This window comes from Triplophysa dalaica, chromosome 3 (genome assembly GCF_015846415.1).
Source record: "Triplophysa dalaica isolate WHDGS20190420 chromosome 3, ASM1584641v1, whole genome shotgun sequence".
NCBI classification, from domain to species: Eukaryota; Metazoa; Chordata; class Actinopteri; order Cypriniformes; family Nemacheilidae; genus Triplophysa; species Triplophysa dalaica.
In genome coordinates, this window is record NC_079544.1 from 26,562,711 (window position 1) to 26,678,097 (window position 115,387).

At 41.4% G+C, this 115,387-nt stretch overlaps 1 protein-coding gene across 2 annotated transcripts; it reads right to left on the reverse strand.

Moving 5' to 3' along the window:
• Nucleotides 1-2,276: 2,276 nt before the first annotated feature.
• Nucleotides 2,277-104,083, reverse strand: adcy1b (adenylate cyclase 1b). 2 transcript variants are annotated; one of them, XM_056740914.1, is made up of 21 exons: nucleotides 103,368-104,083; nucleotides 84,884-85,033; nucleotides 84,505-84,623; nucleotides 76,366-76,477; nucleotides 71,117-71,244; nucleotides 61,329-61,487; nucleotides 60,982-61,123; nucleotides 52,232-52,387; nucleotides 44,240-44,434; nucleotides 33,248-33,345; nucleotides 33,047-33,131; nucleotides 32,176-32,265; nucleotides 31,457-31,716; nucleotides 28,630-28,750; nucleotides 24,035-24,103; nucleotides 20,036-20,152; nucleotides 13,499-13,645; nucleotides 13,316-13,414; nucleotides 13,109-13,223; nucleotides 12,754-12,878; nucleotides 2,277-3,406 (listed from the first exon to the last, which is right to left on the reverse strand). In XM_056740914.1, the coding sequence occupies exons 1-21, from the start codon at nucleotides 103,950-103,952 to the stop codon at nucleotides 3,059-3,061; spliced, it is 3,420 nt and encodes a 1,139-aa protein (XP_056596892.1). In that variant the 5' UTR covers nucleotides 103,953-104,083; the 3' UTR covers nucleotides 2,277-3,058. The 2 variants fall into 2 exon arrangements, with proteins under 2 accessions (XP_056596892.1, XP_056596901.1); XM_056740923.1 differs by lacking the exon at nucleotides 24,035-24,103.
• Between the last annotated feature and the right edge of the window lie 11,304 nt (nucleotides 104,084-115,387).

Sequence of the window (115,387 nt, forward strand, 5' to 3'; positions counted from 1 at the left end):
CCCGGTTTCACTGACACAGTTTATCATAAACCAGGGCTATGCCGTAGTTGAATTAAGACATTTATGTATATAAAAATACCTTAGAAGAATACATTACTGGTGTGCATCTTGAGACAATAAAATGGCACTGATATGTTTTGAGATATTTCTGAGCAAGTTATATTCAGTTAAGACAGGTCACACATTCATTTTAGTCTGGGACTAAGCCTTAAACCTTGTCTGTGAAACTGGGCCTAAATGACTTAACTGCATTGGGCATGCAAGGCCTCCAATTACTTACATCACTTGCTGGTGGATTAGTAGCCCAATAGCAGTGACTGAAGCCTTAACAATAATCCCGTTTGCATTTTTTGATTTGAAATATCATACCTTTCGGGGGAGGTAGTTTTTCTCTATCTGGATTCACAGGAAAGCTTGGCCTTGGCTCTCTACTCTATAACTACCCTCATCAGAAACTAGTTTGTGCCATCTCTTCGAAGACTGGCGTTTTCCCTCACTGGGGAAAAGAAGGAACAATGGACTTCTGCTGCTTGCACACCTTGACGAGCCACGCGGCTGGTCACGAGAGCCGAGGCCCGCAACTTTTCAGCAGGACCGCATTCTGAAATAATTTGAACATTACCATCTCTCTAAGCGCATACGGATACATCCAGGACAGAGCTTGCAAGTATCCATTTCTATTTATAGAATAGCTGCGTTAAGTTTGTGCCTCTTTGTTAAAAATGATTTTTATCTGATGTTCAGAAATCACTGCCATGCTTTTCTCTCTCTCTCTCTCTCTCTCTCTCTCTCTCTCTCTCTCTCCCCGCGCTCCGTAATGCATTTGTGTTCCATGTATTTGTTTGTGTTTATGTGATCATCATTGTTTAGTAGTGTTTAATAAACAACCATATATTCATTCGTGACGGGTTTTCTGTGCTAACGCTCACAAACTTGGTCCCTTTAACTGTAGTTAGTTTACGTTACCTTTTGCTCTTAATCCTTATTGGTAAAGTAACGTTACTTATGGCCATGAGTAAAGTTTATATTATCATTGATGCATTCGCTGGACGAATGCATTAAAATATTGTTATACTTTATATCATTAATCAGACACTGTAAATATGTACATTTAATAACCATTATTATACGTATTTTCCTTTGAGCTAAACTAATTCCTCGACTGAAATCGACCTTTTAAATAACTCATTTCATAAATTTTATCTTTATGGATCTGGTGGAGAACATATTTGGTGAGATAAGCTCATGATTATTATAACATGCTGCTAAAACCGCTTGTTGGAGCTATATAATGTCCCAGATATGTGCAGTGTGTCATGGTTCTGCCATTTCTCTTCAGGCTTTTCCAGCCTTGGGGTAGAACCATGATAGTATCACATGTTTAGTGTGAGAAAGACATGGCTGTGTTTATATATTGACATGGCATGTGCTTTCTCGTGTCTCGTCTATGGCCCCGCCCCTCTCGTTTCCTCGTTCCTTCTGTTCCAGCGTTCTGTTCCGGCATTTATTATCCTTGTTGATTTTGTTACAGCTTGTTTTTCCTCCATGAGTTTTTCTTTCCTGTTTGGCTGTCTCTGTTATCCCCTGTGTTTTACCCAATTGTGGGTTTTTGTCTTGTGTTTTCGTGTCCATTTAATAAAATTATTTTGTTAACCCCTTCAATGCCTGCATATGGGTTCTCTCACTTCCCGTCCTGTGACACAGTGTAAATAAGGGGGAGGTGCTCTGGTTGCTATAAAACGAGACATATCGGAGGAAGCAATATGCTGTTTGATTTTGCTGATCTTTAATCAACAAATATTAACGTGGCAGGCTGTGGAATACACTCAATTACCAGCAACAGTAATACAAGTAGGATGTTCCGGTTTGTCAGTGTGGTATTTTTCCCATGCCTCCTCCACTTGTGGTTGGTTGAGCCCAGCGTTTCACCTTAAATTTAACAAGTCATATGTCAGCTTTTCTGACACAAATGTAGTTAATCAAATATTATGACCAGTTTTCTAGTATTTACTTAAATAGTAAATTCACATTCAAAATAGTTGTTTAAAATCTTACTGGCATATTCTAGCCAATAGAGCATGCTCACAAAGCTCCGCTCACAGAGTTTTTTTTTTAAGTATAGCTACAAATTAAAGATTCTGGCTAATGATATTCAAAAAAAGTTTACGCCTTGATAAATCATTTATGGTTTCAAACTGCACCTCCTGCAGTTTAAGAAACGGAAGACTTACTTTAAAAATACATAAATCTTTAAAAAACCCTATATATGATGAATATATTGTCTTGTAAAGTAGCTGTGCACACATTTTATTTTTAATATGAAAACTGTTTATGTTTAAAAGAAATGTTGAGCATTTAAAGTCATGAAACATTATACAGGATTCACAATCCATTTGGCTTCCAAAATGTTCCAGATGGGAACTTCCCTCTTGAAACACCACAATGCCTCTTTGACCTTTATATGTATGCAGGCTAGAGATTAAGTCCATCCTCTAGAATACATTAAGACATCTCAATGGTAGTTCTTGAAATGGTTATTTGCTGCATTTGCTAAAATCTTTATTTCTGTTGATAACATTGAATTACTTTATGAACTTTTGACAAGATTTAAGAAGCTTGTATTGCTTAAAAAAGTAACAGTGCATAAATTGCCCTATGGCTGCTGGGTCAATCTGACCAATAGCTTGCACACAGCCTTTATGACATCACCTGCAAAATAAGTCATTTGAGAATCATATCAAGTTATTTTTGATGTTAGATCATAAAGACAAACATTCTTCCTCGTTGGGAACAGCACACGCTTACAAATTGTGGACAACAAAGCCTTGAAATGTATAACTAAGGACTTATTGTGCATTTAAATTGTGTTATAAAAAAGTAAAGGGTCAATTTGGATTTAATATTGATCTAAATTGGAATGTAGACCAATGAGAAAGCAGATGCTTTGGGGAAGGGATATTATACAAAATGGAAGACAATCATGGAATCGACAGTTTTTTCACTCTTCACAGCTCTGTCCCTGTTATGTCATTCAGTTTAGATACTGAGATCTTTCCTCCTACAACACACTTTCTTCTTGGGTCTCCTCCATTTCTTCTACAGTTGGTATGTAGGTGGCAGCGCTGCGACTGTGTGTCCCTTGGGTGTTGCTTATGCCAACCCTAGCAACAAAGCTTGAGGTGATAGCTGAGGTACTATCAGTCTTGGTTTGTGCACTAGTGGTGCGAGCGATGGCATGAACTCTCCGCTCTAGACCACCAGTGTGATGTGGTGCTCTGTTGCCTGCATCCTGTGCTTTGCCCTCTAGGAAATAAGTAATCATCTGACCTTTGCCCTTCACGCTGACATTACCGCGACACACCAGATCATAGTTGTTCTGAAGCAACTGGTAGACATCCTCTGTAACCTGAAAAGATGGTACATTCATAAATAGGAAAAGAAAAGCTAACCATAAAACAAAACATTTGTGGCACAGCCCACATGTTAAAGGACATACCCTGGCCCCACATATCTCAAGGTTAAATTGTAACATGAAAATATTTATGTTTGTACTAATTTGACAATAGTTGAAAAAAATCTGTAGACCAAGGATGGCATGATGTTGAGAAAATGATGGGTTGAATTTCATTTGTTGGCACACACACAGAACCACACACACCCACAAACAAACACACACACAGATTAGGTGAAGGCTTTAGGAATTACAGCTCTTAAATATGAAGCTCTCCCCTTTTTCAAGGAACCAAAGGTAATTGGACAGTTGAATCAAAAACTGTTGTTTTATAGGGAATGGGGTTTTTCAAAAATAATTTCTTCATAAATGAAGCATGTAAAAGGTCTGGAGTTCTACGAGTGGTGTTTGCATTTGGAAGCTGTTGCTGCCACATCATGGGGTTCAGGGAGATCTCCATGCAAGTAAAACAGACCATAGTTAGATTTCAAAAACACAACAATCCATCAGAAAGATGCCAGGAACATTAAGAGTGGCCAAATCAACAATTTCGTAAATTCTGAGAAAAAAACAACAACTGTCCAATTACTTTAAAGCTGAGAGTGTGCACTTTACAATAAATGTCCATTATAAAACTTTAACTCAAACACATTTTGATACACAGCGAAATAACGAAAATGTCCTTCAGTCCAAATATTTATGGACATAACTGTATTTAAACTGTATATTTATGTAAATAAAACGTCTCGGTTACAACTTTAAACCTCCCTGATGGAGGTTACGAGACATTGTGTCAAGAAAGAATGGGGTTTGATCTTGAGAAGCTATCATCCCTGATTGGAAATTTCAAAAGTCCAATGAACTTGGCAAATGGCATCCGCATGCCAGTCTTTGCCCTTTACATATGGGTATAAAAGGAAGATGGGCTAGCTGGGAACCTATCCTCCAATCACTGCAGCAGACGACAAAGCTTTGTGGCATGAGGAATACAATGTCTCGTTCCTTATAAAACAACCATGATGCTGAGCCGCGTCACAACCATTAGCAGGGCCGCTTAGAGATCTTCTTTAAGGTATGCTAGTGGGAGGCCTTCCTCCCCAGTAAAATTCTCTCTTTTACAGATGAAATCGCTTTACATACAGTAGCCTCACATGGTTACAAACAATAATAGCTGAATGAATAGGCACGCCATCTTCCTCTTATATCTGTATGTACAGGGCCGAGACTGGACAGAAAGGGAACTTAGAAACGTCTACCGAGGGAGTTTATGAAATACGAAACACCCCCAGGTATTAATACTTGTCTGAATGCTGTAAAGAAATGTTAATTAATTGGCTAACATCTTCCCCTTAAGGCACTGTGCCATACTGAGTGTTGCATTCCCTCCCTATTTATAGCAATCGCAGTCACAGATCTATTAAATTTGCTGTAACTCTCATAGTAGATTGCCCAGTGGTCACCACAGCTAGGAGCACATAGCCTTGGTGAAGGAGGAGAAGACAAACGGTAGCAAAACAGCTGCAGGATCCATTATGGCGGTTCGGTCATTTGTCGAATGTAGGTGTAATGAATAAAAATAGGCAGGATCTAAATGCAGCAGTAAGTTTATTAATCCAAAACAAGGTATATCTACAGAAAAACAACAAGGAACACAAGCAAATGCCACAATAATGGAAACAAGACCAAACAATCAACACAAGAAACACCGGGTTAAAATAGGGAAAACGATTGGGAGAAACAGGACACAGGTCAGGGTCAAGTTACAGAGGGACATTAAAGCCTTCAACCTCCTCTGCTTCACAAGACATGGCTAAAGTCAATATTGTGGACAACACCTGACCATACAGCCCGCTGACAACTTTTCGACTTTTCCATGACATAGACTGTTACATGTTTAAGCACAGCTCTCATAATATCACTTTGTTTACAGAAGCATTACATAAACATGTATAAGAGATGCACAATATTATTGCCATGCAGATATTTTCAGTGGTGGAAAGTAACAAATTACAAATACTCAAATTACTGTAATTTTGTCATTTTTTTAGTAGTTTAAAAACGGTGTACTTTTACTTGAGTACATTTTAAGTGCTGTGTCTGTACTTTTACTTCGCTACTTTTCCTCACGTTGTCGTCGCTACTTTATATGTTTAATTTTCATGTTCAATCAGTACCATCACATGATCCCCATCACAACTCAAATCGCCCATAAAAAAAACTTGCTTCACACAGATTTCAAGACATCTGCCAATTCAGTTTAGTCATGGAGGAGGACGAACGTGTGCGGAAGGCATGGCGCGTATCAACAGGCGGTTTCGGGCACTTGAAAGTCACTGTGGGAAAGGGACACAATAAGTAGACTCGTCTGAGATATGGAGAAACATTGAGTTCCTGTATCATTCCGTTCGCAAAGTTTTATCCAAACGGCTACATCATGAGATACAATTTTCCATCTCTCTCCAAAGTCTCTACATCAAGTGCTCTGCCCTTATAAGTGAGTAGGGAACATATGTGATTGGAACGCATGCGAAGCAGTTTCGCAAACTGTGCATTGCCAGTTATAATGTTGTAAATACCTTTAAGTTTCTTGCACAGTTTGATTAATTCGCTTAAATAAGAGGTCATTACATTGAAAGAAGCCACAGGGATGACTTTTATGTCGCCTTTTAAAGACATAAACCATGAAAACCCATGGACCACAACTTCAAATTAAAAATATATTTTTTTCTACCTAAGAAATAACTTCACATACATCTTTGAGGGCTTGAGGTTGAGTAATTGATCAACCATCTCCTCGACAGATATGACTGTTAATGCTAATCCAATATAATTTAGGTTACACATGTTTTGCATGGAGTATTTGGAGCTGTTATTAATTTCTGCATTGTGGGGCCTAGTTAACATGATTGAACAGTGTTGGAAGAGCATAAATGTTCTTAACTGGAAAACGTCTCGGTTACGTATGTAACCTCGGTTCCCTGATAGAGGGAACGAGATGTTGTGTTGAGAGACAGACTGGGGTTTGATCTTGAGAACCCATCATTTCCGAGAGGAATTTCTAAACGCCAATAGGATTGGCGAATGGTCCGCCCACGCCAGTCTCCGGCCCGTACATACGGGTATAAAAGGAAGATGGCGGCGGTCATTCACTTACCTTTGGGCTGAGGAACCTGAGAGAGTCTCCCGGTCCCTGCTGCGGATCGGCGCAGTGACGTGACATGAAGACACAACGTCTCGTTCCCTCCATCAGGGAACCGAGGTTACATACATAACCGAGACGTTCCCCTTCAGTCGGTCTCTCGACGTTGTGTTGAGAGACAGACTGGGGAAGTATCTACACACGCCACGGCACACGCCGTATTACGACCTCCAGCAGAGCGACAGTGACTGGCCTGGCGAGTTAACTGCGAACTACACACGAGATGTAATCTTCCAGTGGATTCAGTATCAGACATACTGAGAAGCTTCTACTGACGGTCATCACAGAAGGTGGCGTTACCTCAGTAACGAGGTCCCTTCTGGGCCGCACTGGGGAAAACACTACTCTCCTCTTGAAGAGTGTGTTGCAGAGCCCACATCCTACCACGTAGGGAGGTATATGTGGAAGTAAGAAGCATGGTCGTCCCGTAAGGAGAGCGCATGCCAGAATGTGTCCACCGGACTCGGGGAACAGTATACACGGTGGAAGCCACCGGAGGGGAGGTCACAGATTCGCCTATGGGGAAAACGTGAGGAATCTACATACGGGACCACCTTTCAGGGGGGGGGCACTATGTATGGGGCATCTAGTCCAAGTATAGGGGTCCGCCTGATTAGGGGTGACTCTACCAGTACTGGACCTGGTTCTAACAGATCGCTCCGCCCGATCTATTACCAAATGCCATGCTTAGTGATGGATGGAATGCCTATACTTCGCCCTAAGGGGGGAATAGTAGGGAGGCTATAGCGGACGCTACTCACATAAAGAGGGGAGAAGGCGCTTTCGCAGGCGTACGTCCAGGCCAGACGCCGGCCCTTATCCTTGTAGGACACGAGCTGACACCTGTTCCACTCGGAGGTCGTAAAACCTAACAAAGGTACTGGGCGTAGCCCAACCTGCAGCACTACATATATCATCCAGAGTGGCGCCCTGGGCCAATGCCCACGAGGAGGCCACGCTCCGTGTGGAGTTGGCTCTCACTGTGAGTGGGCAGGGTTGAGCCGTTGATTGGTACGCCAAGGAGATGGCATCAACAATCCAGTGCGCCAACCTCTGTTTGGAGACAGCTCTCCCCTGATGCTGTCTCCCAAAACAGACAAAGAGCTGCTCAGAACAACTAAAGTTCTGTGTGCGGTCTATATACAGGCGCAAAGCGCGAACAGGACACAGCACTTCAGAGGTCGGGTCTTCCGCCCCGGAGGGGATCGCTTGCAAGGTCACCACCTGGTCCCGGAAGGGAGTGGTGGGGACCTTGGGCATGTAACCTGGCCTGGGTCTCAAGATTACGTGAGAGTAACCAGCTCCAAATTCTAGGCAGCCCGGGGACACGGAAAAGCCTTGGAGCTCTAGCCTGCATGACAGTCTCTTGGACCGCCAGAGGCAAGCCGCTTAAACCCTCCTCGTCCCGTCCAGGGACCAGGCATGGAGATTCCAGAGGCCTAGATTGGGGTGCCAAACCGTGCCCTTCCTCTGCGAAAGAAGGTCCTTCGAGAGGGGAATCGGGGAATAGGAGGTGCTCTGCACTGGGGAGAGCTTGCTCTTTACTCGGTTGACCTGGAGGCCCAAACGGTCTAGGTGCCTGAGCACAAGATCCCTTTGCGTCTCGCGAGTGTGCCAAAATAAGCCAGTCGTCGAGATAGTTGAGTATCCGCACGCCCCGCTCTCTGAGGCGAGCCAGGGCGGCCTCCGTGAGCTTTGTAAAAACCCGCGGAGACAGGGCTAGACCGAAGGGCAGGACTCTGTACTGATATGCCTTCCCCTCGAACGCAAACCTTAGAAACGGCCGGTGCCTTCAGGTCGATAGCCACGAACCAATCCTGGTGACGAATTGACTCCAAGATGCGCTTCTGAGCCAGCATCCTGAACGGTAGCTTGTGCAGGTACTTGTTCAGGATGCGTAGATCCAGAATAGGGCGCAGCCCTCCTCCTTTTTTGGGCACGACGAAGTACGGGCTGTAGAACCCGGAGGACATCTCGGTTATGGGGACGGATTCGATCGCGCGCTTCGCCAGCAGGGCGGCGACCTCTCTCTGAAGCACGGAAGCATTCTCTCCCCGGAGTGAGGAGAACAGAATGCCCCGGAACTTCGGGGGGCGCTTGGCAAACTGGATCGCATAACCAAGACGGATCGTCCGGTCTAACCACCGTGACGGGCTGGTATGCGTCTGCCACGCATCCAAGAACCGTACCAACGGTGTCAGAGGGACAATCTCCATCGCGCCTGGGAGGGCCAGTTCGGTGGCTGGCAGAGCGGTCACCTCGCAGCGGGAAGGGTCCCTGGGAGGTTGACGGCTCTGTTGACTTACCTGTCTTGAAGCGCTGGCCGACGCAACGTTGCGTGGAGGTTGTTGTCGTCCGCGCCGTACTTCCTCGCCACTGCGCGCCTGGGGGTGCTGTGGAAGAGGGAAACCCAGGGAAAACAACTCTCTTAATGAGGAGGTGGGCACCGAGCCCAGAAAAGGCTTAGTAGAGACGCGGCAGGTAGCGTCTCATTCCGACTCGGCGACGGAATGGCCGACGTCGGGCCCAATGTTTTCCCCGGGTTCGTCTCGTCAGGGCTGCTGGGAATCCTTCCTCGTGGACCGCTGACGGGGGGGTCGCTCTCCTCCGTGTGGGTCGCTCTCCTCCGTGTGGGTCTGCGCCATGGGCGGGCAGTCCGCTGGGAGGGCCCAGGAGCCGGAGGAACCACTGCAGAGGGGCGAGGCTGTTGGGAAGCAGGCGGCCCTCGGGGACGTGACGACCTATGTTAGGCCTCCGTCTGCTTCTGCACAACGCAGAACTGTTGTGCCACGCTCTCCACGGTGTCACCAAACAGCCCTGCTTGCGAAATGGGCACGCCCAGAAGGCGGGCCTTCTGGACTTCGCTCATCTGCGCAAGGTTTAACCACAGATGCCTCTCTTGGGCCACCATAGTGGACATCGACCGACCCAACGCCCTTGCCTTGGCCTTCGTCGCTCGGAGCGCGTGGTCAGTGGCAGTATGCAGTTCGCTCATGCGAGCGGGGTCGGGCTTCCCCTCATCCAGGTCCTTCAGGACTTTAGCCTGAAAGACCTGGAGGATCGCCATGGCATGGAGGGCGGAAGCAGCCTGTCCAGCAGCGTTAAAAGCCCTCGACACCAGGGTCAAAGAAAGCCTACACGCTCTGGACGGGAGTCTAGGTCGACCTCTCCAGGCGGCAGCCGTCTGCAGGCATAAGTGCACCGCTACAGCACGCTCCACCTGGGGAATGTCAACATAGCCTCGGGTCGCTCCGCCATCCAGGGAAGTCACAGCTGCCGAGCTCACGAGTGTGGAACGCGCCGAGAAGGGTGCATTCCACGACCTCTTGAGCTCCTCATGCACCTCCGGGAAGAACGGCACCGGGGTGGTTCGGGGTTTTTCACCCCGACCCGTACCCAAGAACCATTCGTCCAGCCGCGAGCGCTTCGGGTTGGGCGGTGTAACGCACTGCAACCCGATGCTCACGGCTGCCCGGGCTAACATGGCCGACATTTCCGGGTCGGTCCCATCACGAGCTCTACCGCTTGTGGGCGGGAGCTCGGAGAGATCGTCCCCGTCAGATGCCAGTAGACAGCTGTCCGATGCCGCGACAGAGATCTCGTCCTCATCCTGCCTATGAGTCTTCCCGCTATGGAACGGTCTTCCTCCGCCCATCAGGGACGCACCAGGTGAGCGAACTGGGGTATGGGCGGTTCGCCGAGCCGGAGCTGGCGAAGCGACATCCATAGCAGTCCCCATATCACCCCCGCTGCTCGTCGAGGCGGTCGACTTTCGCCGAAGAGCCAGCCGAACTCGCCTGACAAACGAGCGGGTTGGCGGCAACAGTTCCGAAGAACGTCTCCAACCGTGACCGCAACACCTTGATAGACATGTCCTCGCAGACCGAACATGTCGTATCAACGAAACTGGCTTCAGCATGTTGGACGCCCAAACATGTAATGCAGGCTTCATGGCCGTCTGACTCGGGAATGAGTCTGCCGCACCCAAGGATACAGCTGCGAGACATGCTCACAGCTGTAGGAAATTTGCTCTTTTAGCAAGGCTCTGTGAAAGTTTGCCGGGAGGACGAAGGGAAGACCGTCTTCACACCAGGGGATCCGCTTCTTCCTCTTCGCGCCGGCAGGAAAAGAAAGACTCTCTCTAAGAAAGATATTCCGCAACATGAATTGCGAGGTTCCGAAGAACAAAAAGGTAAGTGAATGACCGCCGCCATCTTCCTTTTATACCCGTATGTACGGGGCGGAGACTGGCGTGGGCGGACCATTCGCCAATCCTATTGGCGTTTAGAAATTCCTCTCGGAAATGATAGGATCTCAAGTTCAAACCCCAGTCTGTCTCCTAACACAACGTCGAGAGACCGACTGAAGGGGAACTGAGCTCATGATAGACGGACAGAACAACGCATTGAATGGTTATTTTGTCTGAGGTGTAACCAGTCATATGCTTATCAATGAGGTAAAGATGTGTTTTGTTAAAAGTGGCTTTTTTCTATATAAATCTCCAAATTTGATTATTGATAATTGTTCTTAATTCATAAATAACACAGCCTAAAAAGTAACAAGTAGTTTTCAGCAATTTCAGCAATGTAACAGTACTTGTACTTAAGTAAAAATGTCCAATACTCTTTCCATCACTGGATGTTATTGGCCGATATTGGTTTAGAAATTTAATATCGGCATTGACCCAACATGAAAAAATACAACGATATGCTTTGCCACTAAAAAAAGTGTTGATTATATGTAGGCATTCTTGGATTTCTTGTGAAGGAATCATCTGTCATTATTCCAAACAAAGTATGCAGACTAAAGTGCATTTACACAGATCCAGGATAACGGATAACAACGATGAAGTATGCATGTCAGTCCAGTGGATGACGTTGTTGTTGTGTAAAGAAACAGGACGTCCCTTGGCACATACACATGCACCGTAATAAGCCAAAAGCGCTTTTTGGTCAACGTATATGTGTTTCTAAAGTTTGGCAAATTTAAATAGTGTGTCTCTGCTGGTCTTACTGGTGTAAATCCACATTTTGCTGAGGAAACATTAATATATATTCGAGCAGCTATAGCTTACACTACAGGAAGCCGCCTTATTGTTTCGGCTATACTCAAGCGACCGAGCATGTAATACGCATGAGTGTGACGTCATCGTCATCGGAAAGTTCCGTCTTGACGTTTACACGGATACAAAAAATAAGTCGCACTTTAAGACCCGTCCTCAAAAGTTTGCTTTTCAGTCCCCCAAAAGGCTGTTTCTGTCTAAACGAACGGTCAAGACGCATATTTTTTTGCGTTTTTAGTTTATGAAAGGACAAAAGCTCATTGTTTGTGGCAGTTGTCTGAAGGCTTTCCGTGTCGCCCATACAGGAGTCGTTTACACTGATACTAAGCTACAGCTAAAGCTATTGGCCATCAAAATGAGTGATTTCTCAAAAAGTTTGTATGAAATACACTTGGTAACTACTTGGTATAAATATTTTTATTTTTATTATCATTATGTGCTGTTTTATTGCAGTCATTTAGTAGGAACTTCATGTAATTATGTAAAATGTTCAAATTTAACAAAAGTTTTGCAGAAATTTTTAGAAGGTAAAATAAAACAGATGATTGGTTACAGATGATTATTACGGACTAACAATTTGGGTAGTAAGTTGCTTTGGAGTGGCCATTTTTGGAGATGCATGATAGAAAAAAAAGACTAACAGGCTTACAGTATATCGGTCTCGGCTAAAATTACTTGAAAAATATCGACATATCAGCAGAAATTAAATATTGTGCATCACTTATATATTTATAGCTCTTTTTGTGTCATGTGGAATTTCTGAGAAGCAACATTAGCAGTTCCCCTAAGCGATTTTTGGTTATCAATAAATGGAGAGTGAAGGCTATACATTATTTCATCTCCCCCATCTCTTTACTTACAAAAGCCTTGAGAATCACATCATTGTGCAAATTCTTTCTTTTAATAAAGTAAGGGCACAACTAATCATCACACCGTAGGGTGTTCCCATAGCATCAGGTACTGTTGAAGCTTTGAGTGAATGTATAAAGGTAACTTTTGTTTGTTGCTGACATAAATTATTATCTGACATCTTTTGAGTACCTGGATCTTTCCTGGGACACCTGTGCTGTCCATGCGACTGGCAACGTTTACTGTGTTCCCCCAAATGTCATACTGTGGTCTTCGAGCTCCGATTACCCCTGCTACTACTGGGCCTACATTAATACCTGGTAAATGGAATTGAAATATTACAAAAATACAACTTTCTTTGATGAGTTTGTACACATACTCATTTAAAAAAAAGACTAAATATACTCAAGAAATACAGCAGTTTCATGAAGCAGTTTTGTAAAAAATTTAAAACTGTCTATTATTGCATTAATTACTCAAACTGTCGAGAAATGATTGGACAGACAAGTTGCAATAATATACTACAGTATATGTTTCCCGAACTTACCCACTCTCAATACAAAATCATTATATGACTGATAGTTGATTTCATCAAGGACGTCAAACATTTCAATGGCAAAGTCTGCTATTGTGCTTAAGTGAGCTTCAGTGGAATTCTTCAACTATAAAGAAGAGAAAAGTAAAATATATTGATATTTTTGCATTTTTATAGTAGTTTATAATCATTATTATTATTGTCAAGTGATTCAGTGACCTTGGTTCCAATGGTGGGCACCAATCCAACTGCTGCCATGTACGTGCTGCCGATGGTTTTGATCTTCTCAATATCTTTGTAGGACTCTTTATCCATGAGCTGCAATAGTTTGGATATGTCAGCCATACCTCAGCTTATTCAGAGGATAATATATTTCAAAATGGAGTAAAGCATGAAACGGACCTCATCAATGTCAGCGATGATCTCATTCAGGAGTCTTAAACACTCTACGCCCATGTTGTTGCCATCCAGCTCAATGTAAAAGTCATTAAAGTTTGGAATGGATGCAAAAAGAACCCCTACTTGAGCATAGGACTGGTAATATAGATCCTGTGATATGGAAATAATGTAAACAAAGTATGAGCATTATTGTAATGTGACAAAATGTCTCCAGCATAAGGCACTCATGATCACCCTTCTGAACCATACCATAATGGGATTTTGCATATGCTATGGATGCCTATCAGGCCTGTGTCTGTCCAGTGTGATGGACCTGCCACTGGCATCGATGTGAGCAGCTGGTGTTTCGAGGTCTTTGGGAGATGGCTGCCTTCCCAAAGCCCATTTGGGGTGCACACGATTTGACTGTTCCACAGTTCGTTGCAGCCCATGAGTCCCCTGTGCTCGCTGTCATGACTAAGATGGCTAAACCTGAGTCCCCTTTGCACCTTGATCCAATCAAAATTGCCGTCCTAGAGCCCTTCTGAACTCAATGACCCAGCCAGGTTGATCACTCCCAAGCTCCGCACTGGACCCCAGCTCCCCCTGGTTTCTAGCTTCACTGTGGCTCATGAGACCACCGGCTCCTCCCCGGCTGCCCGTCCAGCCGGTTCCGTTCTGGCCGCTTGTCCATCCAGCTTCGCCAACGGCTCTTCCCTGGTGCTATTCTACTCCGCTGCCACCTGCTCCGTGGTGGTGTTTATCTCCACTCTAGTGGTCTTTGTATCCTCCTTGGTAGTCCAAGTTTCCGCCACCTTATGGACCTGGCCCTCCGCCCACTTATTCTACCTCTGCTCCACCACCCACCTGGTCTTGCCCATCTGGAAGCTGCTCCTTAAGGGGGGTCGCTATTTGACAGCCACCAGCTGGAGTGCCCTTCATCCCCAAAAGAGTACACCACTTACTCCTCCCTGGCTGTCCGTCCAGCCTACTCCGCCCTGGTACTCTTCTGCTCCGCCCTGCCGCTTCATCACAAGCTCTGCCCTAGTTCTCCCTTCTGGTCTCCATCTCCTCTGTGGTTTGCGACTCCTCCGTGAACTCCAGCATTGTTTTATACTTGTTCTCACAGACTGCATATGTAAAAGTACTACATGTACAATGTTTTCCCTGAAGCCTTCTTCACCTTGATAACAGCCCTCAGGTCTGTCCTAGGATTAGAAGGCTTTGGTTTAACACATCATCCCAATCCCCATGATTTCTGATCTGCTTCCCACCAACCCCAGACAACTGGTTTAGGCGGGGAAGACAGTGCTTGAATTCCGCCGGCGACTTATGAGCCTACTGAAACCCAGTTTAGTTAGTTTACGTTCCTGGGTAGTCTGTGATTATGATCCCTTTTTCAATGTTGTTTTACCCTCTTGTGGGTCTTTGTTTTGTGTTTTATTCAATAAATCACTGTTTTATCTACTTAGCTGCCTGCAATTAGGTTCTTCCCTCCCCGTTCCTTACATCTGCTTCTCAAGTGGCCAGACAACTTGCCACCGCAGCCGTAATAGCCTCCATTAGCTCCACATACACGGAAGAAGCCAGGATGAGATCATTTGTGTAACCCGCATGGATATTCAAAACATCTGACACCCGCGAGCTGGGCAGTCAGAACATGGGCTGAGCTTCTCCTCTGTGAAGGAAAGAAACAGCTCCCAAGCATGTAGAAGGAGAACCAGATGATGCCAACGGGTAGGGACGAACTCACTCTCAGCGACATCCATTTGCGATCCCCATGAGTGCCAAGGCAGAAGCGAGTCCACAGCCGCGAGGAACATGGGCCTGGACACCTTCGTCAAAGAGCGCCAGCCAGGAGCGTGTGGACGGAGAAGCGCCCGCAGTGTGCACAGTATGCCCTCTCAAGAGTGTCCCGTGCATGCTGCACCACCAAACACACTAAACACAGATTGTGCATGTCTCTGTCTCTTTTTTCTCAACTACTTTACACACACCACACAGAGAGCGCTTTTCTAGGGCATTGTAGGGGATTCAATGAAGAACAGTATTATTTAAACACTATTCTTCACCAAATTTGTAAGAATTATCATGGGCTTTGATCACAATAATAAGTAATATATTCTCCACCAACCTTTGTAAGGGAAACATATATCAAACCAAATTGGGATGATTTTAATCAATCAATTATACTTCTCTGGATCAAAGTTCATGATTTGGGGAAATCACTTAACATGTAGCAAGAATCTGCATATTTAGGGACTCCAGATTATGAGCATGAACTACAAACAACGTTGTGTGTGAAATAAAACAGGACTTTATTACCTAGACTAGACACATACTAATCTAACATACACACACATGCAGTTTAGCATTGGAAGAAGGTTGAAGTTGAAGCAAAGAGAAGAACAGAGTATGTGTCACGGATCTCCGGGGAGACAGGGCAGGAGAACCCAAGTGCAGGCAGACTCAGACAAGATGGTATGGGTACAGATGTTAACAGATTTATTAGACATACACACAGGAAACAGGAAACAGGAACAACAGCTTAACATGGACAGGCAATAGAACAGGTATCAAACGCACAGCACAAATACAATGCAGGGCAAACGCAATGAACCGCACAAGACAATGAAACAAGAGGACTCTTATAGGGAGACAATGACAGGATAATTAATAGGGGACAGGTGAAACAGATGAAACACTAAGGGGAAGCTAATGACACGAAATGGCGGGAAACACAGACGAGACTCGGGGAGAGTATGGAAGCCCAAAAGGTCCAAAATCTCTCTCCCCACATGAAACAGGGAATTCTGCACTGGTTCTGTCCCAAGACCAAGAATAAGCCAAACAAGATAGGCAGAACCGTGACAGTATGGATATATGGCAGTATATGATATTCAGAAGATCAATAGCCTGAACAAAACATCAGTTTCTTCTTGTAAAGCACCTTTGTTAAAAGGATTAATGATGCTCTTTGCATCCAATAATAAGACTAAGTATGATACTTGCCTGTCTTCCCCATCAAAAGAAAGAAAGTCTCGTGATGCAGTTTGTTTAGTCTCTAGTTGATCTTGGCTGGAAGTGATAAGAGAGAACCAGTTTTATGCAGAGGATCTGTATCTGGAAAGACGAGGCTGAAGCCTGGCACAAACTTATGGGCCAAAGGTGAATGCTTCTTCTAGTCCATCCTTAAGATATACAAAACGCAATAGAAGAGAGGAGGAAAGAAATAATGAATCACGCAAAACCGAAAACCCCATAAATCGAAGGGTCTCTTCTGGTTGTCTCTTTTAAACTGTAAGGATGTTACATCCTACAGACATGACTGACCCAATCAGGAGATGGCAACTTTGGAGGGAAAGTTAATTGTCATTGTCTTTTAGATGGTGTTTTGCATGTGGAAGCTGATTGGATGTCACTTAGAAAACTTCTAAGAGTTTGATAAAACTAAAATGAAAAAGAGTTACCAAAACACAACAAACTTTAACATTAAGGAAATCACAAATACAGCTCATAGACACCAAACATGACCTACATATAATTTTGGTTAAATTAGTTACTAGAAATCTAATAACTCTAGTACATTCATGGATACTTTGGATTCATGTTTAAAACAGACATAACAACAAGAACATCAATCCAATTCATTTTCATATAAATGTATTTAGCATTGTATGTCTGTCCCCAAAGTGAGTGAAGAGAGTTCAGCTAACTACATTCCATTCGGTCATTATAACACCACTGGCTGTATAACAACCACTGACAGCATCATCCTATGCAAAACACATGTGCAGATCTGAGTCCTCACAAAGAGAGTCAGACTTACCTATGCCTGAATCAAAGGAGCTGCTGAAACTAGTAAGATAGCTCTTCACAAAGCTCTCACCCAACATTTGATGATGTCTTGACACCTGCTGTCCCTCCACTCCAGGAAGCATCGATGGCCAAGAAGTCCACCTGATCTACCTGCATTGCCTGCTGGACACGTCTGATCATCAAGCACAGTTTTTTTTGCTCGTCATTATCTGTTAGGTCAGACAAAAACTTGCGAAAGGGGGATTTGTAGTGCCTGAGACCGATCAGACAAGCAATAACTAGTTATATTTCTTAAATATAACAACAACACCCCAGCAAGCTAGTCGCCAGGGGGTCTATCCCCCAATCTGCAACTAACACTTAGGCGGGAGCAGTACTGTGGTGACCATAGCAACCCACACCGAACCTTAAAAATAAGACTATTTTACATCACAATGGAATGTAGGGAGATGCGCTCTCTTTATTCACTTTGGGGACAGACATACAGTCCCATAGAAATTTATATAGAAATGTACATATATCCATTTACAACCTTTACATGTATTGTTGTTCTTGTTGTTATGTCTGTTTAAAACATGAATCCAAAGTATCCATGATTGTATGTATAACTACTAGAATTATTAGATTTGTAGTAACTCAGTTAACCAAGATGATAAGTAGATCATGTTTGGTATCTATGAGGCACATTTGTGATTTCCTTAATGTTAAAGTTTGTTGTGTTTTGGTAACTCTTTTCATATTAGTTTATCAAACTCTTTGAAGTTTTCTTAGTGAACATCCAATCAGCTTCCACATTAACTTTCCCTTCTAAGTTGCCATCTCCTGATTGGGTCAGTCACGTCTGTAGGATGTGACATCCTTACAGTTTAAAAGAGACCACCAAAAGAGTATCTTCGGTTCAAGGTTTTTCGTTTCACGGGGGCTTGTTCTTTCTCTCCTCTCTCTTCTTGCATTTTGCATATCCAAAGGATGGACTAGAAGAAGACTTCACCTTTGACCCATAAATTGTTGCCTCATCTTTCCAGATAGAGATCCCTTGCATAAAACTGGATCTCTATGATCCCTTCCAGCCAAGATCAACTCCAGCCTCAACAAACTGTAAGTATTAGAGTTGAGCTGGATACTCGGCTGAAACGAGTATCCGGTACGGATAAAGCACTTTTGCCGAGTACGAGTATCATACGAGTAATAAGAGTCAATATCTGTGCTCGGATTGAATAAAAATCCTCATTGGGTAGCTGACTGTGTCTGTGTTCTGTGATAGGCTAGTCACAGCGCCCCTCCCCTACACACATACAGATGTATTGTGTTGCTGACTGTGTTCGCAGCTCTCTCTCTCCGTCTCTCCCTCAGTCACTCAGGTTCGCGGGTCTTTTCCGTAAACGTTTAGGGTTTCTTCAGCTTCAGGTTTGTTTTTTACGTCTGTTTGTAGTACTTACTTATTAACCAGTAGAGTTTTGATAAACATGGGGTTTGTTCAGACGGGGTGCATGGTAGAATGCGTCTCTGCCTGTCGTAGTTTTTTTTCTTTTTTAAACCGTCAGCTGGCTCTAACCAGTTTTTTTTACTTCACCCAAAATCTTGTTCATTACATTTTACTTCATAATTGCAACCGCATGTGTTGTATTCATTGTTGCAAAACTTGTTCTGTATATAGTTCGTTTGTTATCGTGATCAAAACCATTGATCTGAAGCTCAATGCTGATGCTGTCATGTAAATATTTTTCTAATCAGCAATAAATATAACAATTTCTGATCGACCCATATCAATTGCATGCTTAAAATAGCATACCGGTTAAAGCCCCGCCCATCTCAAGACAACCCGACCCAATTTCCGGGTTAAATCCCGCCCACTGCCGGGTTAGGCCCGCCCAGTCCGAGTACAGATACAGATACAGATAATTCATATGGTTAACAGATACAGATACAAATAATGATGTACTCGCTCATCCCTAGTAAGTATCATACTTAGTCTTATTAATGGATGCATATAGCAGTGTGTCTAGTCTAGGTAATAAAGTCCTGTTTTATTTCACACGTGACGTTGTTGGTAGTTCATGCTCATAATCCGGGATCCCTAAACATGCAGATTCTTACTACCTGCTCGGATAGCTAAGTGATTTCCCCAAATCATGAATTTGATCCAGATGAGTATAATTGATCAAAATTAATTAAATTCATCACAATTTGGGTTGATAGAGTATATGTCCACCAACCTTACAAAGGTTGGGTGAGAATATACTACTTATAATTGTGATCAAAGCAAATGATAATTCTTACATATTTGGTGAAGAATAGTGTTTAAATAATACTGTTCCTCATTAAATCCCCTACAGCATCAAAATCTGTAAAACACCTGTTCCAGATACCAGATACTTTTATATCTTCCTGGTCCATACTTCACCTGCCTATGACGTACCGCTTCGAGATTGGATGTTTTGACATACGTGCTTCAGACGCAGTCATGCTTTGTTTCCCTCGCAAGGGAATGCAACTGCTGTCGTTGTTTTTTTACTCCAGCACTTACATTGGAAACAACTGTAAAAACACACAGGCTGCACCAATATTGGTCTTAGGTGGACACAGGAGCTTAGGATAGCATTTGGAACAAATTTGATGTATCTGCAATAATTTGGTCTATATTATATTTGACTGACTGTTCTTATAATAATGTGTTGCTTATTTTCAGGGAAATCTTAAAGTTCTGTACACAATCAAATCTTGGAAAATATATGTTCTCACCATATTTCTTGGGTTTGACTGTAAGAAGTGTTGAGCCACATGTGCAGGCAGCAGGTTAAAGAGAATTCTTTTGTTGTCAAGTTTTACTTTTTCCATGCCATCTCTTTCCTCTTCTGCCTGAAAAAAATTATAAAATAAGAGTAGTATTTGTACACCAGTATACTGTACTGCATTGGAGGATACATTAAAATAATTTGCAGTAAAAACGATTTGGCCTTGATATCTTTGTGATCTTATCCCTTTTCCTGCTACTAGAACACTTAGATCTATAGACCAGTTTTTTACTGGAAGTCCCTTGTTGTCCCCTTTCACTTGAAGGGCTAAAACATACCTTTATTCCTTAGCTTTTGAATGCATTTGAATGGGATATTGGTGATCTGACAGAAAAAACATACTAACTAACTCTCCAAAACAAGTTGGAATAATGAAACAGTAAAGCAGACGAGACAATAGAAGCGAACATCCATGACGTTTACATAACTTGCGTTCTCTAACATTGTGTCATTACACAACTTCCAATACAGCTCCAACAGTTCTAAAACGTACAATGTAATGCTACCCATTAACACAATAATCTCCAGTTATTATGTAAATGTGTATTTAAAGGGGCGCAATCCCGGAAAATGCACTTTTAAATGTTTATCTACCAGAAATTGAGTCGCCAGTGTGTGTGCAGAAACAACCTGTAATTATAAAAATCAATCTATTCTTCTTTTGTTATCTCCTTTAAACCACAACATTGAAACAAACAGGCTGTTGGGGATCCCCTAACAATCTGATGTCACAGTGATTTACGCCTGCCCATGACTGCTCACAGACTCCGCCTTATGTGCGCCTAGTTCCACCATCCACCAGAGACACGCTGTTAGCCATTTTCAAACAAGAGCAGATGCTGCCACTAGCCAGCGAATGAAACAACAAATGTATGCTGTTGTTGGATGTAAAGATCCGTTTATGTCCCGGCTGATGTCAGACCTCTGCCACCTGTTTAACGTGAAACATCCAAGGACATTGGTTTACCATCCTCAAACGGACGGACTGGTTGAACGATTCAACCAGACCCTAGAGAGGATGCTCCGTCGGGTGGTGGCAGAGGATGGGCGCGACTGGGACCTTCTTCTACCATATGTACTCTTCGCGATATGGGAAGTGCCCCAGGCGTCCATCGATTTTACGCCTTTTGACCTCTTGTTTGGCCGGCAACCGCACGGGCTCCTCGTCGCCCGGGACGCCTGGGAGCAACAACCAGCACTGCGTCGCAGCGTGGTAGAGCACATCCAGCAGATGAGAACCCGGATAGACAGAGTGATGCCCTTGGTAAAGGAACACCTCGTTAAGGGCCAGCGCGGGTAAAGGAACACCTCGTTAGGGCCCAACCTAGGGAGTTCGAGCCTTGGGGACCGGGTGTCAGTGCGGACCCCCACCGCCACCTCCAAGTTCCTGGCGTCATGGAAAGGACCCTACACCGTGGTGGAAAAGGTAGGACCGGTTATTACCACCTCCGTCAGCCGGGACACAGACGGGAGGTACAGCTGTACCACGTAAACCTCTTAAAAAAATAGATGGCATCCCCAACTCAGAGGGCCGATTTCGCGGAGACCGAAACACCAGTAGTACAGATGAGAGAACAGCTGTCCCCTGTTCAAAAACAAGACATCCAGTCCCTGGTCAGTCAATTCAGAGACATGTTCTCGGAAAAACCCGGGCAGACTCGGATAACCCAGCACTAGGTCCGCACACCACCGGGGGTTGTGGTGAGACAGCGGCCCTACCGGGTGCCAGAGACTCGTCGACTGGCTATAGAAGAAGAGATCAAACGGATGAAATTGCTTGGAGTTATAGAGCCCTCCCGCAGCCCGTGGTCTAGCCCCATCGTAATGCTCCCTAAACCAGATGGCACTCTCCGCTTCTGCAATGACTTCCATCGGGTCAACGAAGTGTCCACCTTCGACGGCTATCCGATGCCCCGGGTGAATGTGTTACTGGACCGGCTAGGGAAAGCACGGTACATCAACAACACTGGATCTCACAAAGGGATACTTGCAGGTGCCCCTAGCTCCAGAGGCCCGGGAGAAGACAGCGTTTAGCACCCCCTCTGGACACTGGCAGTATACACTGCTGCCGTTCGGGCTACACGAGGCACCTGCCACATTCCAGAGAATGATGGACATTTTGTTACGGCCCCATCAAGCCTGCGCCACAGAATACATTGACGACCTTGTTATCCACTCTGGGACCTGGGACACCCATCTGGATAGGTTGCGGACAGTGCTAATGGACCTCAGGAAGGCCGGCTTAACGGCGAACCCAAAGAAATGCCACCTCGGACTCGCCGAAGCCCAGTACCTGGGATATAGAGTGAGGCGTGGGTTAATCCAACCCCAGATGAAGAAGGTGGAAGCCGTTCGGGACACCCCCCGACCCCACAACAAATCCCAGGTATGGCCTTCCTGGGGCTAGAGGGCTACTATAGCTGCTTTATACCCAACTTTTCATCCATAGCCAGTCCCCTGACCGACCTGACCAAAAAGGGGCAGCCAGACAAGGTAAAGTGGAATCCGGAAATAGAGCAAGCGTTCCAGACACTAAAAGAAGCCCTGGCGTCATCACTGATCCTACACCCTGCGGAATTTGACTGCCCCTTTGTCCTGCAGACAGACGCATCGGACACCGGAATGGGAGCAGTACTATCCCAACTGAAGGACTGAGTAGAGCACCCTGTGGTATACATTAGCCAGAAGTTGACTCCAGCAGAGACACGATACGCTATGGTGGAGAGGGAGGCCCTGGCCATAAAGTGGGCAGTCCTGGAGCTCAGGTATTATCTCGTAGGGCGAAGTTTTACCCTGGTGACAGACCACGTGCCGCTACAATGGATGAGCAAAGCCATGGACACCAATGCCAGGATTACGAGCAGGTTCCAGACGCTCCAGGACTACCACTTCACTGTGAAACATTGGGCCGGGTCCTCCCACGGAAATGCCGATGGTCTGTCGAGGATGTGGTCAGGAGGGATTTCTTGGTCAGGTGACAAGCCCCCTCCCACCCAAAACATCTCACCGTCTCCCATCAGGATGAGGTCGACACTTGGGGGGGGAGTGTGACCTGTCACCCCTGGCGCTATCAGAATCGCCATGGAGACGGAGGCAATTGGAGTGGGGCAGCTGGCACTCGTTACAGCCGGATGCCAATTACCAGCGGCTACAAAAGCCGGTGGTACACAAACGAAGGTGAGAAACGTCTCCATGAGACTTGAATGCCACTGAGCCATATATCTGCTTATGTTCTGCAGGATCGGACGTTTAGAGACCGGCTGAGGAGCACGTCAGCGGACCCGGAAGTACAGGATCCGAGAGGACAGATTCGTACCACTTTAGGAGGAAGTGAAGGAAAACAAGACAAGACGCCAGTTGACCACGCATCTTGTAGGAAGCATAACTCAGTGGCAATTCAAGCAAACTTGTATAATAAATTACCCTTCGGGGGTGGTAAATTGTACTTTTGTGTGCGTGTCATTGCTTCGCCCATCACAAATGTCTGACATATACAAGTACTCTAATAGCATATATATGCCTGTATCCGTGTTTATGTCTGTTAGTAATATGCATGCACATGATTAATCATCAATGGCCAACATTTCATACGAAGCTCAAATCAATTCATTTGATTTATAAAGTGCTTTTCACAAATTTAAATGTTGCAAAGCAGCTTTACATACATTATGATTAATAAATAAAATACAGTATGTGATTTTTAAATGTGCTCATTGTTTTGTAAATTGTTAAATCGAAATATATTATTTAATTTAACTATATTATTTTAAATGTTACTAGTACTGGAATCTTAAAATTAAATTTTACCAAAACAATTTTCAATAATACCATAACATGATATGCTAATTTAAACCCCAGAAGCAATATCAGCAATTTCCCAGTGTATAAGCCAGTGGCAAGGAACCAAAACTATTAGTGTATATATGCGTAAGTGTGGTGAAGAAACCTTGGGAGAGACTAGACTCAACCGGGAGGGCCGGTTCTCCTCTGGATTATTAATATAACACTGCTGAAACTACAGAGAGAATAAATTATGTTAGGTCTTTCCAATAATATTCTGGCTATGATCTAAAAAAAAGTTGTGGCTGTTGTCATCATCATGTGGCAGAAGCAAAAGCGCTGGCTGAACTGGGATGAACACATTGGGCCAGAACTGGAGCTTGGACTGACAGTCTCTGGTGTCCTCCAGAACCTGATGATGAGACATGAAAAACAAACAAACTGATATCAGAGTAGACTTCACTCAAAGAAAGTGAAATGAATTAATACAGTATGATGGAGGTGTGTCTATCCAGTTCTGACAAGCAAACTATGTTGTGGCATATACTTGTTTTTAATTGAGTGAAGCAGCTGGAAAAACTTATATTAGTAAATTAGTTGAAAAAGGGTCTAGTATACCCAATGTGTCATGAGTCTGACTTCATGTCATGTCTATTCTTGGGATGGGATATGATGACTTTTAACAGTTGTGAGCATTTCCTGTCCAATTTCAATGAAAAATGTAATCCTTCATTTATGTCATCTGACTGCACAGTTATATTTTCTCTAACAACCTCAACTTTACTAGAAAAAAAGAGAATGAAATCATTGCTACTGTGTTGTTATTTAACATCTTAATCTGTTGAAAACGTACCTATTGTAAGCTTCGCAACTGTGTTGAATACAGTAAGTATTTGTGGTGCGGAAGGCGGGACGAGAGCCTTGAGGCGGGGCCGATGGCATGAGTGATAGTTGGAATCAGCTGTGTGCACAGCGGTCCCGCATATCTCACGGAGGAAATCGAGAGCATAAGAGGAAACAGGTGAGGTGGCTACCGGCATTTTACTTCCGTGTTATTGTTTGTTTGTTTTGATTAAACTTTATTTAAATGTTGGTCGGTTCCGGGCTCCTTCCTTCCTTTTATTGAACCTTATTACAGTATTATTACGATTCTTCTCAACGTTTGCTAAGATATGTAGTCCTGGCAGTTACAGTCTGTCAGTTTAAATCTAGACTAAAGACACATCTTTTTAATCTTGCATACACTACACTTCCACAATATTAATCCTCAGAGGATTTAGGCTGCATTATTTAGATCAACTGGAACCAGGAACACATCCAACAACAAAATGATGTACTTGTTGCATCAAAGAGTGCAGAACAGTACTCTACTCTCAGCCAGTCTTGTCTCTTTGCTCCAAGGTTACCGCAGGATGCATTTCATGCCCAGACCTGATGGCAGAGCTGAGAATGGGAAGCGATGACCTGACAAGAGCTGAGATGATAGAGCTGGATAAAGGACGCGGCAACTTGACACGATTTTTCTACAACACTTCAAATGCTATTAGATTGTAAATGATAATCTTAAATCTATAATTTACCTTATTCGTAAGTTTATTTATTTTTTATTTAGCCTTGTTGTGCAAGCACTGTTGAGCTTGTGCAGAGGCAGCAGCTTTTGCTAGAGGGTAACTGGAATCCCCTGGTTGGGCCTGGGTTCTCCTAAGGTTTTTTTTCTCTATGGAGTTTTGGGTTCCTCGCCACCGTTTGCATATTTTTTTGCACTATTTGCCTGGCCGTTGGACATAATTAATATTGCATATAATAATTTATAGTTCGTTTAATATTTGACCTGTGGTTCTCTCTCCTCTGTATGCTTACACTGTGCGTGTGTGTTTGCGTGTGTGCGTCAATGTCAATGTGTGTAAGTATGTATGCATATTGTGTGTGTGGAGCATTTGTATGTCTGTCTTTTGTTGTTTTCACCTTTTTCTTGTTTTTACAGGTATAGGCCTTTAGTTGTTTTTCTTATATTCAATGTGTCTCATGTACAGCTGCTCTGTGACAATGAAAATTGTAAAAAGCGCTATAAAAAATAAAGTTGAGTTGAGTTGAGTAGAGGGACCGTCCAAGGCTCCCTTCCAAAGCATGTACATTTTCTTCATCTCTGATGTTGAAAGCTTACACTGCTGCGAGTCAAGGTGCCTCTGCACTTCATGCCATGGCCATGCTGCAGGCCAATGCATTGAGGCAGCTGGATGAGGGAAAAGCATGACCCAGCGGTTATGCAGGAGCCGCGCACCGCCACTGTGACAAGCAGAGCGGGACAAGGGCCGTGAGGGAACGGCGAAAGGCCGATGCCGCGAGTGAAAATGAGCTGCGCATTGGACCAGTCTTGCATCTCTCATGTAGGAACTCGGAAGCATAAAAGGAGGAGTGACAGCAGCGAAGGACTGGAGAGAACCAGGCCTGGATTTATGTTATGTTTTATTATGTTTGTGTGGCCGGCAGTTGGTCCGTGAGGGAATTGTCGGCATTTAACTTCTGTTTTGTTGTTGGTTTATTTAATAAAAAGTTTGGTTTGATGTTCGCCAATTCCCGCCTCCTTCTTCCTATTCCTTGACATTGTTACATTGGTGCCTAATCCCGGGATGAAGGAGGGACATGCTGTCAGAGAGCCCTCGCTACAGAGTGTGATCGCGGTGCTGAAGAGGCCCTCGGCAGCGAGGGCTATCCGACAGCATGTTCCTCCTGGGTTTCCAGGGAGGCGTTGGAGCAAAAATGCTTTGGGTAGGATGGAGGCTCACTGCCGTGATCCTGGGCCGAGGTGGGGTTGCGGCCGTCCAGGAGGCCTGTTGCCGTCCGCTGTAAAGGGGAGGAGCAGGAAACGGGGGACTCATATTCCGGCCGACCTCAACCAGACAGCCTATGTGCTCTCTCGGCAGTGCACTCTCCGCAGAGAGTGGCGACTCCATCCCCGTGCCATCCAGCTCATTGGGAGCAGTTCAGGCAGGCGCAGGGGGGACCTGTTTGCCTCCCTAGACACCTCCCATTGTCCACTTTGGTACTCCCCTCGGCACGGATGCCTTTGCGCACAGCTGGGTGCGGGACAAGCGGAAGTACACCTTCCCATCAGTGAGCCTCCTGTCATTTTAGTAATGCTAGACCCCTGTTTTGCCTGCTCATTGACACCAACGTGACAGCTATATAATAATAACCCAACAACAGAGCTTGATTGGACGTATTTGGCACTAAATTTAGCAGAAAAGTTGTAATTAAACCAAACCACACAATTGAGACAATTTAAAATATTGTAAGGGAAATTCCTTAATGTTAACGATTAAAAAACTATTCACATAACATGTGTCTTAATCCTTATATATATGCACACTGAGGGACAAATCTCTGCACACATTACGCATGCATTTTTTCAAAATCTCTATGAAAAGGGCCTGTGCTTGAAGTGGGAAAAAAGGTTGTGATACTCGCTTGTGGACGTTGACATATGTAAATATCACCACATTATATTTGGACATATTGCTGGTAGAAAATATTTAAAGGAACCATTTGACCTACAACTGATTTAAAAATGTTAAATACAAATTTGACAAAAAAAAATATTTCAGTCACTTCATTGCGCATGATAATATTTCTGCAGTCTATTTAAAAAAAAAGTGACGTGGCAAATTACGTTTCTTCTTTTTACCGGTCAGTACATCTAAGTTGTGTGGTTTCACTGTGTATAGTGTAAATGCAGATATCGAATACCGGTCACTTTAAAATTAGAGTGTAAACAGGTGGTAAAAAATTGTCACAACACCGGAATTGGGCATCAAGAAATGCAATGTAAACAGGTTCCTAACATGTTGGATTTTTTTGTTACTTCCTGTCCTTTTCATGTGTTGTAGTCTGTTGAAGTTTTTGATGTTTATGTTTTCCCAAGGTGCGCCTTGTCATATTGCTATGTTCTCTGTATTTATGCCCTTGTGTTTCAGTTGTCTAGTGTAAGTTGTTATTTGATGTTGCTTTGGTGTCCCTGTTTCTGTAGTCCTTGTTTCCTTATCCGTTTGTTACTTTGTCTTATGTTTAGTAAATCTGCTACTGCATGTGTATCTGCTTCCAGCCTGGATTACTCATATGTTACAGTATTAAACGTATTTTAACGAAGTTTAAAATTAATTATTCTTTTTGCTAGCCTCACCCCATGAATCTGGTGCTGCAAAATTGAGGGCTGGTGCCACCTTTCTCAAATGTTAGTCTACAGCTCTGTGACAGTGTTTTTTGTAAGCTTATACACTGCTTTTAACGGTACCCTTAGTAGACTCCGACTGACAAAGTCGAACATGTGATGCGTGTCTCTAATTCTGTGTTCTTCTCTGTCAGTCTGACTTCATCCTTACATTTAGCACATGTAAAACCCACTTTGCAGGCAGAAGAAGCTTAACTATACATGTGGCATGAGGTTCGGGACACATTACCTAGAGAGGAAGGCATGACTTACCTCAGTTATTGATGTTGTGACAGTAGAGGCGGTATGCAGATGCAGAGTGTTGGATTGTAAGAAAAAGGAATAAAATATAGACAATCACAGGAAAAAAGTGGCCCACAAAGTCTAATAACTGAGCTATATATAGCTATTAGTTAATTTTTTACTAAAAGATACACAAAATGCAGGAAAGCCACAAATAAACGCTACAAGCTACGTGACAGAAAATGTTTTGATGAACTACAAACCCAGGAGAGAAAAATCTTAAATGGTCCATGTGTGGCTATTTTTTGTACCTGTGTGGCCCATAGAAAGTCAAGGCGCAGTTTAAGATCCAGATGCCTGGAGTGCAGGGCCAGTGCGGTGGAGAAGACCGTTAGAGAAAGGATGGGCTCCAAACTACTGATCAAACCAGACCTGCACCCAAAAGACACTGTATAATAAACACTAAATACCTTTATTTTTATCATAAGAAAAGTTATATTTTGTACATTGTAAACATTAGAGAAGCCCAGTGGTGTAGTCTAGTTTTTGTAGTGATTATACTCTGATTCCCCCCGGCCTCACCCGTCCCATATCGACAACCCATGAGCACCACCACACTCACGAATGCATGTCTCTGTATGTAATCTGAAAGATTTATTCTCTTTAGACTGACTTTCACAAGGCCAGGAGTTCTCAACTTTTATCATCTAAAACAATCATATTTGTACACTGTAGTGCATGTTATCTCTCTCTTTGTCTCTCTTTGAATCATTGATTCACCAAACAAACGTTTGTAAAGTTGGCTAGTAAGATACAAATTAAATTCTCCTTACAGTTAATGATAACAATTATGTTAATTTTTTTAAAGAATACGCAGGGGTGAGTGATAAGCAGAAGAAGAGAAAGTTTAATACTCCCCGCGCACAGAGAAATGAGATTGTGACCCCAGGACGCTCTCGCGATGGAGGATGACACAAGTTACAGCGTAGCATCAGCCTCGTCAGGCTCATTTTCTGTAACACTTGCTGCAGTGTCACCCGAAGCGGCAGTAGCTTCAGGGGCAGTGTTAAGCAAACAATCAAATAGTGTAGTTTATATGCTTGCCTTTCATGATATCGTTTGGTTTCATATGTCACGGTTGCACCAATGGTCCAAAATTAAGTGCTTTGCAGTTTTCTGACACAAAACGAGGGTGATATGCATCCTCTCACTTTTTTTAGTGGATATGTGGAAATCCTTGATCTTTACTAGTGGGTATAACCTGCATATCACGTAGACTACACCACTGGAGAAGCCTCTACTAGGATATTGCAATCGATCTTCACATACAGTTGAAAAGAAAAAGTATGTGAACCCTTTGGGCTTACTTGGATTTCTTCATAAATTGGTCATAAAATGTGTTCTGAGCTTCATCTAAGTCACAACAATAGAGAAACAGAGTCTGCTTAAACTTATACCGCACAAACATTATACGTTTTCATGTTTTTATTGAACACAACATGTAAACATTCATAGTGCAGAGTGGAAAAAGTATGTGAAACCCTAGGCTAATGACTTCTCCAAGAGCTAATTGGAGCCAGGAGTCTGCCAACCTGGGGTCCAATCAATGTGATGAGATTGGATGTGTTGATTAAAGCTGGCCTGTCCAATAAAAAACACACACCAGTTTTGAGTTTGCTGTTCTGAAGAAGCGTTATCTGATGTGAACCATGCCTCGCACAAAAGAGCTCTCAGAAGACCTACGATCAAGAATTGTTGACTTAAATAAAGCTGGAAAGGGCTACAAAAGTATATCTAAAAGCCTTGATGTCCATGTGTCCACGGTAAGACAGATTGTCTACAAATGGAGAAAGTTCAGCACTGTTACCACACTCCCTAGGCGTGGTCGTCCTGTATAGATGACTGCAAGAGCACAGCGCAGAATGCTCAATGAGGTGAAGAAGAATCCTAGAGTGTCAGCTAAACACTTACAGAAATCTCTGGCACATGCTAACATTTTTGTTGACAAATCTACAATAAGGAAAACATTAAACAAGAATGGACTTCATGGGAGGACACCACGGAGGAAGCCACTGCTGTCCAAAAAAAACATTGCAGCACGTTTGAAGTTTGCAAAAGAGCACCTGGATGTTCCACAGCACTACTGGCAAAACATTCTGTGGACAGATGAAACCAAAATTGAGTTGTTTGGAAAGAACACACAACGCTTTGTGTGGAGAACAAAAGGCACAGCACACCAACATCAAAACCTCATCCCAACTGTGAAATATGGTGGAGGGGGCATCATGGTTTGGGGCTTCTTTGCTGCCTCAGGCCCTGGACGGATTACTGTCATCGATGGAAAAATGAATTCCAAAGTTTATCAAGACATTTTGCAGGAAAACTTAAGACCATCTGTCCGCCAACTGAAGCTTAACAGAGGATGGATGATGCAACAAGACAACGACCCAAAGCATAGAAGTAAATCAACAACAGAGTGGCTTCAACAGAAGAAAATACGCCTTCTGGAGTGGCCCAGTCAGAGTCCTGACCTCAACCCGATTGAGATGCTGTGGCATGACCTCAAGAGAGCGATTCACACCAGACATCCCAAGAATATTGCTGAACTGAAACACTTTTGTAAAGAGAAATGGTCCAAAATTTCTCCTGACCGTTGTGAAGGTCTGATCTGCAACTATAGGAAACGTTTGGTTGAGGTTATTGCTGCCAAAGGAGGGTCAACCAGTTATTAAACCCAAAGGTTCACATACTTTTTCCATCCTGCACTATGAATGTTTACATGTTGTGTTCAATAAAAAACATGAAAACGTATAATGTTTGTGCGGTATTAGTTTAAGCAGACTGTGTTTCTCTATTGTTGTGACTTAGATGAAGATCAGAACACATTTTATGACCAATTTATGAAGAAATCCAAGTAAGCCCAAAGGGTTCACATACTTTTTCTTTCAACTGTAGTTGTAAGAACATTGCCACTTGCACCCAGCTCACTGCCCAGCTGGTTTAGTGCAGAAGTTCCTGCAATTTCCTGCATTTCTTAGCAGGACTAGCCCCTATAAAGGTCTAATATCAATGTCTACATAGCAACTAATTTGTCTAATTTATAAGTATGCAGTGCATAATCATATCAAATGCTTTTACCCCGAAATTCGTCTGAATCCACTGAGCTCCAGAATTGTAATGTATATCAGCACCAGCACTAATAACAGGACCATTTTAGACACCCAAGAAACTCGAAGGAAGAGTGCCACTGTCAGTGTGCCCACCATGCAACATAAAAAAGTGTACTGGGACCCCTCACATGGAAGCTCTGCCATGGTGTGGTTGACCCCACCAGTAGTGTCAATGATAACAATGGAGTGAGTAAAATTGGTGATCCAAAGCCACGACATGCAGCCCACCTGAAAAAAAGCAACTTGTGTGGTAAGAGAAAACATCCCTGACACAGAGTCCCTGTCATATGTATGGATACGCCCTTTTAGCATTCACTAATACATGTGGCCAACATGCGTAATAGCACTGTGTAACATTGGAAATTCAGGACGACACAAGGATCTAAGTGCAGCTATTTAATAAAAAATATAAAAGAAAACACTCTAACCTTCACTAATAAATGATGAACAAATATTATAAAATGCCTGGATTCGTTAATGACTTATTTCTACTCTTTTGTCCTTACATCTCAACTGTATGTAGTTATATTTTCTGTGAATTTGTTGACCGCTACATTGGCCTTGAAATGTTAGAATAGCTTTTCTGTTTTTATTTGATGTGATGTTTTAATTGCGAACAATGTAATGCATTACTATGAAATTTATGCTGACATTAAGTAATGGATTGTAAAAATTGTAAAGATTTACCACACAGGCCTGGGCCACTGCATATATAAGTAGCACTATGAATACACACAGAACTGTTCGGATCTGTAGGGTGAGGCACCCAGGAATACACTGAGAATGAAAGAGAGAGAGAGAGATTATGTATTTCCCCAGATAACCAAACCAACAATGAGTTTTAAGGAAAAAATCATGGATAATGTGTCAAGAATTGAAATTACGATGAAGCCTTTAAAAGGACAGTTTACCAAGGCATACAAAATCTGTCATCCTTTATTTACCCTGCTGTTGTTAAAAACCTGTATGATTAATTTATTTTGTGGAAAACACAAGAAAATATTGGGAGAAATGTCTTTGCTTTGTGAAGTTCTGATGAAGAAAAAACTCAGGTTGGAAATTTACATTACATTTACATTAAGGCATTTGGCAGCACTTTTATCCAAAGCGACTTACATTATTTATCCTATACATTTTACATAGGTAATTGCAATCCCATGGGATCGAACCCACAACCTTGCATTGTTAACGCAATGCTCTTACAACTGAGCTACAGGAAAGTGATAACAGGGTGAATAAATACATTTTCAGTTTGGGGTGAACTTTTACATAAATGATGAATAAATAATTTTTTTTGAAACATTTTGATATTATTTAAGATCTAAGCATCTGAATGCTTGTAAAAAAGCTAATATGTCTTCAATAAAAATCGATTACATTTTGTATAATATATGTCAGATTAATCCATCAAATGCAATTTCACTAAATTACCCTAAAAAATGAAGCTAAAACCTTTTACCATCTTAAGAAACAGTACCAATCTAATAAAGAATTTTAAAATTTCCCTTCTGCAAGACTGACATTACTTATTGAATTTGACTCATGGACTTTAAATTACCTGAACTCTAGTGATGTGCAAATACATGATACATGCCACTTGAAAACAAATGCAGAAAACCAAGAGTACCAACACCACGGTCCCCCTAAAAACAAGGAAAACAAGCAGAATCAGGGGTAGTCCTTTAATTGTACGATTATTATTTATTGCATGAAATGTATTTTTAATGTAAAAGTTAATGAAGTCACTCAAACATCATACTGTGGTATGATGAGTATGTAGAGGATGCCAAACATCGCAGCGAAGAACAGAGACAGCACCACAGCGGCAGTGAAATACTCATCATTCAGCTGATGATACTGCAAGAGAACCAAACCACACTATTAAACTTTAAAAAAAAACAATAAACACATTATCATTAAACTCTTCAGTTCTGGTGCAAATTTTCCATTTTTACTTGCATTTAAAAGAGTGCCCTAAAAGACTGGCATGATTGATAGTTTGAGTCAGCTGTGCGCACACCGGTCCAGCATATCTCACGGAGGAGATTGGGAGCATAAGAGGACGAGCGACGGGACTGCTGACGAGAGAGGACCTTGCCCGGACATGTTTAAGTCTTTTACGTTTGTATATATGTTCTTTTGGCCGGAAGTCGACCGTGAGGGGCTGCCGGCTGCCTTTCTGCTTTGTTATTATTTGATTAAATGTTTAAATGCCTCCTTTCTTCCGTACTATTGAACCTCCTTACAGTCGCATTTTACAGAAAACCCTCTGTTATGTTACTAGCTATTTTACACTGTTAAGACTTAGGTTGATGAAATATACAAGGATATTCTTGACAGTGAGAGCTTTCATTTGATATAAGACTTATCTACATTTTGTGAGTTTCTGGGATATACAGTTGTTTTCAAAATTATTCAACCCTCAATGCTGTAAATGGTTTTAGGGAATTTAGTGTACATTTGTAATTGTATTCAGAATGAAATCCTACAAGGACTTCTTAAAGAACCATATGCAACTAAAATGACATCAATTAGTTTTGTAATACAGTAGTAAATGTTTCTTTTGTGAATTCTTCATTGACATGATTATACAACCCCTTAAAGACTACCACTCTGAAGAACAGAGGTTCAATGAAGTGTTTTCAATCAGGTATTGAAAACACCTGTGGATATCAGGGAGCAGCAATAAAGCCTAATAAGCACCAATTAGGCAGCTTTAAAAGGACTGTGATACTCAGCTCCTTCTAGACATTTATTGGTGTGGTTACAAACATGGTGAGGTCAGGAGAATGGTCCAGGAAGACAAGAGAACAGGTGATTACTCTTCACAGGAAGGGCAATGGCTATAAGAAGATTGCAAAGATGTTAAACATACCAAGAGACACCATAGGAAGCATCATTCGCAAATTCAAGGCAAAGGGCACTGTTGAAACGCTACCTGGTCGTGGCAGAAAGAAGATGCTGACTTCGACTACTGTGCGCTACCTGAAGCGTAGAGTGGAGAAAAGTCCCCGTGTGACTGCTGAGGAACTGAGAAAAGATTTGTCAGATGTGGGTACTGAAGTTTCTGCTCAGACAATATGGCGCACCCTGCGTAATGAAGGCCTCGATGCCAGAACTCCCAGGCGACCCCCTTGCTGTCCCCAAAGAATAAGAAGAGTCGACTGCAGTATGCCAAAAGTCATGTTGACAAACCACAGAAGTTTTGGGATAGTGTTCTGTGGACTGATGAAACAAAATTAGAACTGTTTGGGCCCATGGATCAACGCTATGTTTGGAGGAGGAAGAACAAGGCCTATGAAGAAAAGAACACCTTGCCTACTGTGAAGCATGGCGGGGGGTCAATCATGCTTTGGGGCTGTTTTGCTTCTGCAGGTACTGGGAAGCTTCAGCGTGTGTAAGGTACCATGAATTCTCTTCAGTACCAGGAAATATTGGATGACAATGGGATGCAGTCCGTCACAAACCTGAGGCTTGGAAGACGTTGGACCTTTCAACAGGACAATGATCCCAAGCATACCTCCAAGTCCACTAGAGCATGGTTGCAGATTAAAGGCTGGAACATTTTGAAGTGGCCATCGCAGTCACCAGACTTAAATCCGATTGAGAACCTCTGGTGGGACTTAAAGAAAGCAGTTGCAGTGCGCAAGCCTAAGAATGTCACTGAACTGGAGGCTTTTGCCCATGATGAATGGGCGAAGATACCCGTAGATCGCTGCAAGACACTTGTGTCAAGCTATGCTTCACGTTTAAAAGCCGTTATAACTGTAAAAGGATGTTGTACTAAGTACTAAGATTGAATGTCACTTGGGGGTTGAATAAAACTGATAATGATGTGAGCTCAGAAAAGACATTTGTGGTTGTTTCATTATAAATGTTATGTTATATTTGTCTGACCTACAAGTGCCTCTTTGATTTAATTGTAAGCAGGATGACTGAATGATCATAATCAATGTCAAACCGACCAAAACAATCAATTTCAGTTGGGGTTGAATAATTTTGAACACAACTGTACTGAAAACATGAAATTTAATTTAATTTGTATAATTTTAACATACAAAGTTTCCCTAAAACGTCTATTTAAGCATTTTTAACCCCATTTATAAAAGAAAATAAATAATGTTGCAGTCAGGTATAATGAGAAACGCTTATGATTAATATAATATTCCTTGACGGCCATATAAACTCTCCAGTCTGTAACTATTGACGGATTTTCCATTAAACCCTCGCTGTCAGTGAGTGTGTGGCTGCAAATATAAACAGTATGACAATAATAAATCTTACAGGTGTAATCCTGAGTGCTTTTTATATACATGTGCACAAACGTCAATGCAATATCACATGTAATAATCTGAAATATCACAATTATTAATATGTAAAAGGCAAGATTATTTACAGCAATTTAACATTTGTGATAACACAGGATTTAGAATGACCTGAATAACTTCGAATTACATCAGATATATTTATCCATACTTAAATATATAAACATATGGGTGATCAGAATCTATTGTTCAATAAAATTGCACTAGCTGAACTCAAATCGACGCACTTTTGTTGACTATCCCCACCAATGTGCTACGTGATCTTTTGTACAGTCTCAGGAGATCGGCACCACTGATGATGCACATTTCTTGGTCACATGATCAAACCCTTTTGGCACTTCCTCAGGTGGCCACTACATGACATTTTAGCACCTCCTTTGCAACAAGGAACACTTCCCATAACAACTGATGTACTACTCTCTGTCTTTTCTCATTGTTCCGAGGTTACCACAGCTAGCAGGACGCAGTCTATGCCCAGACCAGATGGTAGAGCTGAGATAGGGAAGCAGCGACCCGACAAGTCCTTACTTCAAAATGTCCACTGCTATTAGAATATAAATGATAATATTACACCTATTCTCTACCTTTTTACAATGTTTATTTTCTTTTTATTTAGCCTAGTTGTGCAAGCACTTTCGAGCTTGTAAAGATGCTGCCTTTTTTCCCAGAGGGGAACTGGTTCCTCTGGTTGGGACTAAGTTCTCCGAGTTTTTTTTCTCCATTGGAGTTTTGGGTTCCTCACCACTGTTTACATACTGTTTTGAAATTTTTGCCTGAACGGGGGGCTACTGACATCAGCTTTAGAATTTAAAGTTTTTGTATTAATTAATACACTTTATATGCAACATGCAAAAGTGCTGCATTTGACACTGTGACCACGGCCCACTCCTACATAGACTAAAAAATTATGTTGGCATTAACGGAATAGCATTGAACTGGTTCAACTCTTATTTATCAGAACGTTTTCAATTTGTAGCAATAAACAATGAGGTGTCATGCAAATCGCAAGTCCAGTACGGTGTACCACAGGGCTCAGTCTTAGGGCCTCTGCTATTCGCATTATACATGCTATCACTAGGAGATGTAATAAAGCGACACAGAATTATATATATTTTTCCTCAAAGCCTCCTGAAACACAGCAGTTCCATCAAATAATGGAATGCATAGTCGATATAAAAACTGGATGAGTAAGAATTTCTTATTACTGATCTCGGACAAATAAGAAGTGTTACTTAACGGACCGAAAACCGCCGTACGTAACAACCAAGAATACTGCTTAACTGTTGGCGGACGCTCATAAAACCCTTGTCAGCTAAGTATCTTGGCGTTCTATTCGATAGTGATCTGTCATTTGAGAGCCATGTTGCCAACACCTGTAAAATAGAGTTTTTCCATTTTAAGAATATATCTAAACTACGTCATAGGCTGTCATTGTTAGATGCATAGAAGTTAATTCATGCATTCATGACATCAAGACTAAATTACTGTAATGCACTGTTAAGTGGTTGCCCTGCAGGCTTATTACAAAAACTCCAAATGGTCCAAAACGTGGCAGCTCGAGTTCTTACACGTGCAAAAAAGTATGAGCATATTAGTCCGGTTCCGTCAACCTTGCACTGGTTACCTATAAAGCATTGCATTAACTTTAAGATCTTGCTTATTACCTATAAAGCCCTACATGGTTTAGCTAAACAGTATTTGAGCAAATTTCTATTGTATTACAGTCCTTCACGTGCATTACGCTGTCAGGCATCCTGTCAGTTGGTAATACCTAGAATTTCAAAATTAAGTGCAGGTGGTAGATTTCCTTTTCCTGTCTAGCGCCTAAACTTTGGAATAATTTTCCCTGCACTGTCCGGGAGGCAGACACACTCTGTCAGTTTAAATCTAGACTAAAGACACATCTTTTTAATCTTGCATACACTACACTTGTATAATATAAATCCTCAGAGGTTTTAGGCTGCATTATTTAGATAAACTGGAACCAGGAACACTTCCAACAACAATTGATGTACTTGTTGCATCAAAGAGAGCAGAACAGTACTCTACTCTCAGCCAGTCTTGCCTCATTGTTCCAAGGTTACCGCAGGATGCAGTTCATGCCCAAACCTGATGGCAGTGCAGAGAATGGGAAGCGGTAACCTGACAAGAGCTGAGATGATAGAGCTGGATAAAGGACGCACCGACCTGGCACGACTTCAATACAATATTTTAAACACTATTAGATTATTAATGATGATCTTAAATCTATAATTTACCTTATTAGTACGTTTTTTTATTTTTTTTATTTAGTCTTGTCATGCAAGCACTGTTGATCTTGTGCAGAGGCAGCAGCTTTTGCCAGAGGGGAACTGGAATCCCCTGGTTGGGCCTGGTTTCTCCTGAGGTTTTTTTATCGATTGGAGTTTTGGGTTCCTCGCCCCCGTATGCATACTATTTTGCACGATTTGCCTGGCTGGGGGGGTTGCTTTAGAATTCAGAAGTTGTACATAATTAGTATTGCATATAGAAATTTATAGTCTATTTAATATTTGACCTGTGTTTCTCTCTCCTTTATTTTAAATGTGTGCTTTCACTGTGAGTGCATGCGCGCGTCCGTACGTCTATGTCGATGTGTCTAAATATGTGTGCATATTGTGTGTGTGTGGAGAGTTTGTATGTGGGAATGTCTGTCTTCTGTGTTTTCACCTTTCTCTTGTTTTTACAGGTATATGACTTTAGTTGTTTTGATTGTAGTCCATATGTCTCTTGTAGAGCTGCTTTGTAACAATTGAAATTGTAAAAAGCGCTATAAGAGTTGAATTGAGTGTGTTCTTTGTTTTATGCATGTGGGTGTATATGAATATTTGTGTGCATCGCTGTATTCTGTGTGTGTTCACTTTGTTGTTTTTACTTGTATAACTTTAATGTTTTGCTTATAATCCATATTTTTCATGTACAGCAGCTTTATAACAATAAAAATGGTAAATAGCATTATTTAAAAAAGTTGAGCTCACAGGAAAATTAAATGACTAGTTCATTAGTTACACATACATAGTTAACAAAAAATAAATGAAGCACTCTCTGTGAAAACTTGTTATAAGTCATTCATGAATAACCTATCACTATTGCTAACACTTGTGGTGAAGCAACATTGTCCCTAACAAAATCACCTTCAGCACCATGGATAGCACCACCAAGAAAAGCCACAAGGGAGGCTTTCCAGGACCAGGGTGCTTCGGGAAAGACAGGTGGAATCAGTCTCGCCTCTGACGAGAAGTCACAGGTGTGGACTGTCTGGCAGAGTATAAAAGAGAACAAAGTAAACACAGAAGTGTGTGTAGGTGGGGACAGAGTAAGCAAGAGTGGATGGTCCGTACCAGGAAAGAATTGACCAATCTACAGCCCAAGAATAAGGAGAAACCAGCAAGATAAGGAGTCGTGAGTAGCCTGTACTCCCCGACTAATTCCTCTCTTCTGCTTCCCTTCCAGACCTGACTTGAGGTTACAAGAATCCCCAAGAGGAAGAACACACCTAAGTTACAGTTCTTTTCCCCACTCCCTTCCCTCTCCTTATCTGAAATAAAGACTATACGTTTAAGTTTGACCAAACTACTGCCTCTTGCCTTGTAGTTATATGTCAGGACGTGACATATGGTGGAGAATGCTGCTATAGTGGAAAACTGCAAAAGTGTCAGGAGGGGAAGAGAGGAGAAAATGAGGGACGCTCTTACTGCAATATTGAGCCCTAAACCACCCTGAATGCAGCAGTCACCGAGCTCTGCAGGGGGTCCGAAAATACCTCGACCTCTTTGAGAAAACGGGCGCAGCAGACTGGACAAACCCGCTACTACCTCTTCTAACCGGAGAAGCTCAGAAGGCATGCCGGGACCTCACAGTTCCAATACCATGTACTCCCTTTTGAAGTCCAGGGTGCTCCATTCACCTTCCAAAGGGTCATGGATAGAATCCTCCGTCCCTACCAGAGTTACGCCGCTGCATACCTAGACTACATTGTCATCCGCAGCCAGAGTTGGGAGGACCACCTGCACCATTTAGAAGCTATCCTAAGAAGCCCTATGTTGCGAACCCATCCTGCAAGCCTGACTTCAAGAAATCTTTTGTGGTTCAAACATACGCCTCATAGGTCGGGTTGGAGCGGTGCTATCTCAGCTGGAACACCACATCATGTTCATCAGCCGGAAGCTGCTACCCCGGAAAAAGAACTATGCCTCGATTGAGAAAGAGGGTCTTGCAATCAAATGGGCCATGGAGAAATAAAAATACTATCTCCTGGGTTGGAGGTTTATCTTGGTAACTGACCATGCTACGCTAAAATGGATAGCCCAAAATAAAACTTTTTTACCAATTTACCAGACAAGAACACCAGGCTGGAAGTTCCCATGCAAATGCTGATTCCATGTCCAGGAGGCATGACGGCTGCAAGAAAAGCGCTCCAAACAGGTGCCTGGAGCTGAAAAAGGGGTTTTGTATTTATATGTCAGGACTTGATACACTGTAAATTCTGTTAACATCACTTTTATTTGTTTCTGTAGCTCAGTGGATAGCATTGCATTAGCCGTGCGAAAGACTGTGATCCATGTTTGATCCATACCAATTTACATACAGGGAGACCCGGTCAACAGAAGACCCCGTTGTGCTCCACACATTACAAGACTTTCTGGAGCAAAAGTACACAAAAGCGGATTTGTTGACTTAAGCTCTACTTTTAAAACAATTCGGCCATACAAACTCAGAGCTAAACTACAGCATCTTAGACTTAACATATTACTATGCAATTGGATTGTGGATTTCTTAGCAAATAATAATATCTCCACCCCCCTTCTTACTAACACTGGGGCTCCACAAGGGTATGTGCTAAGCCCTATGCTTTATACTCTCTTCACACATGATTGCCCCACCTCTTCCCATTCAAATCTCATTGTCAAACTTGCGGCGACACCGCAGTGCTCGGACTAATCAGCAACAACAAGATAGTATACAGGACCGAGGCACAACATCTGGCAACATGGTGTGACAGCAATAACTTGGCCTTGAACATAAGAAAAAAACATGTTGATTTCCGCAAAAAAGGTACGACCATCTTCCACTCTCTATTGGCAGCGAGAGGGTAGAGCGGGTGACAAACAATGCCTCTACTACTTTAGGAGCTGAGGAGCGCCAAAATCCCCAAACTGCTTATTGTGAATTTCTACAATTGTACCATCAGCAGTGTTTTAAAATATGGACTTTTAGTGTGGTTCTCCAGCTGCACTAGTGCCGACCAGCAGGCACTCCCGCTGGTGGTAAATACAGCAGCGAACATTACTGGACTTTCTACAACATTACACTATAATTCTACAGTATTCTGACTGTTTACCTGTTTGATGCTCTAACAAATTTTCATTGTAATCTTTTATGACAATTTGTGTTGAATTGAACATGCATTGCCTAAATGCACTGTGAGTCGCTTTAGAGTTTTTGGCTAGCAGATGTTCTGAACGGCCAGTAACATTGTTATCAGTTATTTCCCGATAAAACTAATAACACAGGGGCATATGCAAATAAACTGTATAAAAATAAACTATATATAAATATGCCAAATCAACAATGTATATACGATTATGTTGATAATGATAAAATGTGGCAAGTAGCTTTGTATTAAATGTGATAATGAATATTTAAAGGATTGTTATTGCAAAATAAATTCCTTCGGTGACATCAAGACCCGTCCGCTTTGTGTCGGGGTTCCTTGAATAAAAAAAAGCTAGAAACACCCAGATGGTCTACTGCTTCGGCCAATATTTCTCAGCATGTATGGAATGGATACTGTTCTAAACTATTCAATTCAAGTTTATTTATATAGTGCATTGCACAATGTGCATTGTTCCAAATCAGCTTTACAGGGGCAAACAGGAAAAACAGAAAAGGTAAAACACAGCACAGTGCATGGTGTTTATAGAACGATCAAGATCATTCTAATAAATAATATCTAATTAATAAATAAATAAATAAACTATGAGGCAGAAGAATCTGAGGAGCCGCCAAATTAAAAGTAAAAAAATAAAAAAGACCTTAAGAATGTGAGTCGGACAGCTCTTTTCAAGTGCAAGCTATATACAGTGGGTACGGAACGTATTCAGACCCCCTTAAATGTTTCACTCTTTGATATATTGCAGCCATTTGCTAAAATCATTTAAACTCTTTTTTTTTCTCTTCATTAATTTTCACACAATACCCCATATTGACAGAAAAAAACTGAATTGTTGACATTTTTGCAGATTTATTAAAAAAGAAAAACTGAAATAGCACATGGTCCTAAGTTTTCAGACCCTTTGCTCAGTATTTAGTAGAAGCACCCTTTTGATTTAATTCAGCCATGAGTCTTTTTGGGAAAGATGCAACTCTGCCATTGATACTCTGCCATTCCTCCTTGCAGATCCTCTCTAGTTCTGTCAGGTTGGATGGTAAACGTTGGTGGACAGCCATTTTTAGGACTCTCCAGAGATGCTCAATTGGGTTTAAGTCAGGGCTCTGGCTGGGCCATTCAAGAACAGTTACAGAGTTGTTGTGAAGCCACTCCATTATTTTAGCTGTGTGCTTAAAGTCAGTGTCTTGTTGGAAGGTAAACCTTCCTCGTTCTCTTATGCTCCTAAGTGATACGCGACCGGCTTCGCGCACACTTGGCGCTCATTATCAATTACTCACCGGTCTCGAACCACGGTCCCGCCCCGCATACTCCACTACAGTGATATTTCAGTTTTTCTTTTTTAATAAATCTGCAAAAATCTCAACAATTCTGTGTTTTTCGGTCAATATGGGGTGCTGTGTGTACAATTAATGAGGAAACTTAAATGATTTTCACAAATGGCTGCAATTTAACAAAAAGTGAAAAATTTAAGGGGGTCTGAATACTTTCCGTACCCACTGTAGTTGTGAAGTCATGCCTTGAGGTCACAACAGTAAGCTATTATCATAAAGAGGTTCACGCTTTTGCATGGGTTTTCGATGGGATAGTGGACCACCAAAGGGGAAACTAGTACAACCTTTCTTTTACTCGAATGTCCTTTTAAGCGGAAAAAAAATCATGCATTAAAAACACCCACGAAACTTGTCCTGACTGAAGTTATCAAATACTATATACAACTTACACATTTAAAAGTTGATAATGAGACCTTATTCAATTCAGTACGTACTGCCAAAGTTACTTTGAAAAAGTAATCTGATTACTGACTATACCTCTGAAAAATAACTTAGTTACTGTAAAGATTACTGGATTTTAAAAGTAACTAAATTAGATTACACGTTACTTTATCAGTTACATTCAGTAGCTGCCGCCAACACCCTGCTGCCTCAACATAAAAAATGACAATAGGTTTTGCCAACAATGTCAACAATGTATCTCCTGACTTTTTAAGTTGAATTTAAAGACTATTTCCTGGGAAAAATAAAAATAAAGAAAGTCTTGACCTGACATATTTAACTGTTAGCATTTTAATAATGGCAAAACTACTATACTATTTATAATCTACATTATTTATAAATGTAACTATTAAATTCTTTTTAACATGTTTTATGAACTTTGAACCTACTGTTCACAGCATTAGAGTAACGCGTTAGATTACGCGTTACTGAAATGTGGTCAGATTAGAGTAACGCGTTACCGGCATCACTGGTCTTGAGTCGGGCTTTATTGAGTTACCTGATCAGCTTTTTCTATCACAGGATACCTGATAAAAAGGTGTAGTGGAGTAGGCAGGGCGAGACCGTGGTTCGAGACACCGGTCTCGAATCACGTAGGAGATCGGGAGCATATAAGAGAACGAGCGACCGGAATGTCGAAGAGAGAGGACCGGGCCCGAACATGTTTGTATTTGTCTTTATTGTTTTGTTCGCCGGCGGTCGGCCGTGAGGGGCCGCCGGCTGTAATTTCTTTATTAAATGTTTAAATGTCTTCCGGTTCCCGTCTCCTTCCTTCCTTTTATTGAAACTTATTACATTGGTGCCGAAACCCGGAAGGAAACCTCTGGGGTACCCCCGGCCTGTGAGGGGTGATGGGGGTATGTAGTGGAGTAAGGCGGGGCGAGACCGTGGTTCGAGGCCGGTGAGTAATTGTTAATGAGCGCCAGCTGTGCGCGCACCGGTCTCAAATCACGTAGGAGATTGGGAGCATATAAGAGAACGAGCGACCGGACCGTCGATGAGAGAGGACCGAGCCCGAACATGTTTGTATTTATTGTTTTGTTTGCCGGCTGTTATTACTTCATTAAATGTTTAAATGCCTTCCGGTTCCTGTCTCCTTCCTTCCTTTTATTGAACCTTATTACAATAGGTTCTTATGTTAACTGTACAACTTTTAATCCCCTGAAACCTGTGAAGGAGTTGAAGTGGTATTGTTAAGTAGTGTTTTTTAAGTGGCATGTTTATTGTATGTGCTTAGTTCTCACCCTGTGCTCCCGCTCAGAGTCTTTATAGATGAGTGTGAAGAAGTGCAGGTCAGCTGTGTCAGATTCTGTCTGCCGGGCCTCAATCAAGCGATTGATGTAGCGGTTTACTCTTGTTCCCGGACTGCTTTGAGTGGCATTTGCTGATACTGAAGTCCGGTTTCCGAGCTTCTCTGGTGCGGAGCTAAGCACCCTTTTCTGCCAGAGAAACAGAGTTTTACAAGTCTAAAAATCAGACAATCACTCTCACTCACATATGTTTGAAACCGGTTTTTAAAGCAGTTTCCACACTGTTAGAAAAGAGTGAATGACAGCAAAATACATTTTGATGGTCATGGCCTTGTACACAAAAGCGTAAACATGGTTAAAACAGTATTAAAAACTGCCCCCTGCTTCAGAAGTATTTTCTTACACCTCCAATTTCAAAATGGTTCCAAAAGGGGAATTGTCATTTAGCACATAAATAAAAATAATTTGCACACCGGCAAAACAAACAAAAACAGATGGATACCGAGAGCAGCAGATACGGCGTCTGGATGTGGAGGACTTCTCCAGTCCCCACCAGAAGTTTCAATGCTCTTTAGACAACGGTAATGTTTGTAATTGTCTGCTACCACTGTATATTTAAATAAATATTGTAGGAGTAGTTCACTATTAAAAATTAATGAAACAAGCCGTCAGTGTGTTTATTTCTTCTGCCGGAAACTAATTAAGTTTTTTGAGGAAAGGTTTTCAGCGTTCTAATCCATATAATGCACTTAAACATGGGGCTGCTGGTATAGGTCAGGATTTCAGTTTCATTGCAGCGTCAAAAGGCTCTAAACAACACCACCTGAAGAATAATGTTGTTGTCTAGCGAACAATTGATCAGTTTCCAAGAAAATGAAATACATGCCCATAAGAACCATGGAAAGCTTTCCTCAAAAGCCTCAATTTGTGTTGTACAGAAGAATTTAACACACAGACAGCTTTTACGACATGGGGGTGAGTGAATCATCATGAAGTTTTAATTTTATAGTGAACTACTCCTTTAATACCTGATGCATAGTCAAACAAACAGTAAAACACGCATAATATTTATGCAATCAGAGTTGATACTCTCTCTTATGCACAATGATACCCGACATGCGGTCCCAGATTAAGAATTCAGGGGTACAAGTGTCTTGGGGAAGGGGACAAAACTGTAAAATGGCATGACGATTTTCTGTATACAGTATATATGTATCTATCTATCTATCTATATATCTATCTATATATATATATATTTATACACATACATACTATACATTACATGCAGGTATATTTACTTTAGGGGAACAATGAAGTGGGTTTCAGCAGGATATTCAATTCACCACAGCATTTTTATTATTAGCCTATAATTTCAATTGCTAGAGAGACACGCTAAACAGATGGGTTCCAATTGCACACAGCTATTCAAAAGCTCTTTTTTTGTATTTTTATTCTAGTTATACTGTATATTTCCAAACTGCGGTAAAAGTTGAAGCATATGAATCAATGGCTATGTGATTACACCGTTCTTATCCGTGCTTCAACTGCAAAGTGACAGTGTTGCACTCTTAATAGTGCCCTTACTTCCACAAACCAGAATGCTGCTGCAAGAGTTAACTTTAATAAACCGAAGAGAGCACACGTCGCTCCTCTATTCATTAAGCTACATTGGCTCCCTATAGTCACTCGCATCAAATTCAAGACTCTGCTCCTGTCCTACAAGACCAACACTGGTTTGGCACCCTTATTTTCACTCGTTAATGCAGACATATGTACCCGCCAGATCCCTACGCTCTGCAAACGAACAACGTCTAGTGGTGCCATCTCAAACAGGTAAAGATCTCTGACTTCTATTTCTTCTCTACTCTTTAAAAAAAAACCTGTTAGGTTATTTGAGACCAGTCTTCTTTTTTGATTTTTACTTATGTTGAATAGTGCGGGGGACAGAATCACCTTACTTTGAAAGTAAGGTGGACATCTCCCCCACGCCCTGTTAATTCTACTCCCATGCACACAATAACGGTTTTGAATTATTTGGGTACTACATGTTGAAAACAACTGTAGTTTATACAGGATTTACATTGACATGTTACAAATTTGCTTAATAGGATAAAGTGTTATAATCCCACGATTTCAGCACAGTTGAATTGCCCAAAAGGACATTTCCCATGCCTTAGGCATGACAGGGGGAAGCAGTCAAGAATATGAATAGAGGAAAGGAGGCCTGAGTTTCAATGGGTTCGTTGGGTAGGTGTTCTTTGTGTTTGGGGGATAAATCAATATAGAAATGCATAGCATACTTACCTTTCCTTGCTATTATCAGAGAGACATCTAATGAGTTGTGTGTCCGATCCCACTTTGATCACATCCATTATCCTGGGTGAAAGATGCCTTTTGGTGAGGTGCTGTTGATTATGCCCTTTGAATGGTCCCCTCAATGCGACATATCGTCAGTTGTGCACCTCAGCCTCATTGGGTTTTTCTGCCCTTAATCACAAGACACGCTCAGCCAATGGAGGCCCACTGCATGTTGATCAGATCTGGGTGTGTGTCGCATTACTTCTACTCCTACTTCTCCAGCAGCCTTGTAGTGGATTGGAAACTGTCCATCCCTGATCTACTGCCTCCGCTGCCAAATTGGCATACTGGAGATTCTATCTTTCAAATGCTTCGTTAATGGCCTCTTCCCAAGGTACAGTCAACTCGACAATGAGGACATTCCTACTGGAGCTGGACCACAGAACCATGTCCGGCCGCAGGTTGGTTGCTGCGATTTCCAAGGGGAAAATAAATCTGTGGTTTAAATCAACTCACATCCCCCAATCCCTGGCTATACTCAGCGGACCTGAATCTGGGGATAAGTGCTTGGCCCGCATTTTCTGCCCCTCCCGAATAAAGGGTTGACTCTTTAGCAAGTTAGCCTGGGTGTTTTGGGGGGTGGCATGTGCTGCCACTCTCTTGGTCTCTTCTGCTGCAGCCAAGCACTTTAGTACTTTAGTTTTTCTCCTTGGGGATCAGGCACAGCCATTAATCTTCAAAGGAACCACAACACCCCAGGGGCTTTCTTGCAGAGCCTGTATGGTACCGTTGGGTACAGGAGCTGATCTTGCCCGTTTTACTGCACTCTCAACTTTGCTCCATTTAGGGGGCCTTGTGTCCATCTGGAGTTCTTGTAGCTGAATTGGTGGCATGTCCTCAGGAATGGATAATGGCTCATGCCTCTCATTTTTAGAATATGTTTTCCGTAGGTGTTCCTCAAGACTGAAGAACTTGTAAGCATCTTTGTAGAAAGTGGTCCTGGTTCGCTCCTTTTTCTTATGTTGCTTTCTCAAGCTCATCTTATGGCCAGTAAGTGGCGCTATGCTGAAACTTGATGCGTCACCTCACATCCAGACTTTGATACAATATACAAAGTTTTTGCGTCGATACATTAAAGTTTGAAGATACAGACTCAAAACAATTGTAGTGTTCTCGTTGTCAAATTTCTTTTTTCAGCACTCGCTCTAGATGCTACATACGAAAATTCGTGCAAATCAGTAAAAAGTTCTAGGACGAGTTCGAAAAAGTAAGATTTTCAATAATTTCAAAATGGCAGGAAATTTCTCATGGAAAAAATTGTTGTTTTTAAGGTGTACAGTTCATAAGTTATGACTGATGGTGGCGCTATAGGGTTTTAGTTAGAGAGTCCAAATTTGCTATATCAACATATGAGGCTGTCCTCTACCAGGGTAGCAAATTTCATAACTTTCCTATGTACGGTTCTATGGGCTGTCACAGACGCAATTGCAGAAGAAGAAGAAAGAGGAGGACCAGAAGAAGAAAAAGAAGAGGAAGAGCATAGCTCAGTGGTAAGAGCATTACATTAACAACGCAAGGTTGTGGGATCGATCCCATGGGATAGTTATACCTGTGTATAAATGCCATGTAAGCCGCTTTGAATAAAAGCGTCTGCCAAATGCATAATTGTAAATGTTAATGTACTTATTATAATAAAGATTTAACGTTTTCAAAAATTAAAAAAATATGCATATATACATTGTAAAGGGTAGTATATTGTTGAATTTACATATTTGCAGATGTTATGTACACTTGGAATGGATAATGAATGGATAATGTTGTGTGCAGAGGAAGACTTATGTACATGTAGAGATAAATTTGCATAATATAAGGCATTATAATGTACACTACAGACATATTAGAAAAGTGGTATATTGCTCTTGAGGAGCAGATAACTGTTTAGGAGGGACATGGCCTGGGGATAAAAGCTGCATCTGTGTCTGTTAGGATAAGGCAAGGGAAGAACCCAAACGCAGGCAGCAATACGGGGAACAACAAAGGTACTTTAATAAATAAAGAAAAAACCCACAATGGGGAAAAAACAGAACACGAAAAAAAGGTAACAAAAGATTTCCTACGAGGGGGCTAAAATTAACCAAAAGCAAGAGACAATGTAACAACAAAAACAAGGTTGTCAAGGGGTAAACTGCTAGGGCTAGAGTACACGAGCACTACACAAAACTCACGGATTAACATGCACAGCAAAGATCACAAAGTACACACAACGAACCAGCACAGGACCATAAAACAAGAGAGGTATAAATAGGGGAACAAACACAGGATAATTAATAGGGGACAGGTGACACAGATGAAACGCTAAGGGAAAGCAAACGAGACAGAAAGGGCAGGAACAGACGAGACTCGGGGAGAGAGTATGGAAGGCCAAAAACTTCTCTCCCCACATAAAACAGGGAATTCTGTTTTGGTTAGCCAAACATGATAGGCAGAACCGTGACATGTGTCTAGAAGTCCTGGTGTTCAGAGCTCTGGAGCCTCGGCCAGAGGGCAAAAGCTTAAAAAGTTTGTGTCCAGGATCTGTGTAGTCTGGGATAATTTTTCGGTAAAACTTAATAATACCGTTTCAAACTAAATCAGCGGTGGGTATTAACGTGATACATTTACTTCGTTACATTCACTTGAGTATCATTTTGGACAATATGTACTTTTAAAGTAAAATTAAAAGTGGGTACTTTTACTCTTACTTGAGTATGTTTCTAATAAAAAATCTGTACTTTTACTTCGTTACACTGCGTGATGTTCCTCCATTCCTTTTTTTTTAAATATGCATTAAGAATGCGTTGTGAATAAAAAGGATCCAGATGTTTAAGGTAAGTGGCAATTAGTACTTATTTAAAAGTCATTAATAAATACAATAACTAAGGCTCATTTAAAATAATAATATATACACAACTCAATAACAGCTGCTAAAAATACAATTGTAACTAACTTTGTTTAATTTCAGTCAACTTAATTATTTTATATCACCAAACTAGTGTTCAATGTTGTCCTTTTCAATATTTTATTTTTCATATCAATCTTTTCAATTAAATAAAAATAATGAATCTTTATCCTTTATTCTCTTATTTATTTAAAAGGAAAGAAACTTAAGAAATCAGGTAGTCAATTTACCTCATAAACATATCAGACATATCTGTCCTTGTTGCTTGTAATGAATCTGGTGGTCAATAGCTGAAGAGATGCATTTTCATTACCATGGTACATTTTTAAGAATTACTCAGGTCTTACCATATTAGTTCTAAGTAATTATTAGGCGGAAAGGTATTATGAAGTAAAAACCATGATAATTATGTTTTAACATTTTTGTTGAAAAGTACAATGGAATGATTTGTTTTGAATCAATATAAATAAAAATATCAGAGTATGGAGACTTATACGAAATTACCCAAATAATTTGTTAAAATTAATTAAAACACCAAACAGCTCTCTTTAATAGGATGTTTACTGGTAAAATTATTTTTGCAAATGTTAGTGAGTAGTTGGATGGATAGTTTATTAAATGAGTCTTATTAATTTGATAGTTCTGCAGGAAACGTAAAGCATTTGGTTGTTATTAACAACTATTAAGTAAGTAATAAGTAACTAATCATTACTTACTTTAAACATCATGCTATTATCAGTGTTCAAATTGTGTCAAAGCTCTTACGGGGTCCCTAACCAGCCATTAAGAAATTGCCATCGATCTTACTGTTATTTTGCATTGTACGTTTTTTGTTCATAAAAACAAATTTCTTAAGATTTACCCTGTTTGATGTCTGTCATGATTCCGCCATCATATCATGTTTATTCTTGTTCTTGCAGTGGAGTCATGACATAGCCTTAGGTGTTGTGTGGAGGGAGAGATAGTTTAACTAGCGGCCTTCTATACTCTCTCTCCGGTCTGCGTCTTTGTTCCCGCCATCTCGTTTCCTCATTAACTTTCCCTCAGTGTTTAATCCCTGTCACCTGGTCCCTGTTAATTATCCTTTGTCTGTCACCGCTTTAAATACCCCTCATGTTTCATTGTGCTGTGCTCGGTCATTGTATGTACTACCTTGTATCTGTATGTATCTGAACGTGTTTTTATACAGTCCATGATTTAACCCATGTCCTGGATTTTATAGTAGTGTTCGTGCCTGTAGTGTCTTCCTGTCAAATGGGTTCTTCTACGACAAACGACTGATGGTCTTAAAAAGAGTTTAAAAACGTACCTTTTTAAAAAGTCCTTCAATGTCCCTTCTTGAACATTTGAGGGCTTCACAAATGACTGATTTTATGTTTCTTTTAGTGCTTAAATTGTGGTAATCTTAGTTGGTATTTGTTTTAAATTGACTTCTTAAATTGTCTAATTAACTGTTTTATTTTATTACGACACTTTTGTAGCACTTTGCGATTTTCCTTAAAATGTAAAGTGCTTTATAAATAAAATGTATTATTATTATTATTCTGCCTCTTATTCATGAGAGATGTCTGTCTTGCTGTAGGGATAATATGTTTGCAGAACGGGGCGCACAATAATCTCTGGGGCATGCAAAAGTTTTCTGAAGGAAGAAAAATGTTTAGGAAACACACATTCTGCTCTCATGCAAAAGAAAACTTCACCATATTAATTTGCCATACTGGAACTTCAACCAGGACTGGGTTCTATGGCCATATGAAATGAGAAATAGTTTTTTTGTAGCAAGAACACAAAAAGGTGTTTTTTGCATACAATGATAAAAACATTGCCCCCATGTCCAGAGTTAAATATACTGCCAGATCTTTTTTGTTGGGGATCTACTTTTATACCAGAGGTTCTGGACATCTTGTTAAGATACATGGCATCATGTAATATATCAAATACCAACAGATAAAAAAATTAAAACCTGACTTGCTCTGCTAGAAATCTTATAATGGTTTGTGGTTGGATCTTCCATCAGCACACAGGTTCAAAAACAAACGTCAAAATCAACCAAAATGACTTAGTGAGCAAAAATTCAAGGTCCTGACATAGTTATTACAGATCTCTGATCTGAACCCTATAGAAAATGAGTGGGAAGAACTGAACAAGAGGGAGCACTAACGTTTGACGGATTTGGAGAAATTCTGTATGGAGGAAGCTAATCTAAGATCACTTCTCATGTATTCTTCAACATCATCTGACATTTTTCTTTGAAATGGAGGTAGCAAAGGAATCAAATGAAGGAGTGCTCATAATTGTGGCCAGTGTGTATTAGAGAAAAATCATTCACAATATGATTCCCCCCAACTTTTAATTGTTACTTCAATGACATATAATACAAACATAGTCTTATTGACAACTAAAATTATGATTAACAGCTGAGCTCTCTTATCAGGAAGTCGATACCGTAGAAAGGATTTTAGAGATTGATCTGGAGGCATTTTTCTGCATAGTTTCTGTGTTTGTACTTAAAATTACTTACTGTACCTATTTAGTTAGATCATCTTTGTCATCACCAACCTCCTCACACTCAGGTAAGTCAATTTAATTCAGATAATCAAGAAAATCAATAAAAAGTTTATTTCTGTCCAGAAGTGGCATAACTCAGCATTATTGTCTTTGTGAACCCTCCTCTGGGTTTCTACAAGATGTGTTTGGTTGGTGTGTTTATGTTAAGTGTATTTAAAGTGAAGAATATTGATGTACTGTACCTTATCTCCATCCTCACAGGTGATCACACTGGAGAAGGGAATCTCAGCTTTGAACATCTTTCTGCAGTGCATCAGCTGCACCAGTAAATAACACACTGTCTTAAACTTCATCTTTTTAGCAGGTTTGATGTCTGAGAGGATAAGGCCAGGAAAAATCTGAAAACACATAAAAAACAGCAAACAATAAGTAATTATATTAGGGTAGGGTTAAAGACATACCACAAACTAGACTAGTGTGAAAGTATTGAATGATTTTTAAACAGGAAAATGACTGAGGGGTAAAAAGACCTTGCAACACCCTCTTTAATGACCAAGCATGTTGTCTGTTCTGTTTCACCCCTCTTATGTGGACTAGTGTTAAAACTGACAAAAATAACAAAGCAGAACTAATATCACAACCTGGGAAGAACCAAATTTTAAATTTAAATTAGTAATAGAGCTATATTTATATTTTATAACCGATACATAGACCAGTTATTTGCATTTTTATGTGCCCAAAAACCGATACAGTGTTTTAATTTATAAAGCAGAAGCAACACTAATATTAACAGTATGAAAAGTAAATCTAGAAAGTTTGGCAGAGTACTCATATCAACTTTGCGGAACTATTATCATTAATTTTAAACTCCAGTTTTAGAAATTGAAACTTAGGTTCTCTCCAAGCTTTGGTATCAGTGCTGCTTTGTTAAGTCATGGCCTAATGGTTAGAGACTCGCACTTATAACCCAAACATTCCCGGTTCGAGCATCGGTACCAGCAGGGATTGTAGGTGGGGGGAGTGAATGATCAGCGCTCTCCTCCACCTTCAATACCACGGCTGAGGTGAGACCCTTTAGCAAGGCACCATTCCCCCCAACTGCTGCTCACTGCTCCGGGTGTGTGTTCACGGTGTGTGTGTGTTACTTACTGCTATGTGTATGCACTTGGATGGGTTAAATGCAGAGCACAAATTCCTAGTATGGAACACCATACCTTGTCTCACATCACATCACATACTCACTCACTGACTCACTCGTACTATTGTTCTGCATGTGTTTTAACTCTAGGGGCTTTGTGCCCATTCATCTATGTCATCAGGTAGTTGGCACCCCTTCCGACTCAGTTTGTAGTATAATTAGTCATACCTGTTCCATGTTCAGATTGCGAAGTATTGTCAGTTTATCTGTGTACTGCTCATTCATGCCATTGCCTAGTCGTTGTTCCATGCTATTATCATTGTCTGTTTTATTGGATTACTGTTTGTTGGGTACATTTTTGTATTGTTTGCCTGTTTGGACTGTTTATCTGGATTTATGACCTCTGCCTGTTTTTTGGTGTTTCTTTTGCCTGCATTACCCTGGCATTCAGCACAGCCAAGGCACCCAGCCCTGCCTGCTCTGTCCAGCCCAGCGTGCTCCGCCCTGTTGCCAAGCCACGCCTGCTCTGCCCTGTTGCCAAGGCCTGGCTTCTACGCCCTAACATCCAGTCCTGCCCACTCTGACAACTCCTCGTTGGTGCTCTGCTGCTCCGTTACCGGCTCCGCCTTGGTGGACTGCTACTTTTCTGTGGTTAACAGCCACGTCTGCGGCAGGTTTGCCACTGCTACAGCACAGGAATGCCACAGCTCTTATAATGACATAGGCCTATGTAAGTTTTGTAGTGGTGTCCTATTTCTTAGGAGAATGTTTTAGCCCTTACCCTTGCCATTGTGTTTCAAGGGGCAAGGGGAATGGACGAGGGGTAGGCGAAGGGGTATAAAATAGAATTGGGATGGGCCTTAGTCTCAGGGGTACGTTAGCCTTGGTGGTGCAACAGGTATAAATTCTACACTGGATTTAAGGCTTATTTTATGTTTCAGACAAGCTCTACAATTGTGTGTACGTCCAGCTGGTACAACCGGCACAAGGAGTTATAAAATCATGACTGATAACAAAATCTGTTTGCGGCATAAACGTAAAGAGAATCTTCACAGATTATTTTATTTAAAATCTTAATCATGCAGAGATTTAACACTGAATCATGCAGAGATTTAATCAACAACAACATAACACAGAGACAAAAACTCAATAGAATACAGAACACAGATTATTTAAATAAGGGCCTATGTGTATAATTTTTTTAAAACACAATACAATAAACATAAGATAAAGATATTGAGAGTATGTGTGTATGTAAATATATAAAAGTAAAAAATAAGAACAGACTATTGTAGTACAAGGCATGTGCTATGTACAACAGAATTAAATTTAGTGAAAAGTTGTATAAAAATAGAAAGTGTATTATCCGGAGGATATAATTAACATTGCACGTAATTATTATTGCACAGAATTATTAATTGCAGAGTGGGTAAAAAACATTTAATAGTCAAGAGGCAGATGGCTGAGGGAAGAAGATGTTTTTTGTGTCTGGTTGTTTTGGTGCTCAGTGCTCTGTAGTGACGACCAGAAGGATGCATTGTGAAGATGATGGCTTGGATGTGAGAGGTCCAGGGTGATTTTCTGAGCCTTTTTCCTCACTCTGGATGTATACAGTTCTTGGAGGATGGGCAGCGGAGCACCAATGATCTTCTCAGCAGTCCGAACCGTTCTCTGTAGTCTTCTGGGGTCAGCTTTTGTGCCAAACCAGACAGTGATTGATGTGCAGAGAACAGTCGCTATGACTGCTGAGTAAAACTGTTTTAATAGAGTTTGTGGTAGGTTGAACTTCTTCAGCCGGTGCAAGAAGTACAACCTCTGCTGGGCTTTTTTAGCAATGTGATTGTCCCAATTCAGGTCTTGAGAGATGGTGGTGCCCAGGAACCTGAATGACTCCACTGCCATCACAATGCTGTTCATGATGGTGAGTGCAGGGGGCCGCATCGTCAGCTCTAAGTTGTTATGACTGCACCTGACAGCCAGCTGCTCAACCTCCTGTCTGTACGTAGACTCATCACCATCCTGGATGAGGCCAATGCGTGTGGTGTCGTCTTGGAGCTTCAGAAGTCTGACAGAAGAGTCCTGGGCACTGCTGTCATTTGTGTACAGGGAGAAGAGCAGTGGGGAGAGAATGCACCCCTGGGGGTCAACAGTGCTGATTGTGCGGGTGCTGGATGTGAGTTTCCCCACTCTCACTAACTGTTGCCTGTCTATTAGAAAGCTGGTGATTCACTGACTGATAGAGCCAGGAACAGATAACTGGGATAATTTGTCTGGAGCAGTGATGGGATAATGGTGTTGAAAGCGGAGCTGAAGTCCACAAACAGGATCCTCAGATAAGTACCTGGTCTATCCAGATGTTTCAGGACTAAATGCAGCCCCATGTTAACTGCATCCTTAACAGACCTGTTTGCTCTGTAGGCTAGCTGCAGGGGGTCCAGTAAGGCTTCAGTGATGTGCTCATTCAGCTGTTATTTTGGGTTTCTTTGGGATGGGGATTATGGAGGAGCCCTTGAAACAAGAAGGAACTGTGTACACCTCCAGTGATCTATTGAAGATCTGTGAGAAGATGAAGGCCAGTTGAATAGCTCTGCTTTTAAGACAGGATGGGGAGATACCATCTGGGCCTGGTGCTTTTCTTGTCTTTTATTTCCTAAAGACTCGGCACACATCCTCTTGACTGATCTGAAGTGCAGGAGGTGGGGTGACTGAAGGTGATAGGTGTTTAGTTCTAAAGCTGCTCTAGGGACTGAGCGATATGCACTCTTTATTATGGTGTAGCAATGGTCCAAAATATTTTTGTCTCTGGTAGGGCATGTGATGTGTTGTCTGTATTTTGGCAGCTCGAGTGTAAGTTTTGCCTGATTAAAGTTGCCAAGAATGATAATAACAGAGTCTAGATGTTGTTGCTCAGTGTGCGTGATGTGATCGGCGAGCTGTTGTAACGCCACGCTCACGTGTGCTTTCGGTGGAATATAAACACACACAAGAATGAACGAGGAAAACTCTTGTGGCGAGTAAAAAGGGCTTATAGTTAATGAAGAGTGCTTCTAGGTCGAGACAGTGCATCTTCTTGATCACTTTTGTATCTGTACACCACTTTTCATTGATATAGGAACAAACCCCACCACTGTGTGATTTCCCTGCTGATACTGCGTCTTAGTCCGCTCTGAAAAGCTAGTAGCCGGGCAGATGTAGCATGCTTTTCCACGAAACACAGAACAGCAGAGTTTGAAAAATCTGTATTTTTTCCGTAGAGTAGAAGCTTGTCTGTTTTGTTTGGCAGCGACCGCAGATTCGGCAGATGTATGCTAGGCAGTGTAGTTTTACAGCTGCGCTTTCTGAGCCTGATAAGCGCGCCGGCACACTTCCCATGCTCGCACATCCTGGAGCGTTTTAGTAGCGTCGCTGCGCCTCTGACTACGATGTTGAGTAAAACATCAGAATAATCAAAAAACGGTAAAAGGTCAGATGGTGTGCACTGCCGGATGCAGTTCATCTCTTGTGAAGCTGATTGTATGGGAAAAACATACAACAGGACAAACTAACAAAAACATCTTGGATACTCAAAACTAAAATATTCAAAACTCCTGGCGCCTTACACATTAAAAGGTAATATTAATATTATCGTTCCACTACTCTCAGTCATTGAAGCCCTGAAACTGGCAAGAGCGCCTCTAAATCATCTGTCCTCATCCTACCGGATAGATCTGACGCTTTTGACACTGTTAAGCACCACATCCCCCGGTCGACCCTAAAGGCTTTGAGTGTCCCTGGAATGGTGCGACAATGGTTCAAGTCTTACCTCTCAGTTTGATCATTTAGAGTATCCTGGAGAGGTTGTCTGGAATCAGGTATCTGATTCCCAACATCTCAATACATGGGTGCCCAAGGGATCAATGCTTTGACCTCTGCTCTTTTCGGTATACATGAAATCCCTAGGTTCTTTAATTCTGAAACATGGCTTTTCCTATCACTCCTATGCGGATGATACACAACTCCACTTGTCAATTCAGCCTGACGATCCGACTGTTCCTGTATGCTCTCAGCATATCACTCTGAATGAAGGACCATCAACTACAGCTGAACCTTGCAAAAACGGAACTTCCTGCTTGTAATCTCGGCTGACCCTAACATTCATCACAACCTCTCCATTCAATGGCAATAGCAATTTATTTATCTAGCAATGTTAATTTCAACCAGAGGTTGACCAATGTGCTTTAATATCAAAAGAGACAAAAAAGAGCATAAGAAGAAAAATACAGAAAATATAAAGAGTACACAGAAAACAATTAATAGATAATTATGAGCATGTTTCTGAGTCCCAGTTAAAAATCTAGCTGTCACATTTTGGACCAGTTGTAGTCGGGACATGGACAATTGACTAATCCCAAAAAATAGTGAGTTACAATAGTCAAGTACGTAATGAAAGCATGAATGACTTTCTCAAGATTTTTAAACAAGAGAAAAGTCTTAACCATTGACAGGAGTTTCAGGTGGAAAAAGGATGATTTTACCACTACATTTATCCTATCAAACTTCAAGTGTTCATCAAAGGTAACACCCAGATGTTTTACATGGGGCTTAACACAAGTGGACAGCCCAACAAGATTTAAGTTGGGGGCAGCCACAGAATCTGAGGGTCCGAATACAGTGATTTTGGTCTTACTTTCATTGAAATTTAGAAGGTTTAGCGATAGCCATGCCCTCACATCAGTCAGACAGGCAAGGAGGGCATTGTCACCTTCAGAGTTTCGCTTAATAGGCAGATACATTCGCATAAGAGTGAAAAGACAGTCCATATTTTCTAAAAGCACAACCCAATGGGATCATATACACTCACCTAAAGGATTATTAGGAACACCATACTAATACTGTGTTTGACCCCCTTTCGCCTTCAGGACTGCCTTAATTCTACGTGGCATTGATTCAACAAGGTGCTGAAAGCATTCTTTAGAAATGTTGGCCCGTATTGATAGGATAGGATCTTGCAGTTGATGGAGATTTGTGGGATGCACGAAGCTCCCGTTCCACCACATCCCAAAGATGCTCTATTGGGTTGAGATCTGGTGACTGTGGGGGCCATTTTAGTACAGTGAACTCATTGTCATGTTCAAGAAACCAATTTGAAATGATTCAAGCTTTGTGACATGGTGCAATATCCTGCTGGAAGTAGCCATCAGAGGATGGGTACATGGTGGTCATAAAGGGATGGACATGGTCAGAAACAATGCTCAGGTAGGCCGTGGCATTTAAACCATGCCCAATTGGCACTAAGGGGCCTAAAGTGTGCCAAGAAAACATCCCCCACTCCATTACACCACCACCATAATTGCATGAATGAGAAATTGAACAGGTGTTCCTAATAATCCTTTAGGTGAGTGTATAAAGAGAATAAAATGGGAGCCAAAATCGATCCTTGGGGAACCCCACATGTTAAGACAGCACCTTTGGAATAGTCACCTATATTGATTGAAAATGTTCTGTTAGCAAGGTACGATTTAAACCAGTTCACACCTCAACAAAAATAGCATTATCGACCGTATCGAAGGCGTCAGTAAGATCTAACAGCACCAGCGCAGATTAGTCACATATTACAAGCAAATCATTTAAAACCTTCAACAGAGCAGTCTCAGTGGAATATTGTTTCCTGAACCCTGATTGAAAAACTTCAACGATTTTATTATCAGCTTAATAAGTTTGCAATTGTTCAAGAACAGTTTTCTCCATAATTTTTGTTATAAAAGACATATTTGAAAAAGGTCTAAAGATTGCTAAAATAGTGGGATCCAGACTTGTTTTTTTGAGTAATGGCCACACAGTTGTATGAATTAACGGATCTGGAATAATACCAGTTTCTAAACTGCAATTTATTATAGACAGAAGATAGGGAGCTACCACATCCCAAACTTGTTTTAAAAGCTCAGGGGGAATTACAACAATAGCTGAGCCAGAAGGCTGGAGCTGAGTCACTTGTTCAATAAAATGACCGTCGGAGACCGGGGTAAAATGACTTAGGTACGGGGTACCTAAGATGTCCTGCTGTTCTCTCACATCTGTGGACATGAAGTCGTACAGGGATCAGGCTGTAGATGATTTATGCCTGTTCTGAGATCATTAATCTAACACACAAAAAATGATAGAAGGATCCTCACAACTTTACGAGGAATTTCTAACAACGAGCCAGAGGAGGGGTCAAGAGTAGAATTAATAATTTTAAAAAGAGTTTTAGGTTTATGACTGTTCTTGTTTATAATTTCAGTGAAATATCTAGATTTTGCTGGCTTAACAGCTTTCTGATATTGTGATAGGGATTCTTTAAGTATTTGAAGTGAGACAGGGAGTTTATCCTTTTTCCACATTCGCTCTGCTCGGCTTCACATCTGCCCAAGAGCCTGTGGAGAGTCATTTAACCATGGATCCGGTCCAGATTTTAACTGGGCTCATCAACCATAACACCTTCCAGAACAGCCTGAAACCTGGGATTGGTGATCGATGATTAGCTAAACTTCACCGATCATGTTGCCAGCACCACCTGGTCCTGTAGATTCGTCTTCTACAACATTATAAAAATTAGACCTTTCCTGTCTGAGCATGCTAAGGAAGTCTTATTCCAGGCTCTTGTCCTGTCCAGACTGGACTATTGCTATGCGCTACTGGCTGGACTCCCAGCTTGCACAATCAAACCTCTACAGATGATACAGAATGTAGTGACAAGAGTGGTCTTCAATGAATCGAAGAAAACACGTCACTCCTCTCTTCATTAAGTTACATTAACTGACTATAGTCGCTCGCATCAAATTCAAAGCTCTGCTCTTGGCCTACAAGATCACCACTGGTTTGGCACCCCCATCACCCGCTAATACAGATTTATGTACCCACCAGATCCCTATACTCTGCAAACAAACAACGTCCTGTAGGGCCATCCCAAAAAGGGAAAATAATCTCTGACGTACCTTCTGTGGATCTGTGTTCCACATTTGTGGAATGAAATGTCTGCTGCTACAGGATAAAGATTGGGGAAAATATGGCAGAGAATCCTATAGTCTTAGCCCGGCTTTATGGGGTTCTGCCTTTTTTACAGAACGGTTCACATTTAAAAAAATTACCCGGAATGTGTTCGGATGAAGAAAGGAAGTCATATATGATGGGACGAGGGTGAGTAAATTATTAATAAAATTTCATTTTTGGGTGAACTATTTAGTTTATGTCTATTGATGTCACTTTGAAGTGAAATACAAGAAAAACAGAGCAATAAAAGGACAAAATTTCAAATAACATATAGATATACAGAATACAGATGAAACCAAGTCTGGACAACAAAATCCAAATGCACGAATTATGCACCCATCAAGTTGTTCCAAATCTGTGTAATTTGCTTTGTTCTGTTGAACACAAAGAAACCACTTAAAAAACTGTCTTTTTTCCTAAAACATTTTTCCTACTGCAGAGTTTATATCCAACCCTAATCAAATTAATACACCTGACCAAGCTAATCAATGTATTCAGGACTACTTGAAAATGATGATCAGGTGTGTTGAATTTGGGTTGGAACGAAACTATGTAGATGACTTGCCCTCCATGACAGGACTTGACAAGCCCTGATATAGCGGTTTAGGAATTGGGCTGGGGAAAAGGCTTGTAGGTTAAATTTACTTTTTGTAGTTTAACATATGCTGTATGGCAATTTAAATATATTTATATTTATTTTATAGTTGAAACAATACTGTAGATTTATTTTGCCTTCTGTAAAATTGCCCAACACAAAGAGCCTGGTACTGTCTCTTAAAAGTTGAATTCTTTATTGTAAATTTCACCATAATTGTTTGTGTTGTGGTGATAAATAATCACACTTACCTTTCTGCGGTGACTTGGTACTATGAAGAATGTTTCAATGTCATGTTTGAGAAGAAAAGAGTGCCTCTCGTGGCCATTTCCTGGTTCCACCTCATAATCTCCATTCAAACTGTCTAGTGTAGAGCGTGTGATATGCACTTTCCTATTTAAAGAGACCCAACCTAAATAAGACCCTAAACAAATAAGATAACAGAAAAAACATGCACAACTTCCTAGGGCTTAGACATTGCATAAAACAGTGCTTGAATATACGATCATGTTCAGTGGCATGACAGTGTTAATAAATGAGTGAATGAGAGCTAATGAAACATTGTAGTGAATCGGTTTGGTTACACTGTTATACTCACCCAGGTAGTCCACCAGCTTCCATCACATTGGCTAACGTCACATCATTTGACCACACGTCATACTGCCACTTTCTCAGACCCAACACCCCACAGAGCACACGGCCTGTGTGCAGCCCCACACGCATGTTCAGATCCACCTCAGTGGCCTCAGCTACTGACCTGCTAGGCAGATGTCAATGTCAGTGTCCCAATACAAAGCCTTAAATTCTTTTGGCATGATTTAAGGGGTCATATGGCGCAAATACGTGTTTTTTGCATGTATTAGACACGTAAAGATGCTACGATAAAAGTGTCGGAACAAAAGATGCATTCTATCTAAAAGCGAATGCGAACCCAGACTTGCTTGAAACGCCTCGTAAAACCACACCACAGCGAATGTACAACCCCAAATCAGAAAAAGTTGGGACAGTATGGAAAACGCAAATAAAAAAAGAAAGTAGTGATTTCTAAATTTACTTTGACTTGTATTTCATTGCAGACAATATGAACACAAAATATTTCATGTTTTGTCTGGTCAACTTCATGTCATTTGTAAATATACATCCTTTCCGGTCATTCAGACTTGCAACACATTCCAAAAAAAGTTGGGATGGTAAAGCATTTACCACTTTGCAATGTTGTCATTCCTTTTCACAACACTTAAAAGACATTTAGGGACTGAAGACACCCAGTGATGAAGTGTTTCAGGAGTAATTTTGTCCCATTCTTCCTGCTAACAAGTCTTAAGGTGGGCAACAGTTCGGGGTCTTCGTTGTCCAATTTTGCACTTTAAAATGCAACACACATTCTCTATTGGAGACAGGTCGGGACTGCAGGCAGGCAAGTCAAGTACCCGTACCCTCTTCCTCCGCAGCCAGGACTTTATAATGTGTGCAAAATGTGGTTTTGCATTGTCTTGTTGAAATATGCATGGAAGTCCCTGGAAAAGATGTCTTCTTGAAGGCAGCATATTGTGCTCCAAAATCTCTTTGCACTTTTCAGCATTAATGATGCCATCACAGAAGTGTAAGTTACCTTTGCCAAGGGCACTGACACAACCCCATACGATGACAAACCCTGGCTTTTGGACTTGTTGCTGGTAACAGTCTGGATGATCCTTGTCTTTTTTGGTCAAAGCACACAGCATCTATTCCTTCCCAAAAAAAACCTGAAATACTGATTCATCTGACCACAGTACATGTTTCCACTGTTTGATGGTTCATCCCAGATGCCTTCGAGCCCAGAGAAGTCGACGGCGCTTCTGGACACTGTTAACATAGGGCTTCCTTTTGGCACAGTACAGTTTTAACTGGCATTTGTGGATGTAACTACATATTGTGGTACTTGATAAAGGTTTGGCAAAGTATTCCTGAGCCCATGTGGTGATATCGCTTATAGATGAATGACGATTCTTGATGCAGTGCAGCCTGAGGGATCGGAGATCAAAGTTGTTCAGCTTAGGCTTGCGCCCTTGTCCTTTATATCATGTCCTGAAATTCCTCCAGATTCCTTGAATGAAATATCCAAATCTCTTCCTATCTTTCTTTGAGGAACATTGTTTTTAAACATTTTAATAATTTTCACACTTATTTGTTGGCAAACTGGCGATCCTCTGTCCATCTTTGCTCCTAAAGGACTAGACCTTTCTTGGATGCTGCTTTTGTAACAAATCATAATTACAATCAAATGTTGACATAAACTGTTTCAAATCACATCATTATTTAACCAATTTACCTCATTCCTAGCCCTAAATTGCTCCTGTCCCAACTTTTTTTGGAATGTGTTGCAGGTCTGAATGACAGGAAAGGATGTATATTTACAAATGACATGAAGTAGACCAGACAAAACATGAAATATTTTGTGTTCATATTGTCTGCGATGAAAAACAAGTCAGGGTAAAATTAGAAATGTTTTATTCTTTTTTTATTTGCGTTTTCCATACTGTCCCAACTTTTACTGATTTGGGGTTGTACGTCACTTCGTAACATGATTTGATTTAAGACTGCTCAAATCCAAACACTAGTCAGGTGGGTGTACTTGTAATATCATTGTGTCGCCACCGCCGCAGCCATGTCGTGGAGACGCTGTGTGTTTCATTGTGAAAAGAAAGCCTCTTTATTTGCCCTTCTAAAAGATGGGATAACTAAAAAACAATTTACAACCTTACATCATTTTATTTACATGTGTTTGTGATCTGCAAATGCAGACACACGCACAACGTGAAAGAAGACAACATAAGTACCTTAGTAACCTAATAATCAGCAATAATTTTTCAACTGGATGCAACAAATGTTGTGTTTATAATGGGGTTTATTGTCTTTGTTGAGTCAAGAAGGACCGAAGTGCTCGCGATATTTATTATGTTACCCTTCCCTGCGGAAATGCGAGCTTGTTTCTATCTCACACAAACCCTGTATGATGTTTATGGTTGTTTGTTTATAGTCTTTATAACATCTTATATAAAATGTAAAACAGTTTAAAACATTTTTAATAAAACCTTACCAATCATTTACATCCTGCTCAAGTCGCGCTGGCAAAGTTCATGTATCAGCTTGATCATCTTCATTTTCCGTATCAGATTCGGGCTCGAATTGATAAAAAGAAGTACTGATGACATTTTATCACCTGTCACTACAGCAATCTGTGCAATTGCTTGAGAACATGATGTTCCGAATATGGTAAGAGGCATTACATTTCCCTCATATTCTAGCAGTTTTCGACCAATCACTACGCACTGGTTAACTAGCCAATCATAGGACACCTCGCTTTTCAGAGCGATGAGCTTTGTAAAAAATCACAGCGTTTCAGAGAGGCGGGGCAAAGAGGAGACACAAACATGCACGGTGTGTGGAAAATACAGTGTTTTTTAACCTTAAAACGTGTAAACACATTACATTTCATCTAAAACAAATGATAATATTAATTTTAGCCGTGTCATTTGACCCCTTTAAATCCTCCCTCATATTACTTTGGATTCTCGTACATTTTTTATATATTATCAAACATCTGCTAAAATGCACTTTTTCAATAATTATCAGTTTAGAAATGCATAAATGCAATATAATATACATAACTGTGTCTTCAGAGGTGTATAAAGACCTTACATAATGAGGCGTTATGTTTTTATTACCTTAGAAGGAACTAATTTTATCTAAATTTACTGCGGGTCCCCTTGCATGGAATTGGCCATATTTCGACAGTAGACTTTAATAGAAAAACTGCTCTACAGAAGAAAGGAGTAAAAACATGACGACATCTAAGTTCTGTGTCAGCCTCCTTATCCAGTTAAAGGGATGGTTCACTTAAAAATGAAAATACTGTTTCGCCCTCAGGTTGTTTCAAAGGTATATAACGGCGCCACTATGCAGAGCCCGCCAGTGTCGCCATTTGCGGAAGTGATCCACACTCGCAGGTCTCCATCAGGAGCAACATCAAGCCTTGCTGGGTCTGCAGGGAAACCAGGAGAAGAGGTTCCAGAGACTCTTCCAGGCCAATCGGATGACCGCGAGCTGTTCCGGACTTGGATTGCTCAAGTGGGGCGAACCGAGGGAGCACCAGCGGCCACCGTCCCTTTCGACTCCCAGACTGCTCCACAAGATGGGGCCCCAGGACGACCCGAAGGCCTTCAAAGACCTCTTCGAGACACCCCGTGACACCACCCATTTCACGCTTGGTACTCCCTGTCCGAGGTCACCCTCGTGCGCATAGCTGGCCGCGGGACAAGCGGAAGTATGCCTTCCCCCCAATGAGCCTCATTGCACAGACACTGTGCATGTTCAGGTAAGTGGAGCACCAAGTGTTATTGGTTGTGCGGCTTGGCCCAACCGCACTTGGTTCTCAGAGCTGATGCTCTTGGCAACGACTCCCCCCTGGCCCATTCCCCTGATGGAGGACCTGCTCTCTCAGGGGAAGGACACATTCTGGCATCCTAGACCAGACCTCTGGAACCTCCATGTCTGGTCTCTAGACGGGACGAGAGATCCTGAGATGGCTATCCCCCCTCTGTGGCGGAGACCATCACCCAGGCTAGGGCCCCATCTACTAGGCGGTTATACACCTATTGATGGCACCTCTTCTTGTTCTGGTGTCTCTCTCAATGAGAAGACCCCCGGAGGTGCTCGATCGGGATCGTGTTGTCCTTCTTAAGAGACTGTAGACTAACATCTCCCCCACCATACTGAATGTGTATGTAGTCGCTATCGCCACTCGTCACGACTCAATTGATAGAAAATCTCTAGTGCAGCACTATCTGGTCACCAGGTTCCTAAGGGCAGCGAGAAGGCGGAATCCGCCTCGTCTCCACTCCATACCCTCTTGAGACCCTAATGTGGTCCTGGCGGGCCTCTCTTGGCCCCCCTAGAGCCCCTCTGAGGTTCCGATCTTCCTCACCTTTGAGTAAGACGGCCCTCCTGATGGCGCTCGCTTCCCTCAAGAGGGTAGGGGACCTTCAAGCATGCTCCGTGTCCCCGGATTGCCTTGAATTCGGCCCTGGCAACTCTCACGGTATCCTGAGACCCATGCCCTGATACGTGCCCAAAATTCCTACGACTCCCTTCCGGGACCAAGTTGTTAACTTAGAGGCGCTCCCCAGTGGGGAGGAAGACCCAACCCTATCCGTGTTGTGTCCAATACGCACACTGCGCCTCTACTTGGACCACAAGCAGAGCTTCAGCTCTGACCAGCTCTTTGTCTGTTTTGGAGGACAGCAGTGGGGGAAAGCTGTCTCCAAACAGAGACTGGCGGACTGGATCGTGGATGACGCCACGGCGGCGTACCGATCAGAAGCAGAGGCACCTCTCTAGCAGACATTTGTAAAGCTGTGAGCTAGGCCCAACGCCTTCGCAAGGTTTTACGACCTTTCCGTAAACCCGGTGTCAGCCCTCTTCCTACGTGGCAACATGTAGGACTGGCATCCGGCGGGGCGTATGCCTGTGAAAGCACCTTCCCACCCTCCATCAGGCTGGGTCAGTGTGCTATTGCTACCGGACGTCTGTAACACCCCCTCCGAGGGCTGTTCCGGCTGATGTATCCTTATGAGTTGGTTCCCAATCCTGGTAACCCATGACCTCCCCCAGGTGGACCTCCACCTTGCGGTTAACTAATCAGTCTGCATGTTCCATGCGATCTCCCCCAAGCGCGAGACCATATCTATATCCACTATATTCCTCACCCCGTGTAGGAAGTGGCCTCTGCAGCGCATCCCCAATTAAGGAAGTCGCGCTCACCCGGTGTAAACCCGATCTGGATGGCCTCGCACCAGTAGGGAGCTAAGGCCTCCGTCCGTGAAAGGTTACCGGTCAGGGTGTACCTATCTTTCTCCAAGAAAGCGCTGGGATCCCCGACCATCACACTGGAGGGTTACAGTCTTGCGAAAGCGTCGTGTTGACACGCCCAGGCCTGCTACCGTCGCTTCGCTAGAGATTGTGAAACAGCGTTGTGGCGCTTTCCATAGGAACCCCATCTGTCGGCTCGACTCAACGTCGAGAGACCGGCAGAAAGGGAACGTCTTGGTTACGTCTGTAACCTCAGTTCCCTGATGGAGGGAACGATACGTTGTGTCCCTTATGCCACAACACGTATCGTCCTCTGCTGTAGTAGTGAGAGGCTCTAAGGCACTTCAAAACAAAAGGTAAATGAATGCAGCACAGCGTCTTCCTTTTATACCGGATATCCGGGGGCGGAGACCGGAATGCAAATTTAATTCGCCAAATTTCATTGGCCTCTTCTACAGTAGTCAGAGCTGATAGGTTCTCAAGGGCGAACCCCATCTGTCAGCTTGACACAAGGTCTCATTCCCTCCATCAGGGAACTGAGGTTACAGACGTAACCAAGACTTAATTAACAATCGAAAGTCTCGGACGGGCGATTATTATTTCGGGAAGATTATACTGTTTTCAGATCTAACCAATATTTACCGGACCGTATCTCTTGTTCGGAAATACTAACTGTGTGTTACCACCAAATGCGATTGAAACGGCAAGCGCGAGTGATTTACACGTTAAGTCAATGCAAAGACGCGATAGGACATCCTGCGCTAATGACGCAGTGCAAATTGAGATTTCAGGGCTGTTTTCCCCGCATTAACCAAACAGGGACTTGCTTATGATGTAGTGAAAAGCGGCAGATGCATCTTACTTTCATCGAAACAGGAAGAAAGAAAGTGAGGAGGTTGGACAATCTTGAAATTTGAAAAAAATACTATTTATTCAATTTGAGCCATATATCTATATATACACTAGACTGGAGCCGCCTGGCAGAAGCCCCTCCCATTATGCAAATTGTGAAGTGAATTTCACGCGCGAATGATGCAAGTAAACTCCAAATGTTCAAGCATCAAACTACGTGCGAATAGAACAATATATTCCCGCAAGTCGCGTTTGGTGGGAACGCTCCATTAGAGAAATGAGCCAAGACTTGTTGGAAAGGTCTCCTCCGAGACTTCCGAACGATGCCAGCTGCGCGTCTAGAGCGAAATCGAAGCTCCGGGACCCGGTGGCCCAGCGGCTCCAGGCGCTGCGACCTCAGCTCGTTGGTCTGGAACCAATCAGTCGCCTTCCATCGAATGTATCTCGAGCTCCTGGGGTCGCACCGAGTCAACGCGGGTCAGTATAGCATGGGTTTTGCCAAAAACATTATTCTCAAGAGTGGATCAATATCAGCTGTTCGCGATCAATCTTCATTTCCGAAAGAAGTAAGTATTACACATCGTTTTTAAACCTTTTTAAATAATGTGTTTAGCATGTTAGCGTTTTTTTACATGGTCAAGGCTAAACCTGAGACTTTATATTGGTCTAAATACAGGTGTTGAATCGTAATGTTAGTGGTAAAACGAATCACGCCCATCCGTTCAGAAGACTTGTGACCGACAATATTTCTGTAAAGCTTATTCATTACAATGAAAAAAATTTCTACTAGTGTCTTTCTCTGTAAGTTCAGTGTTTTATCGCATGTACTAAGTGTGACAAAATTTATAGTGGATAGAAACAGAGTGCGCATTTGTAAGACAACGAGGTAACGCAGAAATTGCTAATCACAATGAAATAACACCTGTTTGCTGATCTTTACATACCTGTCTGTCATATACAAGTACTCTAAATGCATGTTTTTGCCTATTTCCGCGCTTATGTCTATTAGTAGTATGCATGCACATGATTAATTATCAATGACCACCATTTCATACAGAAAATGGTCAGCATATGTTGTTCTATGTTTTTGTCTTTTCCATTTAAATTGTATTTATGCTCAAGGTCAAAAGGTGATTTTTATTGCATTTATTGTATGGTTATGGTTGGAAAGGGCTTGACAGATGTAATTGCACTTTCCTCCATTTTGCTTGACTTGATGTCATCCAATGCACATGTGTAAGCTCTCTACCTCCTATCTTGCATTCGGGGAGGGGAGCAGAAGCTTTTTTGCATTTAGAGAGACACACAAAAAAACGTCAAGACTAGATCACTGTAATGCACTGTTAGGTGGTTGCCATGCAGGCTTATTACAAAAACTCCAACTGGTCCAAAATGCAGCAGCTCGAGTTCTTACACTTCAAAAAAGTATGATCACGTTCAAAAAAGCATATTAGCCCGGTTCGGTCAACCTTGCACTGGTAACCTATAAAGCATGGCGTTAACTTTAAGATCTTGGTTATTACCTATAAAGCCCTACATTGTTTAGCTCAGCAGTATTTTACCGAACTTCTATGTAATACAGTCCTTCATGTGCATTACGCTCTCAGGCATCCTGTCAGTTGGTTATACCTAGAATTTCAAAATCAAGCGCAGGTGGTAGATCATTTTCCTATCTAGTGCCTAAACTTTGTAATAGTATTCCCTGAACGGTCCGAAGGCAGACTGTCACGGATCTTCTTAGAAGACAAGGACATGGCAGGAGAACCCAACTGCAGGCACAGACAAGGCAGATGAAGGGGTTAACAAAAGGTATTTATTTAGCAGAACAGGACAAAAAGGCAAAACAAAACAGGGGTAAAATATAAGCAAATTCAAGGACACAGACTGACTAAAACCAGATACAAAAACAAACACTTGCTAAGACACTGAACTGACACTTGCTAAGACACTGAACTGACACTTGCTAAGACACTGAACTGACACTTGCTAAGACACTGAACTGACACTTGCTAAGACACTGAACTGACACTTGCTAAGACACTGAACTGACACTTGCTAAGACACTGAACTGACACTTGCTAAGACACTGAACTGACACTTGCTAAGACACTGAACTGACACTTGCTAAGACACTGAACTGACACTTGCTAAGACACTGAACTGACACTTGCTAAGACACTGAACTGACACTTGCTAAGACACTGAACTGACACTTGCTAAGACACTGAACTGACACTTGCTAAGACACTGAACTGACACTTGCTAAGACACTGAACTGACACTTGCTAAGACACTGAACTGACACTTGCTAAGACACTGAACTGACACTTGCTAAGACACTGAACTGACACTTGCTAAGACACTGAACTGACACTTGCTAAGACACTGAACTGACACTTGCTAAGACACTGAACTGACACTTGCTAAGACACTGAACTGACACTTGCTAAGACACTGAACTGACACTTGCTAAGACACTGAACTGACACTTGCTAAGACACTGAACTGACACTTGCTAAGACACTGAACTGACACTTGCTAAGACCACTTAGAACAACTCAGCCGAGGACCAGGTATTACACACAGCATACAGGTACAATGCACGAGCACAAGACAAAGAACACAAGGGTGTTTTATAGGGGGAACAAACACAGGATCATAACGAGCAACAGGTGCTGGGGATTAGCACTAAGGAGAGGCTGACGAGGAACGTGATGCAGGGAACAATGATGAGACACGAGAAAGAAACATTCAATCTCACATAAAACCATAGGTTATGCCATGACTCCACTCAAATAACACAAAATAAACATGACATGATAGTGGAATCATGACACAGATACACTGTCAGTTTAAATCTAGAGTAAAGGAGCATCTTTTTAATCTTGCATACACTACACTTCCATAATATAAATCCTCTGAGGGTTTAGGCTGCATTAGTTAGATCAATCGAAACCAGGAACACTTCCAACAACAACTGATGTATTTGTCGCATCAAAGAGTGCAGAACAGTTTCTCTACTCTCAGCCATTCTTATCTCATTGTTCCAAGGTAAAACATTTTTTTTTCAAGCTACGGTCATATGATCTTTGGACTAAGCCACACAGAAATGGCTGAACATTTTTTTTAGTTTGGGGGTAATTGTTTGCCCCAACTGAGTGGCAAAACTTCATAAACCACAGGCGTAGAGAATTTGAGGTTGTGGGTCGAATCCTGTGAAGATTTACGTTTGTACTTAAACTCTACAATTTTATTTCATTCACACCTATTTTTTCTCATAACCTTATTTGCTGTATTTCGCAGTGCTGCACAAGCTCTATGCTGCTGTAGCTCCAGAGAGCGCTTGAGCATATAGCTGAGTGGCACGGCCCGTTAAACCCCATACCCTGAGGCTTTGAGGTTGTGGGTTTGAATCCTGTTTGCTGCAAGCATTGTGTTTAAAGGGTAAAAAGATAACTCGCTCACAACAAAGTCAATATCTGACACTGGTTGTGATGTAGTGATTCAAACTCAAACTGTGGGGGTTTGACTCTATTGAATAAACACTAGATATATCGAGAAAAAAAAAATTGTACCCTAGAGCTAAACACTTTACAGCTAGTTACTGTGGGGGTTTAAGTACAACTAGGTCATCTTCAGTTAGTGTCTGTCAAAAACAACACCCTTTATGAAGGACAGACTCACGTAATTGTCTCGATCATGTCCAGACCCATCTCCACACAGCAGTGAGCATGGTCAGTTTTGGGTTGTGTTAGTCCTGAAACGCAGTAATAGCAGTCGCCCAATATCTTGATTCTCCTACAGTGATTCTCCTAAAAAAAAAAGAAGAGGAAAAAGGTTTACCGTTTAAAACTGCTTCTGAAAATCAACTATATGACAGCTAGTGCTTGTCTTAGTTCATGACCTGTGTTGTATAATGTCAAGAAGAGGCAATTATTTTATTATATACAATTAATATACTTGTATAAAATAAAGTGAAAATAGTGAAAAATAAAGTGGACTCCCCGATGCTGAGACCATGCGTGTATCTCCACTACAACTCTGTAGTGTGTTCCCCATTAGAGGATTGCACTTACCCAGTGGCTTTGCCCCCCCCTTGGGGCTTCTCGCTGTTAGAGAAACTAAGGCCGCTGCCCGTGAAGACCGAAGGTAGAGGCTTCCCACCTTTCTAAAAAAGCTCTGGGACCCTCTGCCCCCCTATCCACTGGAAGATTACAAATTTCACGAAAGCGCTCATGTCTGACACGCCCAGGTCTGTCACCGTCGCTTCGCTGAGATTGTAATACGGTACAGCGTTGTGGCGAGTTTTAATAGGCACAACGTCGAGAGACCAACAGAAAGAGAACGTCTTGGTTACCGATGTAAACTCAGTTCCCTGATGGAGGGAACGAGATGTGACACGTGCTGACCGCTGCAGTAGTCGTGAGAGACTCTCAGGCTCCTCAGAACAAAAGTTGTATGAATGCAGCATGCGGTCTCCCTTTTATACCCGGATATCCGGGGGTGGAGTCCGGCATGCAAATTTCATTCACCAATTTCATTGGCCTGTTTCAAAACCAGTCAAAACTCGTTCCCTCCATCAGAGAACTGGCATTACATCCGTAACAAAGACGTTTTACATTCAATAAATGCGATTATGACCTTACGTATTAGGTCATTTGCTGGGTCTATATTTTTCAGAAATTTGTACCACCCGCTTGTGTTTGGTTTATGTTTTTGAGTTTGTGCGTGTGTTTTTACTGCTGTCTTACAGATGGGCATGTCTGCGTGTTCCCCGATGATTCGATGCCAATAACCATTGGTCCTTTCTCTCCTGGCAGGAGGTGAAAAGGGGCCTGCCAACACTCGTCAAGACACAGCATGCCAGCCAAGGACCAGGTGCACCAGCAAGCTATTCAGCACAATTTTTTGTGTTTGTTTGTTACCAAACTTATGAGCATGTTTAATGTAATTTTGATTGTTTGTTAAATTGTTGGTTATTAGAGTCAATGCTTTGTTCTGTTAATTCGATCTTTGGTAGTTCCTGTTCTAAGAGTACATTTGAAGTATTGTGCTCGATTACTTGTAGATTTTGTTAACTGTGACTTTGAAAGAGATATTTGAGCTTTTGGTCTGGATTTTTTCAGTTTATGTTTTCTTTTGAAGTTTTTATACTAGAGCTATTGTTTGTTTTGTCCTTTGTTATCACAAAAGTTGTTAATCTCTTTATAAGAGGGAGTAGGGGGTTAGATGACATTTTCATTGTGCACCTTTTACCATGTTTATGTTAAGGAGTTAGGAAGTTAAATTGTCTTTTGGTTTAATTTTTCAATTCTAGTTAATATAAGGATTCTAAAAATATATGTTTTTTTGTTTGTTTCCATCATTTCACCGCAGATTGCTTTGTGAACAAGGCACATGCCAATGCTGGATTTGTGGAGTGACTAATTTTAAAAAGCAGTGCTTTGCAGTCAATATTCGATCCGATAGGAATGGCGCAGAGATTTATGTGAGTAAAACATTTCTGTAATTTGCATCACTACTGCTTTGTAAGAGATCGCTTGTATGCCCTAATTCGCCCATGATTAGTATTACCGGCGGACCTCTAGTCATTTGTAATAATTGCAGAGGTTGTCTGTGATCTTAATCCCTTGCGAATCGGCCATGTTGGTTATTTGTAAAGTGAAATTTCCCCCTTAATTACCTACCATATTTTGACGAACACCGAGGTCCTGTGATAATATTAGTCCCATGTAAATCGTATCTCTGTCATTCGGTGGGCTCACATATAATTTTTCAAGGTTTTATCCATCGCTTGCAAATAATCGAAGTGTTTTGATATTATTTCGGGCGCTGGGTCATATCCATAAATTACCTGCCAACACTGTTATTTTGGCCGGGAGTCTCCTGTTTGTTTATTTGTCATGGAAACTCTCGTAACATTTGAGACCTGTGAACGTAGTGATCTTCTGTACGGTTCGCGATCATGGGTCTCAAATGCTGACAGGTACAGTCATTTATCATTAAACACCATACAACTATAGGCTAAACAAACTATACGCAAAGCCTTGCCATCACATCCGGGAAATAAGTCAGTAAATTTGAGTAAAACCACAGGCTACCCTTATCTGTGCGAATGCTCCACATGAAATATAGATGTGGGGAGGTAATTTCTGGGGCTGTGTCCACCGAGACGACACCGATTACGCCTGCGGCCAGCATGTTTAAGAAATTGTTTTTAAAGGAAAGCCGCACTTTTAAAAAAAGCGTTTTTTTCGCGATGAGCACTGGTCCTGGTGCAGCGTCAATGCGCCTCTGTGGACACAGCCCCTTAATCACACGAGGTACCCAGATAATAATAATCCTTTGCGAATAGGGCTAATGTGTAACCTAACGTTATGAGACTGATTAAAATTCACAGGAGGCTCCAACTAAGTTGACTACTCAAACTGCTATCCAATCATAGCAGTGGGCATTTACTTCAAAGTCTTCAATGTAGCACGCCCATTACAACAGAGAATTTGTCGAGCCGCACTTCAAAAAATATCATTCTTACAAAGTGTTTTTGTCTGGTCTTGTCAAAATATCAAAAACCTCTTTTATCATTATATGATTTCTTGTCAAGAAAAGTTACCTAAGATAGTATTCTTAGGATGGAAAAAACAAGAAAAAAAATTGCCAATGGGGTAAGAAAAATAAACTTAAATTTAGTTTGACCTTTTTCTCAAGTACTTACTTCAAGTTTATTTTTCTCACCCCATTGGCAGCTTTTTTTCTTGTTTTTCCCATCAATTTACTTAATTCTTATATTTTTCTCCTTAAAATGAGACTTAATATCTTAGGTCACTTTTCCTGTCAAGAAAGTGCATCTTGATTTAATAACGTTTAGATATTTGCATGCTTTTTTGCAGTGCGTTTTCAAATCCAGGGTATAAAATAGCCTTTTCCTTATTGATTTTGATGTATTTTAATGTAAATACCACACAAATGTCATAAGTTTACCTCATACAACAGTATTTCACAATGTGAGCAAGGTAGTGGTGATTCATCATTTACGTCTAGAAAATAGTAATTTCTAACCTTAAAGCAAATGGCCGGCAGGTTGCAGCTATTTGCTTAAAGCAGATTCAGTGACTCATTGAATCACCTGAATAGTTCGAAACGAGTATTAAACCAAAACGAAACGCTGCCGTTGTTGCTCAGAGAAATGCAAACGTTCTGTTTTAAACTGTTGTAATTGAAGAAGTAGAGCAAAAAAAGTAATTTAATGCAACACTCCTGAAAAAAATCTTAATACTGGGGGTAACATTACAAGATATTTCTCGCTGGTGGATCTTAAGCAGGTTGCTTAAAAATGGCAAAACAAGAAACAGAAGAAAGAGACAAAAAAACTGAGAGTAGGCAATTTATTGAAAACTTCATCAAAACGGGAGCTAGCGGCGATAGAATCTGGAGCACGCCCCGGGCTTGCTACTATGGCTTGACGACCAGAGACCTTCCTCGCGTGGACAGGAGTAATGTTAGGAGTTTGGTCGGGGCGTGGGTAAGGGAATGTAGGGGGTTCGTGGGACAGACGGCCATTTTAAGCGATTGCCAAAGGGTCGCGTAGTGGTGGAAGAGAATCGTAACCTTAAAAAGTATGCCCGGTCGCCTATTAGCTTATAGACGATCCGGCAATGTAGACCTTAACAACATTGACATTACTGTGAACAGTTTTTTACAAACTCAGCCAAATGTGAAGTTTTAATCCAACAAAGCCAATCTCAGAAAACAGTGGCTCGTAAACATACGTCATTATTTCACCACACGGTGTCAGTCAGTGCTCTAAATTAGTGATTGTATGCTGCAGTGTGATGAATAAGATTAGAACGTCTATATTTATTTGTAATAAATATTGCTGTGTTGAATGCCCTAATCCTTTAATATTCTATGAAGTCTGACTGTGCTGACAAACCACATGTATCATGATACACTGTGGATGGCAGCTTTAACCATTACAATGGCAGAAAAGCCAAAGTTAGGGTGATTTTTGTTTACTGGTGAGTGTGAATAATACATGAACATCATAGCTGCCTACTTTGCTCAGTGCCTGTTAGAGGGTTCAATGCCCCTATCCTTAGTAATAGATAGTAATCTTCTCCCTTTCACCTCATATTTATAACAACTTTATTTCCAATAAAGTTAAATAAGAAGATAAATATAAATAATTTATAAATTAAATAAGTAATCTGATTATCAGAACTTCATTTGATGTCTTTAGTAAATTTTCATAAATTGCCTGCATTTTAAATATGGTGAGCATTTAAATGAACTGTAAAAAATAAATTAGATTCCGCTATCATGTCATGTTTATTCTTGGTCTTGTAGCGGAGTCATGGCATAGCCTTAGGGTTTTGTGTGAGAAAGACATGGCTTTGTTTATATTTTGGCTTGGCATGCTCTTTCTCGTGTCTCGTCAGTGTTTCCCGCCATCTCGTTTCCTTGTTGACTTTCCCTCAGTGTTTAATCCCTGTCACCTGGTCCCTATTAATTATCCTTTATCTGTTTTCCCCTTTTATAGTCCTAATGTTTCATTGTCCTGTGCTTGTTCGTTTTGTATCATGTCCTAGTCGTGTCGTGTCTTGCCTTTCCTGAACGTAATCTGTGGATACCTTACGTTGCCTTTTGTGACGTTGTGTCGGTCTGCTTTAGTTTTAGTAATTATATGTTTAGTCCTGTCTGTTTTTGTTTCCCCATCGTGGGCTTTTGTTTTGCCTTTTTTTTAATTAAGTCTCTTTGTTAAATCCCCTTCACCGCTGCTGCCTGCATATGGGTTCTTCCACCCTGCAAAACGTGACGCAATGTTAACTTACAGACAAGTGCCCACTTCTATCATCACCCATCCTCCTGTTGCACCTGCAAGCATTTGAACTCACCACACCAACACAACACAATAAAAATAAGCCATGACTCACCGTAGCCAGCTCATCAAACTTGCCAAAGAGCTCATTTAGGAGCTTGACCAACTCTTGTGCAGTGCACTGGGACGCCAGACTGGTGAAGCCCACGATATCTGCAAATAAGATGCTAAAAAGGAAAAGGAAAATGTAAGAAAGTATTTTTTTCACCATCATTTTTTTAATATTATTATTAATTTAGTATCACATTTTTGTAAGGTGCTTGAGCTTTAGAAAGATGTATACACAGCCCTCCACTATTGGTTACTTCACTTGGCAAATATGAGCAAAGAAGAATGTAAAAGTAAATCTGCATTGTTGCTCATTTTGATCTTTTAACAAACATTTCTTCCATACATGTTGTCCACAATTACTGTCGCCCTTGTATTTAATACACTCCGCATCCTCAATGTATAAGAAACACAGCTCTGAGTCTTTTCTGTTCAGTCAGATAAGGTTTGAGAATTAATTAAGAGTCATCCGAGTCCATTCCTCCATAAATCCTTTCTCCAGATCCTTTAAATGTTAGTGCTCCCTCCTCTTCAGTTCATCCCACTCATTTTCTATAGGGTTCAGGTCAGGGAACTGTGATGGCTATGGCAGGATCTTGATTTTTTTTGTTCAGTGACAAATTTTTTGTTGATTTGGATGTGCTGATGGAAGATCTAACCACGACCCAATATAATATTTCTATATACGAGCAATTCAGGCTTTGATTTTTATATCTGTTGGTGTTTGATATAAAACATGAAGCCATGTATCTGAACAAGATGTCCAGAACCTCTGGCATAAAAGTTGTTCCACAACCATAAAAGATCAAGTGGTATATTTAACTGTGGACATGAGGCAATTATTTATTCCTGTATGCAAAAAAAAAACATATCTTGTGTTATATTTTGTTTTATTTCATATAGAGAAATGAGAAGAGAACGTCTTCCCCCAAGTGAGCCTCAGGACTTCATGGAGGAACTGTGAAAGGTCAGGGAAGAGAAGCATCAAGGGATCCCCTGTCGCATGTGTACGACCTCACGCCTCGGATTTTCTCTGTGTCATTCATCTGCGCAAGGTTCAGCCAACGTTTTGTTATGTAACAGTTAACTAATCAAGGTTAGGTTAATTAGGTTTTGGTATTGGGTGGGATAAGGGATGTAGAGTATGGTCTTGCAGACTATGTGCTTTTTAAGTACTAATAAGCAGCCAATATGCCAATAATATGCATGATAAAAACAACTAGTTAATAGTGAGAATTGCCCCCTATAGTGAAGTGTTACCCTTTCTTCTTCTTTACTATTCCTAGTACTATTATTGCCACTTTTACTACTACTATTGTAGAAACGAATATGTATTTCATGGAAAATGTAGGGAACTTCTTACTACATTAATAATGGGTTCCTTGTATTTTCACTTCCACCAGTCATTGCCTTACATACAAGGTAACATTCAATGGAAACGTGATATATACTGTTGAAAACAGACACACATACTGTCCTTGAAGATCATACACCTATTTGAGGTAAGTGGCTAATTATGACACAGAAATTAGATTGGGGAGTTGATTTCTGGTTATTGAAAACAAAAAAAATTGTTGTAATTATTCTTTGGAGAACAATAATTCCATGAAATGCATATTGCATTTCTATAATAGGAGTAGTAATAGTGGCAACAGTAGTGAATTTCCATAATAGCAGTACTAGCAATAATAAATAAGAAGAAATGTCCACAGCTTGATTATTGTGATAGTCTATTGTGTATATGACTGTTTATTAATATTAACTTCATAGTTGTTTATGTAGAATCTGAATTAATAGATAACCAATAGTAGTTCTTAAGGAGAAATAAGGGAATTCGAAAGCTATTGATTTGTTAACTGATACTTAACAAAATTATAAAATGCTACACAATACTGATTAGTTAACACATCTTCATTAGTAGTTAATAGAGCAGATGTATTAATGAGGAATTAACGATTAGTTCTGCAGTTATTCCCTCTTAGTTACACATTAAGAAACAGTATTATAAAGTGTTACCGGGTTGTCATGGTCATTGCAGAGCAATGAAAGTGTTACTCTAGAACAAAGGTGCATAAACAAGAGGTGCCAATTATAATAAGTGGAAAAAATGTACAAGAATATTCAACTAAATCGACCCCGCTACCCAGCAAAAGTTCAGTCTCTGGATAACAAACTTTGCGAACTGAGTGCGCAGATCTATTTTGACAGAGAGACTGCTGCATTATCTGCCTTACTGAAACCTGGCTAACTTCGGGAATTCCAGACACGGCCATCGAACTTGCAGGGTTCTCCGTGCACAGAGTAGAGTAGTAAAAGTAGAGAAGGTGGTATATGTTCTATGATCAACAAATTATGCTGCATTCAAAGGAACGTACATGCTATCAAGTCTTTCTGCTCCCCTGATCTGGAATTTCACATGCTTTTGTGTTAACCATTCTGGTTACCTCAGGAATTCACAGCGATCATTATCACAGCTGTGCATATCCCCCCACAAGCCGACACAGACCGGGCTCTCCAGGAACTGTACGGGAGTATAAGCAACCAGGAAATTGCGCACCCAAAAGCCATGTTAATGGTTTCTGAAAACTTTAACAAAGCCAGCAAAAAATTTGAAGCTCCTAAATACCAACAGAATATCAGTGTCAACACACGAGGGGAACAAGTGCTGGAGCATTGCCACCCTCCCTTCCGTGATGGTTATTATAAATGATGATGATTTATTATAAAAAGTAGGCTGTTATCATGACTAAACAAAATAGTACACACATAACATTTATGACTTTTAATCTTAATGGCATGTATATAATTGAATGCAACCTATCGCGGGACTAATCCGCCTAATCAGGCTACTTTATTAGCTATACTCGCGGAACTTTTTTAACTATAGGCTAATTTATGTGATGGCGACCAAACGAAGAAAGGTGGATGATGAAAACAGGACTTTTAACCCTGTGTGGGAATCTGACTTTGCTTTTATTGAGGTACAAGGCAAACCAATGTGTCTCCTCTGCCAAAAGACGATTGCTGTATTAAAACGCGCTAATCTGCAACGGGACCACGAACAGCTTCACCCCGAATTCAAGGATGCGTATCCCACTGACAGTAATCTCAGAAAACAGAAAATTAAGACTTTGCGAGATAGCTTTCAGTCCCAACAATCCCTGTTTTGCAGTCATGTTAAATGCAGTGACAATGTTACTGAGGCATCGTTCAGAATCCCCTGGAATATTGCAAAAGCAAAGAAACCAGCTACAGAAGGAGAATTTCTAAAAAATACACTCGTTGACTGCGCGGAATCACTGTTTTCGGATTTCAAGAACAAGGATAACATAATTAGACAAAATTCAAAGCTACAGTTGTCTGATTCAACAGTAACTAGGCGAGTCAAAGACATTACAGATGATCTCTTTTCACAGCTTTTAAAAGAAATTGAAAGTGCAGAGTATTTTAGTTATGCATTTGAAAAATCCACTGACAAAACGGACATCGCGCTGCTTCTGGTCTGGGTACGTTTTCTCAAAGAGGAGAAATTTGCAAAAGAAATGTTGACTTTGCTACCATTAAAAGGCCAAACGCGAGCACTAAAAGATTTTTTTCATGGTCCAGGCAAAAGCATTAACCTTAAAAAACTTGTTTCTGTAACTACCGATGGAGCTCCTTCAATGGTCGGAAAGGAGATGGATTGATTGCCTTGCTCAGAAAGGATCCTGAAATCTCGGCATTATTTTCATATCATTGCATTCAGCATCAGCAGCAATTATGCAGCACACTAAGAGGCGGAGCACTCAAAGAGACAATGGACAGTGCGCTAAGGATAGTGAACTTTATTCTTGCACACGCAATGAAACATAGACAGTTCCGATCGCTCGTTTGAAGAGTGCGAGTGTGCATACGGTGACTTGACAATGCATGCGGATGTCCGATGGAAAGGTGTTATGCCGTTTCATGCAATTGCTTAATGCTGTGCGCATGTTTTTGGAAGAGAAGGGTCAACATAATTTACTGTCTCTCTTAAATAATGAAACATTCATTGAAAACGCTGCATTTTTGACAGATATAACGTGCCATTTGAATTCACTTAATCTCAAACTTCAAGGGAGGCAAAAAATTCTGCCAATGATGTTCAATGATGTATCCGCATTTGAAAAAAAACTTGACTTATTGGCTCAACAACTTAAGGAAGACGATTTGACACACTTTCCCGTTCTGCAGTCCGTTGCAGGACCATCGTCAGCTGCATTTTATTTGTTTGAAAGTTTTGTGCTATATTTTAAATTAGTAATCATTAATGTAAACATCAGTCATGTTTTTGTGCTTATTGATAAGGCTAAAAATTCATGTGTAAATATAGTTTTCTCATACTCTTTTACAATGCAATACTGTCCTTCATCTCCAAAACCTGGTTTAAATGAATAAACGTGTTCAAATCGTATTAATATGAGCCAGTGGCCCTCTGTATCTCATGTGGTTGATATGAGGTCCTCCAGGCCCCTGAAGTTGAGTACCTCTGCTTTTAGCTATCCTCTGTGTTCATCTTGTCTCTATTCCTATTGGCTGTGTAATGTGTCAGTCATAGAGCTTGTATGTAGTTACGGAAATAGAGGAGTTTCTAGTTAGTCTAATGGTTGTTCTAATGCTCATCGCACTGTTGGAAAAGCTGTCGTCCTGTGCTGGAGTACACGTAACCTGTCTATATCAACTACTGTACTGTTGGTGAATGTTCCAGTGTAACCATACTGTTGAAGAAGTAAAGGTATTGTTCAGAGAATGGAATCTTTGTTGTGGCTCGTTACTTCCACGCATCCACACAGGCCAACGCTTGACGAGGATAATTAATAAAGAATGCAAAACACGACAATATCATTACCTTGAGGCAACCTTATATTGTCAGCATAAAAATGTAACTGCAGATGTTATTCCCTAGCCAAAATCATTAATAAAAATAGAAAAAAAAAGGTGGTGTGAATAAAGAACCTTGAGGGACACCATCAAGTGTTTAAATGTTAACATTGATGAAGTGTAATTACACTTCACAGCAAAGGGAATTGCGATTTCATTTGAGTTTTGGTAGGAAAATAGCATATGGGGAACTGCTATTGCAATTTAAATATGGCAGGGTTGTAACTTGTAAGACACATGTAATTCAATTATAATTATACGTTTTTTTAATGTGCTTTCCGTATCTGTGTTGTCTTTTCTTCTAAGGAGCAGCCGGTGTAAACTATCCGGTATGAAGGGACTTGATTTTACTAGATTTGGTTTGATCAGTTTTTCAAACAGTTAGTAATGTTTGCCTGTTGTTGTGCCAACCCATCGCAGGGCACACGCACTCACTCATTCACTCACGCACTCACACCCTACACACTCACACCCTACACACAATTTTTCCAGAGATGCCAATCAACCTACCATGCATGTCTTTGGACCAGGGGAGGAAACCGGAGTACCCGGAGGAAACCCCCGAGGCACGGGGAGAACATGCAAACTCCACACACACAAGTCGGAAGCGGGTATCGAACCCCCAACCTTGGAGGTGTGAGGCGAACGTGCTAACCACTAAGCCACCGTGCCCCCTAAAGCTCAACTTGACTTGACTTAATTAATTCAACCAAATATCTTCTTGAAACTGGAGGGCTGGGGGTGAGTGAATTAACAGCAATTAAAGAGGACACATGATCAAAACAACTACAATGGCGTGATGACGCTGCGAAGGAGCATGGAATGATAAAGTCTGTAGTTGTCAACTCCACCGCGGATGGCCATCAATCAGCCGGGAAAGAGAAATCATGTTAAAGGATGAGGTAAAGTAATAGTTTTATATATGTTGCGTTTGATGACATAGGTCTAATTCCTTATAATGAAATAAAATTGAGTAATCTAAGGTTTAACACTAAATTATTAGCCACTATTTGTCCAAATCGATGGTGTGATAGCACTGCGTAGTTTTAAGTGTTCGAATCAATCATAGCAACAGTTATTTTTAACGTACCCACACTGTTGGCATGCAGATTTTACATCAGCTAAGGCGGTAACAAAGGGTAACACAGATATGACGCCATTGACAGTCGACTGCACTACCCGGTGTAACTTTTTAGAATGACGATTTTCTCACGGTTTACAAGTAGTTGGAAGTAGTTAAGATATTATAAGTACCTGTGCAGCAGTAGGCAACAGAAGCATGTAAGTCTTATTGATTAATATTATCTTATAGAGTTGAACCGCAGTGTCGTTGCTTTGTTTTTTGTATTTCGACCGCTGAGTCACGTGTGAGGTCGAGTTGTTCTCAAGCTGGTTTCGGTTGTTATTTTGAGAGTGTGAAGGCATGTCCAATGCCAGGTAGGGTATTTAAACTGTGCTCTTAGCTAATTCAGTCGGAGAACCATTGTGCAGCAGTAGGCAAAAGAAGCAGGTAAGTGTAATTGATTAATATTATAGAGTTGAACCGCAGTGTCGCTGCTTTTATTTTTTGAATTTCGACTGCCGAGTCACGTGTGAAGTCGAGTTGTTCTCAAGCTGGTTTTTCTTGTTACTGTGAGAGTGTACTGTGTTTTAGTTTTTATGACATTCCTACATCCTAAAAACTGCTACAACTAATGGAATTGGGTGTGTTAGGTTTAAAATTTGCGTGCAAATAATCAAACATTGACAATATTTTATTGTATTGAGGGCACCGGTGGACCCCCAAATAAAATTCTGCTTAGGTCCCCATAAAGGCTTAAGCCGGCCCTGGTATAAGTACAACTTTAACACCTCAAGACTAACCATTGTCTCTGAATTGTCAGAACAAATTACATACACTTGTAAACTATAATATCACATTTTAAGCCCTTTAACTTGTTTAAAATTTCTCAATCTAGAACAAGTCAATAACATTGGTTGATTTTCTTAAGCTGGTAAATACAAACAATGACAAAATCAGTTTATTCTTTTCTTTGGGGCTTAACCTATATGGTGTTTTGATTACACACAGTTTTAGGCACAGGTCTCTTTGAGTCTTATATTTATAGCACAGTCACCCTCATCCATCGCAGTCCTTCTTATTTGTTGTCTATCTCTTCACATATTTTCCCACACACACACTGTGTTGCGAGTGTATTGAGGTCCAGCAGGTAGTCTTGCTGACCAATGTGTTGGGTGTTGCATTAAACTCAGTAAAACATTGTCTCCATCAGTGACATTTTAGTTCTCTGCTTTGCGATGTTCATCTGTATACAGTTTATGTTTTGACTTTCTCAACATCATGGTTGTGAACTTCAAGATCTGTATCCACTAATGTAAGCTCATGTAACTTACATCTCATCTTTCCTTTAAACAGAAGCTCAACCGGGCTTTTGCCTGTTTTATTGTGCACAATTCCTCTGTACATTGTGTCCATTTTCAGCCACCCCGTGTCTTATAAGTGATAAGCTTTTATCATCTATCAGTCTTATTAATTCAGCATAGCAATCAGCATTTATACGTCTATCTTTGGCTGGTTGTTCAGCATTAGCATCCCTTGGCTCATGCAAAATAGTCTCTTTTAGCTTCAGAGTATGTAAATAGCCTAGGAATCTGGTTTCCCAAAGGTTATATTTCTCTTCGGATTCATCAAACAAAATCTACATTGCCAGAATTCGTGCCACTCGGTTTGCCATTTTGCAAAGTCTCAAACTTTTGCTGCTTATTATATAATTATTTTGTCAAGCTAGATCACATTATACGCTGCCTAAAACTAAAAAATGATGGCTTCTTTCCTTCTGGGCCCATAACCTGCTGAGCTTGAGTGCACAGTTTACCACCACTCACATATTCATTTAACAAACAAAGTGTTGCTCAGTGCTTGCTCATCTCTTCAGCAGCCTTTTTTTTTGATCCAGCATGGACTTGAAAAATATTCCACATTTAGTGCAATATAACGTAACGTAATGGTATTATAACGTAATGACATCACACCCGAACCGTAATACCTTTACTTAAAACAATGGGTAAATCGGCTGATGCCATAATCCAATAAGTAAGATTGCAACAGTTTAACAAATAGTGAACACAACGCAATTAAATTTCCAGAGAAACATTAGCCCTCCAGTTGAGCCTGTTTTCTCCTAAATTCCACCAATGCTAGAAACATACAACAAACCAAAAAACATAAGCAAACAGACAGTTTTACCTGACATTGTCATGCCGTTGTATGTAAATCTTGTGAAAGATCCTCTCTGGGGGTTTAAGGAAATCTTCTTTCATTTCCATTGCAACATTCCTGGGCAACAGACTCATCAAGAGACGCTCCTTCGTGAGAGTGTGTTACGGATTTGCATTTTTCATTCCATTCATTTTGTGTTGATGTTAATAGAAGAAAAAAGGGGAAAAAACACAATTTATCTAATAATTTAATTAAAATTATACAGGACAACCAATTCTAAGCAGGAAAACTTTGTTATTTTTATTCGTAAAGCTAAATTGTATTATTTTGCAGTCACTAAACAGAACTGTCGACAAATTAGTCCCTTGGCCAGACAAAGTAGTAGCCCCAAATATGATATGTTCACCTGTTTTTCATTCTCGTCTTCCATGCGCAATCTCTCCTCAATGCAGTTTCGGGCCTGAAGAAATGCCTTCCTCTGAGCTCTCTCTGTCAGCATTCGGACAAACAGACCAGATATATTCACACCCGTGAAGAGCACTGTGTTCGCAACCAACTGTCTTACACACACACACATGCACAAACACACACACCCGCACACACACATGAGAAATTAAATAAAAAAACATAACAGATAAACATAATTATTAAAATGAATTTAATTTACTATTAATTTATTATAACACCACATACATAATAATCAAGCAGAGCTTGTTACATATGTGGCTGATAGCAGAGGTGTTACCTTACTTAAGTAGAAATTTTGGGTATCTATACTTTACTGGAGTAATTATTTTTCAGCTGACTTTTTACTTCTACTCCTTACATTTTCAATCAATTATCTGTACTTTTTACTCCTTACATTTTAAAAACAGCCTCGTTACTCTTATTTTAACAATTTACGGCTTATTTTAATTCCTGCCTTTCATCTTTAAAAAAAAAAAACTCCATCCATGATTGTGGCTTGATGAGAAGTATCAACAAAGCTTTTGTCCTTAATGGCATTATTTTCCTTACATTACTTTTACTTTTATACTTTAAGCAGTTTTAAAACCAGTACTTTTACACTTTTTCTTAAGTAAAAGCTTGAGTTGGTACTTTAATTTCTATAGAAGTCTTTTTAAACCCTCCTATCTATACTTCGACTTGAGTAATGAATGTGAGCACTTTTGACACATCTGGCTGATATACTTGAGATGCACCAATTGCAATTTTCTTTGCCGATTCCGATTTCCGATTTTATTATAAGTGAAACCTGCCGATTCCGATTTTATATCCACAAACTATATTTGACAGTATATAAAAAATATCTTTAATACACATTTTTTCATATTTTTTTGTCATCATTACATAAATTATTGAACATTACAATTTCCCTAAATACAGTTCTACAACCTGCATTAAATTACAGAATCTTCTCTTGTCTAAATAACTCTTAAATTGAAGAACTCTGTGACTGAAAATACGTTTAAATAATAAAATATAACTAAACTTAATCACTTAATCGACCTTTTTCATTATTGTACTCTCACAAAAGTATAAGATAGCAATAAAATACTTCAACTTTATTCTTGTCTCTGTTTATGAATCAAAAACTCTGTTTTATCATTGCTTTATTCATTTTTTTCCATCCATCCATCCATTTTCTACCGCTTATCCGGGGCGGGTCGCGGGGGCAGCAGTCTAAGCAGGGATGCCCAGACTTCCCTCTCCCTAGACACTTCCTCCATCTCTTCCGGGGGGACACCGAGGCGTTCCCAGGCCAGCCGGGAGACATAGTCCCTCCAGCGTGTCCTAGGTCTTCCCCGGGGTCTCCTCCCGGTGGGACATGCCCGGAACAGCTTCCCGGGAAGGCGTCCAGGGGGCATCCGGAAAAGATGCCCGAGCTACCTCAGCTGGCCCCTCTCGATCTGGAAGTGGCAGGGGATCTACTCTGAGCTCCTCCCGAGTGACCAAGCTTCTCACACTATCTCTAAGGGATCGCCCGGCCACCCTGCGGAGAAAGCTCATTTCGGCCGCCTGTATCCGGGATCTTGCCCTTTCGGTCATGACCCACAGCTCAGAGTAGGAACCTAGATTGACCGGTAAATCGAAAGCTTCGCCTTGCGGCTCAGCACCTTCTTCACCACGACAGACCGGTACAGCGACCGCATTACTGCAGAAGCTGCACCGATCCGTCTGTCAATCTCCCGTTCCATCCTTCTCTCACTCGTGAACAAGACCCCCAGATACTTGAACTCCTCCACTTGAGGCAGGAACTCTCCACCTACCTGAAGTGAGCAAGCCACCCTTTTCCGACTTATTTTTTTCTGAAATGTAAAGTAACTTGTCTTTATCTTGGGTCTGTAGTACTAAAAGAAGTGGGTTGATTTTAACTGCCATTTCAATAAGTTAAAAATCTTATGAGTGAATTCTACTCTAAATATGCATATGTATTTGACCTTTTTTGTGTTAACAAAGAACTCAATCAGATATATATCACAAATATTGGTTGATTTATTAATTTTTTATAATTTTTTTTAACATCTGCTGCTGTTGTCAGCTAGTGACAGCAATTGGAAAAAGAAGAGTCGTTTCTGACTTTTTAAAACAAATATCAAGCCAAATTTAAGAGAATATAAGGCATTGATGTAGATTAAACATGAGGGACTCTTTTCTGCACATTATATACTTTAATTTAACTGAATGTGGTGAAACACAGTCTGCCTTTGGTGCTGGTAACAATTTACTTTTTTTTTATAAATATTAATTGAATTAATATTTTATTGTATATAATTGTATTAAAAAGTGCAATTTGTTGAATGTGTTGTGTAACTTTGCTGTTTTTAAGTATAGCCAAGTAACAGTTATTCTACTGGTAACCCAAAATAATACTGGCAAGATATACCTTTCAATTGATAGCTAATGTAATTTACATCTTATTTTTTTGCTTGTTATCAGAAATAATCTGCAGTTATTCTGCAGAAGTAAAGCAGAAGTTAAATTTGGGCCACAAAAGCGTGCATGCTCAGTAACGTTTGGTTATGTAGTTGCTTTGAAACTGTTTGTATAAAAAAACATTGCTGTGGATTGGGGTATTTAACTGACACCCCTATGTAAAACAATGCAATGTACAATCAAGGCGCAGAAAGCTGGTAAAGACATTGATCAAGCAGTCCATGTTACTCCAATGGTTCAACCTTCTTTTTATGAAGCGACGATTATACTTTTTGCGCAAAGTAAAACAAAAATAACAACTTTATTCAACAGTTTCCTGTCTTCTGCTGGCTTCTAACTCGCATATCCTGCTTGCTGTTGATATTATTTTTGTTTTCGGCTTCCCTACTTAAGCCTGGTGTATTATATAACTATGCTCCTATTGTATAAACGCAAGATCACTCTATTAGTTGATTTGGAAATCCATAGGCCTTTTCACACTGTGCTTAACCCCGGGTTATCTTCATTCTAAACCACTTGTAATTTTGAAGCAAGGTTAGCACCACTTTGTTATTGGCACAAAGCAACAAATAACATTTAAAAACCAATCAGGTAAAAGTCATACCTCCTCCACTCTCTGATTTTAGATGTTTACATCCTATCAAAAGTACTGCGTTAATCAGGGCATAAGCGACGTCTACTGCTTCCCTCACAAAAGGGCACGCAATATTTCCTGTTCATTTTTCAACTTCAATCCGATCACATTCAATTCTCAAATTCTTATTAAAAACGTAAATTCCTATATACCGGCCTATATATATATATATATCTATATATTTCGTCTGTCCCTTTTCAAGCTTTTATTATAGCTTTAACTGTTTAGACTTTGTGGGTTGCTTTAAATGAAAGCTTCAAGCTATGCTTAAATGTGAGTCTGTGTGCATAACTGGGCACAAATCAAAATCAAGTTTATGGAAACAACTTCTAAAGCGTTTCATCAAGCTTAAAAACTAAAAAAATCAGCAACAGCCAGGAAGTCACAAATCACAGATTAAGTTCATGTCACATTTTTAATGTTATGTATGCTTGATTTATTGAGGGAGTTTAAGATTATTAATGTATATAAAATGAAATGTTAGGAGGGTTTTTTAATAAAGTGGAAATAAATGTGTATATTATGTTTCTTTATATGTAAATGTGGCAAGGGGGGTGTGGTTTAGAGATGTCTACACCGAAAGGGCGAGGCGGGAGAAGAATGGTGGCTAAGTAGGCCAGTGATTGGTAAGGAGATGGTTAAAAGCCTCCTTCTTCACCACGACAGACCGGTACAGCGACCACATTACTGCAGAAGCTGCACCGATCCGTCTATCAAACTCCCGTTCCATCCTTCCCTCACTCATGAACAAGACCCCCAGATACTTGAACTCCTCCACTTGAGGCAGGAACTCTCCACCTACCTGAAGTGAGAAAGCCACCCTTTTCCGACTGAGAACCATGGCCTCAGATTTGGAGGTGCTGATTCTCATCCCAGCCGCTTCACACTCGGCTGCAAACCGTCCCAGTGCATGCTGAAGATCCTGGTCTGATGGGGCCAGCACGACGACATCATCCGCAAAGAGCAGAGATGAAATCGTGTGGTCCCCAAACCTGACGCCCTCCGTGGCTGGGCCTAGAAATTCTGTCCATAAAAATCATGAACAGAACCGGCAACAAAGGGCAGCCCTGCCGGAGTCCAACATGCACAGAGAACAAGTCTGACTTACTGCCGGCAATGCAAACCAAGCTCCTGCTCCGGTCGTACAGGGACTGGATAGCCCTTAGCAAAGGGTCCCGAATCCCATAATCTCAGAGCACCCTCCACAAGATGCCGCGAGGGACAGAGTCGAATGCCTTCTCCAAATCCACAAAACCCATGTGGATTGGTTGTACCCTGGAGAGGGTACACAGCAAAATATGGAAACACAAAATAACTCTATAGGAGTTAATTTTAACACTTTGAAAGTGTCCCATGGGGTCCACTCCCAATAGAGTTATTTTAAAACTTTTGAAAGTGTTGGCACATTGACACTCTTAAATATTTAAAAACTTACTCCCCATAGAGTTAAAACACTAACTACAGCCAACTCTAACCAGTGTAAAATAATTGATGTAGGTTGTTACCAATAAGCTCACCCCAGTGTAATTTGTTAACTCCTGTGGCGTTTCATGAAGTGTAAATATGGTAAACAAAGACTATTACACTTAACTTGAAGAAAATATTTTTTAATTGTGCTAATTTCAGCCAGAATGTAGAAACATGTAACATTTTTTCAGTAAAAAATTTACAAAATGGAGAGTTGACGACAGCAAAATAAAAAATGCTTTCACAAAGCAGGAGTTAATATTAAACAAACTTGATCAATAGCACAATCACAAAACAGTGAATAATTATTATATTATTATATAAAGTATAATTATTACATTGCGAATCTTTATGAAATAAATTTGTAGAGTTATTGTTTATGCTGCAATTAATTAACTTACACCTGGAGTCAACAGAACATTTATACGCTAACATTAACGATAAAAGACGATACTGACTGCAATATAAAACAATCCATCATAGCGACCGAATGTTATTGATCAAAAAACATAATTAAGAAACCATTAACGTTACCTTTTACTGAGAAAGAGAATATTCGGCCTGATGAGTAACGTTAGTGTCTCAGCGTGGTTGACTGCGAGCGAGGTGGGGGAGGGGTTCCTTTTTTAACGCTCTAAGAGTTTACAATGGCCTGTCACGGAGCACTGTAGGACTTAATTTTTTATTTAAGTTTCACAATCTGTTAAGACACCAACTCTTCATTTGATTCAACTAATTACAGTGTTGGGTTAACTTTAATTAGTGTTAAATTAACTCTAAACTCCTAAACTTTCCATCAACGCCATAATTTTAACTCTGCTGAATTTGCTGTGTATAGAGCTGGTCCAGTGTTCCACGACCGGGACGAAAACCACACTGTTCCTCCTGAATCTGAGGTTCTACCATCGGCCGGATTCTCCTCTCCAGTACCCTGGCATAGACTTTCCCGGGGAGGCTGAGAAGTGTGATCCCCGATAGTGGAGTTTTAATATATTCAAGTCAAATGCAAAACTGTGGACGTATTATATGGTTACTCTGTGCCATGATGAATATAGAAATACGATGGAAAATGCCTCAGCAATGGTCAAGTCAAGTCATTTTTATTGATATAGCGCTTTTTACAATTTTCATTGTTTCAAAGCAGCTGTACATGAAACAACGATGATGTACACTGTCATTGCGTTTGCGCTGTTTCTGTATGAAGGTAAGGAGCAGAGACTGCTGAGAGCAAGTTGTGTTGACGGTAAACCTTTAGACTGTCAAGGGGCGTGACAGAAGCACATAAACACCATAATCAGAGCAGCATAAATGCAATCAATCGTTTACATGCCTTCATATTGCGATTAAAACCTGCGTACACTACATATATTAGCCTACTTCTATTATGCTCACTGCAATTATGAGGTGAAACACATTATTTCAATCGAATGATTGATTTTCATGAGGTAAAGTATAATTGCAGTATTGCCAAAATCCTATTATAATCGATTATGAGAGTGTTCTTTTTCTAATTCTGACAGAGTGTACGTATGCGAATTTACAGACTCTGTCACAATCTAACTTTAAACCCCCCATTTAAAGTCCTAGTGAAATTGAAAACTACAATTCCTATTTTTAATTAAATATTGCAGTGCTTGTGGCTTGGGCCAGCATCCGTTAACTCCTCCCCTTCAACTGTGAGTCTGCTTCCAGTTCCATTTCAAAATGCAGCATCTATTTTAATGCATCAAATCAAATCGCAGTGAAAAAACAAGCCACACCCACTTTTTTTCTCATTCGAAGTTCCGTTTCACTCAGAAATGCGTAAAAATACGGAAGTAACAATTATTGCAACTTCCGGTTCACAGGGACTTTAATAAAAAAAAGAAAATATTAATTTAATTTATTAAACACAAGGTAGAGAGGTCAACATCAACAATGGGCCAGGGCTAGACAAAGAAAGCAGGGGGATCAGTGCATTATGGTTTTTCTGTTCAGTAAGAGTACTGCTACACCACTACATAAAGGGATATTATAAATCATAAATATTTGAATCATGGAAATGTGAACCAAGACTACATAGAATACAGTGGCAATGGGCATTCATCAAACCTTTTGAAATATTTCAGCATGCATGGTTGTTTGATGTATGTGTATTGTCCACTGCCTAAAGGCATTTCATAACCTATTCAAAATAAACAGTTACTATCCAAGGCTCCCAACGTAAACAAGCAACTGCTCAGTCCTGCAAATCCAGTCATTCTGGCATCACTTACGACAAGTGGTAGTGTAACTTCTGTGAAGTAACCTTATTTTGCATGAGGATACTTTAACTGTCCTTGTGTCTGCGCCAACACAATTGCTCAATTGACTTTTCATTAGTTAAGAGCTTTACTTGACAGTGGAGGAATACCACTTTTCGTGTTTTTTCTCATCAACCAAAAGCAGTTCAATTCAGATCTTAAAGAGTTCAGAGAAGTAAATCCATTTACTACTTAACTGGATTACAGGCACTTACAGATCTCTACAGGACACATGCTCAAGGGCCAGGGGATTTATGTATCCCTAGGGTACAAACAGACATTCTGTTAAATCCACTTAAAATGTCTGAATGTCACTGCAATAGATAATATCAAAGATTTGATTTACACATACAGGGTATTAATTACATTAGAATCAGTTTTCTATAACATGATATTTACATTTATGCATTTGGCAGACAAAAGCGACTTATATTGCATTTTATACCGTTCCTTTTTTATTCTGACAGTATTATAGGGCTGGGCGATGTGTTACATTTTTTTATCGATAATCTGACAGGGTATTACGCTGTAAAAAAAAATGTATGTGTTTATTTTAAGATGGTAGGACTGTCTGACAGGGTATTCGGCATTGTGAAATCATCCTACCTGTTTATTTTGTTGATGATGTTTCGATTATATAAAGTTTTGCCCTGTGTAACGCTATGCAGAGTGAAGTGAACGGTATTTATGCTATTTTATTGTGGTTATGGTGCTGCTGTTCTTTCTGTTTCCCCTAGGGGCCGTGCTGCGTCCCGCTGATTGCGGGTTGGGCAACCGCTATAAAGACTTCGGTTTGATGTCCGGAAGGGGCTGGCTCTCATTTACTACCTGCTCCTTTCGGTAGACAGGGTGTATGTTCCGTGGAGGCTCGCTTGTACGTCTCGCTATATTCTTTGTAAGGGTTGATTCACCAGCTTGTTCCTAAAAAGGGGATGGATTCTTGTTCTAGTTTATGAGTTATGTTGAGAGCTGGTGGGATTTTGGTGATGGGTTTCATGTTGTTTATCTTAGCGGAAGTTTAGTGTAGCAGCTAGAGGAACCGGAAGACTCGCAACAAACTTGTCTTTTGTTTTGGACGGGAGGTAGGCAAGTTTTATCTTTCCTTTCAGACATGTGTAGTCAGGGTTGTTTTTTTGTTATTTTCGCAGTATGCTCTGGTTTATGTCAAAATCGTATATTTCATTAAACTAACTTTTTTGTACCGTCATTGCGTCTCTATGGTCTCTCTATGTGTCATGTTATACCATTTTTCTGTGCATTTAATGGTGACGTAACACCCTGTGGTATGGAAAAGAAATAGGACAATTCGAACACAAGTTCAGGTTTTGCGTGAGGTTTTGCTTTGCCGACGCAACTCGTCTTTCTCTTGGTCTGTATCTGTGCAGCGACCGGCAGAAAACAGCAGCTCACTCAACTGACCGAACATAATAGCATTTCCAAAATCTGTCACTGTTAGAGACTGCCTGGGCATATGAACATTAACCTTCGATCTAAAACCTACATCGCATGATAATGTTATAACGCATATTTTCCATTATCATTAATTATGGTCTGGTATCAGTCTGTTGTAATCGACATCGGGATATTTGCGAGACATCAGCGAAACACAATAACATCGTCACATCGCCCAGCCCTACCGTACTATATAGCACATTTGTCTCATCCCCTGAGATCGAACCCATGACTTTGGCGTTGCTAGCACCATGCTCTAAACACTGAGCCACAGAAGAGCTATTTCTGTTGGTAGGGCGATGATCTACAAATTTAAATGTAGTCTCGGCCTCAGAGGTCACATGATTCATATGGCACTATTTTCTGGAAACACATCAGCAGGTTCAAAGTCGTCATCTGATGTTCTTCATTTTAAACACCTTGTGTTAAATGCTGCACACTTCTATTGTTAAAAAACACATTCATTCATATGCATTGTGGTGGCATGGGAGGATCAGCAGAAATAGAAAAAATACAGCTGTGACAAGAAAGAGAGGCAAACCATCCAAATTATGGCCAACTATACCTCATAGATAGATTGTCCCAAGATGGCACTGAGTATGGCTGCTGCTTTGCGAGCTCCAAACCAAATTTGTCGTTTTTTAATTGTTTTGTCGACCTTCCTTAGGCTATTTATATTGGATACTGTTTGCCTTATTGTCTACGGCAGACAAACACTTTTAACCATTGGTTCTGAAGTGGCACATTGAAAACCCGACTTTAAACACTTAAACGCTGACCCGCTGTTTACAAAGCTCGGCCCGCGGAAACGCAGACGGAAAAGGGGAAAAAGAGCGGGCGTTCTCATCAGACTCAGTCGCCGGGTAAACCGACCCACCCTACCTAGTATTTAACTGGCAAACGTGCAGTCTCTAGATAGCAAACTTTGCGAAATAAGTGCGCGGATCACTTTTCACTGGGAGACAAGGGACTGCTGCATTATCTGCCTTACTGAAACCTGGCTAACAGCTGGAATTCCAGATTCGGCCATCGAACTCGCAGGGTTCTCAGTTCATTGGGCAGATTGAGCAAAAGACTTCTCGGGAAAAAGTAGAGGAGGTGAAGTATGTTTTCAACATATCACACAAATCATGGTGCGATCATGTCATCAAGTCTTGAAACAGCCTACAAAGAGAAGAGGTGCACACTCTGTCACATTGGTGTGATGAACACAACCTCTCTCTCAACATCAGTAAGACCAAGGAGCTGGTGGTGGACTTTAGGAGGAGAGACAGAGAAAGCAGTTATATCACCATCAATGGAGCACTAGTGGAGAGAGTCAACAGTTTCAAGTTCCTTGGTGTCAATATCACAAAGGAGCTCACATGGACCACTCACACCGAATCCGTATTGAAGAAGGCTCACCAACGTCTCTTCTTCCTGAGACGGCTGAGGAAGTTTGGTCTGAATCTCCACATTCTACACCGGCACAATAGAGAGTATCCTAACTGGCTGCATCCCTTCTTGGTACGGTAACAGCACCGCTTTCAACCGGAAAGCCCTACATAGAGTCGTATGAACCGCCAGACACACCGTCGAGGTGAGCTTCCCTCCTCCATGAAAAATGGAGCAACATGGAGAAAAAAGCAAGGAGGATTACTAGAGACACAAGCCACCCGAGTCAAGGTCTGTTCTCACTCCTTCCATCAGGAAAGAGATACTGCAGCATCAGATACTGCAGCATCAGAACCCGCACCAGCAGACTATGCAGCTTCTTTCCCAGAGCAGTCAGACTCTTAAACTCTTGACTCTCACAATATACTCATTAGCACTGCACTTTATCCCCACTAGCATGCACAACTTTATACAATGTCTTACTGTAATACAACAATAGATATCAATGACTGTACACTACGCACATTGTGTGTACATTTGCTGCTATTTAGTTATTTGTAAACTATGAGTCATTATCTTGTGTACACTACGGACATTGTGTACATTTGCTGCCTACTTTTTCACCTACTGATTTGATTTGATTTTGATTCATATTAAATGTATTCTATATCTTCCATACATAATAGGTGTGTACAGTTAAATTGGCCACGTTCAGCATATGACATCAAAGGAAAACATGAGTGTAGTGGAGTAGGCGGGGCCCGACCGTGAGTTGAGGCCGGTGAGTGATTGTTAAATGCGCGCACCGGTCTCGTGTCACGTAGGAGATCGGGAGCATAAGAGAACGAGCGGCCAGTCCGTTGAGGAGAGAGGACCGGGCCCGGACATGTTTAAGTTTGTAGGTATGTTCTTTTGGCCGGCGGTCGACCGTGAGGTGGCTGCCAGCATTTTACTTCAGTGTTTTTGTTTGTTTATTTTATTAAAACTTTATTTAAATGTTCGCCGGTTCCCTCCTCCTTCCTTGCTTTTATTGAACCTTTCTAACATGAGTTATTTAAAGCATAGGGTGCAGTCTAATTTTGAGTTGCTCTCATCATACTTTGATGTTTATATGCTATGCCACATGAAGTAGAACATTTACATTTAGTCATTTGGCAGACGCTTTTATCCAAAGCGACTTACAGTGCACTTATTACAGGGACAATCCCCCTGGAGCAACATGGAGTAAAGTGTCTTCCTCAAGGACACACTGGTGGTGGCTGCTGGGATCGAACCAGCAACCTTTGATTTACCAGTTCAGTGGTTTAACCCACTAGACCACCATCTCCATGCTTGCATTTCATGTCCCAGACTAGGAATTTACATTGTCGAATCAGAATTGTCATGTCTTGCCTATAGTCGACTGAGTATAATCAGACGTATGCGTGTGTTTGTGCCCGCCAGTGCATATGTGGACGACGCCAGGCGGTGAAGGGAACAGCGCAACATTAATGCACCAAAAAACAATCAAACATTCTTTTACAGAATTAGTTTAGAACAGAATATACCTTTATAATAAATAAACAAAATAAGCCAGAATCAAGTCACAATTTGCAAAATAAATGTGTTTAGGCAAAATGTCTGAAATACAGGTGAACATAATTTTGAAAACACAAGCCATTCCATTTTCTACCCCTTATCCGAACTACCTCGGGTCACGGGGAGCCTGCGCCTATCTCAGGAGTCATCGGGCATCAAGGCAGGATACACCCTGGATGGAGTGCCAACCCATCGCAGGGCACACACACTCACTCATTCACTCACTCACTCACTCATACCCTACGGACAATTTTTCCAGAGATGCCAATCAACCTACCATGCATGTCTTTGGACCAGGGGAGGAAACCGGAGTACCCGGAGGAAACCCCCGAGGCACGGGGAGAACATGCAAACTCCACACACACAAGTCGGAAGCGGGAATCGAACCCCCAACCCTGGAGGTGTGAGGCGAACGTGCTAACCACTAAGCCACCTTTCCTCCTGCGCACTCTTTCTCTGTCCCCCTGACACGCACGCTTGCGTTCCAAAAGTCGTGCTTGCTATATGTGGTGATTTTGGTTATTTTACTTTATTTTTATCATGTAGCGCAAGGTTCAGTCTAAGTAACGGACTAAGTGCATTTAATGAGAATGTGTTAATCCATATTTAAATGCCCAAACATTCAGTATGTGACAAATGTTTGGAAACGGTGTACACATTCATTTGCGAGTCATCTGAGGGTGCGTGTTGAACGTGCTGCTTCTCCATACCGGTCTCACAGCACAGAAGACACGGATAGACGCAATCCTGCGCTAGGTCACAGCCAGACCTTGCGCTCATATGCACCAGGGGTTTTAGTAGCCAACCCCAAAACTGACCCATTTCTTTACATAATAAATATCGCAGTGCATGCCCGTCTGTTACCCCACTGCCCAAATAACCAAAATGACACAATCCCCATTGCATAACAACTCTGCAAAGATTTTACTGCGAGATTGTTAGTCGAATCAGGCTCCTCCGATCGAAGCATCGAATTTTTGACGATTCGGGGTCACATCTGATGTATATACACAGGGTTTTTCCTGCATAGACAAATTGGAGGCAGCCGTCTCTGTCTAATGTCGTGCCGTCTTAGGCTCTTGCCAAAATTATGTTGTGAGTCTGAGAAGAAATGCTGCGTGTCTTTTGTGACTGCAATTGCGATATTACCACACAGTCAGGCGCTGTTTCGTATTCAGCACACTGAAGCGCTAAAAAGAGTTGCAGAACAAGAGCCAGCCTGTGTTTCACGGCCGTACATCTTTGTAAAGTTTTCTTTAGCTGTGCAGTTGGATCGTTGAATCGGCGCATACTGTACACAGCGAGTTCGCCAGTATGACCGCAAGTTGCTCTCAGAACGTCTCCAGTATATAAGAGATCATTGAATCATTAAAACCTATAAAACACCTTACTCTCCTTTCTCCATCACACACGTGAATACCCCGCACCCACACTACTTTCCCATCATTCAGTACGGACAGGACTACAAACCCCATGCTTCTTAAAGGGACAATGCCCATATTCCCACAACAAGTAACATGTCATGAACAACCAAAATTATGTGTCTTCCCCGTTAATTTCATTTTATTTCATTTAAATTACAGTTTGCACATTTAATATTATAAGAATAACCAAGGGATGCTTTTGGGGGCCACGCCATGGCCTGTGGTAGGAGGGGCATCAATGACCACTAGGGGGGGACGGCCCTCGAATGCTCCCCCCATAGCACCGGCAATGCTCGAGGATCCTTTGCCTGAAATTTGTAGTGTACGAAACAGAATGCTGCTTCTCCTACTCCGAGTGAAAGTGCGTAATGTGTTTCTTCATGATAGTCGTGTTGCCGAAATATTTGAATTTGGCCCCACAGATTTTGCACACAGTATGGCTCTTATCAACGATACCTTTCTCTTTGTCTTAACAAAATCCAAAGTGTTGCCAAACAGCTGATTTCAAATTCGATGAAGCAGGTCGTAGTTTTGCCATCTTTGTCTAATCGAAGCAGCACATCTACATTCATCTGTCAACGGATATATTTCTATTCTTCGCACAGTGACAATTTGAAATGAATACAAAATCGATTCTGAATTTTTGAGAATCGATTCTGGATCGGTAGATAATGAATCGCGATTCATCGATGCATCGAGTTATTCTCCCAACTCTAACAGGTCCTTAATATTTTCAGAAATTGCTTATGTTACCTCATCTTTAAACATGAATATCATTATTTTGCAGTAAGCAGTGATAATTATCTTAAATATACGTATAAACATCTAAAAAATTACATTCAAAGGGCTACTTTTGTTTTTCAGACAGAATTTTCAGAATGTGATCATATGGATCCGCGAGAGCAGAGCTCCGTGTGCTTTCGAAATGCGGTACTCAGATGTCAGACATTCACCGATCATTCAGCATTTCAAGAAGTCAAACATTGCAATGCAGAGTCAGAAGACACATATGCAGTATTTTGTGAGTATCAGTACTATGAAGGTATACTTTTTAAAATTGTTATGTGTTAGATATAATGAAGTTGAATTGAATGGAGGCCTAATCTAAACCTTGAAATTGTTTATAACTCATGGAAATATTTTTTTAGAGACCCAGATGTATGCACTGTTTTGTTTGTTTCACTGTTTTTGCCTTTTTTTGTGCACATTTTCTCTTGTGCAATGGATCATTTGCAAAAACAAATTAACCAAAACTGGAAAAATGGCTAGTTGGTTAAAAAAGTTCCCGCCCCCTTCTTTAGGCCTACATACATATAGTAATTTACAGTGGGTAATTCCCAAAGAACGGGCAGCAGCTAGTGAAGTTTGTATAGTGTTTGTGGCCATTTTTGTTTGCTCTTTCGTTGCATCCACTCACAAAAATACAGTTTTGATACAGACATGATCTTTACTTACAGATTTTTACAATCACTTTATCACTAATTTCAGAAACTTGACGCCATTTTTCAAAACTCTAGACACAAAACTCACAACCAATTATCAAAATGTAAATTTTTCAAAACTCTTAAAAAAAAAATTCAATTGCTTGGATATAATACACATGAAACTAAAATAATTTGTTCATTTAACAAAAATAACCTGTTCAATATGACACAACTTAACATCAAAGTATTACTATTTCAAAATGCAACTTACACATTACATCTGAGTTGAGTGTGTATTCATTTCATTACAAAGATAAAACTATCAATTGATATAACTGCTTAAAATGATAAGTAACTGTTGCATTACTCCTGAAGTAAAGCTTTTATGGAAGTTGATGAACAATTGAGTCCATGTTTAGATTCTGACAGTTTCAGGATAGATCATTTGACAGCAATTACCACAGAATATGACCCAGATGGACTACATTATCTATGGAAGTCATATTTCATTCTTTATCAGATATGGTTTCTATGGTCCCATGTACCTCTTTTACAGAACACATTTTCATATTCAACATTACTGTATAACACCCCACATTTTCATCTTTGTGGATGAGGCGGGTTTCAACTTGGCCAAAACACGGCGAAGAGGGAGGAATGTGATTGAGAAGAGAGCCACAGTGAATGTCCCGGGCCAGAGGGGTGCCAACATCACAATGTGCGCAGCAATATCCACTGATGGACTGCTGTTACACAGACCACTAATTGGGCTACACAACACTGAACGTCTCCGTGCGTTCCTGCATGATCTCTATGGAAGGGTTGTGCTAGGTGAGGAAATGGATCCAGAGAGAAGGAATCAGCCAACATTTATAATTGTTTGGGACATTGTGGCATTTTACCACTCCCGTGCAGTCACCGAGTGGTTTGCGGCCCATCCCAGAATGGAGTCACCTTTCCTCCCACCTTACTCCCCTTTCCTTAATCCAATTGAGGACTTTTTCTCAACAAAGAGGTGGAAGGTCTATGATAGGCACCCTCACGAACAAGTCACTCTTCTCCAAGCCATGGATGATGCATGCAATGACATCACAGCAGAACAGTGTCATGTCTGGATTCGCCATGCCAGAAGATTCTTTCCAAGATGTTTAGCGAATGAAAACATCCATTGTGATGTAGATGAGAACCTGTGGCCAAATCCACAAGACCGGGTTGATGGAAACGTAGATGCTTAATGCAGTGAGGAACACTGTTTACAGTATACTGTATTTTTTTCTTCTTTCTTTTAATCTAAATTGTTCCTTTGGAAAACCTATGTTGTGATTTATTTCATCAGAAAATGCCACATTGCAGTATTTCAATGATACCAATGTGTCTGTACTATTCTCTCTAGTCTACATTAAAATAATGAAACCTGAATCACATATTTTGTAGAACTATATTTAATGATTGTACTTACTAATACACAGTGAAACTATGGGTATCTTGTGTATGGGTGATGTAAAGTAATGTCCCTATGCTATTTCATAATAAATTAGTTTTTTTAAACAACAATGCTTCTGCAAATGCAAGGTCTCTTTAAAGATATGAACGCAATATGCAAAGTTTTGCACACTGGACAGCCTGTGTAACAAATACTGACTGTTTTGAGTTTTGAAAAATGACATGAAGGTTCTGTTATTAGTGCAAAAACGATTGTAAAAAACTGTAACATCCTAAAATTAATTTGCATATAATAAAAATAGATAATTTTGAGTCTTTACCCATACAATGTTTTAATTGGCTGTCGCTACAAATACCCGTGCGACTTATAACTGGTTTTTGTGTTCCAGGGTAACAAATATTTACAAACTGTTAATCCACCAAACCATTTAGACACACAAAGACATCAAGAACCAGCAAATGAACCCCAATGGTGACAATCAACCAAAAAAAAGCTTCATGCTGACATTTACAGTATGCTGTGTATCAATATAGTACTAAACTCCCCAAAATGCATTGCGGTCTATCTGAATTAGTTTGTTAATATTAATATTGTTAATATTAATATTTGTCACTAGGGATGTGCACGAGTACTGGATTAATCGATTACTCGAACGCATCAGCAGGATCGAGCATGAAAATGATGATCGATTGGCTCTAATTTTTTTTTTTTTACTATCATTATTTCTGATTGGTTATGCTGGTATTTGGGCGGTAGTCTGATATTTGATTGGTTATGGCTGCGAGAAGTTGTGGTCGAAAATGGCGTCTAAAGCGCGCAGCGATGTCTGGCAACACTTTGAAAAACTTGACGAAAGCTCCAACCCTGATCAAACACACCTGAGCAAGCTAATCAAGTTGTTCAGTATCACTAGAAAATCACAGGTATGCAAGTTTGATCAGGGTTGGAGCTAAACTCTGCAGTGCTCCGGACCTCCAGGGTAAGATTTGAGAAACCCTGGTGTAGATAAATACAATTTGTAATATAACATTTACATATTGTGTATCTAGGCCATGTGATAAATTTTATATACAATGCGTCATGAAGAAAAAGCGCTTCAGCTTCACCTCACGCTGTTATTTCTTTTAAATGTTTACTGTGTTAACCACTATTGATGGTGATGTTTAATAATCTGTGTTAATTTAATTATTTTTTTAATCCTGTCATGTTTCATTGTTTTATCAACAACGTTTTTAACAGGGCTTTAATTAAAATATTTAATTGTCGCTATGACACACCCCTTGCTTAAGCCCCACCCCCGATTAATCGAGTAGGCTACTCGTTTCTCAAACCTGTGGATTACTCGAAATGAAATATAATCAGAAATGCCCATCCCTATTTCTCACGATTGTACAGTTTTGTGTGATGAATGTTGATGTCAAAGTGTGCCATTCAAATTTAATTATAAAAATATTATTTCTCAGTAGACTACTTGTGCATTTACTTGCACCAGTCATTAATGTCTCAATATTCTTTAAAAAATCTTCATTTTATTACTGCTTCACAATTGTCATAAACAACTGCCTGCAGGTTTTTTAAACAACCTCTGTCTTTTATATTTATCTTTTTACAGTACTATTACATTACTGAAAGAGAATTAACTTAATAAAAGTAAAGTAAAGGATCAAATTTTCAAATAAAGCAAACACTGATCACTTACAATAATGGTGTCTTCACAACTAATTGCAGGTGCAAAAGTGACATTAGCCGGTGTTCTGTCGAATTGTCCTACCCTGTCAGCTTTTCCTATCGCAGGGCAACATTTTATATAATCTAAACAACATCGACAAAATTATCAGGTAAAATGATTTTACAATGCAAAATATCCTGTCAGATAGTCCTACCATCTAAAAATGAACACATAAAATCAATTTACAGCATATATAACGGGTATACCATCCTTAAAGAAACATGTGGGATTGATTTACAGCTCAATACCTATTTCAAATTGTACTACCTGTGTTAAATAAATATGTTGAATGATTTTATAGCGTAAAAAAATGCTGTTATATTGATGTGGGTATGCCTGGTGGGATAATCTGATGGATAGGATGAAAGTTTTGTTGCACCAGCAATTCGTAAATTATTTCTTAAATGCCTTTGAATTCGTGAGGAAAAGTGTTGTTGAAATGTTGTGAATTTCTTGATTTAAATTTATTTTACACAACATAATTACGGTAAAAATACGCTATTAAATATTTAAAATTAAACAAAATGATTAAATAAAAACAGTGCAGCAAGTTATACGTGATTTCATTTTACTTACATTAATTGAAATAAAAATATGTTTTTATTTTGACATGCACAAAACAGATGGATACACACACGGAGGCGCGCAGTGATTCTGCTATTTTATTCCTAAAGTTACACCTGACGGGATATGGTTCCGTAAATATTTAGTTTATACGCAACGATACGCTTCAACTAAGTTGAATGGTGCAACTCAAAAATATTTAGTAGGCTAGTGCATAAGTTGTACTTAGTACCGGTTTAAGACAAAACTAGGCTAAGTTGTAATTTACGCACAGCTGGTGCAACCGGCCTCAGGTTTCCATTCCCAGTTTGAAGTTTCGCATCAGAAACGAGTAATGGAAACGCCAGCTTTCTAAATATAACCGTTAACTCGCAAAAAACCTTTTACACTCGTTTTTGTTTTTTCTTAATGGAAAGTCCAGTATTTGTTGTACTGGCAGAGTTTGGTGAGGCTTTATGCACAGTTTTATTTCTAGCTATATGAAGCTAGAGTCTATTTAATTTGCGACTTATTCCACACTGAAATTCTAACTCTCCTAAATTTGACCAAACAAGCGAATTACAAATGTTTGATAATCTTACCGTTCTCCAGAGTTTGTGCGTCTTGATCGTGATTGACGTGGCTGTGACTATCACTTGAGATACACCGAGCATGATCCCGAACAGCAGAGCCAGCAAAGTCCTAACCGGCAGAAGACAGTACGCCACGAATGTGAGCAGCACGAGCTGCCACAAGCCCTGATCCGGACCGGAACCGCCGGACACGTACGGAAACGGACAGCAAAGCAAAGAGAATGTGAAGCTGAAGAGCAGAGTCAGGTGCACAATCTGCTGCAGCTGAGTCACCTGGAGGTACTTGACATTGGTAACGATAAAGAGGGAGATGAAGATGATAAAGTGCACGGGGTACGAGCCCTTTGAGATGGTGAGACTAGGTCCGGACAGCAGCTCCAGCAGACTCAGACTGGACGTCATCAGAATGAGCACGGACAGCGCTTTAAGAGTGGATGTCTGCTCCAGCTTCAGGTTGTAGTTGTGAAAGAGAGACTCGAACTCTTTGCAGTCGAATTCGTCCTCGCAAGCGATAACACCGGGCGGGCAGTGGCTTCTCTTCCGCCGGGTCTTGACTTTGTGAAACGGCATCTCCTCCATGTCGGGTCCATTCATACGCCGGATAAACGCCCAGACAAGATACACAGGTGGAGAACCGCTTGTCGCTATGAATTGGAGATGTACGAGGTCAGATAACCGAGAGTTATTCTATTTAGTTGCGCTTTTTAACAAGAGAATTGCAGAGATACGCGCTTGGTGGCAATGGCATACAGTATGTGAGTGACATGAGATCGGCTTTCGCGGCTCAGACTGGATCACGCATGCGCAATTTAAGCTTCAATATGAAGGTGAGGGGATATTGATCAATAATGCATCACAATGAAAAGTGTACAGTTATTCTACACTACAGAATTGTCTGGTGTCCTTATCTTAATTTAGACATTCCATACACTTCTATTGTTTTATCCACAGCTACTAAACACTATAGACGGTTTCAAAGCAACAACATAAACAAATGTTGAAGGGCATGCGCATCCAAGTGTTCTAGTGGGCTGCTTTTATCTAGTGGGCGTAAAGATCCCAAGGCTGCGTCCAAATACCCCCACTTGCGGTCTTTGCACTCGATCACTTGACTACCTTCATGACGTATTTCCAGTTTTTGCCCCATGTGTTATAGTGGGATTGAAGATCCCATGGGAGAATGTAGTATTTCTAACCCGATGGGACGCACTTAGCAAGTGCAAACATGTAATTAATGTGGTGTTTCTAATTATGTGATAAAAGCAGTTTTACACAAAACATAACTCTGGGGACACCAATAAAATGTGCAACCAATACAATTTGAAATTCTCTACGTTTCAATACGAAATTATATGTTATATCTAAATGACAATTTGAACGTTAGTCTTCCGCGTTTTCTTTCATTTCCGGTAAAAATGTTCAGCGCATCTACATGCAGAGATCATGGTAGATTATTTCTATTTTTAGGGCGGTCACTTAATTAAAGTCTATAAATACTGTTTGTGTTGTAAACATGCTTTAATGTGGGTTTTTATGACAGATCCTAAATTGGTAGAAGTTCACCTCCTAATAGCCTATATTTTGTAAACGTATACTCAACTCCTGAATAATAAAGCTGTTGTATGCACCTGTACACTCCGAAGGAAGTACAAGGCAGAGTATTAGTTAATAAAAAATTAACTAATTAATTAGTTTATTCACATTATTGCTTATCTATCTTCTATAATGCCAGCTATTCAAGAATAACATCTTTATTGCATTGCATTTTCTTAAGGTTATAAGCCATGTTTTGGTGTAGATTTACATGTACCCCGTAAAGCTAAATAACACAGCTTGTATTATAGAGAAATATTAAATAACAACATATGCATATTAAGAACACATTATGCATATTAAGTATTTTGTATACAAATAAATAAATATACATAAGCAGTTGCATTACAAACATAAGTATATATTGCAAAATTCTTGTGGATATATCAATATATTAAACACAGAACTATAAAAACTAGGGACGCACGATAAATGATCGGCCATATCGGAATTGGCTGAGAATAATTTTCTATGGTTAAACCACTTCAGCTGCATGCTGCTCACAGTTAAAATCTAATACGGTACTGTCTTTCTGTCATAATCATCCACTTACTGTAATTAATAAAAATATTGTTGTTAAGTGTGTAGATATTTATGAATGTGTAAATTATAGGAACAAAATAATTTTTTTAAAGCCAATTGCTATCTGAATGCTTTCTGTCTTGACACAAGTCTCGTTGCTATTAAGAACAATTTTCTTGGTTCTCTGGAAGAACATCTATAATATTTTATTAAATAAAAATTTCAGAAAAGTTTAATAGTTAAAGAATCTTTAACTAGTGTAAAGTGGGCTTTGTACATGATTTTCAGGGAAGAAAAGAGTACTAATGGTAAACATGTTTCTGCAGTGAATGTTTTCAAATAAAAGCAGTTGTCCACTATTTGCCTTTTGTTTCGGTCTCAGAAAATGTTATATTAATATTTAGTTACCATATATCGGCCAAATTATCGGCTTCCAGTGTTAAATAATTATCTGTTATCGTTATTGACTGAAATTTACATATCGGTGGATCCCTAAAAAAAACCAGCAGATCCGGTCCCAAATAACAACTTTGGGGTAACCGTGTGGTCGACTTCACACAGCCCTGCGCACACTGCTCAGCGTATGACAACAAAGTACCACGAGAGTGATTAGAAAGCACAGCTCGCTCTTTCCTGCGTGAAGACCTCAAGTCTATCTCAAAATATACTCCCCTGCACCCTTGTGGACTCGTGCCTAGTGCCCCATAGGTCTGCAATGCCTGACGTTACCGAGTGTGGGCTCAGAGAAGGACCACAAGACCGGAGTGCGCCATTTGGGACAGGGCCCTCAAGGTGCATCCCAAATTGCGCATTTATGCACTATTCTACACCATTTTATAGTATGAAAAGTGTGAGTAGTGCGTTCACATTGAAGATTCTTTACAAAGAAGAGCACTGTAAGTACCCGGATGATGCATGAAATTTGCATGCCGCGCTCTGCCTCCGGATTTCCAGTATAAAAGGAAGCCGGCTTGCTTGATTCATTCCCCTTTTGTTCTTCAGAGCCTTCGCTCCTGACTACAAGGCTGCTCGTATCTACATCACCGGATTTTCACAACGTGGTGCAGCGGATCATCCCTTCCTGCGGCGACTTGAACCCTGGGCGGTTCCAGAAGTGTTCAAGATCTTCCTAGAAGAGCATATTTTCTTCGAAAAGATCATATTTCTCCAGCATGGCATGTCCCGCTGTTCTCTCGGGTGCAACACACTCATCGAGGAGGGGGGTGGACACGATGTCTGCCTCGGGTGTTGGGTTCTCCAGCACGTTGAGGTAGCCATTGTGGATACATCCTGCCTGCACTGGGTGGCCCTGCCATCCACTCCGGTGAGCACCGAGGGTGATATGAGGGTTATTGCAAGCACAAATCCGCCAGCCGCTGGCTCACGGACCGCTCGCACTTCGCTCGTTTGATCATTCCACAAAAAGACGGTCTTACTTTTTCCTAAATCACGTGTGCAGAAACAGCGCGTGGTGATGAGATGTCCCTTGCAACATTGGAGGGCTACTGACTGGCATTTTCGACCCCGTTATTCCTTGAAGCTCCCTTCTTTGGGGAGTCGAGATCAGAAAAAATCGGCCATTATTTCCCGGGCCGCCGTGAGCACGCTGGATACGCGATACCTTGGGTTTTTCCTACCCATCAGTGCCGTTTATACCGGAAGTGCATGAGGAACTCCCTAAGACCTGTAAACGCCCCCTTCTTGGCGCGTACAAGTCAAACTAGTTCAGTCACCCTTTCTTCCCCTGTTGGTGGGTCAGCTAGAGGATATGTCGATGTCCCCCAGAGGGAATGTGCCGCTGCGGTCCGACCCGCATTTGGCTGCCACCTGGGTGTTCGATATAGACTCCTGTCCAAAGCATGTGGGCTTTCCGGTGTCTCTGATGCCGGGAGCTTGCACTGCTGTGGCCAGAGCTGCCCCTCTCTTCACGCCGTGGCCCAGGCTACGGCGTTGAGAGAATCTCAACAGGGCAAGACCGACCTACACTGTAACGAATTGCTGTAAAAACTACAGCGTTATTTTACAGAAGCTGACTGTTTTTTAAATAATACAGAATATTGCTGTAAAGTTCAATGCATTCTAGGGTCACGTGACGGATCAACTCAAACGTACAGAATATTGCTGTAAATTTCAAATCTACAATGGCGGGATGATCTTCAACAGTCGAGATTGGGGTAGTGCGCAAAATGAGTGATTCACACCTGTGGTAAGTGACTTATGAAGAATTTTTTCAATTTTTGGTAACTATCATCCTGGTAATGTTATATAGAGGTATTTACATTCGCGTTTCATATTGGTAACCCCGGATTCAACCTCCATCAGCGGGGAACGAATGAGTCTTGCGCGGGTTTTCAGCAGCGCCGTCGCGGTATGATTTCAAACATTCCGTCGCTATAGCACCTGAGGACAGAAGTTGTTCATGTTATTTAGAGTTTTTGTTCACACCAGGAGCGAAGGCGCTATGTGACGAGCTACAGTTCATTGTATTAGTAAGTTGACGGTTGTTTTTTTAATGTTGAACATCGCTCCCGCCATAGACACTGTAAATGTTATATGGTTCGACTGTTGGGATTCACGGGAACTTAGTGTTGAAAACCACACTCGGTCGTGATTATTTTGTGGTGTAATTCAAATTTGCAAATGCAGTTATCCGTTAAATCGAGCGTCCAAATTATAACGAGTCACCAAAGCTTCCGGTAAGTCGATGTTTGCGGAGGATAGCCCGGTAACGTGATTAATGTACATAACCAAGATATAAGGTATATGTAACGGAGGCCAGATGAAAGCTGTAGCAAAAGACGTAAGCACCCTCATCGTTAGAGCAGGATTGTCTCCCAAATAATAAAAATACTAAAATGTAGTTTAAATGTAAAAAGCTTAAAGATAAAATTGTATAGTAACTATTAACTATTGTCACATGTGGTATTGTTTGTTTTAGGACACACTTGCAGGCCACTGGATGCTGACTACTGAAGGTTAGGTTGTGTGTGACGGTGCTCAGCACAGCTTCATGTCTTGCCTTCCCACTCTGTTCATAGCATGTTACATATTCAATCTTGAGTACCAGGATGGGGCAGCATGTATCTTGGTGTCCACTGAAAGGTATTAGTTGAACAACTTACCTGCATTTTATAGATATGTTAATATTATATAACTGTTAAGACCTTTAAAACAATATTTCTCAACGAGAGATGGATTTTTTTAGTGAAAATTATTTAAAACTCTCCCCTATTTAACACTAGCAAGCTGATCATTTAATTCATGTGTTTTAATATAATATATTTTGTATATTTAATATATAACATTTAGTTTTTCCTGACTTTTTGTAGATATTAATCCAGAGAGTGGAACAAGAAGAAGCGTCATCTAAAATACCAGGATACAGAAGAAACAGTTGCAGTGAACCCACATGTTGCCGCTCTTCTAAACACAATGATGAATTTTCAGTGTAATCAATGAAAAGTAAGAAGCACGCACACACACACACACACACACACACACACACACACACACAAAGATCTCATCATTGAATTACATAATTTTATTATTTTCTGTCCCTGACTGTATATGTTGTCCTCTGTTTTCTCTAACTATAAATTGAATATCTAACATTATTCTCTTTATTCTTTTCCATAGTTCTAGCTACTTGTTGTGCTCTGATGGATCAAGATGTGGACCGTTTTACAGACTCGGGCCTTGTTTTGAGATGTTGTTTCATGATGGTTTACGTGTTCATTGTTTAAAGAGTCATGTTGGCTACTATGATGTTGTAACTGAATAAAAATATTTCATGTACAACAAGGTAAAAAAATTGGTCTGTAATGTAAATTTGTATCAATTAAAAAATATATATTTTTTAATTATAAAACACATTTTTTTAAATTAAACACTGTACATCTCAACGAGTGATGGATTTTTTTAGGGCAAATTTTAGGGCAGTATGCAAAACATACTGGATATACAGTGATTTATGTCCATCCATCCATCCATCTTCTTCCGCTTATCCGGGGCCGGGTCGCGGGGGCAGCAGTCTAAGCAGGGATGCCCAGACTTCCCTCTCCCTAGACACTTCCTCCAGCTCTTCCGGGGGGACACCGAGGCGTTCCCAGGCCAGCCGGGAGACATAGTCCCTCCAGCGTGTCCTAGGTCTTCCCCGGGGTCTTCTCCCGGTGGGACATGCCCGGAACACCTTCCCGGGAAGGGGTCCAGGGGGCATCCGGAAAAGATGCCCGAGCCACCTCAGCTGGCCCCTCTCGATGTGGAGGAGCAGCGGATCTACTCTGAGCTCCTCCCGAGTGACCGAGCTTCTCACCCTATCTCTAAGGGATCGCCCGGCCACCCTGCGGAGAAAGCTCATTTCGGCCGCCTGTATCCGGGATCTTGTCCTTTCGGTCATGACCCACAGCTCATGACCATAGGTGAGAGTAGGAACGTAGATTGACCGGTAAATCGAGAGCTTCGCCTTGCGGCTCAGCTCCTTCTTCACCACGACAGACCGGTACAGCGACTGCATTACTGCAGAAGCTGCCCCGATCCGTCTGTCAATCTCCCGTTCCATCCTTCCCTCACTCGTGAACAAGACCCCCAAATACTTGAACTCCTCCACTTGAGGCAGGAACTCTCCACCTACCAGAAGTGAGCAAGCCACCCTTTTCCGACTGAGAACCATGGCCTCAGATTTGGAGGTGCTGATTCTCATCCCAGCCGCTTCACACTCGGCTGCAAACCGTCCCAGTGCATGCTGAAGGTCCTGGTCTGATGGGGCCAGGACGATGACATCATCCGCAAAGAGCAGAGATGAAATCGTGAGGTCCCCAAACCCGACGCCCTCCGGTCCCTGGCTGCGCCTAGAAATTCTGTCCATAAAAATTATGAACAGAACCGGCGACAAAGGGCAGCCCTGCCGGAGTCCAACATGCACCGGGAACAAGTCTGACTTACTGCCGGCAATGCGAACCAAACTCCTGCTCCGGTCGTACAGGGACTGGATGGCCCTTAGCAAAGGGTCCCGAATCCCAGACTCCCGGAGCACAAGATGCCGCGAGGGAAACAGTCGAATGCCTTCTCCAAATCCACAAAAGACATGTGGATTGGTTGGGCAAACTCCCATGAACCCTCCAGCACCCTGGAGAGGGTATAGAGCTGGTCCAGTGTTCCACGACCGGGACAGAAACCACACTGTTCCTCCTGAATCCGGGGTTCTACCATCGGCCGGATTCTCCTCTCCAGTACCCTGGCATAAACTTTCCCGGGGAGGCTGAGAAGTGTAATCCCCGATAGTTGGAGCACACCCTCCGGTCCCCCTTCTTAAAAAGAGGGACCTCCACCCCGGTCTGCCAGTCCAAGGGTACTGTCCCCGACCGCCACGCGATGCTGCAGAGGCGTGTCAGCCAAGACAGCCACACAACATCCAGAGACTTGAGGTACTCAGGGCGGATCTCATCCACCCCCGGTGCCCTGCCACCGAGGAGTTTCTTGACTACCTCGGTGACTTCATCCCGGGTGATTGGCGAGTCCGCCTCCGAGCCCTCGGCCTCTGCTTCCTCAATGGAAGACGTGACGGCGGGATTGAGGAGATCCTCGAAGTATTCCTTCCACCGCGCGATGATATCCTCGGTCGAGGTCAACAGCTGCCCCCCTCCACTGTAAACAGCGTTGGTAGGGCACTGCTTCCCCCTCCTTAGGCGCCGGACGGTTTGGCAGAATCTCTTTGAGGCCGATCGATAGTCTTTCTCCATGGCCTCACCGAACTCCTCCCAGGCCCGAGTTTTTGCCTCCCCAACCACCCGGTCTGCAGTCCTCTTGGCCTGTCAATACCTGTCAGCTGCCTCTGGAGTCCCACAAGCCAACCAGGCCCGATAGGACTCCTTCTTCGGCTTAACGGCATCCCTTACTTCCGGTGTCCACCACCGGGTTCGGGCATTGCCGCCTCGACAGGCACCAGAGACCTTACGGCCACAGCTCTGAGTGGCTGCGTTGACAATGGAGGTGGAGAACATGGTCCACTCGGACTCAATGTCTCCAGACTCCCTCGGGATCTGGTCGAAGCTCTGCCGGAGGTGGAAGTTGAAGATCTCTCTGACAGGCGATTCGGCCAAACATTCCCAACAGACCCTCACAGTACGTTTGGGTCTGCCGAGTCTGTCCAGCTTCCTCCCCCGCCATCGGATCCAACTCACCACCAGGTGGTGATCGGTTGACAGCTCCACCCCTCTCTTCACCCGAGTGTCCAAGACATACGGCCGTAGGTCAGATGAAACAACCACAAAGTCGATCATCGACCTCCGGCCAAGGGTGTCCTGGTGCCATGTGCTTGAACATGGTGTTCGTTATGGCCAAACTGTAACTAGCACAGAAGTCCAATAACAGAACACCACTTGGGTTCAGATCAGGGGGGCCGTTTCTCCCAATCACTCCCCTCCAGGTGTCACTGTCGTTTCCCACGTGGGCGTTGAAGTCCCCCAGCAGAACGACGGAGTCCCCAGTCGGGGCACTTTCCAGCACCCCTCCCAGAGTCTCCAAGAAGGCCGGGGTACTCTACACTGCCATTTGGCCCGTAGGCACACACGACAGTGAGAGACCTATCCCCGACCCGAAGGCGCAGGGAAGCGACCCTTTCGTTCACCGGGGTAAACTCCAACACATGGCGGCTGAGCTGGGGGGCTATAAGCAAACCCACACCAGCCCGCCGCCTCTCACCCTGGGCCACTCCAGAGTAGTGAAGAGTCCATCCTCCCTCGAGGAGTGTGGTTCCAGAGCCCAAGCTGTGCGTAGAGGTGATCCCGACTATCTCTAGTCGGAATCTATGAACCTCACGCACAATCTCCGGCTCCTTCCCCGTCAGAGAGGTGACATTCCATGTCCCTGGAGCTAGATTCCGCGTCCAGGGATCGGGTTGTCGAGGCCCCTGCCTTCGACTACCACCCGATCCACTTTGCACCGGCCCCATACGGTCCCTCCTGTAGGTGGTGGGTCCACGGGAGGGTGGCCCCACGTCGCTCCTTCGGGCTGAGCCCGGCCGGACCCTATGGGGGAAGGCCCGACCACCAGGCGCTCGCATACGAGCCCCAACCCCGGGCCTGGCTCCAGGGTGGGGCTCCGGCTGGGCCATGCCGGGCGACGTCACGGTCCTCGATTTTGTCGTCATCATAAGGGATTTTTTTTAACTGCTCTTGGTCTGTATGGGTGTAAAACTCTGAAAATGTTTATGTTGTAAATTGTTTATATAATAATTTAATAGAAAACATAAAAACTGTCATGTTCTCTTATTTTCCCAAATTTTCAGCATTTTCCAGATTCTACAACTGGTATGTAAACGTTTGACTTCAACTGTATGTTATAAGTCCTCTGATGAATCAGCCTCTGTTCTGTTATTCATTCCCATCTTCTGTCTTTGTTTATCAAGCAGAGTCTGTCTTGTACGTGATATTTTTGCCATTTTCCTTACAGAAGTGTATTGCAGCAATTCTGTCCCCATGGAAGGAAACGTACCTTGAAAAGCTGTTATCACCAAGTTCTTCTATTGTAGCTTCATCTATCTGTTAAAAGATTTTAAAATCTTTGTCTTAATAGGTGTAGATGCACCGACAGGAAGTGTCTGAACATTATAAACATTATATTTTTAAATATATTTTTACATTTTATATTTTTAAGCATAACCTTATATAAAGTAACTTCTTAAATGATTTTGCTGATATGGCAGGGATTTTTCCTGGCTCAAAACGAGGCGTAAATGTATACCCTTATTATTGTAGTGGTGTGGGGCTCAGGTTTTTCTGTCATTTAGGAAAAATCTCATGTTATAAAGATAAAATGCTATGCAGTGTATTGGCTATGACTGGGTGATAAAGGCTAAACCAAGACGCTCTGCTTCACTCCTTAAACACATAAAACATTAGTCTTTATATATAGTGTTTGATTGTATAGAAACGCTTTACATTTTCAAAGAAACAGCTCTCCCTTTCAGTGTATTCAAGCAGAAATTATGTTTAATGTAGAGGGATGCTCCAAAATGTGGGCGATACTTTGTTTACAACTGAGGCCTGGGGGATTTAGGATGTTTCACTGACAGTTTGAGGATCCAATGGAGTTTTAAGGTTTGGTCGCAAGCTCTCTAAAACACTTTTCACAGTAATGATTTATGAAAACAGAGACGAGACCGGAGAGAGCATATGGAAGGCCGAAAGGGTTGTAACGCCTCTCTCCACATAAAACCTTAGGCTTTGCCATGACTCTGCCACAAGATCAAGAGAGACATGACATTATGAGGCAGAATCATGACAATTAAGCATTTAGTCGATTGTGCTGAATTGTTGATGCAACCGCTGAGGACGACTTTGAACATGCTGAAGTGTTTCCAGAAAAGTGTGCCTTTATGCATCAGACGTTCAGCCAACCATCCGTGAAGACTACATTTACATTTATTCATTTAGCAGACGCTTTTATCCAAAGCGACTTACAGATGGGGAAAACAACGGAAGCAATAAGCATAAGGACAACAAAAGCATAAGTGCAATCAAAAAGACTGGTCTCATATAGCCTAACACAGTATACAGAGGTAAGTTTTTTTTTTTGAAGAGTAGAAAATAAATAGAAGTCAGAACCGATCGGTCAGGTCTTGACGGAAGAGATGCGATTTCAAACGATTCTTAAAGATTGTTACAGAATCTACAGAGTAGCAGCGGGCAGATCAGTCCACATCAGTGGAACTGATCCAGAGAAGGTATATGAGAGAAAATTTTTACCTTTATGAGACGGCACCACAAAACATTGTATGTTTGCAGAGCTCAGGGACCTGATGGGTACATATGTCTGCATTAGCGAGTGAAGATAAGGGTGCCGAACCAGTGGTGGTCTTGTAGGCCAAGAGCAGAGCTTTGAATTTGATGCGAGCGACTATAGTCAGTTAATGTAACTTAATGAAGAGAGGAGTGACGTGTGCTCTCTTCGGTTCATTGAAGACCACTCTTGCCACAGCATTCTGGATCATCTGTATAGGTTTGGTTGTGCAAGCTGGAAGTCCACCCAGTAGCGCATTGCAGTAGTCCAGTCTGGACAGGACAAGAGCCTGTACTAGGACTTGCTTAGCATGCTCTGATAGGAAGGGTCTAATTATCCTAATATTGTAGAGGAGGAATCTACAGGAAAGGCAGTGGCGGCTGCTGATCTTTTAAAGAGGGGAAGCTCATTTTCGGCCTAAATCATAAAAATTGTCCATTTATTTATATGTAAATTCTGCCCTGCGTTCCTTTTCAAGAAAATGCTCTGTAACCCATGTCAAGAGACATGCCCAGCAGTACATTTTCTTTTTCACAGCATTTCCAGTCAGCCAGCTAACTTTGTCATACCAAAAGACCTATTACTTTTCCCTATCTTTTGCACTAAATCAATCTTAGGTGTTGATCTGCCCTGCTGTTTAATTATAAGTTTCTCCTCGTAAGGAAGACTTTCTAATGGCTTTGCCAAAATCAGGTCGACAATATTAGCACTGTCTGCCATCGTGTGCAGTTTGCTAGCTGGCTAGTTCAGACTATATGAATTAATGAATAAACGATCTAATATATATATATATATTTAACTCAACGGGAGGAAATGTGGGAATTATGTTAAACTGAAACAATGAATGTGGTGTGAAATTGTGTGAAATATACGATAAAGGTTGCAGCAGTTTGTCTTTCGACTACACATGCAAAATCCGCGATGGGACTGAGTTGGAAATGGAGACACAGAGTGATACGCGTCATAATCTGAAGACCACGCCCACACCAACCGTCTCTTTGCATTGCGAGAAGCTGCCGCCTCCTTGTCATGTATGATTTATAAAAAATAAAAATAAAATGTCTAAAAGCTGATATGTGACAATGTGTATAGCAAACAAGCTAAAAAAAAAAACAAGAAATACGTTTTTATAAGCT

What these genes read in the sequence shown, in the direction of transcription:
- adcy1b (XM_056740914.1), bottom strand. Translation starts at nt 103,952, where the DNA reads ATGAATGGACCCGACATGGAGGAGATGCCGTTTCACAAAGTCAAGACC. An exon ending in TGAGTCTAGTCTCTCCCAAG is followed by an intron (nt 20,153 to 24,034) that starts GTTTCTTCACCA and finishes AATTTTTTTCAG; the next exon opens with GCAGAAGAGGAAAGAGATGG. An exon ending in TGCCCACCATTGGAACCAAG is followed by an intron (nt 13,224 to 13,315) that starts GTCACTGAATCA and finishes TCTTCTTTATAG; the next exon opens with TTGAAGAATTCCACTGAAGC.